Here is a 105,474-nt window from a genome sequence, read left to right as displayed (position 1 = left end):
CGCAGATAACGTATTATGAATCAACTAAACTTCAACTTACGTAGCTCTTACGTAATTCAATAAATTCACGGGATTCAAGTTGTATGTGCAAATAAGACAATTCAAATCTTTGCACAATCATATGCATTCACAATTCTTACCTCGAAGCACATCGCATTCGACCACTTCAGCGTGAAACACACACATATATCTACAAGACTTCTCTAGTCCAATACTCGTGATACTCATCAATCATGCTATACAGAGATGATGTAATCGCACAACTAATCATAATGCAAAACTCTCTGCAACACAGTTATGTAGGCGTGATGTATCATCAAACTACTAATCATTTGTAGTCGTGAGGTATCATATATCTAAGGGATCTAAACTAATGATTTGTAGGCGTACAAGTCAACCACCTAAAAGTTAATCAGTTGTAGGCGTGACACGTCATTCACCTAATAAGCATCACAAAGACACCAAAGTCACACGAAATTTCATCGATAAGCTTTTACTTAACAAAAATACGCAACAACACACACAAAAAGCCTAAAACTAAGACTAACAAAAATGTCTACTCGACGCTTTCTATGTGTTCTGTTGCTATTGCTGAGAAGGTTGGGGCGTACTGCCCACTCGCCGAAGGTCATCCACCTTCTTTATGCGACAATCACGGATAAAGTGGCCCACCCTGCCACAACAAAAGTAACCACCAGAGGCTCGGGGACATGCCTGCCTATGGTGAACACGATCACAACTCAAACACTTTGGATTTAACGGTCGTTGAGGCTCATTTCCTTCACTTAGTTTCTGTCTTTTAGCAGGTCGACACTTGTTGTCAGCACTATCTTCGGCAGACTTTTTATCGCGACGCTGGTTAAAGTGGCATTCTTTAGCAGAATGCCCCATCTTTCTGCAAAAGTGACAATCAACAGGGTTCCAAAGGCACATCGGATCGGGCAAAATATGAGGGCTGACACCTCGCTCTAGATTGGTGCTCGTGCAAACCAACCTATCAACCATATGATCCAGGTTCTGGATCATCGCTTGGAGCTGCTCAACTGCTCCGGTCAATGCGTCTATAGATTTGATCAGTTTATTGGACATTTAAGCAAAAACACATTCTTATATGAAAATAACTATAAAATAAGTTAAGATAAAATAATACTGACAGTGCGATGCAGATGGCGGATGATCAAGGATTACCACTTTCTCAGTTGCTCTGATATCAAAAGTTGTAACGCCCCAAAATCGTGGACTTGAAACCTTTTATGAAAAAGGTTGAAAGCTTTGAAATCAATCATTTACCAGAGTTTAAAACAAAAGTTCAGCGGAAGATCAGGTTCAAAACGACAAGTCCCTAGACTTTGGGCACACTACAACCAAAAAGCAGATTCCCCCTTACAAACCGATTTGCAGTTCAAATACATATTTTATTGAAATTAAAGAAGAACCACATTTTGGTAATACAGTTTTAGAAATGCAGAGTTATAATCGAAAGAGATACTTTCAAAGAAACCTTGTACCATCTATCAAAAGAGTCCCCTGGAGCGCAACGTCAGGAAAGGGCATTGCCTTGAGTGCATCGCGTCATCATGCCATCGCAAGCTGTCTCAACCTATTCACCACCTGCCCATGAAAATGGGTCAGTCACACAACAGACTAGTAGGGATGCAAAGGACAAGAAAGAGCAGAAGCTGCAATAAGTAAGATAAACGCTAGCTCAAGCAGAAACAAGCAAGACTAGCAGATCTAACCAAATGTGTTGTGGAGTAAGCAAAGCTCTAGTAAAGCAAACAGCTACGTAAAAGAGCAGGAAGGATCAGAGTGCTTGAACAGACCACTATAGCAACCTCACAAATATAATAGGTGAAGAGTAACTAACTCTATCCACCAGCCAAGCAAAAGCAATTGCAAAAGACAGGTATTCATAACAACATTCGAAATAAATACAAGTACCATTATATGGTTCAGCCTATCGGCCAACAACTACATTAATCGTGAGGCACAAGCTATTGCATCACAAGCAATTCTAAGCTACACAAGATAAGCAATCAACTAGTATGAGAAACTAGTTATCACCAAACACAGAACTGCGTAAGCAGTTTAACCAATAAGGGTAATGCCTCGACCGGCGTACCTAGCTCAACGAGTAGCATACCTAACTACCGAGCTAACAAGCAAGCAAGCAATGCACGTCACAATATGCATATCTCAAGATCATGTGTATAAGTTATATCTTGTCTCATTACTGAGCAGACCATTGTGGGTACGCACAAGGCAAAACGTAGAAACAACCGAGATCGATTCGGGGGTCCATTATGCTATGTATTTTATTATACCCCGAATGACTGACTGAGTCCGCTTCCTAAGGGGACGGTCTGTGACCAAGAGAGTAAATCCCCAAAGGCAAACAAAGGCCCAATGGATGCGCATCCGTACTTCTGCAGAAGTGGCCCGAAGGATTTCCCCTAACCTCCGATGACTGGGGAAGGTCGGATCTTTGCCCGAGATTGCCATATATGACTGTCCATCGGAGTTTTGTACCATCCATCCTCTCTCTTGATGAACCGTTCCGAATGAGCGCGACGGAGGGTTTCTTAACCGTCGTCCCATTCTCATGCTCTGGTCTTTCAACCCAATCGAGCATCTTGCCTGTGAAGGCGCATGATTATTATTTAGGTGAGTTATACGCGCCATTGCGCGTTCGAGACAAGCACACAATTCACATCTTACTCACAGCAGTACGCATCGTAACTATTCACATATACAATCACAATGAAAAGGGGGTCAATCCTCAGTGAGGGTAGAAACATCACCCTTGTGATCTCAAACACATGCCATTGCATGTTCGAGGCAGACATAGGCCTCTCATCCTACTCATCGTAGTACGCAACGTACCTGTTCAAAAGTACAACCACGATAAAAGGGGTATGGATCTCTCGCAGGAAATCCCAAAGCTTCTACTTTATAGAAACCCGCAGTGAACTCATTCCAGTTCCAACTGATCGTGCTCGGGTCCTTTAGACAATTGCGAGCAACCCGCCTATTAGGCGAAAGCAACATAACAGGATTAGCTTAATGTGTCAATACACGCTTAGAGGTTACTATAAACCTCTTGTCCTTCTCTTCGTGGTCCAAACATATCGTACGTAACTAAAGGTATAACTACAAGAGGAAGAACATGGATCTCTCGTAAGAGATCCAACAATACCTTCACAAAGGAAGGCACTACAATCTCGGTTGAACCAGAAAGGCCTAGAAACTAGGTCTCGCATCAAAGGTGAGGTAGCGCCGATCTAGCGATGGCGCAAGTACCTCGCTAGGATTCCCGCCCCTACTCGTGCACAGGCTTCTAAACCAGGCTATCTGAGTCAAATCGAATAGGTGAACTAAGGTTGTAACACACCTATCCCGAATGCACTGATTTGGGAGATCTGGCCGCTATCACTTTACAAGCTCTACATTCCTGAAAATAGGATCGCACCTAAGACGATGTCTTTTGAGAACTGAAGTGCATAAGTGCGTGTCGTGGCTTGTAAGCCAAGTGAGACGATATACACTACGCACTCGAAGTTGCACTCAGAGAGTGCAAGCTGACAAGAGGCAAACGCATGCACATACCAATACAAAGGCAAAACGAGGGACAAGACTCAGTGGGCGAAACCGTACCGCGAGGGTAGAACGCTAAAGCTCCACACGAGGTATGAGATCATACCTCGATCATCGTAACGCACAAAGCAGGCGACTACACAAGCAACTCGTGAGGTATAAGATCCTATACGAACTACGCCAGTGTAAAGGACGACTCATGAGGCACGGGGTTGTACCTCGATAGATCAATAAGCGTAAGTAAGAAAAGGAGCATGCGACAAAGATAGGATACATGCACGAACAAGGCATATGCACGAAGCGCAGCATCAAGGTAAAGACGAATACATACAAAAGGTAAGTGCAAGAGCAAGCACGATAGCACAGGAAAGTAAAATACGAAGAGTAAAGTAGAAGCAAAGTCATGGCGCATAAAGCGCAGGGCAACAAGTAAAAACAAGAAGTAAAGTGCAAGAACGTAAAGAAGGACCAGGCATCCTGGAGAACAAGGCAAGCATAGGCAAGTAAATGCCAAGGCGCAAAGCGCGGGGCAGCAGAAAAGTAAAGTGCGAGAAAGTAGAGAGGACAAGGATCGTGAAACCGCGTCCTTGAGTTAAAAGACATGGAATGTAAAGACAGGAATGAAAAGCCTAGGCACATATAGCGTGGCGGCGACAGAAAGGAAAGTGCAAGAAAGTAAAGAGGACAAGGATCGTGAAACCGCGTCCTTGAAGGTAAAGACATACGTATATATATTATACGTATACATATATCGTCCTCTTTTAATTATCTTTCTTATTTTAGCATTTATCAGTTCATTGTCCTTTCACGCAAGAATCCCCTACCTTAAGGGGTTGCGGGTCCTCGTACGCATGCAGCGTAGGCAAGCAAGAGCTCGAGCCACAGAGGGCGAGCTGGATCCACCGTTCAACCTGGAGATCTCAGAACATTAGCATATGCCGAAGGTAAACAAGAAACAACAAGGCAACCAGGCCTCTTGCCTGCAGGAGGTAGAGGCAGGAGCTCTGCATCCTGCAGACAAGGGTGCCAGAGGCAGGGGCCTCAGCCCTGCTTGGCAACAATAGCAGAGGCAGGGAGCAGGAGCTCCCTGTCTGCTAGCACAAGGAAAAGTAGGGGAGGGAGCAGAAGCTCCCTGCCACAACAAGGCAGGGGGGAAGCACCCCCTGTCAGAACACGAGACAGGGTCGCAGCCCCCTGCCGGCAGCAAGAACAAGGCAAGGGGGCAAAGCCCCTTGCCGAAGAATAGCAAAGATGCAGGGGGCAAGCCCCTGCTCGAAAACAAGAAATCAGGGGGGGCTTCGCCCCCCGCTGGCACAACGCAGGAGGCAGGGGAGGCGCCCCCTGCCGGCCCAATGCAAGAGGCAGGGGGACAGAGCCCCCTGCCGAGGAGCAACAAAAGAGCAGGGGGGCTCCGCCCCCTGCCAGGAACAACAAAGGGTGCAGGGGGCTCCACCCCCTGCAGGGAAAACAGCAGAAGGCAGGGGGGCCTCGCCCCCTACCGGAAAACAAAAAGAAGACAGGGGGCAAAGCCCCCTGCCGAGAGGCAACACCAAGGCAGGGGACCCCTCCCCCTACCGAGAATCACCAAAAGAGCAGGGGGGCTCAGTCCCCCTGCTGCCCTACACAAAAAGAGGCAAGGGGGGTAACCCCCTATCGACAAGAGGCGACAAGGGGCTCAGCCCCCCTGTCGACCAAGAAAGAAAAAGGCAGGGGGGTAACCCCCTACCAAAACAAGAGGCGACACGGGGCTCAGCCCCCCTGTCGTCCCACAGCAAAGAGAGTGACAAGGGGCGGAACCCCCTGTCAAGAAGAGCCAACGACAGGGGGCTCAGCCCCCTGTCGACCAACAACAAAGGGTGGCAGGGGGGGTTTTAGCCCCCTGCCAACAAGCGGGGGTGATAGGGGGCTCAGCCCCCTGTCGATCCACCCAACACACAGGAGGAAAGAGGGGAGGGTTATACCTCCAAAGACCGCAGCGACTGGGGGAGGAGCTGAGTGGAAACGAGTGGCGAATCGCCGGCGCTCGACGACTGCAGGGAGGAACGCAGGTCGTCGTCGGCTGCGGATGTCGGCTGCGAATCGTCGGCGACTGCAACAAGGGGTTTTTCTGCAAAGAGGTGGCCGACCACGAGTGGCCGACGTCGGAGGCCGCAGGGAGGATCACCGGACACTGGTGGCTGGCGGTGGCCGGCGGCGAGTCGCCAACGTCGGTGGCCCAGGGAGGAACGAGAAGAGAAGGGTCGATCGAGGGGCTCACCGAAGCTCGAAGGGGGAGAATCACCAGTCGTCAGGGAGGCCGGCGTCGGCAACACAGGAGACAGCAAGAGGGAGGCAACGATCGCCAGCGGCTGCAGCACCCAGGACGGTGGCCGTGGCTGACGGCGAGTCGTCGGAGGTCACCGCCCTCACAGCCAAAAGACAGGGGAAAACGTGGTCGCTGGGAGGATCGCCGGTCGTCAGGGAGGCCGGCGTCGGCAACACAGGAGACAGCAAGAGGGAGCCGACGATCGCCGGCGGCTGCAGCACCCAGGACGGTGGTCGTGGCTGACAGCGAGTCGTCGGAGGTCACCGCCCTCACAGCCAAAAGACAGGGGAAAACATGGTCGCTGGGAGGATCGCCGGTCGTCAGGGAGGCCGAGGGGTGCTCGTGTCGTCGGGAGGCCCGCCGGACCGAGAGAGGAGGCGGCCGGACGGAGCCGCTCGTTGGCGTCTTCGATCGCCGGCGACAGCTCGAGGGAGGCGGAGCAGAGGAGAGAGAGAAGGGGCGAGGGTTTTACCCCTCGCCCGAGACACCTGCGTCTTTTTAAAAGACGCAGGTTCTCGAGAGTTCGAGAACCCGGGTCCGGGTTGAGCTCGGGTCCGGCCCGGATCCGGGCCCGACACAGGGGTCAGACCCTGACTCGTGTCCGACACATGCCGGGCACGTGTCTGACATGAGTCGGACGCAAATTTTTTTTTTTCACGGGCTTTACAGGTTCTCACTAAATAAAACATGTAGATCACACTACGATGTTAGATATGATAAGAGAAAAAATGTTTGCTAAATCAATATTAAATCCTTATATATATAAATATATAGAGAGAGATACCGTCCAACAAAAAGAAGGTCCAAAATTTACAAACGGACGGATGTTGATCGATGACATTCCTACACTAACGATTGAGTTTTTCATTGAACAGACTTAACACATCGGATTTTTTATCATTCATTAAGTAAGCGACATGTTTGGCATTATGGATTTTCAATATTCAGATGTTTTTTTTATTGTGCTAAAAATCAACAGCCTAAAATGTTTTGTATTGTAAAGTTTTAAATGCATTGTGAGCCATCGACTTTTTTACCCTTTGAAAGGCACGGTTCTCTTTCTCTCTCTATATAAATATAATTTCAGATACGATACTAAATGAAATATTTTATCAGATTTTCAGTATTTTTTCAAATTTCTATCTGTACAAATGTGTTTAAAATGATTGATTAACTAAAAATCAACACTTGGAACATGTATTTTAGATAAAAATTTGATATTTGGAGCCTAAAAATGTTATAAAAATTGTAAGCTATTGATTTTTGAAACCTTATAAAAATGTATCCATGCATTCGGAATCAAATCCTCTAATAATTGATTCCTATAAAAATAAGCATATAGGTCACATCTGTATGGTCAAAATTTTGAAAAAAAAAACAGAAAATATGATAAAATATTTCATTTAGCATTGTGGAATATATATATATATGGTAGTTATTACACATTTTTATTGTATGGATCTAGCCATCAAACCATTGATCTAACTGTATGGATGTGTTTAGCATGGTTTATTTACTATGTTAGATGGTTTTATCATATAGCTCACAGTTCACAAAAATAAGTCAACTTTAACACATGAAATAGCAAATATATAGAACATGCTAAATGTCATCCAAAAGTTAGATTTTGCTTTTAGAGCTTAGATATACCTAAATCAATTACTACCCATAAATTATGATAGTACAGTACCACCATCCAAGCACCCACACACACTCGCATGCCACTATAATACGAGAACTAGAGTCTGAATTTGGCATTTCTGATACTTTTTTTTGCAAATAAACATTGTTGGATCATGCTTTATCATTAAAAAAACACGATTTTCAAGTCTTAAAATTTCTACTTATTTACCAAATGTTCTAAGTTGTTGATTTTCAAGTCTTAAAAAATTATACTTACGCATCTCACAATCAATTGTATCACTGTTTGATCTTTTGTTTATTATCTTGATATTGGGAAGAAACTACGGATTTGTTTGGTTGCCAAGATGTGCAACATTGACCGTGCCTTGTTTGGGTGTGTTCTAGCAATCTGGTGTACAACTCTGTGCACTCTCGAGATTCACAAGAAAGCACCTGAATGACTTTCAACAGAGGGACAGTCTAGGAATGCATACGAGTTGGGTTTGACCTGAGCTTGGACTGGCTTGGTTCAAGAAGAAAATCTGGCTTGAGCTGAGCTTGAACAACCATCCAGCTGAACACCTTTAATTTAAAAATATTTTTGAAGTTTTCAAAAATTTATGTCAAAAGCTTTTTTGAAAGAAAGGAAGATGATGAGATTTGAACTCATGCCATTTCCAAAGAAGACCAATGACTTAATGGGTAATTAAAGTAAGATCTCTCTTTGTGAGCATATTGCCGCTTGTTCAAGCTTGACTAGTTTATGTGTACCGAGCCTAAATTTTTGTTCGAGCTTGACTCATTTATTTTTTTGGAAGGAGTTCGAGCTAAGCTAAAACGGCTCAAACTAGCTGGCCTCTCTGTGCATCCCTAGTACCGTTGTTGCAAAAATAGGAGTGGTTGGGGAGGTTGGTCAATGACTATTTGATCATTGTTAAAAAAAAACCCAAGGATTACATCCAAAATTTTAAAAAAAAAAGTGCAGGAGCAACGAGCCCCGACTGAAGTTGGCTCAAACCCAGACCGGGTAGTACACCCCAAGTAGGGATGGCAGTGGACTAAGGCGGGGGCGGGGGACAAGGTCTTCCACCCCCGCCCCGTTTCAAAATCCGAACCTTCATCCCTCATGGGGATGGATTTTAACCTCCAACCCCGCCTTCATCCCCGTTTCATGTCCTCCACCCCCGGTCCAAACAAGGGCAAGGCAAAGCCCCGTTTCCCCTTAATCTATAGTCATCCCTTAAAGGATTGGGGATGAGGCGGGGTTGGGAAAAGCGTAAGTTCATCCCCGTACGAGAATAAATTTTAACCTTCATCCCCGATGAGGCGGGGCGGAGCCCCATTGTCCACCGGTCCAATGCCATCCCTAACGTCAAGAGCACCGTGATTATGTCACAATGATTCGTCCACTCGAAGATGCGGGATTCAAATTTAGATTCTATTCGAAAGTTCAAAAATCTCGGGACACCAAGACACAAAAATTTATTTGTTTTAATCAATAAAAAATTATTTTTTATTATTTTAACAATTAAAATATATTTTTAATAAATTAATATTTTAAAAAATACAGTACATGCTCGTGTCCAAGCCACCGTGTCAGATCGTGTAACTACAGACACGAAGCCAAATGATGTGCCCTGTTGCATGGCTCTTGGGGGGGTCGTGTCCGAACGCCGTCACGCAATTCCCATTTCCTCTTCTTTCCTTTCGTAGGAAGGGGAAAAGGGAGCCGACTCTCTCTCACCGTGTCCGCTCCGATCTAGTCGGCCGCTGCCCGAGTTGGCCGCGCTGGCGTCGGACGTCTGGAAGAGGCTGTTCCGCAGGACGAAGGTGGAGGGCGGAGGGCGGCGGAGGCGGGCGGCGATGGCGTGGAACCTCTTCAGGTTCTGCTCGGGGCTGCGCGTGCTCGGCTACCTCATGATCCTCCTCGTCGCGGCCATCGTCTCCGTGTCCTACCACGCCGTCGTCGTCGTCACCTGCGGCTCACTTATGCGACACGGTGGTGCCAGGGCCACTCTCTCCATCGTCATCATCGCCGTCTTCCATTTGTTGGTAATCCCCCTTCCCTCCTCCCCTTTGCTTTGTTCCTTCTCTTCTTTCTTTTATTGAATGATGATCACCAAAGTTGATCTTCTTTCAATGGTACACAAGAGAAGAATTGGGCACCCATGAGAGAGCCCAAAACTCATTGGATTGAGAGAATTAGAAGAATTCGAGAACCCAAAAGATTACTTCGAGGACCCAGAAACTCACTGGATTGAGAGAATTAGAAGAACTCGAGGACCCAAAAGATTGGTTTTGCTGAGAGAGAGAGAGAGAGCCCAAAACTCACTGGATTGAGAGAATTAGAAGAACTCGAGGACCCAAAAGATTGGGTTTGCTGTAGCCTTTTTCTTGATGGGTCTTGGGATGTCTTCGTGAGAGTTTTGTATGAAGGTATGAATTGGTAGATTTGGGATCGGATGGAGACCCAAATTTCCTTGATGGGTACTTTTTTGGTTATTTACTCTTGTTGGTTCTTTCTGTTGATTCTGCAAATTCGAACTTGTAACACGGATGACATGAGAGTTCAGTTACTCTATATTATGCAAGGAAACAATGCGAAAAATAGTTCGTGAATATCTGGAGTAGTATAAGCTAAGATTATTTTCTTAACATTCAATGAGCATCCTGTAGTTCATAGAAATTAGGGGCAATGTAATTCCTGCGTAGAGGCCAACCAATTCAACTTTACTAAAAAATCAAAACAAACAAAAAAACAACAACACAACAGTGTATTTATTCATGCCTGAACTTGACAGAAATTTCTTAAGGTTGATGTAAGAGAGTGATTGGACTCGGTTATTTTGATTATTGATAAGGAGAAAAACTAAGTAAAACATGATGATATAACCAAACTGCAAGATGGTTATGGATTAAATGAGAGAGAGTTAACCGGTTTCATGACCCTTGTATGTAGTGTGGATACTGGAACAACAGTCTAATACAGCACAAGTTGGTCAAAAACACATTCCTCTTACTGGAATTCAAACAATGATTAGCTATGATCGTGTGATAAGCACTAATAGTGAAAATTGATGGCCAAAATGTTTTGGGTGCATTTGTCAAGTGCCGAAACCTGCCCTTGTTAAAATTGATCGAACCTGCATATTTGGTATGCTATGGTTGGAAAAAATTGTCTCTATCTAAGTTACATTAGTATTCTGGAGGCAGTGCAAGGTTCGAGAACATAAATCATAACCTCAACATTCAAATGGCAGAACAGTCAACAGGACGAGATGTGTATCAAAATGGCAAAGAGTATTGTTTGTTAGATAGGAATGTGTTGGATATAACATTGATACAACTTATAGCAGCAACAAGTTGAGGCAAAACACCCAGCCTTGCAGGCTAAGATTAGCCCTTTTATGTCCTAAATTCTATTATTCTAAAATAGCTGAACATTCCTATCATGGTGCTTCAAATTGCTTGTTGGAATATTTAGGTTTGGGTTATTTTGCTCTTAATCCTGTGATTTTTTTATTAACATGATGGAAAGTGTATGGTGCAGCTTTTCTTGTTGTTATGGAGCTATTTTAAGGTAGTTTTCACAGATCCTGGTTCTGTCCCTCAAGATTGGCAGCCTTTAGCGGAGGAAAATCCTGAGGTTTCAAGTTCGACAGCCTCTTCAGAATATCCAGACCAAGAAATCATGTCTTCTGCATGGTCACCATCCGGTGAGATGGCTCAAAGACATAGATTGGGCTATTGCAATCGCTGCCAGAATATCAGGCCGCCTCGCTGTCATCATTGTTCTGTTTGTACGCCATTACACTCTCATTGCTTCATATATGGCTTCAGATATCTCTCCTTGTTGTTCGTCTACTATTAATCCACTTGTGATTCATCAATATATACATTTGCTGAATTTGATATCTTGAGACAGGAACATAATTTAAACACTGTTGGTTAATGTGCCAAATCAGACTTCTCCTTGTGTTTAATGGAGAGTGCTGCAGTGTGTCTTTAGGTGCTCTGTGATGTTGGGACACCAGAAAATAGAGAACATTTTAAAACTAACTGGAAAAGGTGGCGGTGTACATATAGTGAAAGAACTAGCAATAAAAAAGTATTCCTTGAAAATATTGATTGCAAATAAGATGTATTCTATAACTGAAATTTTGTATAGTATCATCGAAAGTTCCACTTGTGATGAGTTATGAAACATAGGGTTGCAAACGGTTCAGATTCAGGATGAGGCTTTTGCAAACTTTGGCTGTTCTGGATCCGCCTCCCCTATGTATTTTCTGATCCGAAATCCATTTGCATCCCTAATGAAACAGACCTGAAATTTAATAGATCCACCACAATGGAATAAAACAAGGTGTATATTGAATAAATATGCAGACATAACTAAATGCAATTATTTTCATTAACCTTTTCAAGTTGCAAATAACTATTACTCTCCTATACACTCTTAGCAACTTGGGACTTAGTGAAACTGTAGTCCATTTCTTTCTCAGCTGGAAGATCAGGTAGTCAAGCTTGAATGTTGACAGATAAAATATGTTCTTAATGCTGGAACCTTAACATTCATTGTCTTGTTTTTAGTTTCGTTCACCGATTTTAGAATTTGAAGATTTTGCAAGCTAGTGCAATTTCTCTTTCAAAGATTTTGTTGATCTTTTGCGCTATGTGGGTGTGACGATACAGTTAATGTAGTTTAGTTATTTATTGGACATTCTACAAGACATGAATGATAATTTTGTTTCCCACAGAAACTCTTTATGATATTGTATTCTTAGCAGTGTCGTGTCCCCTTTGTGAGTCTTTTTATCCTGTAGAACCTGCAGAAAATGAACGCAAGAACAGAGAGAGAATAGGAGAAGGAGATGGAAGTAGAACAAAGTTAAGAGGAAAAAAAAATGAGAGAGCGAGAGAGTTGCACTATTGTGCCCTCTCTCCTTTTATAATCTTTTACTATTTGAGTTACAAAGTGGACAAAAAAGCGCCTTCTTAATAGACCTCTATTACAAGCAGTGTTGTGAAAAGCGTTAAGGCTTAGCGAGGTGCTCCACCAAAATCTGAGGCGAGGCGTAAAGCGTATTCCTCAAAATTGTTTTTTTAAAACTTTAAAAAACTATAAAAAATATCTAAAATTATAAATAAATAAAAAATACTTTATTGATGAAGCAACAATCAACATGAAATAAAAAATTTCAAATAAATACTGAAAAAATATGAGATTAACATGTAAAAGTAACATTAATGCAACAACTTAATCTATGCAAGTATCTAAGAAATAAAATATGAGCATTCATTCAATAAAAAATTAACATTAACAACGAAATGCATATTAGCATTAACAACATCATGTCATAATTAGAAAATGAATGTTAGCATTAACAACCAAATGTTAATATATTTGTCCAAAACTCTTCAAAATGAGAGTGCTAACATTCACAATTACAAATGAAAGACCCAAAAAAACATATAAATAGTCATAGCTCTATGATATGAATTAGGGCCTAAGCTCTTCTTGTCTCATCATCATCAATATTTAAGTCTTCAATGTCATCATCTGAGAAATTCATATAAATAAGTTCTCTTTCATCTTCATTCTCTGACTCTTCATCGTCTGCACTTTCTTCCTCCACATCCTCGATCACTTCTTTTGCTTTTCTTTTTTCTTCAATAAAAAATCATGTATTAAATACTTATTTTATGTAATTAAAAAAAATACATTTATATTCATAGCAAGGTAAAAGGAATATAGCTTTACCTCAATCTCTTGAAGACCTATCTTGCCTAGAACCACTTTGTGAATCATGAGGTGAACTGACCTTTTCAATAGGCACATGCTCAATGACATTTATGTTGAAGTTCGGATCCAACCATGAATCCTCCAACCAATTGGGATCACTAGGCAACACTGGATCTTCCTTCTCCATAACTCATCGTTTGAGTCTATATGATTTAGACATATAGGGTCTTTGGTAGCCCTCCTCATATTTCTCTCTCTTAATTTCATATTTTATATTACAAAAATCAATGCATTCATCTTCTCTTGTTTAAGTCTATACCTCCGTTTTGTATGCACCTATAATTTTAAATCATTGATAAACAATTATATGATAATTACACTTATAAAATTGTATTTAAAAAATAAAATACAAAGTCACAAACCAATGAGAAAATACTCTAATTTCTCTCACAGCCCGATGCACTATACGTCAAACTGAGAATTCAAATTGCAAAATTCATCAACTCAGGATTTTCGTGCCCAAATAAACTCCACCAGTCAGCTGCATTCAAATAACAAAAACATTAAGAATGCCATAATTATAAAAACATAAAAAAATATTAACAATATAATTACAAACTTACCAGGACTTTTTAATTTTCTTGTTGTAACAGTTGTCTCTCTACCAAACAACCCCTTTGCCTTTTTAAATGCATCGATTTGTGTTGTAATTTTCAACCGAACATTTGCATTAGAAGCCAAATTTTTAACACAATCATAAAAGCCACTTATAACTTTTCCATCCGGGTTGAAATTTTCAGCATAATGAAAATGATGATTTAAATAATAGGCAACTGCATGCAAAGGCTTATGAAGTTGCAAGTCCCATCGTCTATCAATGATATCCCAAATAGGTTTATATTTTTGTTCAACCTTGTTAAGGTTTGAAGCAATTTCCTCCTTTGCTCTATCCATTGCTTCGTACAAAAATCCCATAGGAGGATCATCTGCATCCACTAATCGCATCACTTTCACGGGCGATAGTGTGGCTTTAATTGCATATGATATGACAACCAAAAACTTATAATCATTAAGAACAATATAAGAAATGTTCTTAGCATCAGATTTCTTATAGTAATTAGATGATCTAAAATTTGAAGACAAAAACATTGACTTCAACTCTTTCTTATAACATCCAATACTATGAAGCGTAGGATATGTTGTAGCAAAACGTGTGACGGTTGGACATAGAAGTATTTTTTTTTTGTGAACTTTCTCATCAAATTTAATATCTATGCATGACCATAGATATATCTTGTAAATTTTTTGCCTTTTCCACTGTATATTTAAAAATTGATATCTTTTCAATATATTCTAACATAAGATCCAAGCAATGCGCCGCACATAGTGTCCAAAAACATGTTTTTCTTGCTGTTAACATATTCTCAACTGTCACATATTTTGGTGCATTATCTGTAATGAATTACACTACATTACTTTCACCAACTTCTTTAACAACTTCTTCAAACAACTTACAAATTTGCACCCGTTTTTTCCATGTCGTTGATGTCAACAGACTTCAAAAATACTGTCCCAGATGAGTTGTTTACAAGAAAATTAATTTTCTTCATTTTCCATCTGTCCAACCATTTGTCATAATGCTGCAACCAACCTTTGGCAATTTCTTTTTAATTCTTTTAAAATTTCATGAGTACAATCTACCTCATCCTTCAAAATCCACGTTCTGATCTCGTGATAAGAAGGCGGTTTGGACCCTTGCCCATAATTTGTAATAACTTCTAGCATTGCACCAAAATATGAACTGTTACAAAGATTAAATGATAGGGCATTTGAATAAAAAAATCTACCAATAGCACAACATACATTTTTTCTTTCATCTATTTTTAAAGCAGTGTTTATTATGGTTTGTCGTGCTTCTTTGTTCACAAAGAGGTCCATGGGACTACCTGTGCTTTTGTTTGCATCACTACATGATCCACTGGTTTTTTTGTTCACATTATCACCTTTTAATGATCTAAAATAAGCACTCCTCCCGATTTTCAACTTATTTTGTTCTTCTTGTTTCTTTTGTTTCTAATCCTTTAGATGATTCTGAAAAAAACTTTTCACATCAAGTGGAACCGCTTCGCACATACTAATACTATGTTTTGTGCCAGCTAAATACTGCTTTAACCTATAGATGCCTCATGTAGTTTGTTTATGACAGTACTTGCAAATTACATGTCCTACAAGTTTGGGATCTTTAGTGGGATTTGAAACTTTAACTCCATGACCCCATCCTAAATGCATATAAGAAAACAAATATTAACACAAAAATTTAGATTCATATTCAAACAAAAATGGATGAATTGAGAGTGAACAAATAACCAAAATCTGAAATAAAACAAACTGTACCTTAATGCAAGTATGTTGTAGGTAAAAATCTTGATCTGCTCAAGAAGCAGGTAATATGCAGGCTCGAGAATGCATGACCACTAATTTTACTTTCATGCACCATATATATCAAATCTGCATATGAATTTGATTCAGATTATGCTGCCTAAACTATGCTTAGCACCTTTGCAAACTTATAAACCCAAACAATATTTTGCTGAAATGAGAGAGAGTACTTGTTTTCGAGCTCCACCTGATGAGTTGTCGAGCCTGATTTAGAGTTTTTTGCCCTTGCAGAAAGGGGGGTTCGGGGGATCCCCCCAGTGCGGTCAGTGGGCGGGGGGGGGGGGGGGTTATAAGGGGCAATACCCCCCAAAAGATTTTTTTTTCTTGGCCTTATATTTGAGACCCGGTTTCTTATGGATCAGACCCGACTTGTTTAGGTTTAGGGTTGTTGCCAAAAAATGCATAATAAGAGGGAGTAACTGCCAAAAAATGTGGTGTCATTATGGTTGAAAATGCATAATTTGCTTTCTAATTCATGAAAGAAGTTATTGAGCCACCCCCCTGATGTGCACAATAACAGAGGCAATCATGTGTTCATTCTAAAAGAGATGAAAGCAAGAAAAAGAGAAGGATGTTTCATTTGAAAACCACATTACAACTGAAGCTTAGGTAGAGGAATGGGGGTGGGTGAACCTTTCTTAAAAGATGAAGCTTCCCTGAGTTTGCAACAAGAGCAGAAAAAACTTATCCAATATATAAGTACTTTCACGATACACACACATGCATGCACGCAAACACATGTTACACCATCTGCCAAATGGGTGATAAAGGTTCATAGGGGCGACAAAGTGCAATGCTTGCACTCCGGCTCCTGGAATCAACCAAGATTACTCATGAAGACATATGGTGCTGAAAACATTTACAGCTAGAATTGCATAATGTCCCCACAAATTTACAGCTACAATGGTACACAAAAAAGCAGAGAGAGGCTGCGTTAGAAAAAACGAGATAGGATGCTTGAGAAAAAATGAGGGAGAACGAGACTAAGTGAGAAAAAACCTAGAGATGAGAGAGAGCATACCTATTTCGGGGCTCCACCACGAGAGAGACTACTGTGAGAGCTGAGAGAGAGACTGTTGTGAGAGCTGAGAGAGAGAGAGAGAGAGACAGCTGTGAGCAAAAAAAAAAAACAGAAAGAAAGAAACGAGCATAAAAAATAAAGGGCCCCCGACCCTCATTAGGGTTGGGGGCGCTTCATTTAAGCCCTAATGTTTGGTTGATGAGGGTTTTGACCCTCATTTGACCAAATAAAGCGAGGCGTGTATGCCTCATTCTGAGGTGCGCCTCAAGGCCTATGAGGCTTATGCCAAGAGGGTTTTGCGCTTTATACATGCACCTCAAGGCATAACGGCCCTCGCCTTAAGGCGAGGCGCGCTTTTTGCGCCTTGAGGTGCGTTTTTAATAACACTGGTAGGGAGGCTTCCATGAATCCCTACATTCCTTTCACAATCCACTTGTAGAGGTATCACAATCCAGAACCCTAGGAAGACAAGATGTAGAGGTATCGCAATCCACTTCATTCTGGACCTCCTTCTTGTTAAAAATAAAATTGTATTCAAATACCCGATAAGGGTATTTTTGTCTTTTATCATATAGTACAGTCCATTAAGGACTGAAATGTAATTTAGCATTGTAATAAATAAACTGCCATACAGTTCAAGCACAACAGTCAAAATATGACTGTTGGGCAGCAGTCCAACTAGACGTTGGACTGCCACCCAACAGTCATAATAATGACTGTTGGAAGGCAGTCCAAAGAGCCTGACTGCCTCCCATGTGTTGGAGTGAGGCTCTATAAATAGAGCCTCACTCCCTTGTTATTCCTCAATGCTTTAAGAAACATTTGAGGGTTTTCTCTAAAGTTTTTTCCCATCTTATAGGCTTGTATGCCTCTTGTGCTGTTTTGGTATTTTTATCTCTCTTGAGATTGTATTTGGTCCATTAGTGACCAAGTGAGTTTATTAAAGCCCTTTGTTGGCATTGAGTTTGTTTCACTATTGTTCCATTGTACCTTGTTTCATTACATGGTATCAGAGCTAGGCTCTTGAAAGAAGGAGAATCTCGTGAAGGAAGTGTTCTTCGATCATTGATCATTCCCTCAAAGTATTCATTATGGGAGAAAGAGAGTCCGCCACCGTCATCACCTACAAACTCAATGAAAACAACTACTTGATGTGGGCGACGACTATGGAGAATCATATCAAGGGAAAAAAATTGTGGGGTTTTGTTAGTGGTTCTACTAGTGAACCACAACTCAAATTGACTAGAAGAGGAGATCAAGTCAAAGCCTTGTCCGAAGAAGAAAAAGAAAAAGCCTTGGAAGAATTCCAAAATAAATTGGAAGATTGGGAGTCAAGCAATGCACAAATACTCTCATGGTTTATGAATACCATGGAGTTCAAGATCGCCACCAATATCATCAAATTCAAGAAGGCATGTGACGCATGAAGCTTTCTAAGAAGTACCTTTATCCAAAAGGATATGGCTAGACTTTATTATCTCCAAGACAAGGTACGTAATTCAAAACAAGAAGATAAAAGTGTAAGAGATTTTTACGGTATTTTATCTCCTATTTGGGATGAATTAGCCATGTTGGAACCAAAATGGGAAGGTTCGGCTATTGATATGAGAAGGACCCAAATCGAAAGAGAAAATCTTTTCTCCTTTCTTTATGGCCTTCGACCGGAATTTGAGCAAGTAAGATCTTCCTTACTTCATAGGACCACTTCTCCTTCTATAAGTGAGGCCCTTGCTCAAATTTGTCAAGAAGAGACTAGACTTGGAATGCACAAGTCTAATGATGAGGTCCTTGCCATGGCAAGACCCGGAAATTTTGTGAAAACATATAAACCACCTCACTTTGAGAAGAAGTTCAATGGGGAATGACATAATGGAGGAGGATACAAATGAAAAGTTATTTGTCATCATTGTAAGGAACCCGGACATATAAGACCGGAATGTCCCAAATTTAAAAAGGTGGCCGCCTTAAGTGAAGAACCTCAAGAATCAAGAAAAGGGGGCAACTTCAATTAATTAAATCTTGCTCAAATAGCAGAAGCCGTCTCACAACTTCTTAAGGCTGCACCTTCTACATCCGGAGCTGCCATCTCTTCCTCGTCTCTTCCAGGTAAGACCTCTTGGATTCTAGACTCAGGTGCTTCTTTTCACATGACTTATAATGAATCTCTATTATCCGATTGCACTAAATCATATTTCTCATGTGTGTCAACTGCCGATGGTACCTCTTTAAAAGTCAAAAGATTAGGAAACCTTGATGATATTTCAAAAAAATTCTTTGTTCCAAAAGTGAGAGTCATTCCCAAACTGGATTTAAATCTTTTTTCGATCTCTCAAATTGCTGACTATGGTTGTAAAGTATTCTTCTCATCTAAGGCGTGTTGGGTGCAGGATCTCCAGTCAGGGAAGCTGATTGGGCAAGGCCATAGACGAGGAGACCTTTACTACATGGATTTCCTGTGTTTACCAAAATACTCGTTTTGTAATCATGTCAAAGACATTAATATAGATCTTTGGCATAAAAGATTAGGACACCCAAGTATATCCAAATTATCTCTTTTTCCATTTTTGGAAAAATTTTGTAAAGATAAAAATTTTGTATGTGAAGATTGTATACTTGGAAAAATGCAAATGATACCTTTTGGGTCTAGAACCTCTGTGACATATAAAATTTTTGAATTAGTGCATTCGGATGTGTGGGGTCCCGCCCCTGTTATGTCAAAAGGTGGCTATTCGTACTATGTTACATTTATAGATGATTTTAGTAGACATACTTGGATTTACTTTCTAAAACTCAAATCCGAAGTTTTTTCATGTTTTAAAAACTTTCACAATCTAGTTAAAAATCAATTTAAAACAAATATTAAAGTCTTCCGCTCCGAATCTGGGGGAGAGTTTCTTTCAAATGAATTTCAATTATATCTAAAAAATCATGGAATTCTGCATAAAAAATCATGCCCTAGGACACCTTAACAAAATGGGATTTCTGAAAGAAAACATCGTCATATCATTGAAACTACTAAAGCCCTACTTATTTTAAAAGAAATTCCAAAGCAATTTTGGGCTGAAGCTGCCCTAACCGCAGTCTATCTAATAAATAGAATGCCTTCTCAAACTTTGGAAAACAAGTCTCCTATTGAAAAACTTTTTAAAATTTCTCCTGATTTAAAAAGGCTAAGGGTATTTGGTTGTAAATGCTTCGTGCTTCTTGAAAAATATAACAAACTCTCTCCTAAAGCCATAAAATGTGTCTTTCTTGGTTATGCAGATTATAAAAAAGGATATCGATGTTATGATAAACTCTATGTTTCTAGAAATGTTACATTTATAGAAAATGACAGTGGATTTGATTTTGAAGTTCCTAAGGAAGAATCCGAGTATGCTTTCTTATTTGATTTGTTACCCAATAAAGGTATTAGTAATGATATTAAAACCTTTGAGTATATTAATGACTCAAGTAGTGAACCATCTCAAGATCTTCTTCAATACTCTAGACGAAATACTGGGGAGCATCCATGTGCCCTTGACAGATATAATCAATTAACAAATACTGAAGAAACTAGGGTTAGAAGGTCAGAACGAACACATAGGCCTCCAAGTAGGTTTGTCTCATATGAATCATTCTTACCAAACTACAGGGCATGTCTTCTAGCTATTCATTCCTATCATGAACCATCCAACTATAACGAGGCCAAAAATATAAATGAATGGGTTGAAGCGATGAAAATTGAATTAGATGCATTACACAAGGCTCACACTTGGACAATTCAACCTCTTCCTATCGGAAAGAAGACAATAGGGTGTAGATGGGTGTTTAAAATTAAAACAAAAAGTGACGGGTCTCTTTAGAGATATAAAGCAAGACTTGTTGCAAAATGATATTCTCAAGAATATGGTATAGATTATGAAGAAACCTTTGCCCCAGTAGCTCGTATGACTACAGTTAGAACTCTAGTTGCTATAGCATCCATTCGAAAATGACCGATATACCAGTTAGATGTTAAAAATGCATTCTTGAACAAAAACTTAAATGAAGAAGTATATATGAATGCTCCCCCTGGTCTGTCTATTGAAAAAGGCATGGTCCTGTAAGGAAACAACTTTGAATATATTAGGTTCAATAATGAAACAATACACATGCACATGAAGTGCGAATATACCCACTAAAAGGGAAAACACAAGCACATAATGTGCTAACACATAAACCCACAAAGGGGCAAAAATGCCTATAAGGCATAAGTTGATATTATTAAAAAGAGGAAGGGTGTAACACCCATTACATGGAGCAAAAGCTCCTCCAAAGGAGTGCTTTAATTACAAGGGGCAGACCTTTATTTATAACAAGAGAGGAGCCACATAGGGTGCTCCCAAAGGAGTCGTTGGAAGCCCCCAACGGTCACATTTGTGACCGTTGGGGGCTCCCCAACGACTCTTTGGGGAGCCTCCCTAGGTGGCGCAAACCACAAGAATGAATAAAATAAAAAAAGAAAAAGAAAAATAAAATTACAAACATATTCCAAATGGAATATGCGTAAAAAGGAGAAATGACTAAACTACCCTTATGCCTAATAATAGAGAAATATATTATATATATATATAATTAGGAAAATACATATGCATATATACCATATATGTATATATATCATCCTTTATATATATAAAATATATATAAGATTACAAAGATTGAATGATACATTTTAACACCCCCCCTCAAACTTTGCGTGGGGGAACAAAAAGATTGAAGAATGCAAGAGGAAGAATCTCAAGGCTTCAAGAGCCTTCAGTCCGAATGCCATTGAAATTTGCAAATGTCTTCCTCCAAAGTCTTTAACGATGAACACCTTTCATGATCTATCCAAGGTACTTTTTTTCCTCTCATCTTCAAGATCCTGTGGAACAAAACAAGAAGAGGTCCAAGTAAAAAATATCTTTGCACTTAAATCAAGTGGAATATTCCAAATAAGATGAATTAACCAAACCAAAAAAAAACATATCATATAATTCATCCAAAAGTAATGGTGCAAAAAGATATTCTATGCATAATTCATCACAGGATTTGATGGAACAAGATAATTACTCATGTATGCAGAATGATTTTAGAAAACCGATTTTTCATAATCATATACCATGTTGAAGATGGAGCATAAACAAATTACAAGAATGCATAATGCATTCATAAAGTCCAACATTGGACAAACACAACCTCATAACGAGGAATAACATAATGGTCCACAAGGGACACCACAAGAAGCCTACGAAGAGGCATAAGTTGCACATAATTTATTGAATGAGGGCAAAAAGGCCATAATATGCATATAATATCAGGAAATGAATCAACACCTAAAAGAGTCATTAATGATCATGCTCCAATCACACTTTAGTCAAGTAATATTATATGAACCGATAAGATAGAAAGACAAGTGTTATTGATTTTAGCAAGTCCTTTGAAAGCGATTTCAAGAGGGAAATGCTCAAAAGAGTGTATAAAACACAAGAGTTCAAAAGGTTTTAAGTCTACTTAAGAGGCAAAAAAATGAGAGTTATTTGAGTAGAGAACCTTACACATTTAGGAATATCTCACTCAAATGATTGCAATTACAAAAACTCATTTTGCATATCAAGTATAAAAGGTGACCAAAAAATCAATTTGATTTTAAAATATGCATATTAATGATATGATTCACTTGTATCTTTAAAAGACAAAATATGAATGAAATTTCACAAATTTCAACAATAATTCATCCATTACAAGCAACTACCTCATTAGTCCTCCAAAACCCACAAATCAAGTGTATAAGCTACTAGATCAAGAACATAAATATAATGCCATTAAAGGCAAAGGACACACACAACGATGTGTAAAAGAACCTTTTGTCTACATGTAATAATACTTGAAATGAGTGCATCAACGATAAGAATAAGAGAATACTTGCCAACATGGACAAAAAACATCTTTTGTCTACGTAAAAATACACTAAAAACCAAGTATGTTCAGCTACTAGATCAAGAGTATCAAGCCAACCATGGGCTAAAACACAATACATCTCTTGTCTACATAAAATGACACTTGAAATGAGTGAAAGAAGCCAACCATGAGCATACATCTCAACGACTAGAACAAGGACACAAATGCCAACATGGACTAAAATCACACACCATGGTGTGAATCAACGTGCCTTGTCTACATATAATAACACTCAAAACAAGTGTGTTCAACTACTAGACCAAGAGAACAAAGCCAACAAAGGGCTACCAATACACAATGGTGTAATAATATGTCTTGTCTACATATGATGACACTTAAATAAGAGGTATAAGAGGAGAAGACTTTTGAGGCAATAAAACTTGTAAGTAAAACTTTGGACAATATTTTGAAAATAAATATGTGCACAAAAGCATGTAAAAGTATCTTTAACAAGATACTATAATCGATGAAACAATATAAATGTAAGAACATACACACACCAAGAACACTTGGAACACTTGTGCACAAAAGCACAAGACACGAAATCACAAATGTGTAAATGCACTCATAAGATTTATAAGAAATAAAAGGTTGGGCAATAATCCCCAACATCCTTGAATTAAATATACCTTAAAACATTTAAGGTTCCAAGACACCATATATCCATCACATTTATATATAAATAAGAGCATCCATAAGATCAATGGCCAAAAGAAAACGAGTGACACACTCATAATTAGAGATCATATAACAAATCATTCTAGAGTCTCAAGGTGCCCATAACTCACCTCAACAACCATCTTTAATATGGTAATTGGACAATCTAAAATGACATAACACAAGGTGCCCTTAACTCACCTCAACAACCATCTCTAATATATCAATAAGGCCATACAAAAAGGATTGATGCATCATATAACTTGTGATGGATAAAAATAAATGTCATAAAAAGACAATGAGCACTTAGGGAAATCATTTTCCAAATATGTGATTTTACAAAGAGGGTCGATTCAAAGGTCCAACATAATTAATTACAACAATATGCTTTATAATAATTTTGCATAAATACGAAATTATGTTCAATCATGATCATTATCAAAAGACTTAATAAACACAACATGAAATATTTAAGCAATGTCATGTGTGAGGACGGATTTGGAATAATCCAAGAATCAAATCAAGCTTTTATAAATTGCAATTATATGCATACCAAGATGTAGAATGACAATAATTTTAAATGAGCAAATTTAGGACAACATGTAACAAGATATCGCGGAAGCATTTATAATGATAAAAGAAACAATCTCACAAGTCCACTAAGAGACAAAACAAGCCCTAAGGAAGGCAATATATATCATCTCTTTATTGAAAAGAGAGTACCATGTGAAAATGTCAATGAATAGACAATATGCATACAAGCATGAATACTTTATAAAAGAAGTGTACAAAGACACTCTCACAACACTTAAATAAAATACGCAAAAAACATAATAATAGCAAACATGCAATAATGCATGTATTTTATAAAAGGAGCAAATGCTTGAGACTCTCAAGCTTTCACAAAGATGGTAATATTAAAAAATCTCATAAAAAACCAATATTAAAAAGAAGCTTATAACAATCATGAAATCTTCTCAAAGAGAATATACTCACAAGAAGATTCACAAGGATCAAAAGGCCTTTCAAAGAGAGATCCAACAAACAAAATTCTCAAATGAGGGTACATACGAAAGGAAGAGAGAAAACTATTAAAGTAGAGAAAATCCCCAAAGAGAATACTAGGATTGCGGTATGGCATAAATCTATAAACAAAAATTCATAATATTATATGACTTAATAGATTATAATCAATGGCATGAATATGTTTTAAATAAACACAACATGAAATATTTAAAACATATGTAATAAGTATGCAACATTAATGAGGACCATAAATCTTATAATAAAACATATTCTTGAAATTGAATTGAAGAATGAAAAGAGAATAACCATATTTTATGAGATCATTTTTAAAATATAATTCAACTGATATAAAAATGCCTTTTTAATCAAACATTGCTCGTATGAAAAAGAACTCATTAGGTAGGAAAATAAAACATCATTTTTCAAAGACACATGTTATTATGAAAAAACCTCATATAGGACATTTTAGAGGGTAAACACATACCTTTAATATGAGAGTATGTGAGCAATGCTACATCTCTCACAAACATTTTACTTTTAACATAACTTTCTTTAAAAAACTTATTTTTTTAAGAAAAGACATACGAAAGAGAATAATATAAAAAGTTCAATGGAATTGTTAAGAATCCAAGCTCATAATGACATGAAGAACACATATGCAAAAACATATCTAATTCTTTATAATGCTTAATATTTAAAGAAATATAATGCATACCAAATATTTTAAGAAGCAAAAAAGAGAAACACATATGCAAAAACATATCTAATTCTTCATAATGCATAATACTTAAAGAAATATAATGCATACCAAATAATTTTAAGAAGCAAAAGAGAGAAACGAGAACTTCACCATTCTTCTTTAAAATTTCTTGAATAGCACGCTTCCCAATGCAACAAAGAGCAACTCGATCTCAACCTTGCTCTGATACCATGTAAGAAAACAGTTTTGAATATATTAGGTTCAATAATGAACCAATACACATGCACATGAAGTGCGAATATACCCACTAAAGGGGAAAACACAAGCACATAATGTGCTAACACATAAACCCACAAAGGGGCAAAAATGCCTATAAGGCATAAGTTGATATTATTGAAAAGAGGAAGGGTGTAACACCCATTACATGGAGCAAAAGCTCCTCCAAAGGAGTGCTTTAATTACAAGGGGGAGACCCCTATTTATAACAAGAGAGGAGCCACATAGGGGGCTCCCAAAGGAGTCGTTGGGGGCTCCCCAACGACTCTTTAGGGAGCCTCCCTAGGTGGCGCAAACCACAAGAATGAATAAAATAAAAAAAGAAAAATAAAAATAAAATTACAAACATATTCCAAATGGAATATGCGTAAAAAGGGGAAATGACTAAACTACCCTTATGCCTAATAATAGAGAAATATATATTTTATATATATAATTAAGAAAATACATATGCATATATACCATATATGTATATGTATCATCCTTTTTATATATAAAATATATATAAGATTACAAAGATTGAATGCTACATTTTAACAGGTCCTTCGTCTTCAAAAAGCCCTATACGGGCTTAAACAAGCCCCTAAAGCATGGTATGATCGGTTTAGTGGTACGATATTAAAACTTGGATTTAAATCTTGTTACACTGACACTGCTCTTTTTGTGAGATCTACAGGTACCTCATTGACCATTCTTCTTTTGTATGTTGATGATATGATCATCACAGAGAATGATCAAAAGAAAATTAAAGATATTAAAATTTTACTTAAAAAGTCTTTTGATATGACTGATCTTGGTTTTTTGAGATACTTTTTAGGAATTAAAGTAGCCTACTCACCAAGAGGATATATTTTATCTCAAATCAAGTTTGCAGCTGATATTATTGAGCGTTTAGGAATCACAGACACAAAATATGCTGATACTCCTGAAGTAATAAATGCAAAAATGCGAGCTGAAGATGGAGTATTATTAGATGATCCAACCCCTTATCGACAACTTATTGGATCGTTGATGTACCTGTCCATTACAAGGCCAGATATTGCGCATGCTGTACATTCTGCAAGTCAATTTCAACATGCGCCCACAACCGTCCACATGAGTGCAATATTAAGAATAGTTCGATATATCAAGAAAACTATATCCAAAGGACTATTCTTATCCTCTTCCTCATCTTTAAGTCTTATTTCTTACACTGATTCTGACTGGGGAGGAGATCCCAATAACCGTCACTCAACTACTGGCTTTTGTGTGTTTGTAGGTGATTCTCTCATTTCTTGGCAATACAAAAAACAACAGAAAGTGTCTTTATCCTTTACGGAAGCTGAGTACAGGGCAATGGCTACCACAACCACTGAAGTTGTGTGGATGAGAGCACTACTTTCCGATATGGGTGTTGATGTCTCAGAACCTTCAAAGCTATGCTGTGATAATAAAAGTGTCATATATATAGCCAGCAATCACACATTTCACGAATGAACAAAACACATTGAGATGGATTGTCACTATGTTCGCGAAGAATATTTGAAGGGGACCATTACGTTGCCATATGTCCAGTCCGAATTTCAGATTGCAGACTTCTTCACCAAAGCTCTTCCACTACCTCAATTTTTGTATCTTCTTAGCAAACTTTCGGTGATTTCCCCATAAGTTTGAGGAGGAGTGTTAAAAATAAAATTGTATTCAAATACCCGATAAGGGTATTTTTGTCTTTTATCATATAGTACAGTCCACTAAAGACTGAAATGTAATTTAGCATTGTAATAAATAAACTGCCATACAGTTCAAGCACAACAGTCATATCTATGACTGTTGTGCCCAACAGTCAAAATATGACTGTTGGGCAACAGTCCAACTGCCACCCAATAGTCATAATAATGACTGTTGGAAGGCAGTCCAAAGAGCCTGACTGCCTCCAATGTGTTGGAGTGAGGCTCTATAAATAGAGCCTCACTCCCTTGTTATTCCTCAATGCTTTAAGAAGCATTTGAGGGTTTTCTCTAGAGTTTTTTCCCATCTTATAGGCTTGTATGCCTCTTGTGCTGTTTTGGTATTTTTATCTCTCTTGAGATTGTATTTGGTCCATTAGTGACCAAGTGAGTTTATTAAAGCCCTTTGTTGGCATTGAGTTTGTTTCACTATTGTTCCATTGTACCTTGTTTCATTACACTTCTTACTCCCATCTTGGGCACTATAATGTGGGACATCATCAAAGAAAGTCACATCCATAGATACATCTCTTCCTTGTCACATAATCATAACACTTATATCCCTTTTGAGAAGAGGAATATCCAATGAAAATGCAGTTCCTATCCTTGGGATTTAGTTTGTCCCTATATATAGCAGCAGTATGAACAAAACAGACACACCCAAACACTCTTGGTGTAAGATGAAAAAGAGGCTCTCAAGGCTTCAACATTCTATATAGGGACTTCCCATTTAAATTGTTTGAGGGCATACAATTTATGAGATAAGCAGCAGTTAGGACTCCCTCTGACCAGTATCTTTTTGGGACATTCATCTCAAACAGTAATACTCTAGGAACATCCAAATTTGGGCAAGTGGTTTGAGGATCAATACCATGCTTTGGAAGATACTTTGAAATGATTTGGAGATGTATTTAGTCCCGTTATTCGACCTTAACACCTTCAACGAGACACTATACTGATTCTCAACCATTGGGAAACACAGAAGACACTTCATGTTTATATTTTAACATAAACACAATGGTCAATTTAGTATAATCATCAATAAAGGAGACACATTATCTATATCCAAACACAAAAACCACATGAGCTGGCCCCCATACACCAGAATGATATGAAGTTCTACATTGTTTGGCCTTTTGACATGTCTCACAGTGAAAAACATTACAGTGTTCAGACTTTACACTGTCTGGAAACAAAATTCACAACTTAGAGAGTGGTATATGTCAAGTGCAGAGTCCCAATCTCAAGTGCAGAAGCAAAAAGACTCAGATTTGGAGGACATAAGACTGCTACTCAACATGATCTCTTGAGGTAGAGTCATGGTGTATTGCGCTTTATCCTCATGTCCACGACCAAAAGTCTTTCCCGTCCTTAAGTCCTGAAACATACAATAAGGATAAAATGTCACAGAACAATTAAGATCTTTGGTAACTGAACTAACAGAAATAAGGTTAATGGGAAATTTTGGAGCGTGCAAAACAGAACGAAGTGAGAAACATGAGGTGTGGACAGTTTCTTTCCCAAGAATAGAAGATGGTGAACCATCTGCCAACTTCAAGTTCCTAATAGGTACAAAGACATCATAATTAGTGAACAAGAATTTCATACCAATCATATGGTCTGTAGCCCCAGAATCTATAATCCATCCACTAGAAGCAAGTTGTGCAGAAACATTAATACCTTGTTGAGCAAGGTGATAGGTGGTGTGGATTGTTAAAATGTAATGTGTTTTTTGTCTTCTTTGTATATATATATATATTGTTAAAATATATATATATATATATATATATATATATATATATATATATACTTATATATATATACATCCGTATATATATATAAGTATATGTATATACATATATGTATATATATATATTATTTCTCATTTAGATAAATACCCGATAGGGGTATTCTTGTAAAACCTCTTATGTATTTTTCTCTTTTTTATTTTTTCTCTTTTTCCCTTTTTCCTTTTCTTTTTTCCTTTATTTTTTCCTTTTTTGAAATGACCACAAGGGGGCCCCACACTTGTAGTCGTTGGGGCCCCAACGGTCATATTTCTGACCGTTGGGGCTCCCAACGACTACAAGGGAGCCCCCCCCCTTGTGGTTCCTTTAGTGCTTCCCTCCTCTATAAATAGAGGAGGTCTTCCCCTCTTAAATGTATGGGTTTATACCCCTCTCTCTTCTCTTCTTCAATAATATCCAACTTATGACTTTAAGTCATTTCCATATTTGAGAGTTTTTGTGTGTGCACATTTGGTGTTTGTGTTCTTGGCTTTAGTGGTCACTCTTTAAGAGTGACATTTGCTCTATTGGTGCTTCCGCCTCTTTTCATTACATGGTATCAGAGCTCAGTTGGTGATTGGGCTTCTCTTTTATCATCTTGGAACGCGTGCCTCTCAAAGTTTTTTGAAGAAGAGAAAAATAGTTGGTGCCGATGGAACGTGACTCTAAAGTTGAGCTTTCTTTTAAGCTAAATGGGTCCAACTACCTCATGTGGGCCTCCGCGATGGAAAATCACCTAAGAGGTAAGAAACTTTGGGGTTTTGTTATGGGAACTACTCCCGAACCCTCTCTTGTTCTCACCAAAATGGAAAACGAGATTGAGAAGGCTTTAGATGGCGATGAGCGCATCAAAGCCATTAATGAACATCAATCCAAAATTGAGGATTGGGAAAGTAACCATGCCAAAATTTTGGCATGGTTCATGAACAATGTAGATCTTAAAAATTGTGCTAATATTGCCAAATTTAGAAGGGCCAATGAGGCTTGGTTTTTCCTTAAGGGTATGTATACCCAAAAGGATCTTGCTCGGCAATTTTTTTGTCAAGAGAAAATCCGTTCTACCAAATAAATGGACATGAGTGTCCGGGACTATTTTAGCTCTCTAACCCCCCTTTGGGATGAGCTTGCTCTTCTTGAGCCTAAGTGGGTTGCTCCTCAAGATATTGAGCTAAGAAGGGAACAAATTGAAAATGAGCACTTTTTTCAATTCCTTCATGGTCTTCGCCCGGAATTTGAACAAGTAAGGGCATCTCTTCTCCATAGAAGCAAAGCCCTACCTATTGAAGACGCCCTTGTCGAGATATGTCAAGAAGAAACTCGACTTGGTTTGAGCATTAAGAGTGATGATGTTTTGGCCGTTACTAGGCCCGGATCTAATGTTAAAGCATATAGACCTCCCCACTTTAACAAAAATAACTATGGACCTAGAAAGGGGATTATATGCCATTATTGTAATGAACCGGGGCACATAAGACCGGTTTGCCCAAAGCTTAAAGGAAAAGTTGCCGCCGTTGGAGAAGATTCTCCAAAGAAGGAAGATTGCACAAAAGAAGGAGATATCAAAGAAACTCTAAATCACATCTCCGAAGCTCTCCAACATCTACTCAAGGCTTCTCCTTCAACATCCGGGGCCGCCATTGCCTACTCTTCATCTCCTCCAGGTATGTGGATTCTAGATTCCGGTGCTTCTTTTCATATGACATCTCATAAAAATTCTCTTTCAAACGTTTTTTCCGAACCTATATCTTCTTGTGTTTCAACCGCTGATGGTACATCATTAAAAATTGAAAGTATTGGATCTCTTAATTTTAAAAACTTTTTTGTTCCTAAAGTAAGAATCGTTCCTAAAATAAATTTAAACCTTTTTTCCGTATCTCAAATTACCGATCATGGGTGCCAAGTCTCTTTCTCACCCAAGGATTGCACCGTGCAGGATCTCCAGTCAGGGAAGCTGATTGGGCAAGGCCATAGAAGGGGTGACCTCTATTTTATGGATTTTTTGACTCTTCCATCTAAGCCATCATGTAATCTTGTAAAGGACAAAAGTATTGGAATATGGCATGAGAGACTTGGCCATCCAAATTTTGTAAAAATGTCTCTTTTTCCGTTTTTGAACAATACTTGTAAAGACAATCACATGACTTGTAAAGATTGCATTTTTGGGAAATCTAAAACTATTCCATTTCCTCAAAGAAGTTACTTTACCACTCGGCCATTTGAACTTATTCATTCCGATGTGTGGGGACCTTCCCCTATTTTGTCTAAAGGTGGTTTTTCGTATTACGTGGTATTTATTGATGATTTTACTCGATTCACATGGATTTACTTCCTAAGTCGTAAATCCGAAGTTTTTTCCTTCTTTAAAGAATTTCATGCAATGGTCAAAAACCAATTTTTGAGAAATCTTTCTATTCTTAGATCCGATTCGGGAGGCGAATATATGTCCAATGATTTTCAAACCTATTTGAAAGAAAATGGAATTCTTCACCAACGTTCTTGCCCCAACACTCCACAACAAAATGGCCTTGCAGAAAGAAAGCATAGGCACATAATAGAGACTACAAGAACGTTATTGATCTCAAGAAACATTCCAAAATCTTTCTGGGCCGAGGCGGTTCTAACCTCTGCGTATCTTATCAATAGAACTCCTTCGTCCTCCTTGAAAAATCTTTCTCCTTTTGAAAAACTTTACAACATGTCTCTCGATTATAAAAGACTAAGAATTTTTGGATGCAAATGCTTTGTTTTAACCCACAAGAATGATAAACTCTCCCCTAGGGCTATTGAATGCATTTTTTTGGGATATGGCGAAAAACAAAAACGATATCGATGTTTTGACATACTTAAAAACAAGCTTTATATTTCTAAAGATGTCACATTCCTTGAAGAGGAAAGTGGTTTTTCGCCCCAACCAAATGAAAATATCGATTATTCATTCTTATTTGACTTATTGCCTAAAGATGATCATATTGATCCTAATGAATTCCTTGGTGAAGATCTTGTTGAACATCCAAGCGATGATCAAAACTTAGAAGAAAATGGTTCAAGACAAATACAAGTCTACTCTAGAAGGAATGAAAGGAATCCTCCTTGTGCCCTTGAAAGATTTTCCCAAAATGAGTCCATCGAAGAGACTTCTCAAAGAAGGTCAAATCGAATTTCTAAAATACCAAATTGGTTTGTTTCTTATGATTCTTTTTCGCCTAATTTTCGAGCATGTCTTCTTGCTCTTCACTCTTTTCATGAACCATCTCATTACAATGATGCTAAGCAATATGCTCATTGGAATGATGCTATGCAACTTGAACTTAATGCCCTCAAAAAGGCACAAACTTGGGAAATCATTGATCCTCCCAATGGCAAGAAACCCATTGGATGTAGATGGGTTTTTAAAGTGAAAACTAAGAGTGATGGTTCATTGGAAAGATATAAGGCTAGGTTGGTAGCCAAAGGATATGCCCAAGAGTATGGGGTAGATTATGATGAAACCTTTGCCCCCGTTGCTCGAATGACTAGTGTTCGAGCTCTTATTGCTATAGCCGCAGTTAAAAAATGGCCAATTTTTCAACTTGATGTTAAAAATGCCTTTTTGAATGATAATTTAAATGAAGAAGTGTATATGGAACCACCTCCAGGTATGGATTTAAATGGAAAAATTTTGAAATTAAAAAAGGCTTTATATGGTCTTAAGCAAACACCTAAAGCTTGGTATGATAGGTTTAGTAACGTATTAATAAATTTAGGCTTTTCTTCTTGTTATACTGACACTGCTCTTTTTGTGAAGAGAACAGGTGACTCCATTATTATGCTTCTGTTGTATGTTGATGATATGATCATCACTGGGAATGACAAAAAGGGAGTAAATGATGTTAAGTCTATGCTAAAAGATACCTTTGATATGTCTGACCTTGGTTATTTACGATATTTCTTAGGTATTGAAGTGGCTTATTCCGAACGTGGATACATCTTATCTCAGATGAAGTTAGCTGCTGAAATTTGTACCAAATTAGGAATATCTGACGAAAAGAAAGTTGAGACTCCAGAAGTTATCAATGCAAAACTTAGACTTGAAGATGGTGTTCTTCTTGAAGATCCAACTCCCTACCGTCAATTAATTGGATCCCTCACTTATCTATCCATCACCCGTCCTGACATAGCTCATGCGGTTCATGCAGCAAGCCAGTTTCAGCACGCACCTACCACAGTTCATATGGCGGCCGTAATGAGAATTGTGCGATATATAAAAAATACCATCTCAAAGGGACTCTTCTTATCCTCTTCCTCATCTCTTGAATTGACTGCTTTTACTGATGCTGACTGGGGAGGCAATCCCAATGATCGTATCTCAATTACGGGTCTTTGTATTTTTTTAGGAGAATCTCTCATCTCGTGGAGATGTAAGAAGCAGCAGAAAGTCTCCTTATCATCTACTGAAGCTGAGTATCGGGCTATGGCGATGACAACTATGGAAATCGTATGGCTCAGAAGTCTCCTTGCCGACATGGGCGTTCTCATTTCCACTCCTACCAAGCTCTGCTGTGACAACAAAAGTGCGATATACATTGCCAGCAATCACACCTTTCATGAACGGACAAAGCATATCGAGATGGATTGCCATTATGTTCGAGACGAATATCTCAGCGGGACTATTTCGTTACCATATGTTACTTCAGAATATCAGCTGGCTGACTTCTTCACCAAAGCGCTTCCAACTCCACGATTTATGTTCCTCCTTAGCAAACTTTCGGTCTTCTCCCCGTAAAGTTTGAGGGGGCGTGTTAAAATATATATATATATATATACTTATATATATATACATCCGTATATATATATAAGTATATGTATATACATATATGTATATATATATTATTTCTCATTTAGATAAATACCCGATAGGGGTATTCTTGTAAAACCTCTTATGTATTTTTCTCTTTTTTATTTTTTCTCTTTTTCCCTTTTTCCTTTTCTTTTTTCCTTTATTTTTCCTTTTTTGAAATGACCACAAGGGGGCCCCACACTTGTAGTCGTTGGGGCCCCAACGGTCAGATTTCTGACCGTTGGGGCTCCCAACGACTACAAGGGAGCCCCCCCCTTGTGGTTCCTTTAGTGCTTCCCTCCTCTATAAATAGAGGAGGTCTTCCCCTCTTAAATGTATGGGTTTATACCCCTCTCTCTTCTCTTCTTCAATAATATCCAACTTATGACTTTAAGTCATTTCCATATTTGAGAGTTTTTGTGTGTGCACATTTGGTGTTTGTGTTCTTGGCTTTAGTGGTCACTCTTTAAGAGTGACATTTGCTCTATTGGTGCTTCCGCCTCTTTTCATTACATATATATATATATATATATATATATATATATATATATATATATATAGAGAGAGAGAGAGAGAGAGAGAGAGAGAGAGAGAGATTTCATATATATATATATGTATCTATCTAACTATATATATAAATATGTATAAATAAATACCCGATAGAGGGTAAAACTGTCTTTTTACACATTCTCTTTTGAGAATATGTTTATATTTTTGTATTTTCTTATTTTTCTTTTCTTATTTTTCCTCATATTAGACATGAGGGGGCCCACAACATACACGTTGGAGCCCCCCCATGACTCCAACTATGTATAAATAGGGGTGACCCTCTTGTGTTTTTCTCAAGGTTTTTCATAAAACCCTTTTGCATTCAATAAAGAAGTTCATTTTTTTATGCCCTTGTGCACATGTATCCATGCCTTTGTGCATTTGTGAGAGTTCTCCTTGTGCCTTTGTGCACACTTTTTGTCTAAAGTATTGTGTTTGTACACACACTCTCTTTATAGAGATTTTTACATGGTATCAAAGCAAGGTTTTTGAAGAAAGAGGATCGTGTTGTTAAATTATGTACTATATATATATAGAGAGAGATCATGACACATATCCATATATATATTACATATATATTACATATATATGTCTATGTGTCTATCTATATATTTATAAATATATATTTCCTTTGTAATACCCATTAGGGGTAAAATTGTCTTTTTACTTATTCACGCACATATATATTTTTTTCCTTCTTTTTATTTTTCCTTCTTTTTCTTTTCTTCTTTTTCCTTTTTCTTTCTTTTCTTTTTCTTTTTCTTTTTTTTTATTGAAAGGACCCATCATTTGTTGGAAGGGCTCCAACGTCTCATATGGAGCTCTTCCAAAGGCTTCCCTTGTAATGTAAGCTTCTTTGAAGCCATTCTAGAGTGAAATACATTCATTTCTTCTCACTTTGTGTGTTTACCACTTTTGTGGTTTATTGTATTTTTGCCCATTAGTAGCTACTTTGTATGTGCGTATGCGTGGCTCGTGGAGATATCACATCCCTTCCTTGACACTTCATTTCATGGTATCAGAGCTTTGGTTGTAAAAGCTTCATTGGACTCCTTTTTGACAAGTAATATCTCTCCTCTCTTTTGCTTTCAACTTTCCTATTTTAAGGATGGTCGACAAGGATTTAAAAATTGATCTCTCATTTAAATTAAATGAGACCAATTATCGTATGTGGGTGGTCGCCATGAAAAATAATCTCAAAGGTAAAAAAACTTTGGGGTTATGTGTGTGGAACCATTCCGGAACCACAATTGAAACTCACTAAATTTGAAGGCAACGAGGCGAGAGCTTTGAATGAAGAAGAAAAAGAAAAGGCCATTCTTGAATTTTCCTCTAAAATGGAAGATTGGGAAAGTGAGCATGCTAAAATATTATCATGGTTCATGAATAATGTCAAGCTAAAAATTTGTGCCAATCTTGTCAAATTCAAGAAAGCCAATGAAGCTTGGTTTTTTATAAAAGGGATGTACACGCAACATGATCTTGTTGGACACTTCTTTTTGCAAAAAAAAGTTAGAGAAACAAAGCAAGGTGATATGAGTATTAGGGACTATTATAGTGCCCTATTCTCTTTATGGGATGAACTCATCCTTCTTGAACCTTAATGGGAAGGAAGTGCTATTACCATGAGACAAGAGCAAATGAAAAAAGAAAGATTTTTATTCATGGGCTTCGTCTCGAATTTAAGCAACTAAGAGGATCCCTCATTCGTAGGGTTTCCACTTTCCTTAGTGATATCTTAGCCGACTTATGTCAAGAGGAGACTCGTTTGGCCTTGAAAAAGGATGATGATAAAGTTCATGCCGTGTCTAGACCCGGTAACAATGTTAGACCATATAAACCACCTCACTTTTGGAAAAATAATTGTGGAGGAAGAAAGATTGTTTGGCATCATTGTAATGAACCGGGCCATATTCGACCGGATTGCCCCAAGCTTAATAAGAAAGTGGCTTCCGTTGGAGAGACTTCTCCAATCTCAAATGAAGATTCAAAGAAAGATGGAGACACTAAGGATTCCATTGCACATCTTACCGAAACTCTCCAACAATTCATGAGAATGAACTCCTCTACACCTTCCACTTCTGGTGCCGTCATTTCCTCCATTCCAAGTATGACTTCCTAGATTCTTGACTCGGGTGCCTCTTTTCATATGACTCCAAATGCATCAGTTTTATCAAAACCAAGTCTTAATTCTTTTAAATCATATGTTTCCACAGTCGATGGAACATCTTTAGATGTTGAAGGAATTGGAAACCTTGAAAAAGTTTATGGCCAAAATAAAGATTTTTTTTGTTCTAAAAATAAGAACTATTCTAAAACTTAATTTAAACTTTTTTTTCGTCTCCCAAATCACTGATTTTGATTGTAGTATCTCTTTTTCACCAACCCTTTGCTATGTGCAAAATCTTTTTGTAACCATGTTCAATCTAAAGATATTGAGACTTGACACAAGAGGCTTGGATGCCCTAGTATCTCCAAATTGTATCTTTTTTCCTTTTTTAAAAAATTTTGTAATATAAATACATTTACTTGCAATGATTGTATACTTAGAAAAATTCATTCACTTCCGTATTCGCATAGTAGTTTTGTGTCAAAAAGACCCTTCGAACTTGTGCATTCCGATGTAAGGGGGCCGACACCCGTTATGTCCAAAGGAGGCTATTCTTACTATGTTGTCTTTATTGATGAGTTTACTAGATACACATGGATGTATATTATTAAAAATAAATTCGATGACTTCTCTAATTTTAAAGAATTTCATATTCTTATTAAAAACCAATTTCAAAATAACATAGTTATTTTTAGATTCGATTTCTGAGGTGAATACATGTCAAAAGATTTTCAAAATTACCTCAAACTAAATGGAATTATACACCAAAGATCTTGCCCAAAAACTCCACGACAAAATGGTCTTGCAGAAAGAAAACATAGGCATTTAATTGAGACTACAAAAACTCTTCTTGTCTCTAAAAAAGTTCCCAATTTTTTTTGGGCCGAAGCCATTCTCACCGCAACATATCTTATAAACCGTATGCCCTCTTCTTTGTTAAAAAATATTTCTTCTTTTGAAAAATTATTTAAAATTACTCCAGATTTTAATAGACTAAGGATCTTTGGATGTAAATGCTTCGTTCTTATTCAAGGACAAGGCAAATTATCACCAAAAGCTCTTGAATATGTATTCATTAGCTATGGTGAAAATAAAAAAGGTTATAGATGCTATGACATTCAAAATAATAAACTTTATGTTTCCCGAAATGTAACCTTTATTGAAGAACAAAATGGTTTTGACATTCAAACATCTAAAGAAGACATTGATTACTTATTCTTATTTGACTTAACACCTAGAAGTAAATCCCAAAGTGAAATTAGTTATGATAATTCTTGTAATGGTACTTTACATCATAATAACAACATTCCTCAACATATTGATGATTCTCAAAATGAGAATCCTAATGAGATTAATGTATATACATGGCGGTTAAGAAATGAACATCAACCTGCGTTTGAAAGATATTCCCAAGACTTTTCTTTAGAAGAACATGTTGAAAATAACCAACTTAGGAGATCCTCTCGTAATAGTAGACCACCACAAAAATTTGTGTCTTATGAGTCCTTCTCTCCTAACTATAGAACATGTCTCATGATGATACACTCGTATCATGAACCCTCTACATTTAAAGAAGCCAAGGACCATCCACATTGGATTGAAGCTATGAAAGTTGAATTAGAAGCACTTAACAAAGCCAAAACTTGGACCATTATAAGACAACCCTTAGGAAAAAAGCCAATTGGGTGTAGATGGGTATATAAAGTTAAAACCAAATGTGCTGGAACTCTCGAAAGATACAAAGCTCGGTTGGTTGCCAAGGGTTACGCCCACGAATACGGGATTGATTATGAAGAAACTTTTGCTCCAGTAGCTAGGATGACTAGCGTAAGAACCTTAATTGCCTTAACATCCATTAAACAATGGCCTATCTTTCAACTTGATGCTAAAAATGCATTCTTAAACGAAAATCTATGTGAAGAAGTCTTTATGGATCCTTCGCCAGGTCTTGAAATTGGAAAAGAAAATATTCTTAGATTAAGAAAGCTCTTTATGGCCTTAAACAAACACCAAAAGCTTGGTATGATCTATTTAGCAAAGTAGTTTTTGATAATGTTTTTTCTTGTTATACTGATACTGTTTTGTTTATTAAGTCTTCAGAGAATATATAACTATCTTGTTACTATATTTGGATAATATGATCATCACTGGTAACGATAAAAAGGGTATTGAATTTATTAAAAATATTCTAAAAGAAAATTTTGATATGTCTGACCTTGGTTTTCTAAGGTACTTTTTAGAAATTGAAGTTACATACTCTCCAAGGGGGTATGTCCTCTCTCAAATGAAGCTTGCATTCGACATCATTGATCGATCTAAGCTAACAGATGACAAGAAAATGGAGACTCCAGAAATGATTAATGCCAAGATGAGAGCCAATGATGACACTCCTTTAGCAGATCCCACTCCTTATCGTCAGTTAATTGGGTCACTAACATATTTATCTATTACCAGGCCCGATATCTCTCATGTTGTTCATAGCGCAAGTCAATTCCAGACTGCTCCTACTATCATTCACATGGCCGCAGTCATAAGGATTATCAGATACTTAAAGAACACCATAACAAAAGGCTTATTCTTATCCTACTCCTCATCTCTTAATTTACTTGCTTATACTGACTCTGATTGGGGGACAACCTTGATGATCGTATTTCCACTACAGGTTATTGTGTATTTCTTGGAGAGTCACTCATATCTTGGAGATGTAAGAAGCAACAAAAAATATCTCTTTCTTCTACGGAAGCAGAATATCGGGCGATGGCTACAACCACCACTGAAATGATTTGGTTAAGAAGCTTGCTTAAAGACATGGGTGTTTCATTCTCCACTCTTTCAAAGCTGTGTTGCGACAACAAGAGTGCTATCTATATTGCCAGCAATCACACCTTCCACGAACGAACAAAGCACATAGAGATGGACTGTCATTATGTTCGTGATGAGTTCTTACGGGGTACCATTCAACTTCCATATGTTCCCACCGAGTACCAGCTAGCGGACTTTTTCACCAAAACTCTGCCATCGCCTCGATTTTACTTCCTCAGCAAACTGTCGGTGATCTCACCGTGTGTTTGAGGGGGGTGTTAAATTATGTACTATATATATATATATATATATATAGAGAGAGAGAGAGATCATGACACATATCCATATATATTACATATATATGTCTATGTGTCTATCTATATATTTATAAATATATATTTCCTTTGTAATACCCATTAGGGGTAAAATTGTCTTTTTACTCATTCACGCACATATGTATTTTTTTCCCTTCTTTTTATTTTTCTGTTTTTCTTCTTTTTCTTTTCTTCTTTTTCCTTTTTCTTTTTTTTCTTTTTTCTTATTAAAAGGGCCCACCATATGGGACGTTGGAGCTTCCAACGGTCATATTTATGACCGTTGGAAGGGCTCTGTAAACACCCCAAATTTTCACCCTCATCTAGTGTTTACATTTCATGAGTCACTACAGGTCACTGCATACATTTGACATGTCATTTCATCGCATGGCATAGCATTGCATGCCATTGCATCTCATTATCAAGATTCAGAACTTCTGCTTTCAAAATATTAAATCCAGATTCGAGCTTTTAAAACTTTTCTTTCAAAGTCAATTTCAAAACCTGGGTTTTTGAATCAACATTTTTTGCCATTCGCCAACCCCCAGGATCTTATATTTTGAAGTATTTTTCTCATAAAACAATCTGGACTCAATTTCAATTGATTTCAATTCTCAGATGAGACCCATGTAAGTGGTGTCGCTTCTGGATCCCTTTATTTATTAAAAATCTCAAAAATTTCAGAGTCCTAGTTGGATCAGGACTCTGTATTTTCTTCTTTTTGAATCTTTTTAAAACTCCATTCTGATTTTAAACCAGCTGTGGTTATATCCTTGCCTAGATCTGTAAAAGAGAATTTCTCTGTTTTTTTGTCTATTTTATCTCTGTAAAATTTTAGAAATTTCTATAGTTAATTGATCCCTAATTCGGGTCTGACACTGAAACTGGTATGTGACCACGGGTAAAAATAGCATATTTTAGGGTTTTAATGCAATTTTCGAATTAGAATAATGTCAAAAATATATTTTTATGATTCCAATCTGATTTTAGGGTGATAACAAGTGCAAGTGTCGTTTTTTATGAATTTTGGAATCCATTTGATGCTTGAATGAATTAAATTGCAAAACAGGGTGCCCGCAGGATCCCAAAACACTGCCAAAATCATGATTTTTCTGATATCTTCATTTTTTTTTGTATATAAGTTCATGTTTTTAGGGTTTGTTCATGTTTAGAATCATGTTAGGACACTTTATGGTAGATTTGTTTGTTATTTGATTTTATTTAAATCCTAAACCCAAAGTTTTTACCAAAATATTTTCTGAAAACCCTGATTTCAAGGCCATAGTCTTGCTATTGGGTCATTTTGGTCTTTTGACCTTAATTTCGAAATCCCTAACTTAGATTTTTTTTTTTATTTTTGATCATATCACATCATCTTATGTTTGATTTATTTTTATTTGAATTTTAAAATCTCATTTTTATGAAATATCTTTCTGAAAACCCTGATTACAAGGCCATAGTCTTGCTATCAGGGGTATTTTGGTCATTTTGACCCCAATTTCGATTTTTCAAATCTCATTTTCATATCTCTTCAATTTTATTTCATATTTCATTATGTTTATCTCATGGAATCATGGAAAAAGGCTTATATCTAGCAAAATCCAGTAATTTCCAAATATTATTGGATAAATCTAGAAAAGCCAACATATCTTGACTAACAAGTTTTCTAGTTTTGTAGGGATATTGAATACTTTATTTTCCTGTATTTAAATTCAATTAGTGATGTAAATTAAATATAAACTTTGGAATAAGAATTTCAATCTTTGCTTAGATTAGGATTTGCATTGCATATAGTTTGAACTTTAATATATAACTACTGTGCTTGTCAATTCATGCATTTTTTTTTACAAATCCACCATGGTCTACACGAATGGCATGTGCACAAGCTCTTATGGACTTTGACAAACTCGGTGAAATTCGTATTTATGGCCATAGTCAGAATACGAATGAGACCTAGATTTGTGATCTTCGTATTAGCCACATTCAGCCTACACTCTTAGGCTAACTTCAAAATGCACTGCATTTCTCAAAACTCAAAAGGATTTTCTTAATTGTTCAAAACAATGTCTTTCAAATCCATATTCATTCATTTCATTCATTTGCAAGTTCCAAGTCCAATTCAGAGAAATTGATTTTCTCAAAATTTCTGAGTCTTATTCAGAAATTGATTTTCTCAAAACTTTGAGCTTTCAAATGATATTCCAAGTATTTCTCAAGTTCAAATCACGATTTTCCAAGTTATAATATCTTCAATTTCAAAGTTTGAATTCAGAGAAATCAAGTTTTCCAAAGTTACTTGAAATTCCTCAAAAATCCATTTTCACGAAACACTTGGATTCTTTAGAAATCGATTTTCATTTTTCCCTGAAATATTTTTTCACCATGATTCACGATTTTCCAAGAATTTTCCAAGTATTTCAAATATTCAAAGCAAACATCATGTTTTCAAATCTGCATTTTTCATAAAATTCATAACATATGTCTGATTCTTTGTGCATTTAGGAAATAGAACACGGTTTAGACAAGCTGAGCAAAGCTAAGCACACTTTTGATCCTTGGTTTGATTACCCCTGGTAAAGGCGCTAGGAACGGTTGAACCTCGTACCGACAGGCGAGTCCCATTCTTCGGAATTATCCTGCATCTTTAAAACGGAGGTGAGTTATTTTCAAAGGTCAGTTTGACTTGCAAAAGTAAAATTTTGCGATGATAACAGGATCCAACGTCCCATATGGAGCCCTTCCAAAGGCTCCTTTTGTCTATAAATAAAGGGGGTTTTCCCCTTGTAATGTAAGCTTCTTTGAAGCCATTCTAGAGTGAAATGCATTCATTTCTTCTCACTTTGTGTGTTTACCACTTTTGTGGTTTATTGTATTTTTGCCCATTAGTGGCTACTTTGTATCTGTGCATGCGTTTGCGTGGCTCGTGGAGATATCACATCCCTTCCTTAGCACTTCATTTCATGTGTACTTCATATTATTGGGTGCCTCGAAAGACGTGCCTTCAATTCATATTCTTGGTGATTGGCATGAAGACTTTCTTCAATTCATTAGAAGAATACTATAAGTAATATAAGTAAGATCTAAAATCTTATTGTGGTACGTATCTTTGTCTCTCTTCTTTCCTCTCAAATGGATGAAAAAGATTTTCATTTCTCTCTTGGATTCAAGCTTAATAGCTCAAACTATCACGTTTGGGCCGGAAATATGGAAGCCCATATAAAAGGAAAAGGGCTTTAGGGTTATGTCCAAGGCTCAATCCCGGAACCGGAGCCTAAAATCACCTTGATAGAAAGAGGTGAAATTAAGATTCTTGAAGGAGAAGAGAGAACTAAAGCTCTTGAAAAATATAGCAAGAAACATGAGGAGTGAGAAATGAAAATTTTCAAGATCCTATCATGGATTTTCTCAACGTTGAAACAAGAATCAACGCGAACATTATAAAGTTTAAGAAAGCATCTCAAGCATGGGAATACCTTGAGAAAATGTACACTTCAAGGGACTTATCCCATAAGTACGATCTTCAAAAAAGGGCTTTGACCCTTCTTCAGGGCGAAATGACCATTAGAGAATATTTCGCCGAACTCTCCTTTATTTGGGATGAGTTTGCCATGCTCGAACCAAAGTGGAGCGGAAAAGCCATAGAGCTTAGACATAAACAACTTGAGGAAGATAGGTTCTTTAATTTTTTGAATGAGCTAAGACCCGAATTTGAGCAAATCAGATCTTTTCTTCTATCTTTCTTCACTTCTCCCTCTCTTGAAGATGCCATTATAAAACTAAGTGGAGAAGAAACTCGTATGTGCATAAACAAGCAAAATCCAAGTGTTCTTGCAATGCCTTCAAATCAAGAAGAAAATGGAGTAAATGCCATTTCTAGGTCGGGGAACAACTTAGAACATACAAACCTCTTTATTTTAAGAACCAAAATCAAGGATCTAATGGTGGATAAGGTGGAAGAAGGGACTATACCAAAATCGTTTGTCATTTTTGCAAAGAACCGGGGCACATCAAACTGGTTTGTCCCAAATGGAAGAAATTATTGGCTATGGCAACTACATCCCAACCTTAAAAAGAAGAGAGTTCATCTACTTCCACAAATGAAGCTCTCTCTCTAAATCAAATTATGGAAGCTCTTCAAACTCTTCTTAAGGGAGCCATTTCCGGAGTCGTCGTGTCTACTTTTTCTCCTCCAGGTAAACCTTCTTGGCTCTTAGACTTGGGTGCCTCATTTCATGTCTTCAAATGCCTTTTCTCTTTCCGAATATTAAAAAAATACATCACCATGTTTTGTTTCAACCGCGGATGACACTTCTCTTGAAATTGAAGGTATTAAAAACTTTGAATCACAAAATTTCTTTATCCCCAAAATTAGATTTATACAAAAATTGAATTTAAATTTACTTTTGGTCTCTGAACTCTCGGACCATGGATGTGGCATTAAATTTTCATCTAATAAATGCTTAATACAGAATCACCAGTCCGGGAAGTTGATTGTGGAAGGCTCTAGGGAAGGAGATTTGTACTATATGGACTCTCTTCAAATACCTAAAAAAACTTTTTGTAATGTTGCCCAACATAAAGATATAAATGTTTGGTACAAAAGACTTGGCCATCCCAACATCACCAAGTTATTCGATTTACATTTTGTTAAATTTTTTTGTAAAAGTACTTTCTCTTGTAATGATTGCATTCTTGAAAAAAATGAGAAGTATGCTTTTTGAACAAAGATCTATGTTTACCACTAAACCTTTCAAAATTGTTCATTCGGATGTTTGGGGACCGGCACCCGCTATATCAAAATGAGGCTTTACATATTATATGATTTTTGGGGATGATTTCTCTTGATATTGTTGGATATATTTTCTTAAACATAAGCATGGAATTTTTTCGTGTTTTAAATCATATCATATGATGATTAAGAATCAATTTAATAGCAATCTAAAGATATTTAGGACCTATTCTGGAGGTGAATACTTCTCCAATGAATTTAAGAAGTATCTTGAAGACTACAATATTGTTCACTAAAGATCATGTCCTAAAATCCTGCAACAAAATGGATTGACCGAAAGAAAGCATAGGCATATCATTGAAACCACTAGAACCTTATATCACAAAGCATTTTAAAAAGTTTTTGGGCCGAGGCAGCTCTTGCATCCGTTTATCTTATTAATCGTCTTCCGTCCAAAAATTTAAATAAAATTTCTCCTTTTAAAATACTATACAAAAAAGAACCCGATTATAATAGATTAAGACTTTTTGGATGTAAATGTTTTGTTCTTATTGACAAAAATGATAAACTCTCATCAAAAGTCATTCCTTGTGCTTTTCTCGGTTATTCCAAAACACAAAAAGGGTTTTGATGTTATGATACTAAGAATGATAAATTATGTCTCAAGGAATGTGACATTTTTGGAAAATGATAGTGGTTTCGAAAAAAATGAACCACATTTAGAAACTGTCGACTACTCATTTCTATTTGACTTATTATCTAGAGATGATGATATTTTTAGTGATGATGAATTAACATGTAATAGTGATAATGAATTGGATGAAAACAACAATGATTCCAACCCCTCTACCACCCATCATCAAGAAGGAAGGACATCTAGAGATCTTGTCACTTATATACTTAGAGATAGAGGTACTTTTAGAAGTGCGATTGAACAATATAGTGAACCTAGTAAAACTACCTCCACACATGATATAAATACTAGAAGAACTGAAAGAACTGGGAAAATTTCCTCTAGCTTTGTATCCTTTGATTCATTCTCACCTAAATATCGAGCTTGTCTTAGTGCTATTCACTCATATTTTAAACCAAAAAACTTTGAGGAAGCAAAAAAGTGTGACGAATGGAGAGAAGCCATGAAAAATGAACTCAAAGCCCTTAGGAAAGCTAACACATGAGAATTTCAAACCCTTCCTAATGGAAAGAAAACTATAAGATGTAGATGGGTATTCAAAGTCAAAACCAAGAGTGATGAATCTCTTGAAAGGTATAAAACTTGTTTAGTAGCTAAAGGGTATAGTTAAGAATACTAGATTGACTATGAAGAAACATTTGCTCCAGTAGCACGTATGGTCATTGTCAGATGCCTCATCACCATTGCTTCAATTCAAAAATGAAATATTTTTCAAATAGACGTCAAAAATGCTTTTTTGAATGGATATCTTAATGAAGAAGTCTATATGGATGCTCCACCAGGTATAAAAATCTCTAAAAATAAAGTTCTCCGCCTTCGAAAAGCTCTTTATAGTTTGAAACAAGCTTTTAAGGCTTGGTAAGATAGATTTAACAATGTAATGCTAGAAAATGGTTTTTCTTCGTGTTATACTGACCCCGCATTGTTTGTCAAGAAATCTGATGCAGAAATTGTTATATTGCTATTATATGTCGATGACATGTTGATAACATGTGATGATACCAAAGAGATCAAAAGCATTAAATCCACATTGACAACAAAATTTGAAATGTCAGACTTAGGATTTTTGACATATTTTTTAGGAATGGAGGTTGCCTATTCTCACAGAGGCTATTTTTTATCTCGAACTAAACTTGCTTGTGAGATTATTGATAGATCAGGAGTCATGGATGACAAGATCTGCAGAACTCCTGAAATAGTGGGTTCGAAAATGAAGATTGACGATGAGATTCTGCTAGAAGATCCCACACCTTACAGGCAACTGGTTGGATCATTAACATATCTCAGTATTACCAGACCTGATATCTCTCATGCTGTACATGTTGTCAGTCAGTTTCAACATACTCCTACTACTGTACACATGAGCGTCATTCTCCAGATTGTAAGATACATAAAGGAAACCATAAACAAGGGGGTATTTCTGTCTGTTTTCTGAATTAAATTTAATTGCTTATACTGACTCTGATTGAGGAGGTGACCCAAATAACCGTAACTCCACCACTGGTTTTTGCATTTTTTTAGGAGAATCCTTAATTTCATGGAGATGCAAGAAACAACAAAAAAATATCTCTCTCGTCCACCGAAGCTGAATATAGAGCTATGCCAATCACTACCATGGAAATTGTCTGGATTCAAAGATTACTAGAAGATATGAATGTATGAGTGTAAGGGCCTACAAAACTATGTTGCGATAATAAAAGTGCAATCTATATTGTCAAAAATCACACATTTCATGAGCACACGAAGCATATTGAAATGAATTGCCACTATGTTCGTGAAGAGTATCTAAGAAAAGTTATATATATTTCTTATGTGATATCAGAGTATCAACTCGCAGACTTCTTCACAAAGGCGCTCTGTTCTCCTAGATTGAACTTCCTTCTTGGCAAACTTTCGGTTATTTCACCCTAAGTTTGAGGGGGGTGTTAAAATGTAATGTGTTTTTTGTCTTCTTTGTATATATATTTATATATATAGAGAGAGAAATACATATACATCTATATTTCATATATATATATATATGTGTATGTATCTATCTATCTAACTATATATATAAATACCCGATAGAGTGTAAAACTGTCTTTTTACACATATTCTCTTTTGAGAATATGTTTGTATTTTTGTATTTTCTTATTTTTCTTTTTTCCTTTTTTTCTTTCTTATTTTTCCTCATATTAGACATGAGGGCCCACAACATACACGTTGGAGCCCCCTCTAACGGTTAGAATTATAACCGTTGGAGGGGCTCCAACGTATATGTTGGAGTCCCCCCATGACTCCAACTATGTATAAATAGGGGTGACCCCCTTGTGTTTTTCTCAAGGTTTTTCATAAAGCCCTTTCGCATTCAATAAAGAAGTTCATTTTTTATGCCCTTGTGCATGTGTATCGTGCCTTTGTGCACTTGTGAGAGTTCTTGATGCAGAGCATCTAGAGACAACAACATATTTGGATCCCAATCCAAATATCCAGACCCGTTCCGGACATCGCTACCCAAGGCGATCCACACGCTTGCAGGACATCCGTGGTCTTAGTGGATCTCCCAGTTAGTTGATGCTCATCGTGATCCTTTTATTGCTTTGATTCCATTACGAAATCATATTTTTGGATTTTGCTTCATCAATAGTTATTTCATGTAATTTTTTTTTTATTTTTTTTTAAGAAACATATTCTACGGATCCGGATAGTTCTGGTACCCTGTAGGATCTTTTTGTGGTACTAGAGGGTGTATGGGGTCCAAGGGTAGTTTTTATTTTTTCGCAAATTCGCTTTTCTCTTGGTGTTGGTGCAGGATCCAATTCACAACTTATTTGGATCCGGATCTTGATTCGTCTTCATGAGGGGGGTCCTAGGTGGCACCACTTTAGTGTGGTCCATCTTGGACCTCATTTGAATTCATGTTGACCAACCCAAAGTAAAAAATGAACTGTTGGTGGAGTTATTAACATTTGACAAAATCTAGGCTTGCACACTCATTTTTGGTGTAAAGCTTGGGAAGGCCAAGGTCTCTTTATTGTGGCTCTTTCCAAGCAACCTAAGCCCTTAACTAGGAAGGTAGACTAAGGGATGAGGGGTCTTGTTCAATTTCGAAATTGGTAGTGTGGCTGGTTCTAGAGTGAGAAAAATCAAGTTTTTGATGTGGTTGGTGCTAAAAAGAAAACTATCTTGGTGTGAAAGAAAAACTGAACTTCGTTTTTGTGTGGAAGGTGCTCTTGTGAAGAGGTTCTATTCGTGGTGGCTGTTTTAAGTTTGTTCGTGGTGGTTGCTCATCCATCCCTACTGTTCGTATCTCTTTTGTGGCGTCGGTTGCTTTCTAACGACGGCCATTATCGATTTCAGCCCGGATATCTCTATCGGTTCTTCGCTCTGTTTCTTTAGCTACTTTTATTCGCATTTGTTGCGATTGTTCATGATTTGATGTTGCTAAATTGTATTAGACCATTAAAGAGTTGCGAAGGCATGTTAAAAGTATTTTTTCATGTTAAAACTTGTCTCATTTGATCTTAAGTTATTTCAGGTTGTTGATGTGTGTGAATGAACTCGGGTTCTTTCAAAAGGACCAAAACGCTGGTATGAGATAACATAGAAGTCCATGATAAAACATCCGTATCAGACTCAATACTGAGCGAATTTTCGTGTTCTTTAGCTTCTTGGAAAGCTAAAACAATTTTCTACAACTTTGTAGTTAAAAGGTTTCTGAGATTCGTTCATTTGAACCCCTGAATCTGTCTGTCAAAGTTTCAGACTGATAGTCATCCACTGTCACCAGTTTGGTTCAGAACCAACTTAATAGTGTTTGGTATTTTCTGATTATCTGAAGATTCCTTGAATGAAATTTCGATTTTTTTGATTATGTGGAAAGTTATAATCTAGACCTACAACTTTCATGTTTTTTGTTTTGATTGAATTGTTGCTTAGTTGCTTCAAAAATATTGATCTTTGCTGCTACTGTCGAATCTTTGAATTTTATTTTCTGAAACAATAACTCATACCATTCTAAAATTCAAAAATTCGTATAAGATTATAGAAAATTCCAAAAATTGTGATCTTTAGTGTTCTGGAAAGGTCTGGATTTGACCTTCATTTTGTCAGTTGTGAGTTTGTCCAAACTTCAACGTTTGAAGGGTCAAAATTCCCTTCAAACAGTCTACCCCCTGAATTTCAATAATCTGTGTTTGACTTGTTTAGCAGTCCCGGTGTCGAGTCCGTGGAGCGGTCGTTCTTGCTCCGAATCTAGTATTTTTGGATTCGTTGGAAAGCTGTGCGAATTACACACAACTTTCATTTGGATCTCCTTTGTCGAAACAGAGTGCACAGATCCCGAAAATCAGTTTTCCAGAGTTCTGTTGGGACTTTATATCATTTCAGCTTCCGCGTGCGTTTGGATCTTGGATCGTGGATCGGTGTGTACCGAGTCCACCGTAGCATTGCATCAGTTCTCCTTGTGCCTTTGTGCACACTTCTTGTCTAAAGTATTGTGTTTGTACACACACTCTCTTTATAGAGATTTTTACATGGATTCCCTAGGCCGATTGGCTCCATTCATCTCATACTCTTCTATCTTCTTCCTTAATCGCTCTAACTCTTCATCTCTAGCATCTTAGATATTTAGTGGTATTTGTAGAAGAATTGAAAGCTCGAGCTCCTCTACCTTGCAGTCTCCCTATTATATCCCAAGATTGGCTTATATTATGTCTATTCTTTCCACAGTAAGTGCATTTTAATTTATCCTTCTCATCATTACCTACATGAGTTCTACCACATCCACGCAAGCCCATGATGACTCTTCCTCTACCTTTCTCACCAAATACCTTAGAAGAGTTATGATCGCTAGCGAGGGCAGATTTTTTCACATTTGTTTCTGTAATGAGATATTGCGGAAATATAAAGAGTGCTTATGAGCACTTACAACAATAAATAAAAGAGACAATATCACAAGTCCACTAAGGGACAACACAAGCACAAGCCTTTAAGAAGGCAACAATATAAAAAGCCTCTTATTGAAAAGAGAGAGAGCTCTCAAGAATGAATAATATACAAGGGGTTCACCCCTATTTATACAAAAGAGAGAGGAGAGAAAGGTAGGCCAAAGGCCTCAAAAGGAGAGCCAAAAGGGGGGGGCTCCCATGGAGTCGTTGGGAGCCCCCAACGGTCACATTTGTGACCGTTGGGGGCTCCAACGACTCTATGGTTGGAGCCCCTTTTGGTCCTTAAAAAATACAAAAAAGAATTGTAAAAAACAAAAAAGAAAATTACATTTTAACAAAACTCGAAAATAGTTGTTTTCTAAAACAACTATGTGAAATTACAAAAATACCCCTATCGGGTATTGATGTAATATATATATATATATAATATATATATATATATATATATATATATATATATATATATATATATATATGGGATACATTTTAACACCCCCCCTCAAACTTTACGGGGAAATGACAGAAAGTTTGCCAAGAAGAAACATGAAGCGAGGAGCCGGAAGAGCTTTAGTAAAGAAGTCCGCCAACTGATATTCTGAAGTGACATATGGTAGAGCAATTGTTCCTCGTAAGTATTCGTCACGAACATAGTGGCAATCCATTTCGATATGTTTTGTACGCTCATGGAAGGTATGATTGCTTGCAATATAGATGACACTCTTGTTGTCGCAACATAATTTTGAGGCTTCGGTAATATCAACCCCCATGTCTTTAAGCAGACTGCGAAGCCATACAAGCTCCATTGTCGTGGTTGTCATGGCCCGATACTCCGCTTCAGTAGATGATAGTGATACTTTCTGCTGCTTCTTGCATCGCCAGACAATCAAAGAGTCCCCTAAAAAGACACAAAAACCAGTAGTTAAGACTCGATCATTAGGGTTACTTCCCCAATCTGCATCAGTATAAGCAAGAAGATTCAAGGAAGAAGAGGATGATAGAAATAGCCCTTTATTGATGGTATTCCGAATGTAACGGATGATCCAGAGAACAACACTCATATGCACAGTTATAGGAGCATGCTGAAATTGGCTAACTGAATGAACCGCATGGTGATGTTTGGTTTGGTGATGGTTAAATAGGTAAGAGACCCAATGAGTTGTCTGTAGGGTGTGGGGTCTTCCAGAAGAACCCCATCCTTCAACCGTAATTTGGCATTAATAACCTCGGGAGTCTCTACTTTCTTGTCATCAGAAATCCCAGACTTAGAACAGATATCTGCAGCAATCTTCATCTGTGACAAAATATATCCTCGAGAAGAGTATGCAACTTCAATTCCAAGAAAATATCTAAGAAAACCTAAATCAGACATATCAAAATTATTTTTTCAACATATTTTTAACATCAATAATACTGTTTTGATCATTCCCAGTGATAATCATATCATCAACATAAGGCAACAATATTACGATACTAGTATCTGCATTTTTAACAAAAAGAGCAGTGTCAGTATAATAAGAGTGAAATCCTAACTTTATCATGATATCACTGAAACGATCATACCAAGCCTTAGGAGCTTGTTTAAGGCCATACAATGCCTTTAAAAGCCGAAGTGTTTGACCTTGCTTAATATTAATTCCGGGTGGTGGATCCATGTAAACTTCTTCACTTAAACTTTCATTTAAAAAGGCATTTTTTACATCAAGTTGATAAATAGGCCACTTTTTGGTTGATGCGACAGCTATTAAGGTCCTGACACTGGTCATTTGAGCTACGGGAGCGAATGTTTCTTCATAATCAATGCCATATTCTTGGGAGTATCCCTTAGCGACTAATCGAGCTTTATATCGTTCCAAAGAGCCATCACTTTTAGTTTTAACTTTGAAGACCCAACGACACCCAATAGGTTTTTTGTGTGGGGGTAGATTAACTATTTCCCAAGTATTAGCCTTTTTTAGTGCATTTAGTTCAACTTGCATTGCTTCAACCCAATATGGTATAAATTTAACTTGATTATAATGAGCGGGTTCAAAATAAGAGTGAAGGGTTGTTAAACATGCCCGATAGTTGGGAGTTAAGGAATCATAAGATACGAACCTATTTGGGGGTATTGATATTCTAGAAGAATGTCTAACTTGTGGTTCCTCAGTAGATGTAGAAATTTGAGAGTATTTTTCGAGGGCACTAATAGGGTTTTCTTGATTTCTTCTTGAGTAAACATTTATATTTGAATCACTATCATTTGAGGGTATTATATCAAGATGGGAAGCCTCACATGTATCTTCTATGTTTTCAAGGAAATCTTCTTGTATGTCATCAATAAGATCATATAAAAATATGTAATTAATTTCGTTTGTTTCTTCTATTTTATCAAAACCATTCTCTTCTTCTAGAAATGTTACATCTTTTGAAACATATAGTTTATCATTTTTAAAATCATAACATCTATACCCTTTTTTATTTTCACCATATCCTAGAAAAACACATTCAATTGCTTTTGAAGACAACTAATCCCTTTTATGTAATAGGACAAAGCATTTGCAACAAAAAATACGAAGACGATTGAAATCGGGTGAAAGTTTAAAGAGCTTTTCATAGGGAGAAGCATTTTTTAATTTAGAAGAGGGCATTCTATTGATTAGATAAGTTGCGGTTAGAACGGCTTCGGCCCAAAACTTCTTTGGAATATTTCTAGAAACAAGTAATGTTCTAGTGGTTTCTATAATGTGCCTATGTTTCCTTTCCGCTAGGCCATTTTGTTGAGGGGTCCTAGGACATGATCTTTGATGGCAAATTTCATTTTGGGTTAAATAGCTTTGAAATTCGTGAGATAAGTATTCACCACCGCAATCGGATCTCAAAATAGATATGTTATTTTGGAATTGATTTTGAATTTTTCTATGAAAATCTTTAAAGAAGGTAAATACTTCCGATTTATGACTAAGAAAATAAATCCAAACATACCGGGTAAAGTCATCAATAAAAGTAACATAATACGAATAGCCTCCCTTAGACATAACCGGAGAAGGGCCCCAAACATCCGAATGTACCAATTCAAAAGGTCTTGATGAAAGAAAAGTTCTAGTTGGAAATGTAATAGACTTCATTTTACCAAAAATGCAATCTTTGCAATTAATTTCTTTTTCCTTACAAAATTTGTTTCCAAAAGGAAAAAGATACATTTTGGAATAACTTGGATGACCAAGTCTTTTATGCCAAGTTTCCATGGTTTTTTCTTGGACATAAGAACAAAAATAATTTGTAGGGAGATCGAGATGATCCATATAATAGAGGTCTCCCTTTCTATGGCCTTGCCCAATCCGCTTCCCGGACATGAGATCCTGCACAAAGCAACCATTAGATGAGAAAGATATTTCACATCCATGGTCGGCAATTTGGGAGACCGAAAAAAGGTTTAAATTTAGTTTGGGAACAACTCTTACTTTTGGAACACAAAAATTTTTAGAATCTTTAAAAGAGCCAATACTTGAAATTTTTAAAAAGGTTCCATCGGCCGTAGAGACACGAGTCCTTTGAATTGGTGCAAACGTCAATAAATGCATTTTCATGGGGGGTCATATGAAAAGAGGCTCCGGAGTCAAGGATCCAAGAATACGTACCGGGTGATGATGTAGAAGCAATAGCCGCACCCGATGTGGAGGAAAAAACTTTTAGAATTTGTTGGAGAGCCATAGATATTTGCCCAAGAGTTTTCTTGAGGTCATTGTTCTTGCCTTCATCTTCTTTGGTGGTAGTTTCTTCAAGAGAGGCCACCTTAGGCTTGAAAGTTCCATTGAGCTTTGGGCAAGCGGGTTTAATGTGACCCGACTCATAGCAATGATGACAAACAATCATTTTTCTTCCTCCATTGTAGTTTCCTTGTTTCCCAAAATGAGGAGGTTTATAGGTTCTTACATTGTTACTCGGTTTTGATACGACAAGTACTTCATCAACATGTTTACTCATGCCAAGCCTTGTCTCCTCTTGGGTGATTTCGGCAATAGCATCCTCAATAGGAGGAAAAATAGATCTATGGAGAAGTGAGGATCTCACTTGCTAAAATTCGGGACGTAGCCCAAAAAGAAATTGGAACAATCGTTCTTGTTCCATTTGTTTTTGTCTTAAATCAATATCTTCCATAAAAACCCATTTTGGCTCTAAAAGAGCCAATTCATCCCATAGTGGGTTTAGGGCACTATAATAGTCTTGAATGCTAGAATCATCTTGTTTGGTGGTTCTAATCTTTTCTTGCAAGAAATATGCTCTTGCAAGAAATATGCTCTTGCAAGATCCTTTTGAGTATACATACCCTTCATAAAGGACCAAGCCTCATTGGCTCTACGAAATTTAGCTATATTAGCACATACGTTAAGCTCATCATTATTCATAAACCACGCAAGGATTTTCGCGTGATTGCTTTCCCAATCTTCCACTTCTTTTTGATGATTTTCAATGGCTTTGAGGCGAGCATCTCCTTCAAGAGCCTTTTCTTGACCTCCTTCGTTCTTCGTGAGCATAAGCTTAGGTTCCGGAACGGTACCCATGACAAAACCCCAAAGTTTCTTTCCTTTGAGATTATTTTTCATTGCCGATGCCCATATCATGTAATTCTTTCCATTGAGCTTGAAGGATAGGTCAATCCTTGCCTCCATGATGTTTTCAAGAAGTGAGAAGAGATCCACAAAATATGAAATACACGAACCACACCTTTCCTTCAAGAATCGAGTGGCTTTGATACCATGTAATGAGATATTGCGGAAATATAAAGAGTGCTTATGAGCACTTACAACAATAAATAAAAGAGACAATATCACAAGTCCACTAAGGGACAACACAAGCACAAGCCTTTAAGAAGGCAACAATATAAAAAGCCTCTTATTGAAAAGAGAGAGAGCTCTCAAGAATGAATAATATACAAGGGGTTCACCCCTATTTATACAAAAGAGAGAGGAGAGAAAGGTAGGCCAAAGGCCTCAAAAGGAGAGCCAAAAGGGGGGGGCTCCCATGGAGTCGTTGGGAGCCCCCAACGGTCACATTTGTGACCGTTGGGGGCTCCAACGACTCTATGGTTGGAGCCCCTTTTGGTCCTTAAAAAATACAAAAAAGAATTGTAAAAAACAAAAAAGAAAATTACATTTTAACAAAATTCAAAAATAGTTGTTTTCTAAAACAACTATGTGAAATTACAAAAATACCCCTATTGGATATATATATATATATATATATATATATATATATATATATATATATATATATATATATATATATATATATATATATGGGATACATTTTAACAGTTTCATGTGTAATACCTAGGTCCCTTCGATCTTCCTCTCTTGGAGAAGAGCGTACAGATCCCATGAGAGGGTAGCTTATCTCTCCTCATAATGCTTAACTTCACATGCTCATATTCACTATCAAGACATCGTGAAAAGTCGAAAACCTTTTCTTCTACTTCCTTTGATGGTCTTTCATACATTGCACACACTTCATACATTGTGTACACTTCCCTTTGTCATAGGACTTGGCTCCTCTCATTTTGCCCAAAGTTTATTGTATTACTTGTTTAGGTGTTGCCCACTTTGCTTGCATGACTTACCTTGTCCATGAGATCACATTTCTCAGCCACATTTCAAAACTGCATCACACACTTCCTTGGTGGTCTCACAAATACAATAACAACAACTACGCCTTCATCCCAAAACAATTGGGGTCGGCGATATGAACCAAAAAAGAAAATCATTCTGGGTCCTCCACATGAATCCTTCTCCTCCAATCATTTCTATCCAATGCCATGTCCTCGGTGAGGTTCAAAGCATTCATATCATTTCCTATCATCTCCATCTTAGGCCTACCTCGACCTCTTTTGACTAATATATTTTTCCATTTGTCCATCCTTCTAACTGGAGCATCATTAGGCCTTCGCCGAATATGTCCAAACCATCGTAAACGATTTTCTCTCATCTTATTTTCAATGGATGCAACACCTACCTTCTTAAGTATCTCCTTGTTTCGAATCTTATCTTTTATTGTATTTCCACACATCCATCGAAGCATACGCATCTCAGCTACACTCATTTTTTGAATATGATGTCTCTTGGCCGCCCAACATTCTGTACCATATAATAAAGCGGGCCTAATTGTCGTCCTATAAAACTTTCCCTTCAACCCCAATGGCATTCTACGATCGCACAACACTCCAGTTGCACTTTTCCATTTCATTCACCCAACCTTTATCCTATGGTTTACATCTGCAACAATTTCTCCATCATTTCGAATGATAGATCCCAAATATTTGAAAGAGTCATCCACCAATATTTCTTGGTGGTCTCACAAATGAAGAATGTTTTTTTAATTTATGACTCCATTGATTGGAGTACCATGCCATGACGAGATAGTTGTCGCCTTCCCGATTAGAGTAACTAGGGTGACCCTCATCGGGTCTTTTTGCACTCCCACTGATGTACCCTAACTTCCTTCAGGTCCTATTGAAATCTCAACAGACCGTGACCATTCTTCATATTTTTTTCCATCAAACTTAACATTGGTAATCTGAAAACTTGAACCTTCATTAGTAGTTGACCCTACTCCACTAGGGGTTTAGCTCCACTTGGTCCTTCAATTGTCCAATTATAGGTTTCTCTTTGGATGGGTCCATTTACTTGCTTTTGGACCTCTATTAATGAAGGAGAGCTACTAACACCATGGGAAAGGAATCACACCCAAACAATGTTAACACACTTTATATGGATGGCTGATAAACCAAAAATGTCCTCAAAGACAGAAGAGGAGCTTCATACATGCGAGGTTCTTTACATGATAAATCACACTGCTCCACATACACAACCTGTTCACCTTGGCTGACTTATAGTTCTGAAGTAACACTAATCGTGCAACCCTTCTCATAATACCTTTCTTACCCCCACAAAGAACCATGAAAAACTTCTCAAATATTACCCATAACCATAAATAGAAGCACCCAGTTGGCTTGGACAGTATCTGTGGTCCTTTTTCAATGCACTCCAACCATTGAGACAACCCAGGAATACCTCAGTACTTCCAGATCCAAGAAAAACCCTACTGTAGCGTGGCGGCAGAAAATAACTTGAAAATTTTAAAACTCTTGCACTCACCAAAAAGTGTTGGAAAAATCATGAAAAATCTCTAAAAATAGGATTCTATCAAAGACCTATGGTTCCAAACTTCAACCCTCACTGGTCAGCCCAGGTGCTGATGTCAGCAGCCTGCTCTGATACCATCTTAGCAGTGTCATGTTCCCTCTGTGAGTCCTTTTATCCTGTAGAACCTGCAGAAAATGAACCCAAGAAGAATAGAAAGGGAATGGGAGGAGAAGAAGAAGGTGATGGAAGTAGAATAGAGTTTAGAGGAAAAAGAATGAGAGAGTGAGAGTTGCCCTATCGTGCCCTCTCTTCTTTTATAATCTTTTACTATTTGACTTACAAAGTGGACAAAAAAGCGCCTTCTTAATAGGCCTCTATTACAAGTCTATGTATAGACCAAAAAAGTCAAAAACTTGGTCAGCCATTTAGGACATTAGTAAGACTCTCATTCAACATGTATTTTCACATCCCATTCTATAGACCTGGGGTTTTCCTCTAAGTATTTTGACTGAACAAGTTTATTAGTTCTCTGGATTCCATAGTCTAATTGTTGTAGTTCACAAGCATTTTTTGTTTGTAAAATATGTCAGACAGATTGTTTGGCATAAGATATCACCTCCTTTGCAAACTGTTATGCTTTTTTAGTATTTCCAGTTCCAGCTTTGGAAAAGTTGCTTTGCGACCAATTCTTTGCTCTTTGTGAATTTTCATTGTAGAAAGATGTTATAAGAATCCACTTCCATTATAAAGCTGCTTAATGTCCAGCTTTATTTAAAACAAATAATAAATAGTAGTAGTTTGTTTTGGGAAAATATTCAATTTCACATTGTTGTGAGTGAAGGTCAAAGATGTGTACTGAAGATGGATCACCATTGTGTATGGGTTGTCAACTGTGTTGGTGCACGAAACTACAAATTCTTTCTTCTTTTCCTGGTAATCAACTAAGCTTGGTTTATATTTTGCTTTTAATTGCTTAGATACTTGTGGAGAAATGTTGAGATTGTTATTAATCATTTGTTCATTTGTGAAGTTGCATAATACATCATTTTTATTTTGTAGAAGAATCTTGCACAAGGGGGTTATGTGTAGCTTCTCTTTCAGTGGCTTCTATTAAATATAATGTTAATGGATATGGCAGTAGTTCGTTGTTTTATGTAGTTTGAAGTGATTGAATAAGTTGTAGGAAGGTGGAGATTACTACAACCATGACCAATCAATAAAGGACCGCTTAGGGTTCCTTTTTTTGCCCAAATTTGTAAAAAAATGATTATTTAAATATAAAATAATTTGTCCTGTTCATGTAAACAATGGTTACTACCATCACAGGGTAGGTCATGGTCTGCCAGGTTGTTAGTTTGTGGGCTGCTAGGTTCTTGAAGACCTTGCCTTGCTAGGGTAACATTTTATGTAGTTGTGTGTCCCTCTGCCTTGATGGTTAGCTTCCTTTTTAGTATAGCTAACTTCATATCACTAAGGCACCTGCAGATTTACTAAACTTCTGGATATTCCTCATAATAGACACTCTCTGTCACATAGGTGCAGGTGAATGGTTCCCAAATCCATACACGTTGTAATCTGTCTGATTGTAATCCGTTGGGGGAGTCTGCCTAACCCCAGCTAGCCAATAGAAAAAAAATGTCACATAGGTGTGGGTGAAAAGGGTGTGATGCGGCAATTTAAAAAAACTATATATATATATATTTATATATATATATATATATATATATATATATATATATATATTTGGTGCTGTTTACTATGTCTATAATCTAGTTGGAAAATCATAGCTGCAAGTTGTATCCACTCAATCTGACCTCATAGATGTGTTAAGCATGGTTTGTTTGCTAGGGATCACACTATGGATCTTTTTTTTTCTATGTAAAAATATGATTTTATGAGTCATTAATTGGTACATTGTGGGTCATTGATTTTTAAAGCCCTTGAAAAAACCTACATGTTGCAAAAACATGAGCTAAGACTTGTTTTCTACTAAACAAACTATATACACGAGGTTAAATTTACAAAAAAGTGGAAAATGTGAAAAAGTGGTGTTTTCTATTAAATTGCATGTACAAATGACACACACACACACACACTTTCACACAATTATAAGTTTTTTTTAGATTTCTAACTCTGTTTTTTAAATTTGAACAACTTTGGACCTGGTCAATGTTGACCAAGTTCAAAACTGGACTAAAATGATCGGGTGTGGGGTTGTCCACTCCCCACACTTGTCGACCTGCACCCATCCGTGTCAGGTGACGCATGTAGCTCTTAAAAATCAATATTGTAAATATAAATATATATTTATATACATAGAGATATATTTACATATAATATATTATATGTACATATATCTCTATATATATAAATATATATATTTATATATTTTTCTACCCAAAAGGGTATTTTTGTCATTTCCTATTTTGCGCATATTCACCTTTAGAATATGTTGTAAATTTCTTTTTTGTTTTTTGTAATTCTTTTTTTCTTTTTTCTTTTTGATATTTTTAATATGCATTGGGGGTCCCCCAATAGAGTCGTTGGGGGGCCCCAACGGTCACAAATGTGACCGTTGGGGGCTCCCAACGACTCCTTTGGGGACCCCCCTTTGCACCTCCTTGCATTTGTATAAATAGGGGTGTTCCCCCCTTGTATTTCCTAAGCTTGAGAGTCAAGCATTTCCTCCTTCTTTATGAAACACATGCATTATTGCATGTTCATTATTTTTACGCTTTTTGCGTATTGTGTTCAAGTGTTGTGAAAGTGCCTTCGTACACTTCTTTTTTAAGTATTTATGCTTGTATGCGTATTGTCTCTTCGTAGACAATTTCACATGGTATCAGAGCTCGGTTGGTGATTAAGGATCGTGGGATTCTTCTTTTTTTTAGTGCCTCAAAAACCGTTCCTTCAGATTCTTGGAAGTTGAAGTGGTGGATCTTGCTTCTCAAATATTTTAGAAGGATCTTGTGCAAGCTAGAAGTTGAAACATTGTGTTGGTACGCCTCATTCTCTTTTTCTTTACTCCTTAATGGGTGAAAAAGAGTCTCACTTCGCCCTTGGCTTCAAGTTGAATGGGTCCAACTACTATATTTGGGCCGGGAACATGGAGGCTCACATAAAAGGTAAAGGATTATGGGGTTATGTGCAAGGCACTATTCCGGAACCGGAACCCAAAATAACCGTGATGGACGGAAATGAAATCAAGGTTCTTGAGGGAGAGGAAAGGATCAAAGCTCTTGAAGAATACTCCAAGAAGCACGACGAATGGGAAATGAAGAACTTCAAGATTCTTTCTTGGTTCTTCGCATCCGTCGAAACAAAGATTAATGCCAACATTATCAAGTTCAAGAAAGCATCGGAAGCGTGGCATTATCTCGAGAAAATGTATACATCAAGAGATCTATCTCATAAGTATTACCTTCAAAAGAAGGCCCTCTCCCTTACTCAAGGTGAAATGTCCATAAGGGAATATTATGCCGACCTCTCCTTCATTTGGGATGAGCTTTCCATGCTTGAACCAAAATGGAGTGGAGAGGCAATTGAACTCCGCCACAAGCAACTTGAAGAAGATCGGTTCTTCAATTTTTTGAATGGGTTAAGACCGGAATTTGAGCAAATAAGGTCATCCCTTCTATCCTCATTTACTCCTCCATCTCTTGAAGATGTTCTCACCAAATTAAGTGGTGAGGAAACTCGTATGAGTTTATGTAAACAAGGATCAAATGTTCTTGTGGTTCCTTGTAATCATGAAGAAAACAATGAGGTCAATGCGTATCAAGACCCGGAAATAATGTAAAGACCTATCGTCCTCCTCATTTCAAATTCCAAAATCAAGGAGGAGATGGTGGACAAAGAGGAAAGAGAGACTATAGCAAGACTATTTGTCACTTTTGTAAGGAACTGGGCATATCAAGCCCGTATGTCCCAAATGGAAGAGGCTTCTCGCTATGGCCACCACCGGTGTACCACAAAAGGAAGAGGCATCATCAAGTGGGTCACTCTCGTTGAATCAAATAGTGGAAGCCCTTCAACCTCTTCTCAAGGGAGCTACATCCGGTGCCGCCGTGTCTACCTCTTCCATTCCAGGTAAAGTCTCTTGGCTTTTGGACTCAGGTGCATCTTTTCATATGTCCCCAAACATGTTTTCACTTTCCAATTTTTCAAAAAATGTTTCTCCATCCTTTGTTTCCACTGCGGATGGAACCTCCCTTGAAATTAAAGGAATAGGTAATTTTGAAACTCAAGGTTTTTCCATTCCAAAAATTAGATTTATACCTAAACTTAACTTAAACCTTCTCTCTGTTTCTCAACTCTCGGACCATGGATGCGATATTAAATTTTCATGTGACAAATGTTTAATACAGGATCGCCGGTCCGGGAGATTGATTGGGGAAGGCTATAGAAAAGGAGACTTATACTATATGGAATCTCTCCAAGTTCCAAAATCATTTTGTAATGTTGCCCGGAATAAAGATATAAACATATGGCACAAAAGACTTGGTCATCCTAATGCCACCAAGTTATCTTATTTACATTTTGCAAAGGATCTATGTAAAAGTTCTTTTTCCTGTAATGATTGTATTCTCGAAAAAATACAAAGTTTACCGTTTAAACAAAGAACTATGTTCTCATCTAAAACCTTCGAAATTGTTCATTCCGATGTTTGGGGACCCGCACCTGTTGTTTCAAAAGGAGGCTTTTCTTACTATGTTATTTTTGTGGATGATTTCTCCAGGTATTCATGGATCTATTTCCTAAAGTACAAACATGAAGTTTTTACATGTTTAAAACCCTCCACTCAATGATCAAGAATCAATTCAATAGTAATATAAAGATTTTTAGAAGTGATTCTGGAGGAGAATATCTCTCCAACCAATTTAAAATATATCTTGAGGATCACAGAATTATTCATCAAAGGTCTTGTCCTAAAACCCTTCAACAGAATGGATTGGCCTAAAGAAAACATAGGCATATTATTGAGACCACTAGGACCCTGCTTATTTCTCAAAATATTCCTAAGAACTTTTGGGCTGAAGCAGCCCTCGCTTCTGTTTATCTGATAAACCGCTTACCATCTAGGATATTAGGAAAAATATCCCCTTTTGAGATCTTATATAAACTTGAGCCTGATTATAATAGGTTACGTGTTTTTGGGTGTAAATGTTTTATACTTACGGATAAAAATGACAAGCTCTCTCCCAAAGCTATCCCCTGCGCCTTTCTTGGGTATTCCGAAACTCAAAAAGGGTTTCGTTGCTATGATCTTTGAAATGATAAGTTATATGTTTCTAGAAATGTAACGTTTTTAGAAAATGAGAGTGGATTTGAAAAAAATGTTTCTCAACAAGAAAATTTTGATTACTCATTTCTTTTTGATTTATTGGCTAGTAATGATGATATATCTAGTGATGATGATCACGATGAGGAAAATGATGGTGATGTCGAAGAACATAACCCTCTCAATGATCAAGAAAACAGGATTTCAAGTGATCCGATAACCTACTCCCGTAGAAACCAAGACACCTTTAGAAGTGTCATTGACCAATATAGTGAGCTTGTACCTACTCTCGATCACCGAAGATCTGAGAGGAATAGGAGACCACCAACTCGTTTTGTCTCTTTTGATTCCTTTTCCCCTCGGTATAGGGCTTGTCTTAGTGCCATTCACTCTTATTTTGAGCCAAGGAATTTTGAAGAAGCTAAAAAATGTATAGAATGGCTCTACCCATGCAAAAAGAACTTAGTGCTCTCAAAAGGGCTGAAACTTGGGATTTCCAAACTCTACCCATAGAAAAGAAAACTATAGGTTGTCGATGGGTTTTTAAAGTTAAAACTAAAAGCGACGGATCCCTGGAAAGGTATAAAGCTCGCTTAGTTGCAAAAGGGTATGGGCAAGAGTATGGAATTGATTGTGAAGAAACTTTTGCTCCTGTAGCCCGAATGGTTACAGTTAGATGCCTCATTACTATTGCATCTATTAAAAATTGGAATATTTTTCAAATGGATGTGAAAAATGCTTTTTTAAATGGTGACCTTAACGAAGAGGTATATATGGAAGCCCCTCTAGGCATGAAGATTCCTAAAGATAAAGTTCTTCGTCTTCGAAAGGCTCTTTATGGTTTTAAACAGGCCCCCAAAGCCTGGTATGATAGATTTACCAGTGTAATGCTAGAAAATGGTTTCTCCTCATGTTATACTGATACTGCTTTATTTACTAGAAAATCTAAAGCAGGAATTGTAATATTGTTACTATATGTTGCTGACATGTTAATTACAGGTGATGATGTTCAAGGAGTCAAGGGTATTAAGTCCGTCTTGACTTCAAAATTTGAGATGTCAGACTTAGGTTTTCTGACATATTTTCTTGGAATTGAGGTTGCCTATTCGCAACGTGGTTATTTTCTATCTCAGTCTAAACTTGCTTGTGAGATTATTGACAGATCAGGGATTTCTGATGACAAAGTATGCGAAACTCCTGAAGTTGTGGGAGCAAAAATGAAGATTAACGATGGTGTTCCTCTAACCGATCCTACTCCCTACAGGCAGTTGGTAGGTTCTTTAATGTATCTTAGCATTACTTGACCCGATTTGTCACATGCTATACACATCGCCAGTCAGTTTCAGCATGCTCCTACAACCATTCATATGAGTGTTGTGCGAGCATCATCAGATACTTGAAGGGAACGGTAAATAAGAGAGTATTCCTATCCTCTTCTTCTGAATTAAAATTGCTTGCTTATACTGACTCAGATTGGGGAGGTGACCCTAGTAACCGTCACTCCACCACTGGCTTTTGTATTTTCTTAGGAGAATTTTTGATCTCGTGGCGATGTAAAAAGCAACAGAAGGTCTTCTTATCATCCACTGAAGCCGAATACAGAGCCATGACATCTACCACCATGGAAATAGTATGGATTCGACGTCTTTTGGAAGATATGGGAGTAGTTGTCAAAGAACCAACAAAGCTATGCTGTGACAATAAAAGTGCAATCTACATTGCAAGAACCACACCTTTCACGAGCGAACAAAGCATATAGAGATAGATTGTCATTATGTCCGAGAGGAATACTTGAAGAAGGTCATTGATCTACCATATGTGACATCTGAGTATCAACTTGCCGACTTCTTCACAAAAGCTCTATGTTCGCCCATATTTCATTTCCTTCTTGACAAACTTGCGGTTATCACACCGTAAGTTTGAGGGGGGGTGTTAAAATGTAGCTCTTAAAAATCAATATTGTAAATATAAATATATATATTTATATACATAGAGATATATTTACATATAATATATTATATGTACATATATCTCTATATATATAAATATATATATTTATATATTTTTCTACCCAAAAGGGTATTTTTGTCATTTCCTGTTTTGCGCATATTCACCTTTAGAATATGTTGTAAATTTCTTTTTTGTTTTTTGTAATTCTTTTTTTCTTTTTTATTTTTGATATTTTTAATATGCATTGGGGGTCCCCCAATAGAGTCGTTGGGGCCCCCCAACGGTCACAAATGTGACCGTTGGGGGCTCCCAACGACTCCTTTGGGAGCCCCCCTTTGCACCTCCTTGCATTTGTATAAATAGGGGTGTTCCCCCCTTGTATTTCCTAAGCTTGAGAGTCTCAAGCATTTCCTCCTTCTTTATGAAACACATGCATTATTGCATGTTCATTATTTTTACGCTTTTTGCGTATTGTGTTCAAGTGTTGTGAAAGTGCCTTCGTGCACTTCTTTTTTAAGTATTTATGCTTGTATGCGTATTGTCTATTCGTAGACAATTTCACACCCACACCCAGCAGTGTCAACACGGATGCTTCAGGGGTACAAAAGCACCCATGTTACATAGTGGCAATAAATACCTTCTGGTTGCCCTTTGAAATTTTGTAAACCAAAACTAGTGCATCATTTTTGAAGAATAGGCAAAAAATTTCACCAGTAGAATGTTTTGCATATATTTTTTTCAGATGCACTTGGTCGCAATATTTGGGTTTAAGGTTAGATATCAATGTAGAGTACTAAAGTTCGTGGTCATATTGACTCGTTCAAGACTTGACTGAGTCCTCTACTGATTCGGATGACCTAAATGAGTCATTCAATGCGTGCACTGTGTTCTCTACTTTGGACTGTGACCCATGTCCCATATCATGGAATTCCCATTAACTGAGGTCTGTTTCATTACAAAGATCATAGCCTGCCATGCAGGGGTCTTTGGGCATTTGGCCAACTGCCGCTGCAGGCTACAACAAGGTCACTATTTTTGAATGGCTCAGTCAGCTTGATGAAATCCTCCATATGAAGAGCCTAAAGAATCTCTGAATCTTGGTAAGACTCAGTAGATGCTTGGTGTGCGTGGCTATGTCAAACAGTCTAGGCTGGAGACCTGAGTCAGTCACAAGTGTACACCTAGAACCCACCAATTCATGGTCACAATTCTTGAGACCGATGTCCATTCCTTTGTAAGGTTGCTTCAATGAAGTGAGTTAAATTTGAAAAAATATTAAATTGCATTTATATAATGATGATGTCTTGGGCTATATTTGGATAAAAGAATAAACTGATGAATAAAGAACTCAAATGTCGGTTGTAAGTTTAATGATGGCCCTTGATTTTGTCAATATAATTTGCCTCTTTCCAGTGAAAACAATAGTACATGGAATGCTAGTCTTTATTAACATTCACTTGTACAACTGGTATATTGTTGAGATCTTATTTCATATACATTTGCTTGAATAATCTTTCCAAATTTATTGCTTGAAGTTACTGCTGATGAGGATACTGTGTTACGTGCTCTATTGTCAATCTCCTTATTGGTACTTACAAACGTGTTTATTTTCTTACAGCTGTATACATATCTGGAGACCACATTGGACACGCTGGTACTTCTACCCCAGTTCATCAGGTTCTTTGGGGAGGTTAAAGATCATTCTGGCTCTCCTGGCAACCTTGCTGTCATCTTCCTTACTTTTGGTAAACTTCTTACCGAGATACCTTGAATTTCAAGGTTGCTGTAATTGCTACTGCTTTGAACCATTGTTCTCTCTCTTTGTGCAGTAATTAATTTAGTATTTGCCCTCAGCCTTCTTGGTTTTGTGATCTTGCATTCATCTCTTTTGTTAATCAATACTACAACTATTGAGGTAAATCTTGCTTCATACTTTTTGTTTATTCCTCCCTGGTTTGTTGTATTAATAACATACCCTTTATAGGTTTATGAGAAAAGAACAGCAATCAGATGGAAATATGACCTGGGCAAGAAGAAGAATGTGCAACAGGTAACTGTTAAAATGTATCTCCCAAAATCGTTGATGTAAATATAAATAGAGATACATATATATATATATATTATATGTATATGTATCTCTATATATATAAATATATACATTTATATATATTTTTTATTTTATTTTTATGTTTACCCGATAAGGGTATAATTGTAATTTCCCTTCTTGCGCATATTCCATTTGGAATATGTTGTACTTTTCTTTCTTTTTATTTTTTGTATTTTTATTCTTTTTATTTTTTACATTTTCATAAAAGGTGCATTGGGGGTCCCCCAATAGAGTCGTTGGGGGCCCCCAACGGTCACAAATGTGACCGTTGGGGGCTCCCCAACGACTCCTTTGGGAGCCCCTTGCACCTCCTCTTTCTTGTATAAATAGGGGTGTTCCCCCCTTGTTTTCCCTAAGCTTGAGAGTCTCAAGCATTTGGTTCTTTCTATAAAATACATGCCATTGTGCATGTTTATTATTTTTACGCTTTTGCGTACTTTGTTCAAGTGTTGTGAGAGTGCCTTCATGCACATTTTTTCTATATTATTTGTGCTTGTATGCGTATTGTCTTTTTATAGACAATTTTACATGGTATCAGAGCAAGGTTGATTATTGAAGATCGTGGGATTCTCCATTTTCGAGTGCATCGAAAAACGTGCCTTCCGATATTTGAAGTTTGAAGTGGTGGATCTTTCTTCTCAAATATTTTAGAAGAATCTTGTGCAAAGTTGGTGTTGAAAATATTGTGTTGGTACGCTTTTTCCTCTACCTCTTTACTCTCTAATGGGCGAAAAAGAGTCCCATTTTGCTCTTGGTTTCAAATTAAATGGGTCCAACTATCATGTTTGGGCCGGAAATATGGAGGCTCATATAAAAGGGAAAGGCCTATGGGGATATGTACTTGGCACAATTCCGAAACCGGAACCCAAGATTACCGTAGTAAATGGAAGCGAAATCAAGATTCTTGAGGGAGAAGAAAGAACCAAATCCCTTGAAGAATACTCCAAGAAACACGATGAATGGGAAATGAAGAATTTCAAGATTCTTTCATGGTTTTTCTCATCCGTGGAAACCAAGATTAATGCCAACATTATTAAATTCAAAAAGGCATCGGAAGCTTGGCATTATCTTGAAAAAATGTACACCTCAAGGGATCTCTCTCATAAGTATTACCTTCAAAAGAAGGCTATCTCCCTTACTCAAGGTGAAATGACGATTAGGGAATACTTTGCCGATCTTTCCTCTATTTGGGATGAGCTTGCAATGCTTGAACCAAAATGGAGTGGAGAGGCAATTGAGCTCTGTCACAAGCAACTTGAAGAAGATCGGTTCTTCAACTTTTTGAATGGGCTAAGGCCCGAATTTGAGCAAATAAGGTCATCTCTTCTCTCCTATTTTTCTCCCCCTTCTCTTGAAGATGTTCTCACCAAATTAAGTGGTGAAGAGACTCGTATGAATTTATGTAAACAAGGACCAAATGTTCTTGCGGTCCCTTGTAATATTGAAGAAAATAGTGAGGTCAATGCCGTATCCAGACCCGGAAACAATGTAAGAACCTATCGTCCCCCTCACTTTAAATTTCAAAATCAAGGTGAAAATGGTGGTCAAAGAGGAAGAAGGGACTATAGCAAAACTATTTGTCATTTTTGTAAAGAACCGAGGCATATCAAACCCGTATGTCCCAAATGGAAGAAACTTCTAGCCATGGCTACCACTGGTGTATCGCAGAAGGATGAGGCATCTTCGAGTGGGACCCTTTCTATAAATCAAATAGTGGAAGCTCTTCAACCTCTCCTCAAGGGATCTACCTCCGGTGCGGCCGTATCCACTTTTTCCTCTCCAGGTAAAATCTCTTGGCTTTTGGACTCCGGTGCATCCTTTCATATGTCCCCAAACATTTTTTCACTTTCTGATTATTCAAAAAATGGTTCCCCATCTTATGTCTCCACTGCTGATGGAACCTCTCTTGAAATTAAAGGAATAGGTAATTTTGAAACTCAAGAATTTTCTATTCCAAAAATCAGATTTATACCTAAACTTAACTTAAATCTCCTCTCTGTTTCTCAACTCACGGACCATGGCTGCGATATTAAATTCTCTTGTGATAAATGCTTAATACAGGATCGCCAGTTCGGGAAATTGATTGGGGAAGGCTTTAAAAGAGGAGATTTATACTATATGGAATCTCTTCAAGTTCCAAAAGTTTTGTGTAATGTTGCCCGACATAAAGATATAAATGTGTGGCACAAAAGACTTGGTCATCCTAATATCACCAAGTTATCATATTTACATTTTGCAAAAGACCTATGTAAAAGCTTTTTTTTTGTAATGACTCCATTCTCGGAAAAATGCGAAGTTTACCTTGTGAGCAAAGAACTATGTTCTCTTCTAAAACTTTCGAAATTGTTCATTCGGATGTTTGGGGACTTGCACCTGTTGTTTCAAAAGGAGGTTTTTCTTATTACGTAATATTTGTGGATGATTTTTCCAGATATTCGTGGATATATTTTCTTAAGTTTAAACATGAAGTGTTTTCATGTTTTAAAAATTTCCATTCAATGATTAAGAATCAATTCAACAGCAACATAAAGATTTTTAGAAGTGACTCTGGAGGAGAATATCTCTCCAATCAATTTAAGGTATATCTTGAGGATCACAGAATTATTCACCAAAGGTCTTGTCCTAAAACACCTCAACAGAATGGGTTGGCTGAAAGAAAACATAGGCACATTATTGAGACCACTAGGACCCTTCTTATATCTCAAAATATTCCTAAAAACTTTTGGGCTGAAGCAGCTCTTGCTTCTGTTTATTTGATAAATCGCTTACCATCTAGGATATTAGGAAAAATATCTCCCTTTGAGGTATTACATAAGCTTGAACCTGATTATAATAGGTTAAGAGTCTTTGGATGTAAGTGTTTTATACTTACGGATAAGAATGACAAGCTCTCTCCTAAGGCTATTCCGTGTGCCTTTCTTGGTTATTCCGAAACTCAAAAAGGTTTTTGTTGTTATGACCTTAGAGATGATAAGCTATATGTCTCTAGAAATGTAACTTTTTTAGAAAATGAGAGTGGTTTTGAAAAAAATGTTTCTCAACAAGAAAATTTTGATTACTCCTTATTTGACTTACTGTCTAGTAATGATGATATATCTAGTGATGATGAGGTATCATTAAACCATGATGAGGAAAATGATGCAGATATTGGTGAACATAACTCACTCAATGAACAAGAAAGTAGAGTTTCAAGTGAGCCAATAACCTACTCTCGTAGAAACCAAGACACCTTTAGAAGTGCTATTGATCAATATAGTGAGCTTTCTCCTATTCTTGACCATAGAAGATCTGAAAGGAATAGAAGACCTCCAACTCGTTTTGTATCTTTTGACTCTTTTTCACCCCGATATAGGGCTTGTCTTAGTGCCATTCACTCTTATTTTGAACCAATAAATTTTGAAGAAACTAAAAAATGTATAGAATGGCAAGAAGCCATGCAAAGTGAACTTAATGCTCTTAAAAGGGCAGAAACTTGGGATTTCCAAACTCTACCTATAGGAAAGAAAACTATAGGTTGTCGATGGGTCTTTAAAGTTAAAACTAAGAGCGATGGTTCTCTAGAAAGGTATAAAGTTCGCTTAGTTGCAAAAGGGTATGGGCAAGAGTATGAAATTGATTACGAAGAAACCTTTGCCCCTGTAGCTCGAATGGTTACCGTTAGGTGTCTTATTACTATTGCATCTATTAAAAATTGGAACATTTTTCAAATGGATGTTAAAAATGCCTTCTTAAATGGTGATCTTAACGAAGAAGTGTATATGGATGCCCCACCAGGCATGATAATTCCTAAAGATAAAGTTCTTCGTCTTCGTAAGGCTCTCTATGGTTTAAAGCAGACCCCTAAAGCCTGGTATGATAGATTTACCAGTGTAATGTTGGAAAATGGTTTTTCCTCATGTTATACTGGCACTGCTTTGTTTACTAGAAAATCTAATGCAGGGATTGTAATTTTGTTGCTCTACGTTGATGACATGTTAATTACAGGTGATGATGTTCAAGGAGTCAAGGGTATTAAGTCCGTCTTGACTTCAAAATTTGAGATGTCAAACTTAGGTTTTCTGACATATTTTCTTGGAATTGAGGTTGCCTATTCGCAACGTGGTTATTTTCTATCTCGGTCTAAACTTGCCTGCGAGATTATTGACAGGTTAGGTATTTCTGATGACAAAGTATGCGAAACTCCTGAAGTTGTGGGAGCAAAAATGAAGATTGACGACGGTGTTCCTCTAACCGATCCTACTCCTTACAGGCAGTTGGTAGGTTCTTTAATGTATCTTAGCATTACTCGACCTGATTTGTCACATGTTATACACATCGCCAGTCAGTTTCAGCATGCTCCTACAACCGTTCATATGAGTGTTGTGCTTCGCATCATTAGATATTTGAAGGGAATGGTAAATAAGGGTGTATTCCTATCCTCTTCATCTGAATTGAAATTGCTTGCTTATACTGATTCAGATTGGGGAGGTGACCCTAGTAACCGTCACTCCACCACTAGTTTCTGTGTTTTCTTAGGTGAGTCCTTGATCTCATGGCGATGTAAAAAGCAACAGAAGGTCTCCCTGTCATTCACTAAAGTCGAATATAGAGCCATGACATTTACCACCATGAAAATTGTATGGATTCGAAATCTTTTGGAAGATATGGGAGTGTTTATCAGAGAACCAACAAAGCTGTGTTGTGACAATAAAAGTGCAATTTATATTGCCAAGAATCACACCTTTCACGAGCGAACAAAGCATATAGAGATGGACTGCCATTATGTCAGAGAAGAATACTTGAAGAAGGTCATTGATCTACCATACGTAACGTCTGAGTATCAGCTTGCTGACTTCTTCACCAAAGCTCTATGTTTGCCCCGATTTCATTTACTCCTTTGCAAACTTGCGGTTATCACACCGTAAGTTTGAGGGGGGGTGTTAAAATGTATCTCCCAAAATCGTTGATGTAAATATAAATATATATACTTATATAAATAGAGATACATATACATATAATATATATATGTATATGTATCTCTATATATATAAATATATATATTTATATATATTTTTTATTTTATTTTTATGTTTACCCGATAAGGGTATAATTGTAATTTCCCTTCTTGCGCATATTCCATTTGGAATATGTTGTACTTTTCTTTCTTTTTATTTTTTGTATTTTTATTCTTTTTATTTTTTACATTTTCATAAAAGGTGCATTGGGGGTCCCCCAATAGAGTGGTTGGGGGCTCCCCAACGACTCCTTTGGGAGCCCCCTTACACCTCCTCTTTCTTGTATAAATAGGGGTGTTCCTCCCTTGTTTTCCCTAAGCTTGAGAGTCTCAAGCATTTGGTTCTTTCTATAAAATACATGCCATTGTGCATGTTTATTATTTTTACGCTTTTGCGTACTTTGTTCAAGTGTTGTGAGAGTGCCTTCGTGCACATCTTTTCTATATTATTTGTGCTCGTATGCGTATTGTCTTTTCATAGACAATTTTACAGTAACAGAACTTTCAAACCTCTTTTACATTTCTGTCGATGAAGGGTCAAAATGAGATAAGAATCCATTACTTCGAGGTAGGTAGACAACCGCCACTATGGCCAAATTCATGTTCAGAATGGCTGAGTTACAGAGTATGTGGGTCTACTTGGCCACAATGTAGATCAAAGGATGCTGTTATCTTACCTTAGCTTTCTTTAACCAGCCGACTTTCATAAAACATCCTTTTTTTTGTATTCCGACTAAGATTCTGCTGCAGAATACTTCCAACACATGTATTGGTCAGTCATTCTGGACATTTATCCATGAATTGGATCCAAAGCATGAGAAGAAGCATACGGATTGGTTCAGATCAATATGGAATTATTACCCCACACTCATTCCATTTTTTGTCCTTGGTTGATGATAGTGGGAACTATTTCAAATAATCTGTGCAGCTTCAACTTCTCATGGTCAAATGAATTTAGAAAAGAGAATGGATAGAATTGAATTTGGATTTATCCAGGCACTTGGGATCCTATGGATGAAAACATGTTCTCTGCTGTTTTTTATGTTTGTGTCCTCATTTTAGTTTTTGGGTTGCTCTTGCAGGTGTTTGGCATGAAAAGAGCATATTGGCTTCTGCCACTTTACTCACAGGAGGATTTGGAAAATGTACCTGCACTTCAAGGTCTGGATTTTCCAATCCGTTCAGATGCAGAAGTTTGAGCTGTGTCTGTTGCCAACTGATTGCTTGTGTCATTTGTTTGTATTTTTTGGTTTGTTCTTACAGGTCTCAATGATAATAATTCAGATAAATGCAAATTATTGATTTCCATGCTTCGGAATGGTTCTTATATGTGGTTCCCAACTGCAGTGATCCCTCTGTGGTTGGATAAAAACACTTACCACACGAAGTATTCATTTATCAAAGCCTCAGACCATTCCCTTCTATCCCTTGGGACTTTGCACTTTATAAATCAGCTCTAATCAAAAGGAAGGCCAAGTTCTTTTCCCATGTCTGGATTCAACTCTTACCTGATTGTTATTTCTCTTGTCAAATTTTCCAATGGTCCAGATAGCCCCAATCTAGATGCTATCCCAATAAGTCTTCACAATATATATATTGGTGGTACTGTACCACCATAACTTACAGTAGTACACACTTGATTGTCTTAGATCTAAGCTCCAAAAGCGAAATCTAACCTTCGGATGATGTTTAATATGTTTTATTTGCTATTTTCATGTATTAAGTTGACTCAAATAGGATGTTTTATACCACCCTTATTTTCATGACTTGTGAGCCATTGATTTTTCACCTGTCTCAAAAATTAATCTTATGTTGTATTAGACCATTATGGGGCCTGGTGGATTCTCCCTTCTCTCTCATATATGATACAACATAGTTCGGTTTCTTCATCTCTAAGGCAGAAACAACTTATGATACAACACAGTTCTCTTTGGTTTTCTCACAATTTTCGAGTTTGTATTTCTCATGATACATAAACGAGAAAAAAAATTCATTTTCAAAAGTTATCACATCAAAACTTCTGATAGGAAAAATTTTCTTGTCCTATAGTTTTTTTCTTGGTTCCAATGTGTGCTAACATAAACTTGATCTAGGAAAGAAAAGGACAAGTTCCAACCAATCGTTGGAGAGAGAAACAAAGATGGTTGATTCAGTTATTGGCTTCCTAGTCAACAAGTTGGACAACTTGTGGTTTCTTAGTACTGAATCCTGTGTTCATTCAAGTGTTAGTTTCCCTCTAAAGATTCTTGAGCACTATTTAAGGGAGTGGGTAAATTTGTATTTGGGGGAGAGTTACAGATCATGATTATGAGACTTGTATTTCACAAGATCACATGTGGTGCTCACTTTTGTGAAGATTTGGCTTGTTGGTGTGGAGGTCTGTATTGCTTGCGGAGATTGTTAGATTGGTTTGCAGTATTTGTCAAAATTTTGTGAAAGTAGGCTCTATGGCTCAAGAGAATTGACCATTTATCTATGGTCTTTAATTTTATTCAAGCCTTTCCAAGCACCAGATAGCAAAGCTAATTTTCATTTCCAAAGGACAAAGAAAGCCAAAGCTGCATGAGCACGGCATGCTATATATCATTATTTCATTAGATAGGCACTGGTTGAGACCAACACAGTTGTAGAGAATTCAGATTAGGATATCCATCAAATCTGCATCTGTCGGATTCAGTAGCAAAAAACCAAAACCATACACATCCGATTACAGTCATATATGGTTTCAGTCTGACTAAACAAAGTCTAATTCGGCCGGGATAAAATCTGATCCATTGATATCCCTAATCTTGTGTGCAGAAAACAGCAACAACCAAGGTGAGGATGCCACAACAGCAAATTCAAATAATATCCACCGATTTTTTTTAAGTGGTAGTCTAACTGATTATAAGTGGAGTCTTTATTTTCTACATCTCGGAATTCAAAGTTGGGAACGCCATTGGGGAATTTGATTTTGACAAAAGTGTAATCTAATAAAACAAAGAAGCTTTTTGAGATGGAAATCTGCATAAAGTGCAAAAAACGTACAACAATTTTTAGTTTCTTTAAATTTGCTGTTTTTCTTAACAAGATCGTTGTTTATGACACTCGTAAAGTTTTATGAGAGCCATATTAATTTTTTATAAGCAATACTAGATAATAGAATATAAAAAAATGTATTCTTTTAAAGGTGACGCCGTTTGTGGTCACTATGCTCCCATTATAATGACTAAATTGTGAATATAAAGCATTTTTTGTTGTATAAAGTGAGCAATTTCAATATCCCAATTGGTTTGGTAAATAGATCACGAACTCAGCTCACTTCCAAACATTACCAGGTCTATGGAACAAGGAACAACTTCTAGGCTTGTTTGGGTCACCATCCTGAATGCTATCCATTATTCAATTGGGTCTGTTTCCAAGTTCAGGGCCAGACCTCAGTTCAACCTGTTGAGACCTTATAAATGATTCAGCAGGTAGCTGGACAGTGTATATATGTGCTTGCGCGCGCGCACACACACACACACGATCAATGCTATTGGTAGGTAGGTAGTATTGATGTAGCCATTCAGGAAAGTAGTTCTTGAAATCTGCAGATTTGATACCAGAAGCGGAAGCTACACTAGATTACCTAAGAATAATTAGAGATAAACAAAAAATACAGGAAATAACTGGACTTAACTGGAAATTTAACAAAACTGGAAATCAATCCATAATCCAACTCTGATCCCGCCGGTCTCTCAGCCTTTTAAAGATGATTTTATTTTTAAATTTAATCAAAACAAACTACCTATTATGATAACCTTCTAAAAGATGAAATTTATCCTAAAAATGTGGATATGATACAGTGATTCAAATAGAAGAAGAGTAATGCGCTCATTCTGCCCCGTTAGCCCCCTTCAAAAATCATGGTTTTTGTTTTTTTTTATATCTAGCACCATAGATGTGATCTATAAGTTTTGTTTAGTGGGAAACGGCTTTTGGATCACCGGAATCTGACCTCTGAACAGGTTTTTTCAGTGATCCAAAATCAATGGCTATGAAAGAATCAATTTTTTCCGGCTCATAAAAGTACTTTTTTTGTTTGTTGAGAAAACATGATCCAAAAGGCAATTCCCACTAAATCGAGCATGCTAAACACATCCATCATAAAACACTTCAAGCCATGGGGCCTAACGGGACAAAACCAGAAAATAGGGCTTAATATGTTCAGTTCTCATAGAAAAAAAAACCAGAAAACTAAAATACAAATGGATTTAAATTGATTCTTATGGACCCAGTAGTTTCTTAACTTGATCTAAATGCTACGTGAAATGTGAGTTCTGTTGTCAGCTTTTCATTTAGGGGCCGTTTGTTTACACAGGAGGTGAGGGAATCCCCTTTCATGTGAAAGAGGCTCGTGATTGGAAAAACCACCTCGTGCCTCTTTTTCATAGGAAATGATTTTCTTACCTCCTCAAGGTCATGTTTGGAAGCAAAAAAATGGTAAGAAAAAATGCAAGTATGAAAGAAAAAACAACTTTTTCAATTATCCCAAACACGAGAATTTTTGAAAGAAAAGTTTTATAAATAGTGTGATTTTTTATATAAAAACTTTCTCCACCAGAGGGGTGGAGGAACTTTTCCTATCAAAAATTCTTTTTGATTAGGACCACCATTTACCCACAATACACCTCATCCCACGGGCTGCCGCAGGAAAAGCTTCCTCCTACCCACCACCATTTTCAGGTCTCTCTCTCTCATTTCATTTTTTTCATGCTACAAAAACAAGGAAGTTTTTTTTATGTTATATCAAAACTTCTCATAAGCAAAATTTTCTTTTCTGTGAGAATTTTTCTTGCTTTTAGACGTGAAGGGTAGAAGTGATTTCTGTGAAATGATCAGAAATATGAAGTACCCAATAGACCGCTTTGTAGGCACTGCATTGGCCCAACATTTTTCCAGTGGGCTGTTTATTTCACGCCAGCAGAAAAGGCTGCCATTTTCATTCGAAAATGACTGTTTTTCTAGTGAAACAAAAGGACCCTTAAAAGATCTATTGCTTTTCTTTTCTGATGACAAAGTTTCCTGCCGAAGTATGTAATCTCTAGGTGGAGTAACCTACACCCCAAGCCTTTACTAAGCCCACCAGTTGAAGGCACCCGCACACCCAGTGGGAGTCGAACCTGGGACAAAGGGGTCAGAGATCTACTGTGTTTCATAAATGTGACTGAAAAAAATAGACATGGGAAAGATGCTGACCTGGAAAAATAATAGGGATGAGTATGTGATATCTTTGGCATCATCCAAACATGACAGAGTTCATGAACTCCAGCGAGTGCAGGTGAGACAAGACCAATATTATAATTACTTATAAGTAGAAAGATTGAAGTTCACAAACTTGGTCGGGTTTCAAATGAGGTCCAAGCCTTTGGATTCCTCAAGTTGAATGTGTTCAATGTGATGGGCATACATTGCATTCATGGCTTTATGGCATGGTATCACTAAGCTCGGGCTGGTCCTGATTCGGGACCCTGGTTTCATCCAGATAAACTTTCCTCGGTGGCACCGGCCGCAAACAGAGTGGCTCGGATGCGAGGAACGAGAACAGGATCATGGTTGGGGTCCCAAACATGACTAGTCCCACTGGAACCAACCATTGGTGAGACTTTGCTTGATGGAATTGAACATGCCAGTAGACCAAGATCCAAATTCCAAGGGCTAGAGAGAGAATGGAACAAAAGAAAGCCACTAAAACCTTTATGAGACGTCCAGAGTCTTTCACTTCTCTTGCCTCCATGGACGAAAACCTTGAATCAAGATTACCCAAATGAATTCATGACAGCTAATCTTGTCAAGGAATAAGTAGAGAAAAAGAAAATGATACTGAAAGAAAAGTATTTGTGTATAATAATCTTTTAATTTTGTCTTTTACCTTTGTATGTGATTACATGTGTTGAAGATGAGCCCTTCAATCTGGCTTGGCCTACGTCGTTGGAGAAGCAAGCCCAAGTCTCATGAACCAGAATGGTCCCCTACTCTCTTTCAACATTCTATTCTTTAGCCATTCATGTTCTCACATGTTTTGATGGGATGAATATATTTTTTTATTTTAATAAAAAGGTAACACGCCATCAGAGTGGCGTAGCAGAAGTGTGGTGGGCTCATATCCCATAAGTCCCAAGATTGAAACCTGGCTGGTATAGTTCTTATAGAAGGTTTCTGTTTTTTTTGGACTTATAACCCGAAGAAACCGCACCCGGCATGAAGACCTTGTCCACTGGCTCAGCCTACCATATTTACAATCATCGTGCCGGCAGCGTAAAACTAAGAAGCTAAGACCCCTGCCCCCGGAGCGTATGCTACGCGTTGGCTTGCGCAGAGGAGCGGCACCCACGAGAATCGAACCATGACTGCCCATCTAGCAGCCATGGCCCCCACCCTACTACGCCAACCCCCCCTTGGGGCATAGAAGGTTTCAGATTTACTCTTGACTTTTTTACCCTCGACAATCTTTTATCAAAAAAATACAAAAGAGGTAAGATCAATGCTAATATCATGGAATTTGGACTTACAAACTTTCTATCTCTCTCTCTCAAAGTCCAATACAAAAAACATTGAATATACACATTTGGATTAATTGGGAAACAAACTTTCCTTAACCCGCTCTCTCTCTCAAAATCCAATACAGATAACATTGAATATACACATTTGGATTAATTGGCAAACAAACTTTCCTTACTCCTCTCTCTCTCTCTCTCAAAATCCAATACAAATAACTAGGGGTGGCAATTTCTGACACGACCCGCCAACCCGACTCTTAGGCGGGTTCGGGTTGAGCTTAAGCCAACCCATTTAATAAACGGGTCGACCCGCGTAACCTGTTTATTAAACAGGTCGGGTTCGGGTTGGGGGTATGCCAACCCGCCAACCCGGCTGACCCGTTTAATAAACGGGTTAGGCGGGTGGGTCAACCCGCCAACCCGTCTGCCCGACCCGTCAACCCGCCAACCCGACCCGCCAACCTGAAAACCCGTTTACCCGATCCAACCCATTTATTAAATGGGTTGGCGGGTCGTGTCGGGTTACCTGTTTATTAAACGGGTCGGGTTCGTGTTTGCCACAGCCGACCCGTTTAATAAACGGGTCGGGTTCGGGTTGAGGTATGCTGACACGCCAACCCGACCCGATTGCCACCCCTACAAATAACATTGAATATACACATTTGGATTAATTGGCAAAACAAACTTTCCTTAATCCTCTCTCAAAATCCAATACAAATAACATTGAATATACACATTTAGGTTAATTGGGAAACAAACTTTCCTATTCTCTCTCTTTAGGGATAATAAGACACGTACAATTCCAACCTTAAATTAATGATACTTCACCAATTGTCATACGACTCATACTATACTGAATGTGGTAATGACAATGATAATCCTTTTAGAAAGTAGTGGCCCTATCTGCCCTTTGTGTTTTATGCCATCATCTAAATCTTGAGATGGTTGGTGAATTCTTGTTCCACGAAGACATTGGTATATATTAGACTATCTGGATTCAATCCATGAATTGCGTCCACACATGAGAGAGACCTCTCCCACAAGGAAACTAGTTTAAACGTTGGAAAAGTCTTCAATCATAAAAAAGCTAATCAAGAAGAAGTAAAACAGGAAAAAGAAGATAGTTCTTTAATTTTGAAAAGCAAGTTGGGGCTAGTCTAACCACTAACCATTTACACAATGATACCATGGGATTTGAACTTGCAACGTCCCAACACAAGGTGACGTGCACTAGCTGCTCTTACCAGACAAGTGAAGCCCCCCGTTGGTGAAGGATTGTGTTGTCCCGTTTATAAGTCCCTAGTGCACGTAACTATTCATACCAATGCAATATGAAGTTTTCAAATAATGAAAAATCCTTGATTGACAAGGAATCCTTAGGCGAAAAGGATTTCAATAGGGAAAGGTTATTAAACCAACATGTACTCAACAATGCCTATTTAATGAAACCTCCTCTCTCTGAAAATCGATGAGAGAGAAAGAGGAGATAAACTTTACCCGTCGACGTAGCTTGACCAGCCAAAGTACATTATCTGTGTTCCTTTGTGCTTGTGTGTGTGCTCTTTCAGTATCAAGACTTTGGTGCATTGATACCCTAATAGAAGGGGTGGGCACCCTTGATGAAGAAGACCCAGCTAAGACTAGGCCCAAAGTGATGTGAATGAAAGCTAATTAAACTGCTCGTGGGGATCATGTTATTTCCGTTCCTGCTTCTGTTGCTAACAGAAAAGGTTGCCTGCACATCTGAAATACGCGGTTCTCCTGAAGAATGAGGTTAGCCTGTGGCCATTAACTTTCATTTTCTTTCCCTTTCCATACTATGTAAATTTTGTCCTAAAGAATGTAAGAAGTGGTTGAAGGGAGGAAAAGTCTAATGTTCTCTTACTTCATTTTAGGTATTGCCAATGCTGTGTTGGTTCCCTCTTGCCAACCTGCTGTTAAGAAATTATTAAAGATCCTATTAGTGGATGACTTGTAGCCCATGCTCCAAAAGTTCAGGATGTCTTACTAAGCAGAATGACTAAGATTTGGTGAGTGAGTTCCAATTATTCATCATAGCACCAATTGATATTATATGTACTTTTATGAGCCATACCTCTTGTTTCACAGAGTAAGGTTGATGCCTCGCTAAGTTCAACCTTTACATTTGATTTAGTAAATAATTTTTACAATTGTAAACATCCTCCTTGGTTAATTTTAATTAGTAGCTTTTCTGCATCTAGATTAGAACCAATTTGAACTGGACAAAGCCATATATATATATATATATATATATATATATATATATATATATATATATATATATATATATATATATATATATATCCAGGCATGCACGGATGAACCAGAACCAATGTGCAGTTCCACTCATATATAATCAGCCTGATATCCAGATGTAGCAATGTTAAACCAGAACCAACAAAACTCAATCTGACTGGCATAAAACCTGATCAAATCCAAAACAATCTGGTGTAATTGCATTATATAGAAAAAAGCAAAGCAAGTATATATATATATATATATATATATATATATATAATGGGGATTGTGCTGCCCCTTTTTTTGCTAGGTCATGTTAGGACCTTCCAAAAATCATATTTTTAAATGTCTTATGCTAGATCTGAACTGTTAGATGTTTAAGAAGCAAGCTTTGTTTCAAATTGATTTGATGAAAAAATATGAATATTTTATCATCAAATTTTAGTACAATATCAACCACTGATTTTTTTTACCTCTTTAAAATATACATTCGAACATAAAGATGTTTAATCAAAAACATGTTTTCTATTGAATAAAAAATGACAAACATATCTAATGGTTCATATCTAGCATAAAACACCTAAAACTATGATTTTTAGAAGGTCCTAACATGACCTAGCTAAAAAAGAGGGCAGCACAATCCCCATATATATATATATATATATATATGCTTTTTTATTTGCAAAATATAGATATTTATGTTAGCAAGAAAAAGTACAAAGTCGTGGATTTGATCTACATCTTAGATAGGCAACATTTGGAACATGAAGCTTAATTGAATTTAATGATAACCTAAAGTGGTAGCCTTCAAACATGAATAAGGTCTGTAGCTTGAGGTGCCCACTTAAAACATGGAACAGCAATTTTTTTTTTATTGGGATGCTGGGGCTAGGCAGACCCCAACCAGATTAAGCAAAGGATTCAGCATTAGATTATAAGTGATTTGGATTAGGATACTTCTCTGGTATTTTATCCTTCCAAATCCTATCATAGTTGGTAAAACACAATTTAACCAGACAACAAGAAATATAAATATAACCCTTATCCATCTTATAGAATTCAAGCATAGAGAATCAAAAAAATGATGTTGAGAAGCTGGTTGGGGTAATGATCTAGAGGGCCTTGCCCTTTATACAAGGACAAAAGGTTTCTCAAAATCCTTTAATGTGGGACTAAACATTTGTAGAGAACCCTACACTCAAAAACTTAAGAAAATAATAAAGATAGAGCAAAACTTAAGAATAGTTTTGAGCCAAAATACATCATTCATGGGGGAGCTTGCTATTATTGTCCTTCATGTTGTTGTTCATGGGTCATGCATGACAAATAGTTTGCAAAACTTGATACGACAAAAAATTCATTAAATCCTAAAGAAATAGACTATTAAAAGAAGAACATAAAATGAGTTAAAAATCAACAAATAATATATGCTAGTTTAATTTGGTTTTGATTTAAAACATAAAGCCAAATCTCTCTCTCTCTCTCTCTCTATATATATATATATATAGTCACTAGAATATGAGAACTAGAAATATGGGCATTTTCAAAACTTTTTGTGCAAATTCAACCATGTAGATGTGTTTGGAATGGTAAATTTGCTAAGATTCAGTGTTGGATAGTGCTTTTTCAATAAAAAATGTGATTTTTGAATGCTTGAATATTTATGAAGATTATGAGCTATTGATTTTAAAGTCTTAAAATTTTTTTGTTTATGCATCATAATTGGATGATTCAAAAGCTTGTCTATATATAGACAAGCATGTTGATCACATCCGTAGGGTTAGATATAAGAGAAAAAAACAAAAGTTTCATAAAAATTGTGGTTGACGCAGTAGTTCTCATATTCTAGTGAATCTATATATGAGTCACTATAATATGAAAACTGAAATATGAGAATTAGAAATATGGGCATTTTCAATGTTTTTTTTTTTGCAAATTCAACCATGTAGATGTGTTTGGCATGGTAAAATTGCTAGGAATCAACGGTTGGATAATGTATTTTTGATGAAAAATATGGATTACCAATATATATAAATATATAATATAATATTAAACTAATTGTATTTAATATTAGATCAATTCAATGTTATTAAAATGACTAAAAAACCTTTAAATAATAATAATTTTGACAATACAAGGTTACTTTTTTAGGTCAAAAAGGTAAATTTGATAGTTGCTTAAAGTTACTTTTTTGGAAAAGGTGTTTGACTTTTCAATTTCCTCCAAGTTAAAAAAAACTATAATGTCCAAAAAATAATCATGCATTTTTTAAAAAATATTATTCTTTGAAAAGTATTTTAGTCATTTTAATAAAGCTGAATCTATCTAATGTTAAACATAACTAGTTTAATGCTAGATTAACATATATATATATATATACATATATATATATATATATATATAGAGAGAGAGAGAGAGAGAGACTTTTTCCTTCGAAATCAAGTCAAAATATTAGCACAATAGGATCTAGAATAGATCCAAGTTGCGTTGTGGTTCTAACCCATTATCCAATAAATATGGATCCATATTACAGTCTCCATAAAGGTGCTCAACAAGGAGCAAGCCTTCGAGCACAAGAAGGTCGAGTTTGATCATAATTTGCTAGTTTGGAAACATATCCTAGTCCATAATGGGGAGTGGTATCCACTCATTCCTATCTTCGTACCCTAGTATGACACGCCTTGTGAATTCTCTTTATTGCAAGATGTTTTCATGAAATTTGGCACTTTATACGTATTAGAGTTAACAATTCAGAAGATGCCAAGGGTATGATCATATACAATCCAACCAAGGCAATAAATGATACCACAACTGAAAAGACGTTACAAGAGAAAATGCCCAATGGGTCTTCTGTCTTGCATAAGTCTATGCTTAAACTCAAGGAGGTCCAGCGTATTTTAAATTCAATGGTGAATGATGTAATTAGTGAGGATAATATAACATGTAAACAATATATATTTGATAAGAGGAGCAAAATCTCTGTTCAAGAGTGAGAATGAAGAGTTTTCTACTGACTGAACCACGTACATTGTTGTCCTTGTGTGTCTTTTCTCTCTGTTCTTGTTCTTGGATATGTTATGGTAGTGATCATAGCAAACTTTGAATTGTCTCATCAAAACACCGACCAGTCTATTGGATCAATACCACTGCTTCGCTCCTATTTCAGTCGAATCCCCAATCCAGTCTGCATCACTTCTTGACAACAAAATTAGCCGTTGATAACTAATTATGGGAGTTTCAATTCCTCATTATTATGAAATTGTATGATCTCATTGGGTTTGTGGATGGATCAAAACCCTGCCCTCAAAAGTTTAAACTAAACTCAAGCGAACTCAACCTTGAGTTCATTTTATGACATCGTCAGGATAAATTATTATTCAGTTGGCTTCAGATGCTGTAATCTGAATCTGTGCATACTCACGTTGTTGGGCTAGCGACCTCCTATAATGTTTAGAACTCATTGAAGCTTGCTTATGTGACTCAATCTAGAGCCAGGATTATTTAATTGAAGAATCAATTAATCGAGTTCAAGAAGGGCTCACAAAGCATTGACGAATATGTTCAACATGCGAAAAAAATCTCACATCAGCTTGCTATTGCATCAAAACCAATATCAGAGGACATGATATCTCATATCCTCAGAGGTATGGTTTTTATCATAAAGTTTTGATGTTTTTATGGCTGTTGAATTTGAATTGCTAGAAAATTAATCCTAGTGGGATTAGAAAGATTTAAATAAAGATCTTTACTAAATAAATCATGTAGATCACATCTACATGGTCAGATTTGATGAAAAGAACCTACAATAATAAAGTCCCACAAGAGGTATGACATTAAGGCAGGAAGAAGGCCATTTTTCTATGCAACAACACTCCATGCTTAGCATGCAGTTCCACTGCTGTTGATCATCTATCTCAACATTTCTCGAAATGAACAATACATCCATCTCGAGAAATGCCAAGATGGATGGTTGTCAGGCAGGTTGCTGGATTCTCACCATGCAGTGGCACTGCATATAATGTGAAGTCTTTTTAAGTGATGCCCAGACGTCAAGGACAGCCATACTTTCCACCTCATTCCTTGACTTCCCTTGAAATTCATGCCCAAATGGTTAGAACGACAGTTGTTACCTTTGACTCGGAACTCTTTTCTTGCACCAGCCCGTTTCTTGATCCTAGCAAGTTGGTTTTTTGTGCTATTTTCCACCCCTTCAGCTTTGGAGTTCTGGTGGCGTTTTTGTTTTCTTGTATGAGTTTTCCAAATACAAAAAACCAGAAAAAAACTTCTTGATTCAGGCTCATCTTTTACCTAACATTTTGTGTAAGGCACCATCCTTTTATCAATGCTAAATCCTGATGTTTTCCAAAAACTGTCGAATAGAAAAGAAATGGTAAAGGATATTTTATCATTTTAAGACATTTAACTCATGTTAAGTGGTTTAGCCTAATGGTAGACCACATGAAGTTCTTATTTGGCAATTACAAGAAAAACTCAGGTCTGTATGTAAAGGGATAATGTTTGCTTCCCTCGTGGGTAAGGAACTCTTTAGTGAAAAAATATAATATTTTTATTTTTTTGCACATCTGACCATTCTGATATGATCTACATATTAACTTTAGTAGCAACTGATCATTGGTTCATGTTTTTCAGATGTATATATCAAATTTTATGAGGGTTAAAAAGATCAGCCACTACAATGTACCAAATTACCTCAAAAGAACATACTTTTACTTCAAAAAACGATGGTGAAAGAATCAATTCCTAATATTTTGGTCATGTTGAACATATCCATGAGGTCAAATTTGGTCAAAACAACCTCCCCTATGAGTTCTAACTAGGGTGTCCCTTACCCGAGGTAGGTGACGCTGCCCCCATATGAAAATATCAGAAAAAAGGTCTCTTTCTGAAATTACAGGCAAAAGGCAGTCCTCTAGATGATATGTTTTCTTTGGGTATTTTGTTAAAGCACACCATGTCACGTGTATACAAAAAGTCTTCCCATGTTTGGGGAGTAGATAGTTGTGCATTATCCCTAAAGTCGACAACTTTTGTTTTGGTAAACAGAGATATTTCAGGAAAGTTTCTTTTAGAGAGAGAGAGAGAGGGCGGGGGGGGGGGTCCTATTATATGTATTCGACGGAACTTAACTGACGTATTTCAACAATCAATGAGTTTGGTCCCTGTGCTTGTTTTATTAGTGAGGCTGCTCTGTGCATTATTTCCTCCAAAGGCGGCAACTTTTGTTTTGGTAAACAGAGATATTTCAGGGAAGTTCATTTTAGAGAGAGAGAGGGGGTTCCTATTCTCTGTATTCGACGGAACTTAACTGACGTATTTCAACAATCAATGAGTGTGGTCTCTGTGCTTGTTTTATTAGTGAGGCTGCTCTGTTTTGAGGGTTGTTGGTGCTTTTATGATTTTATCTGCAGCTCTGCCATTAAACAAATGAAACCATGTGATGATGATGGCGACAAACCTTGGAAGAAGTCAGACGCCTTAGGAGAGTGTGGAATCACAAGCCATCAAGATGGTTGTTGAATACGCGTTAAGATCCCCAACTTTACTTTTAATGGTTTATCTGTCATCAGATGTCAGGTCTTGCCAGTGGCAGTTTAACTGTACTTTTAAGTATATTAGGTTGTCGAGGGTCTTTAATCTCTTAGAGATGTTTGCAAGGACGTCATTTTTGTTTTTTTTTAAGATCGTGTGAACGGAAATCACAATTTACACATTTTCAAGGTCAGTGAAAAATACAAGTGACTGTGATTCCTAGCTATGGTTGATATTGTCAAAACCGATTTGAATCGAATCGTTTGAAAACATGAGAAAAGTACATGTGATTGTGATTGCTATTTATGAGCAATACTATCAAAATCGGTCTGAATTAGCCCCCACCCACACACACACAAAATCAACAGATTTTTGGAATCAACAAAAAATAAGTCGATTTGGTATTGAATCAGCCAAAAATCAGCCTACGGATGGCATTGGATTGAAGCATGTAAGGCCAAGTGGTCATAAGATGACTCTTGGGGGCCCTTCCAACAGTCACAATACTCAATAAAGGATTTCTCCCAAGGGTGTGTCCCAAAACTCTTGTATGGTATATAGACGATGAATCATACAAGCATTCACAAAAAGTAGTGGTTTCAATTACTAAAGGCATTCAAACTTGTGTAAGGGTTGAGAGTGTGGACTTCCTGGCGATTTCGAGCGTAACAGGGATATCTTCACCCCTGCTGCAATTTTGCATCTGTGCATAAAGGTCCCAACATTGGTATCAGAGCAGGTTCTATAGATCCCTGATGATGCCGAAAGCAGTTTGTGTGTGCGGACATGTTGACATAGAAATCAAAGGCCGGTGACGATAGCGTCTCATCACCAGAAAAAGGTGCATAAAGAAAAATCAAAATTCAAAACAAGAGGTCAATTTTATTTGTCTGATTTAGACAAATCGATGAACCAAGTGTTCTCGATTTGCGTAAAATAAAAAAAAGAAAGAGAAGAGAAAGAGGGTTCAATTCTCTCTTTCTGCTGAGAAGCGTTACCAAACGGAAAACGGCTACAAAGGCGTTACCGAAAGGGAAAATGCCTACAGAGGCATCGGTTGAAGTCATTAAAAAAAATAATAATAATTTCAGTTTAAATCTAAAATTTCTTGCAAATTCAAAAAAAGGGTTGGTTTTTCTAAAAAACAGAAAACAATAAACTGACTTTTCTGAAATTACAGAAAAGTGGTTCTTTTCATTTTTGTTAAACTCAAGAAATTTCATATATATATATATATATATATATATATATATATATATATATATATATATATATAGTTTGCTGAATAATTAAGAAAAGGCTACTAATCTTTTTTGAAATTACAGAAAGAGGGTTGAATCTTTCTATTTAACTCAATTTTTTTTTGAGGTTTCTATTTTTGTTTTTTCTTAAAAAGGCTACTGCCTTTCTGAAAATTGTAGAAAAGTGGTTTATCTTTTCTGATAAACTAAATAATTTCATAAAGTATTCTACTTTATTGAGTTTTTGCAGAACAGGGCCTTTGAATTTTTTTGATATCACAGAAAGAGAGTTAGAACTTTCTATTTAACTCAAAAAGTTGCAAAAACAGGTTTCTGTGATTTTTGTTTACACAAAACCTCTCATATTACTTTCTAAAATTGCAGAAAAGTGGTTTTGAGTTTCTGAAAATCACCTGTTACTTATTTTTGTCAAATAGTGCTTAAATTTAACAATCTTTTAGAATTTCTTGCGTACTTAAAGACCATATTGCATGTTAAACTAGTTTAGAATGATCAAAACTAGTTACATTTACAGATATTAGTTGGAATGAGCTTTATTAATTTTAATATTTGTCTATAATTAGGAATATGAAAAATCGAATAGTCATGTCTGAGTTATCCAAAATCGAAAAACTTAATGAGACAAATTTTGGAATGTGGAGAAGGAAGATGGAATATCTATTAACACATGACAAGATCTACCTTATACATATTAAACAATGTAAAATCTTTACTAACTGATAAATAGAGTGAAGAAGAGAAGAAAGCTCATAATAAGTTTATCGAAGATGATCAACTTGCTCGAGCAACTCTTCTAACATTTATGCAAGATGACCTCATTTGAGTGTTTGAAGACTTTGACACTGCAAAGAGAATGATGGAAGAAGTCAGAAAGAAGTATGATATGACTTCAGAAATTCACATTCAACTTCTTTTGGAGAAATACAACTCATGCAGGATTAAAGAGTCAGACAACATGATTGATCATATGAATCGAATGTTGGTAATGGCTAAGGACTTAGCCATAGCTGAAAATGATATTCCTGAGCGCATGCAAATCTCCACCATATTAAACAACTTTCCTCCAACTTGGAAGATGATGTCAATTGTCATGAGATTAAATCAGAAAAGCCTTACTCTAATTGAGCTCTCTCTGCAATTAGCCCTTAAGCAAGAGCACATGTCAAAAGACAAGAAGAGAGAAGTTATGAATACCCAATAATCCTTTCCAGCAACTTCTCACAAGTTCAAGCCTAAAGGTACATTATTCAAGAAATTTAAGAAAAATAAATTCAATAAAAAGTGTCTAGTACAAACCAAAAACTCCAAGACTACACCCAAGGGAGCATGTTTCTCTTGTGAAAAAGTTGGGCATTTCACAAATAATTATCAAATAAAACCAAAAAAGAAAATCCAAGAAAACAAGTAAATGGAGAACGAGAATTAGTATGCACTATGTTTGAATCATTGATAGCAGATAGTGATCTCTCAGGGTGGTGGATTGATTTAGGGGGCAACGCGATATGTGTCTAAGACAAAAGGAGTTGTGGAGATAAAGGAATTGAAGCTTGAAGATCATAAGGTGTATATGGAAAATAACACCTATAGTGATGTGGTCAGGATAGGGACCTACTGGCTTCAGGTAAAAGGGACCAGTCTCCTACTAACAATTATGCTTTATGTACCTTTCATGAGAAAGAATCTTTTAGTAGTGGAAGATTTTGCTAAAAAGGGTTTGGAAATCCACTTTCTGGGTGACAAGGTCACTATTGGGAAAAATAAAAAAGTGAAGCTCAGATGTCGCTATGATGCTGACCATGGTCTCTTTCGTCTTAATGTAACTCCTTATATAAATAATACAATAAATATTTCTAGTTATATTGATTATGCATTTAATGTCGATGCATATTTATAGCATTTAAGGTTAGGACATGTAAATGTCAATAAAATAAAAAATAATAATTCACATGAAATTATTACCTTTTCTTAAAAATATAGAATTTAAAAAATGTGAACCATGCATATCAGATAAAATGACTAGAAACCCTTTTTCTAAGGGTAGTAGGTCATATGACTTACTAGTTTTGGTATAAACAGATATTTGTGGACTTTTAACAGTAAAAACACATGAAAGAAAATCATATTTCATCACATTAGAGGAGGTGAATATAACTCTGATGAGTTTAAGACCTTCTGCATTGATAATAATATAACTCTTCATACAACTATGCCTTATACACCACAATAGAATGGTGTAGCAGAACAAAGAAATAGAACTTTAATGGATATGAAAAGGTCCATGTTGGCACATGCAAATCTTTTCAAGAAATTCTGGAGATAAAAAAATTGTATTGCCATCTATATCCTAAATAAGGTTCCTTCTAAGGTTGTAAAGCTTACACCCTATGAATTATGGACTTGTAGAAAGCCAGACTTGAGTCATTTGCGAAAGTGGGAGTCACCTGCTCATGTGTTGATTTCTAGTCAAATGAGAGACAAGTTAGATAACAAAACTATCAAATTCATCTTAATGGGATACCCAAAAGGATCAAAGGGATATCAACTATATAATCATAAAAATGGATTTATAGAAAGTAAAGAGGTAAAATTCTTGAAAACACAAGAAAGCAATTTTGATCCTGAAGATGATGGTGTCTTTCTTGATATCATAAATGATCTTGGGGTACCAAGTCAAGAGTTAGAGCATATAATGATTCAGTTATGAATAATGAACAAAATTCACAGCCAGCAATTGGACAGAAAATAATAAGAACTCCTCCATCATATTTGAATGATTATTATTCATTCTTGAGTGAGAAATTTTGTTATTCTATGGATTTAGATGAAAATCTTGACAACTCAAGTTTTAAAGATGCAATTGTTTCTAATGAGTCCGAACTATAAAAGGAAGCAATGAAAGATGAGTTGGACTCCATAGAAAATAATAGAGTTTAGAAACTAACTATTTTGCCTAGTGGATATAGGGCAATTGATAGTAAGTGGGTTCTCAAGAAAAAAACTCAAGGCAGATGGATCTATTGATAGATTCAAGGCAAGATTAATAGCAAAAGACCATTCTCAACGAAAAGTGATTGATTATGGAAAAACTTACTATTCTGTAGCAAAACTAGCATCAATTCATATTATTTTATCATTGGTAGCTTATTTTGATCTTGACCTATATCAAATGAATATGAAAACAAGCCTTCTTAAATGGTGAATTAAATGAAATTATTTTTATGCAACAACTAGAAAGTTTTAAAATTAAGGGTCAAGAGGATAAGGTATACAAGTTAAATAAATCCTTGTATGGACTTAAGCAGTCACCAAGACAGTGGTATTTGACTTTTCATAGTGCTATAACCAAATTGGGTTATGAGGCAAATAATGTGAACCACTGTGTATATGCCAAAAATAGTGGGAGTAAGTTTATTGTGTTATCCATCTATGTTGATGATATATTAATTACAGAAAATGACATAGACATGATAAATATGACTAAATTATGGTTAAGTTTTCAATTTGAAATGAAGGATATGGGTGAAGCTTCATATATCCTTGGAATTAAGATAAAGAGAGATAGAAAATCGAGATTACTATGTCTAAGTCAAGAAAAATATCTTGATCATATTCTAAAGAAATTTAGAATGAAAAGTACCAAGGCAAAGGGTACTTTTGCAGTAAAAGGCCAAAAGCTAAGTAAGAATGATTGTCTAAAAGATAGATAAGAAAAGTTGAATGTTCCCTATGCTCAGGTAATTGAAAGCCTGATATATGCAATGCTTTGCACTAGACCTGATTTGACTTTTGTTGTAAGTTTAGTGAGTAGATATCAAAGTAATCCTGGGCTCTCTCACTGGGAAGTAGTGAAAAGAATTTTTCGATATCTAAAGGAAACTAAGGAACTCAAGCTATGCTATCAGTCAGATAGTTTAAAGCTTGTAAGCTACTCAGATGCTGACTTTGCTGGTGATAGAGATGAAACAAAGTCCACCTCTGGATATGTATTTATGTTAGGAGGTGGGGAAATTGTATGGTCATACAAGAAACAAGGGTATGTGACACAACATATCCATGAAGCTGAGTATATTGCCTATAACATGGCAGCCACAGTTGGTGTATGGATAAATCGTTTCTTAAATGAGTTAAAATTGGACATTCCAAAAGATCCAGTTCAACTTTATTATAACAATAAAGTTGCTATAACACTAATACAAACAGGAGCTAATAACTCTAAAAGTAAGCATATTGAAGTTAAATAGCAATATATTCATGATATGCTTATGAAAAATAAAATAATAGTGGACTATATTCCTTTAAGTGACATGGTAGTAGATCTACTAACCAAGGCAGTCACCGAGGATGTTTTCACTAGACATGTGAGTTAGATATGACTCATATATGTCTAAGTGGCTAGTGAGTAAAGATCACTCAAAAAGTGTGTGTATGCAAGGTTTGGGTTGGGAACAAACATATAAACATAGGAAATCCCTTATGACCAAGTGAAAGATGTAAGGCCATGTGGCCATAAGGTGACTGTTGAGGGCCATTCCAACAGTCACAATACTCAAATACAAGAGACATACCTCTTGGGGGATGAAGGGATTTCTCCCAGAGGTGTATCCCAAAAACTTGAACTCTTCACAACTATAAATGCAGTGAAAAGGGTATGGTACATAGATGATGAATCATTTAAGGAATCATACAAGTATTTACAGAAAGTAACAGTTTCAGTTACTAAAGGCATTCAAACTTGTGTAAGGGTTGAGAGTGTGTACTCCCTGGCGATTTCGAGCATAACAACATCTTCATCCCCGTTGCAATTCTGCATCCGTGCATAAAGGTCCCAACAAAGCAGGGGTAGGGGACAAGCGTCCTAAAATTTTGCACTTCGTTCCTGCCTTTATCCCCACATGGGTTTTGATTTTAACCTTCATCCTAGGTCCATTCCTCGTTTCATGTCCTCCATCCTCGGTCCAAACGAGGCAAGGAAGGGCCCTGTTTCTCTTGTCCTTCCACCGCTACCTTTCGTCGTTAGGAGAGGAAAGAGAGGAGAGAAATGAAAGCTCACACGATTTGTTAGAGGAAAGAGAAAAGAGAGATTTGAGAAAGAATTTTATGTTAAGGTTAAGAATATATATATATATATATATATACATATATATATATATATAAGATTTTATAATATGTATAATAGTAATTTTTTTAACAGAGATCGCAGGTAGGGTGGGGGAAAAAGTAAGTTTATCCCCGCCTCCATCCCTGCACAGGTTTTGATTTTAACCTCCATCTCTAGTTCATTCCTTATTTCATGTTTTCCATTCTCGGTCTAAACAGGGCAAGGCGGGGTGGAGATCCATTTCCCCCGGTCCACTGCCATCCTTAAATCAGACCTAATATATCTCTCTCTCCAATGAAGGGGTCATCGGTCAACCCATTTTATCTGGCCAATTTTTTTTTGTCCTACTCTGCATTCTCTCTCTCTCTCTCTCCAAAAAATGGGTCGTTGATAGACCTTTTCTCTGACGAGAATTTTTTTTTTTGGTGTCCTCCAATTTCCCATTTCAGCTCTCTCTCTCTCTCTTTCTCTTGCACATGCCTTCTGTATGCGTGATTGTGCTCTGGTATTCTTAGCATTAATATGGGAGTTTTCTTCTCCTTTGGCCCCCTTTTGTTGGGTTTCATCTTTGAACTAATTGGTATTTCTATATTTTCTTCTTTTGAATTTTGTTTTCTTTATTTTTTTTTATTTTTGTCTTTTTTCATATATTTTTTAACTTTATAATAAAAATTAATTAAAAACAATTCAATTTGATTCTTACTTTTTTTAAGAAACTGACTCACCTAGTAAATCAATTTTAACAACATTGGTTATGATTGTTCCCACCTTGAATCCTTTGAAAGTTTGGTCACAAGATCAACCTTGTGACCAAGAATCACAACTTCTACTTTCTCAGTTGCGATTGTTCATTTCCACTGTAACCAAAGCAAACATGATAAGAATGGTTTATGTATGGTAACTTTGATTACTATTCTCAGTATATGAAGTCCTACATGCTTCAAACAAGGAGGGGTATTCAATATCATATGCATGAAAGCATTAGCGACTATGTAGGTCAAGTAATCTAGCCATTGATTTATATGGGAAAACTAACACCAGGTAGAGAGACATGCTCTGCTAGAAAGTTTTGTGAAGCTATGGCCATCATACACAACAATATAAAATTCTGAGGCCACTCTTGCCCGCCAGGGTCCTTGATACAGGGGCAAAGCCGGATCTAGGTTGATTGACAAAGAAGAAAGGCAAGAAGAAGTTAGAGGAATATTAGTTTTAAGAATCTATTTGGATCCAGCTTAGGTCCATTTATTTACAATAGTTTATTTGAATTATGTTTGGATTTTGAATTTACCTGATATCCATTGTAAGATTATAGTTTTATCCTTCAAGTATAAATACATTGTTATGGAATTTGTAATTAGTTTGGTTGATTAATTACTCTAAACTTGATTTTTCTCTCTTCTTAAACCTTATTTGTTGTTTTGTTTTTCGTGTTGTAGGTTTATGCTAATCAAGCAATTGATTTGCATCAAACCCACCTTGTGACTCTAGTGAAAACTGTTTCAGGTTTAATTCGTGACTCGGTATGACTCGACATAGTCAACTCTGATGATTTGGAATATTTTGAGAATAAATTTTTTTAAATAAACTACATTTAAATTATTAAATAAATGATAATATGATTGTGATGAAGTTTCATAATGTTGTTTTTCTTGGACAAAAGTTTTTCCATCTTTTAGGGGAAAGAAAGGCCAAAAGCCTCCTGTGGATTTATATTAGCATATATGAAGAAAACTAAAGAATTGAGGAAAGATCAGAGATAAAGAATCTGATTAAGTTTTTCTTGATACAACATTTTTACAATAGTTGACTACATAAATATAGTTTTGTATTGGTCAACTATTACACCTCAAATGTAGGTAACGACTAACCAAATAAATCGTTATCCTAAGCTGGATGCTGCCTCCTTAAATGGAGATGACGTTGAGCCCTCAAATGTAGTTAACAATATCCTTATAGTTAAGGATCTTCCTGAAGATGATCCCACAAATATAGTTAACGATATGCCTGCAGATGAGCCTCAAATGTAGTTAACGATATCCATTTTAGATGTTGTGGTTAACGATATTCATCTTAGATGCCGCAAATATAGATGATAAATCATTATCTGTAGATAACGATTTATCTGAAGCAACTAATACACCCCCTCAAGTTGGAGCATGTGGATCGAGCATGCCCAACTTGGTCTACAGAAGGGAGAGTTGTGCACTGCCCAAGGCCTTTGTGAAAATGTCTACGCACTGTGAATGTGTAGGAATAAACTGAATACAGATTAACCCACTTTGAATTTTTTCTCGAATGAGATGACAATCAATTTTGATGTGTTTAGTGCGCTCATGGTAAACTGGGTTAGCAACAATATGTAGCATTACTTGATTGTCACAAAATAGAGTCATTGGATGAAGATGAGAGATCCCAAAGTCCATCAATAAATATTTGACCCAAATGAGCTCACAAGTTGCTAAAGCCATAGAACGATACTCAGCCTCTGCAGAGGATGAAAAGACAGTTGACTGTTTCTTGGATTTCCAAGATATCATACTCAGGCCAATCATAATGCAATACCCAAAAGTAGATCTGTGAGTTATTGGGCAATAAGCCCAATCCAAATCAGAATAACCAAGAACAGTCAATGGACTAGAGGAATTCATTAGATTCCCTTGGGCCGAGGTATCTTTGAGATACTGTAAAATCCAGAGGGCAGCATCCATATGAGGAGTGTGTGGTTGGCTTGAAAATTGGCTTAGAACATGAATTGCATAGGAGATGTCAGGGCAGGTGATGGTGAGATACATCGGTCGACCAATTAGCCATTGATAAAGACTCAGATCTTCCAAAATGGATCCATCTTCAGTATTGAACTTGGAATTTTGCTCCATGGGAAAGGAACATGTCCGCGAACCCAGATATCCCATGTCTTCCAATATATCCAATGTATGCTTGTGTTGAGAGAGGAAAAGTCCCTGCTTGGAGCGAGTTATTCCAATGCCCAAGAAATATTTGAGAGTGCCGAGATCTTTCAGGTAGAATTTATGGTTGAATTTTTGTTTGAGGTATCTGATCTGATCAAGATTATCTCTAGCAATGATTATGTCATCCACGTACACCAATATGAACAGGTGGTGAGCGTTCCCTATATGGGAGAATAAAAAGTAGTCAGACTTGGATTAAACAAAACCAATTTTTTGTAAATAAGATGAGAGCTTTGCAAACCAATTCCGCGAGGATTGTTTATGGCCGTAAAGAGACTTATGTAAGCGACAAACTTGGTATGCTCCCTTACGAGAAAAATCAGGAGGAAGCCGCATGTAAACCTCTTCATCGAGATCACCATGAAGAAATACGTTGTTGACATCATTTGGGGGGAATGTGTTCTTACTACCACATACCTTATCAATCGACTCGCCTTAAAATCCTTGATGGGTAAAACTCCCTATGAGATGTTATACAACCAAGCACCCAAATATGATCATTTACAAATATTTGGATGCTTATGTTATGCTTTTAACATCAATCACACCCACAAATTTGACACACGTGCCAAACAATGCATCTTTGTAGGATATCCATATGGTCAAGTTGGTTATAAAGTTTATGATCTTGAACCTCAAAAGATATTTGTTAGTCAAGATGTCAAATTTTATAAAAATGCTTTTCCTTTTCAAGTTCATAAAGCTCCTTTTGATGCTAATAATGTTATACTCATTCCCATATTTGAACCCCAAGACTTCTCACCCCAGCATCAAGCTCTTGAGCCTTTGTCCACCATCCTGAATGCCTCAAATGATCCTACATTAGTTGCTTTAGATAAATTGTTATCTATAGATAACGATTTATCATCTATATTTGAGGCATCTAAGATGAATATCATTAACCACAACATCTAAGATGGATATCGTTAACTACATTTGAGGCTCATCTGTAGGCATATTATTAACTACATTTGTGGGATCATCTTCAGGAAGATCGTTAACTAAAAGGATATCATTAACTATATTTAAGGGCTTATCGTCATCTCCATTTGAGGAGGCAACAACCAGCATAGGATAACAATTTATCGGGTTAGCCGTTACCTACATTTGTGGTGTAATAGTCAACCAATACAAAACTGTATTTATGTACTCAACTATTGTAAAAATGTTGTATCAAGAAAAACTTAATCAGATTATGTATCTCTGATCTTTCCTCAATTCTTTAGTTTTCTTCATGGTACCAAAGCAGGAACTTTGATCCTACGCATTTCATCTTGCCAGACCCACAATTTGGTCATCGCACTTTACCAGGCCATTGCCAGTGATTCTCGTCTTCCCATCATGATAGATGTTTTTCTCTTTGCTGATTGAAGATCAACTCCATTTTCAGCATCTTCGAGTTTTTCCCAATGGCTTCTGATAGTATCAACAGTGGTGCGGGTTCAACTAAGAATGCTCAATAATCAATAGTCAATCCTTTCTTTCTCCATCACTTGAATAATTCAAAGATATCCTTAGTGTCGTAATAGCTTGTTGGAGATAACTACTCGATATGGAGTAGAGCCATGGTTATAGCACCAAATGACAAGAATAAATTGGGTTCCATCGATGAATCAATCACGAAACTCGAATCTTCATCACCAAATGTTGCTATATGGGAGTGGTGCAACAATATGGTGTTATCTTGGTTGCTCAACTCCATTCATAAGGATCTAGCAGCCAACGTTATCTATGCTCAAACCGCATCTGAGATATGGACAGGACTTTGTGAGAGGTTCTCCCAATCGAACACTCCCAGAATATATCAAATCCAACAAGAGATAATCAATCTCAAGGACAATCTTTAGTAACAGTGAAGGGGTTATGGGACGAAATGTCCACATATATTGAGATTCTGCCTTGTTCGTGTGGAGCCATAAAAGTTATTCAAGAACTCCAACAACGAGAAAAGCTCATTCAATTCATGATGGGCCTTAATGACAGTTTTAGTGCCATCCTGAGTCAATTACTCTTCATGACACCCTTACCAAATATATCCAAGGCCTATTTATTGATCATTCAAGAAGAACGACAATGTAACTTTCGTCTTACACCATCTCATGAACCAACTGCCACGACAATCGATCGAGGCAATCTGCCTATCAAAGCCGATACATCAAAGATAGGCTAGACGTGTCCCAGACCAAAATGTGATGATTGTGGGCATCTAGGTCACATAAGATAAAATGTTATTACCTTCATGGTTTTCCTAACTAGTCAAGGGGTTCTTTCAATGCTCGCTTCACCAACAAGGCTAATATCAATGCATGTTCCTCCATAATCAAACCCGAAAATCCAATTTCCAGTGCTTTTCTTCCCAAACTTACCCAAGAGAAATATGATAAGATCATGGCCATTGTCAATCTAGGTAACCAAAACACTCTATCTGTGGCCAACCTTGCAGGTAATATACCAAAACTATCAGTTTGTTTATTTGCATATCAATGTTGGATTATAGATTCAGGGGCCACAGATCACATCACAAACTCAATATCCAACCTTTCATCCTCGGTGCCGATTTCCTTCCCACTTATCGGCCTCCCTGATGGGATGTCCACCCTTGTCATTCACACTGGCAACATCATGTTGACTTCCACCATAACTTTACACAATGTCTTAAATGTTCCTCATTTCAAATTCAATCTCATCTTAGTTAGTAAATTAATTCATGATTTGAAATATAATGTTGTGTTTAAAGAAAATCATTGTGTTTTTCAAGACCCGCACTTGAAGATGATGATTGAAATGAGTAGGCTGCAAGAAAATCTTTACATCCTTGAGATCGGTGGTAACCATGCTTTGAATGCTTCATTTTCTTTCATTTGGCACCTTAGACTTTGGACATTTATCCAATTCTCGACATCAAATTCTTATTAATTCTAATAAAGTTAATGAAAAAGTTTCCCATGAACATTGTTTTGTTTGTCATAAGGCCAAACAAACCAGATTGTTATTTCCTCATGGGACCATATAATCTTCCAAACCATTTGAATTACTATATTGTGACATACAGGGTGCATATTAAACTCTTCCTATGTCAGGAGCTCATTTTTTCTTGACCATAGTAGATGACTACAGAAGATGCACGTGGGTATATCTCATGAGGTATAAGTCTGAGACATTCAATATTATCAAAAATTTTATCGTGTTAATCCAAGATTAATTTCAAACCAACGTTTTGAGCATTAGATCTGATAATGGAACCAAATTCTTTTTAAATGACATGCAACTTTATCTTAGAGCAAATAAAATCAACCATTAGCATAGTTGCGTAGCAACTCAGCAAAAAAAATGGAGTTATTGAATACAAACATAGAGATTTATTGAATATGGCTCGGGCCCTTCGATTTTAATCAAATTTTCTGATTAAATTTTGGAGGAAATGTGTTCTTACTGCCACGTACCTTATCAATCGACTCCCCTAAAAACCCTTGATGGGTAAAACTCCCTATGAGATGTTATACAACCAAGCACCCAAATATGATCATTTACGAATATTTGGATGCTTATGTTATGCTTTTAACATCAATCATACCCACAAATTTGACACATGTGTCAAACAATGCATGTTTGTAAGATATCCATATGATCAAGTTGGTTATAAAGTTTATGATCTTGAATCTCAAAAGATATTTGTTAGTCGAGATGTCAAATTTTATGAAAATGTTTTCCCTTTTCAAGATAAAACTCTTTGTTTTGATGTTAATAATCATTGTTGACCGAAGATCAACTAATAATATACAACCACTTTTAAAGTGAAATTCACCTAGATGTTATCAGCTTAATATTAGACATGGTCTTGGCTCATGCTTTCACAATCTTTCATGCAAGGGTCTTAAACGTGAATGAAGACGACTACAAAATGGATCGACAATTCCACATGCATCAATAATCAAATTGATCACTGCAATATGAGGAGGCTAAGGGTCTGATAGTGACCCGATCAAGATCCAATCTACATCCTTCTACCAAAACCGATGTCGTAAATCTTGGTATGAGAATTTTGTCAGCAAGGAAAAACTAAAGACAAATTAAAAAAAATATTTTGTTTTTATTAGAAAATATCGAAAATATAAAAAAAGCACCTGAACAATATTAAAGTCGCATTGGAAAGTTCAAAAGAAAAAAAAAGTGTTTTTTATCAGATTAATATCAACTAAAGTGAAAAATATTTTTGAGGGATACACCTGCCTACTTAGGGGGCATTGGTTTCATTCCCTTTCCTACAAAGAGTGAAACAAACATGTCTATGAGAAACATGTGGTGCAAACACACCTATTAAATGAAAAAAATAGCTTTCTTATAAAAAATGTGTTCATATCTCTCCTCTCTAAGAGGTACTTTCTCTCCAAAGTGGCTCTTCTAAAAGGAAAAAGTCTTCCCTTGAGTAGGAGTGTAAGAAACACCCCTTTAAGCATAAGTCCAAAACAAAGAATCTGGTGGACAATGCCCTCAGTTAGAGGATTATCCTTTTAGGACACCAAAATTGATCTAGATAAAGCTTATGTTGCATCTAAATCATTGTTGGTTGTTCTAATATATAAATCCCAAAACATAGTAGGTAGGATCTAGGGGTGGGCAATGGGCAGACCCATCCTGCTAATGGACCGGCCCACCTTCGTCATTTGCGAACTAGGCCAAAATCTCGATTCGGGTTGGCCCATTGGAAAAATGCTAGTCCACAGTCTGCTTGTTATGCTCGTGGGACAAATTTGGTCGGGTTGGTCTTATTATATTATATATAATATATATTATATTATATATACAATTTGTACTCTCTCTCTCTCTCTCTCTATATATATATATATATATATACACACACACACACAAGGGTTGAGTAGCAGCCCAGCCCGTGCCAACCTGGTTTGGGCTTCTCGAGCCTAATTTATAGGCCCAAGCCCAGCCCATGACAGGCTGGGCTGAACCAGCACGTTGCCCACCTTTAATTGGATCCATTGGATCAGAGTACCTACACTGTCAATAGAATATTGGTCCTTGTAGATCAGATCAAATTTTGGTCACCAAGTTGCCCACCCTAGTGTTGCGGACTTGCATCACAACCTGCCCGTGGATCACACGTCATGGCTCACCATAATTGGCGCACCACGTGAGCAAGTGGCTCACAGCAATTGGTCCTGTGCACAAGGGTTAGTATATGTCTGTGAAGCTTCAAGTGCATGTAGGCATTGAGCTAACACTGCTAGCCACAATCGGCTGATAGCGCACGTAGGCACTGGCATAGGCATAGGCGGCTCATGCAGAGATGCACACATAGGCACATGCTCAATGTCCAGGCGCACTCGAGTGCTGGCACATGCAGGGGCACAAGCGATCACACATACAAGCACACACGAGCGCTGGCGCACAAGAGATCACGTGTATAAGCTCACATGAGTGTTGGCGCACGCAGGCACACAGGAGATCATACGTACATGTACACACACCCACAAAGCGAAGCAGGTTATATGCTCCCCCTCCGAACAGGGCAGTTAGCTACATCTCATGTTCAGGGGTCCCAAAGAGCACCACGTATGTAAGCATGTGCGTCTCGTATCCCCATGTTTGTCAGCATTAATTAGCGTTGGAGTTTGATGCGATTGCAAAGACTTAAGTACCCTCTCCTCCATTGGTGCAAAAAAAAAATGACGATTCTTGAAAAGGAGTGGTTGTAAAGACTTTAGTGCCCCGAAGATGATTATTTAAGACCCAGTCTCTGCACTGCAGGATTATCTGAAAAAGAAATATCCCCTGGAGGAGGCCATGAACATCAACCCTCTCACTCTCTCTCTCCCTTCTATTTCTGCTTCTATGCACATCCAACAGAAGATCTTACATTGCTCCATCAAGCACCGGCTGACCTGCACATTCACTGTTGTGGAGCCTGATTCAGAGTTTTTACCCTTACAGGAGGAGGGTTTGGGGGCTCATCGCAGCGTGGGTAGCATCATTCAACTAAATGAGTTGTAGATCCTGATTCAGAGTTTTTACCCTTACAGAAGAGGGGTCTGGGGGCTCCTCCCAATGTGGGTAGCATCATTCAACTTGAAGAGTTGTGGAGTCTGATTCAAAGTTTTTACCCTTACAAAAAAGGGGGGTCTGAGGGCTCCTCCCAGCGTGGGTAGCATCATTCAACTTGAAGAGTTGTGGAGTCTGATTCAGAGTTTTTACCCTTACAGAAGGGGGGTCTGAGGGCTCCTCCCAGCGTGTGTAGCATCATTCAACTTGATGAGTTGTGGAGTCTGATTCAGAGTTTTTACCCTTATAGGAGGAGGGTTTGGGGGCTCCTCCCAACGTGGATAACACCATTCAACTTGATTCATTGTGGAGCCTGATTCAGAGTTTTTTCCCTTACAAGAGAAGGGTTTAAGGGATCCTCCCAGCGTGGGTAGCATCGTTCAACTTGATTCATTGTGGAGCCTGATTTAGAGTTTTTGCCCTTACAGAAGGGGGGTCTGAGGGCTCCCCCCAGCACGGGTCCCGGGTGTCATGGTCAAAAAATGCACAGGGTGTCGTGGTGAGAAAGACATATGTTTGTTCCAAGCAAGGTTGGAAGAAATCAATGGAAAATCCAACAGGGAGCATGCCAGAATCAAGATGTGGATGTCAAGCGAGAATGGTGTTGTGCAACTCAAATAACACAAAATAATAAGGGTCTGGTTTTTAGTTAAAATGGGGAATGAAATGACAATAGAAATTGCTTAAAATTTACAGGAACAAATTAGACTCAATAACGAAGACACCATTTTTTATGGATTTGGAATATGACCTTCGGTTAAGGAGATATGGCTCTGACAAGTTGGTCCTAATTCGGGTAGCGATTTGCTTACTGAATAACACTATAAATCACTATAGCGATTTGCGGAAGACACTACAAATCGCTATAGTGATTTGTGGAAGACACTACAAATCGCTATAGTGAGATCCAAAAACACTATAAATCGCTATAGCGATTTGCGGAAGACACTACAAATCGTTGTTGAAAAGACGAATAACACTATAAATCGTTATGGGGCTCGTTGGAGACCCGAAAATACTACAAATCATTGTAGGAAAGCCTGATAACACTACAAATTGCTGTTGGAAGGCCCCAAAAAAATTTGGTCCGGAGGGCGCTGCCCCCCGAGCCCCCGCCAGGGGGGGAGCCCCCGAACCCCCCTCCTGTAAGGGCAAAAACTCTAAATTAAGCTCCACAACGAATCAAGTTGAACGATGCTACCCACGCTGGGAGGAGCCCCCAAACCCTTCTCCTGTAAGGGCAAAAACTCTGAATCAGACTCCACAACTCTTCAAGTTGAACGATGCTACAGTCAGTGTGCAGGTCAGTCGGTGTTTGATGGAGCAATGTAGGATCGTCTGTTGGATGTGCACAAAAGTAGAGAGAGAAGGGAGAGAGAGTGAGTGGGTTGATGTTCATGGCTTTCTCCAGGGAGAACTCTTTGCCTCCCTTGATTTCTTCTCTAGAGAGAGAGAGAGAGGGTTTTACAGTGTTTTACGGAGAAAGAAGAAGACTTTGAAGACTCAACATCATCCTCGACTTTCTGGATGGAGGACATGTTTATCCTTTTTTTGAACGGAGAAAGAATAAGAAGACTTTGAAGAGTCAACATCATCCTCGACTTTCTGGATGGAGGACATGTTTGTCCTTTTTTTGAACTATTTGTTTTTTCTTTTTTGAATGAAGGGCATTTTTGTCATCTTCTCAAACCATCACTTTATGAGAAGAATAGCAAGAAAGGGTACTTAAGTCTTTGCAACAACACTAGAGTCTAATGCAAAGTTATGTCAACATACACGGGAATACGAGCCCCATGTGCTTGTATACGTGGTGCTCATTCAAAGCCCCGAACACAGACGTGGGATTCAGTGAATCATCGGGGGGGAACATACACCACCCTCTCCCCACAAAGCGTCGGTCCATCGGTGGTTGTAGATGCCATTGCTGCATCAACCTGTTGCAGACACACAGAGGCAATAGAGTCCAGTAATAAATAATAAAGCACACAGAGTGAATGTGCTTGCCAAGGTTGTTAAATGCGATGAGGCAAAGCGAGGCATTGAGCCTGCGCTTCGCCTCTGAGGCGTATGCCTCAGGTGCTGAGGCGTACGCCTCTCACAACATGAGACTCTCAAGTATCCATGGTATTATCTAAAATATCATAAAAATATGTGGCATCACACTCAACGCCTCGCACTAGTGAAACATTTCATCATTATTATGGTGAACATGGCTGCTTCTAACCCAGAAATCCCAGATTTTGGGTTAGAAACTTTTTATATTTACTTTAAGCGCATCACAGCAACGCCTCAATACCTTGAGTGTGTGCCTCGCCTCTGAGGCGTACGCTTTAGGTACTGAGGCGTACGCCTCTCACAACACTGGTGCTTGCACTTAGCTACGTAGAGTGTTACAACGTAGTGAGCAGGGAGTGCCCATCCGGTGCTGGATGTAGAGATTACGTGGATAAGGGACCACATGTGGCGATCGACCGCATGGTGATAGCGTATAGGCATGTGCATGTGTAATTAAACAAGATGCTTGTGAATGCACTCATCTGATTAGCAGATCGGGATGATCAAGAGCATTTTATGATCTTAGATACGTTGGCGCATGCGCACAGGCCAAGCCTTATGCTGCAGTGATCGTGCGGTGCATTAGTAGTTGTAGCTACGTTACGACGATTGCAACTTGTGCTGATACAGATTGTCTACAAAAGTTGCATAGATGTGGTTGCAGACAGACTCAGTGGATGCAGATATGCTCCTACTCAGCCTAAGGAAGACGTCGGGAATCGATATGTGCGGTGGAGGAAGTAGAAGATGAAGGAAAAATGAAATCTCCTCTCTAAAATCTAAAAATCCTAAAGAGAATCCCAATCCTCAATTGAGGCCTTTTTCCAAGTCTAGACCCAAATGAAATTTTATTTCGTAAATCTCATGAATGAGAAAATTTACAACAGTGGCTCTATTTATATAGCTTACAATATAGTTGGCGCCAAGGCTTGGGCAGCCCATTCATCGAATCCCCCTGGTGACATACCTATAACCTCTACCTGAGACCGTGCCAACCTTACAAGCTTCACATGCTGGTACACATGTTGCACGCATGCGGGTGTTGTGCACCAGCTAATGCATCAATGGTGCTTGGCGGTCGCGCTGAGGAGTGCTCCTACAGTTGGGGCGGTAGCGCTTGCTCATTGCTATCGGATGCATCCAAATTTGAAACTGCATCACTAGTATTGTGATCCCACCTCGCACCCTCCCTAGGATCACATGCCATGGCTCACTATAAGTGGTGCACACATGCGCAGGTGGCTCACAACAACACTTCCCTATGTAAAGGGCTCAGTACGGGCCAGTGTAACCTCAGATGTATGCAGGCACTAGCCTGACACAAGCGGCAGTTGGTACGGATACACTACAACAAAGCAGTAGATTAGCGACGACCACATTCCGTCGCTAATCCGTCGCTACGCCTGTTAGCGATGGATTAGCGACGACGAGGCGACAGTATGCTTACGTCGCGAATTTTGACGCTAACTGGCGACGGAATAAATCTGTCGCCAGGTCCGTCGCTAAGTGCGGCGAACTAACGAGCGTTGTATTCCGTCGCCAATCCGCTGGTACTAAACGACGACCACGGCTTGGCGACAGATTTACGTCCGTCGCTAGGCCGTCACTAGATTTATATGAATAGCGATGGATGGTTCTGTCGCTAATCCGTCGCAAACACGAAAAAAAAATAAAAAAATTTTATTTGAAAATTAAATACCGAGAACAGTACAATTTATATTTCCTGTACAATTTATATTTCCTGTAAATAAAAAACAAACCACACAAAAAAAAATCCATATAAAAAGAATCTACAACAATTAATCGTTCCACTTTAAAATTAACAAGTTTAATTATTTATAATTCAACAATTAAAATTAGGAAACATAAAAAATATAACTTCTTCAACACAGTTCTCTAATCATTGCCAAGATTTTATGCATCTTCTTGTTCATTGCCTTTATCTGTCCCTTCAGCTCCGCTACGCTGATTATCGCTAGCAGCCTACATAAGAAAAGAACAGTCAGTATTGATAAACAAAATATAATAAAATAAATTACACAGTATATGTGATTCTATCATGTGCTCATGTGTGTTCTAAGGCAATAAAAAAACTCTATATGTGATTCTATCATGCTCATATGTGCTCTAAGGCAGACAAAAAGTTATATATGTGATTCTATCATGCTCATATGTGTGCTAAGGCAGTCAAAAATTTGAATATGTAATTATAGCATGTTCATATGTGTTCTAAGGCAGCTAGAAAAACTCTATATATGATTCTACCATGCTCAGATGTGCTTTAAGGCAGGCAAAAAGCTATATATGTGATTCGATCATGCTCGTATGTGTGCTAAGGCAGTCAAAAAATTGAATATGTGATTATAACATGCTCATATGTGCTCTAAAGCAGGCAAAGCAAAAAAATTTATGTGATTCTATCATAAATGTTATATGTTCTAAGGCAGTAAAAAAACTCTATATGTGATTTTGGC

At 37.2% G+C, this 105,474-nt stretch overlaps 1 protein-coding gene across 1 annotated transcript; it reads left to right on the top strand.

The window, feature by feature from the left end:
- The first annotated feature begins 9,255 nt into the window (after positions 1-9,255).
- LOC149840122 (putative protein S-acyltransferase 12) lies at positions 9,256-72,537 on the top strand. The gene is made up of 7 exons (XM_090004346.1): positions 9,256-9,574; positions 11,073-11,322; positions 57,740-57,831; positions 65,748-65,874; positions 65,959-66,044; positions 66,114-66,179; positions 72,312-72,537. The coding sequence occupies exons 1-7, from the start codon at positions 9,386-9,388 to the stop codon at positions 72,426-72,428; spliced, it is 927 nt and encodes a 308-aa protein (XP_089860472.1). The 5' UTR covers positions 9,256-9,385; the 3' UTR covers positions 72,429-72,537.
- Positions 72,538-105,474: the final 32,937 nt, after the last annotated feature.

The sequence above is a fragment of the Nuphar pumila genome, chromosome 4 (assembly GCF_984573655.1).
Source record: "Nuphar pumila chromosome 4, dmNupPumi1.hap1.1, whole genome shotgun sequence".
Classification (NCBI taxonomy): Eukaryota; Viridiplantae; Streptophyta; class Magnoliopsida; order Nymphaeales; family Nymphaeaceae; genus Nuphar; species Nuphar pumila.
Note: the sequence above shows the minus strand (reverse complement) of the source record. Positions and strands in the feature narration are given on the sequence as shown.

What these genes read in the sequence shown, in the direction of transcription:
- LOC149840122 (XM_090004346.1), top strand. Translation starts at nt 9,386, where the DNA reads ATGGCGTGGAACCTCTTCAGGTTCTGCTCGGGGCTGCGCGTGCTCGGC. An exon ending in CTGTCATCATTGTTCTGTTT is followed by an intron (nt 11,323 to 57,739) that starts GTACGCCATTAC and finishes TTGTGAGTGAAG; the next exon opens with GTCAAAGATGTGTACTGAAG. An exon ending in TCAATACTACAACTATTGAG is followed by an intron (nt 66,045 to 66,113) that starts GTAAATCTTGCT and finishes TACCCTTTATAG; the next exon opens with GTTTATGAGAAAAGAACAGC.